This window comes from Camelus dromedarius, chromosome 14 (assembly GCF_036321535.1).
Source record: "Camelus dromedarius isolate mCamDro1 chromosome 14, mCamDro1.pat, whole genome shotgun sequence".
Classification (NCBI taxonomy): Eukaryota; Metazoa; Chordata; class Mammalia; order Artiodactyla; family Camelidae; genus Camelus; species Camelus dromedarius.
The window spans coordinates 51,943,852-52,084,241 of record NC_087449.1 but is presented as its reverse complement, the minus strand read 5'-3'; the positions used below and the strand labels follow the sequence as shown (position 1 = coordinate 52,084,241).

The window sequence follows — 140,390 nt, the reverse complement described above, 5'->3', positions numbered from 1 at the left end:
TCCCCCACACTGCAGGCCTGACCTCCCCCCTCCCAGCGTGGGGGATGAGGCAAGCGCTGGGAGGGGGAGGTAAAGGGGGAGGACTCCGTGAAGGGCCCTCTGTGGGGTTTTTCACCTGCTCTGAAGAGGCAGACGGAAATGAAAGCTCTAGAAAAACGCCTGCCGGTCTGCTCCCGAGGCCCCAGCTCAGTGAAGCCTCCCTGCCTTCCCACTGTGCCATCTTCTCTTCCTCCCCCTCCTCCTGCCGGCAGGTGTCACACAGTCAAGGAACACGGGTGGGCGGCAGGCCAGAAAGACTTGAGTTCAAATCCCATTCCTGCCACTTACCCAGAGAGTGGCCTTAGCAAGATGTTTGGCATGCTTACACCTCATTTCTTTGTAAAAGGACACAAGGATCCCTGTTTCTCAGGCTGCCGTGAGGACTAAGTGAGACCCCAGGTGAAAGTGCCTGGCACAACCAAAGATCTCAGCAATGGAGACAATAGCAATGATAGCAAACACCACAGTGCCTGGGTGTGCCTGGCACAGCTCTCAGTACCTTGCGTATATTAGCCTGTTTACTTCCTGGCTACGATTACTAGCTCCATTTTACAGATGAGAACATTGAGGCACAGAGAGAGTCTATAACTTGCCCAAGGCCACACAGCCAGTAAGAGGCACAGCTTATTTCTAACACTATGGTGATCTCAGTGACAGTTGGCATGCTTATTTGCTTTTCTCTGTACTAACTCTATGCCCTCAGTAAGTACATGTTATTCTCTTTCCTCCCACCTTCAAAATCCTGCTAGAATTTTCCCTCCTCTGTGACATCCTCCAGTCTATTCATTTAAGGAGCATCTATTGTTGATGGCTCTGGCCAGGCTTATGGCTGGGCACTGGGGATCCAGGGATCAATCCACCCAGTCTATGCCCTCGAGTGGCTCCCAAGCTGGTGAAGGGGAAGATATATACATAAAAATAACAGTAAAAGAGGGAGATACCAATTGCAGCAGAAACTGTGAGCTCAGAGAAGCACAGAACTTAACTGGAGGATTAGGGCAGAGTTACAGAAGAGGGGTCATTTGAATGGGGTCTTGAAGGGTGAGTAGGCGTTCCTCAGGTGGAGTTATAAAGTGGATATATAGACTATGATGTACAGGACAGACCCTACAAAGGAGACTGAAGAAATAAAGGCAAGAGAGTAACATGCTGGAGTCAGTTGCATGCCAGGTCTCCTACTGGGTGCTGCAGATATAGAGGTGGAGAGATATTAACTGGGACCTCAAGGAGCTTACAGACTTGGTGTCAGGGGACAGAAAGCAATAAGCAAAGCAAAAATGGCAATATTAAAGAAAAATCCAAAGGGACTTTGGGACTAACAACAACAACAACAAAAAGACCTGAACCTGTCGAGGGGTCAGTGAAGGCTTCCTGGAGGAGTAGTTGATGTCTAGGCTGAGATTTTAAGATCAGAGCCAGATTATGTCACCTACTACCACTCCAGCCCATGTGTAAATTCAACATAAAAACAAAACTAACTATAAAATAAGAGTAAGGAACTCCATTAAACTTCTGATTTTTCCCATGAGGCCTATTTCAGTGGGTTTTTTTACAATTATCAAACATCAAATTATTTCTTAAAAGTAATGTTTTTAGTGCCCCCTGCCTTGCTGGTGCCCTAAATACATGTTTGCTCTGCTCACTGGGTAATCTGACAGAGCGACAGGCCAGAGGGAGTCAGCCAGGTGAGAGGTGGAGGAGGGTGTGGCAGGCAGTGGGAATTTCGCAAAGGTCCAAAGGCCCAGAGGCAAGAGAAAAGATGGCATGTTGGGGGTAAAAAGGAAATCCTTCAATGAGAGCTAGCAAATGGGAAGAGGTAGGGATGGAGTTTTAAACTGGATTCCAAGGGTGCTGGGGAGGCACGGAAGGGTTTTAACCAGGATGTGACATAACCAAATGTCGCTTTTGCAAGATCACTCTGAATATCGCTAGAGACCTTTTTATGCTTTGAATTCGTTCGTTCAAGAGACACCACGTGCCAACTAGGTTTCAAGCACTGACCCAGGTGCTGGGGCTGCAACAGATAATTAAAAGTTCCCCAGATGGAGCAAGACGTGGCAAGACACTGAGTGCCCCCGCTACAGAGGGGCCTGAGTGGATAGAGGCTTGGAGTGTGAAAGTGGATGGCTTTCACAAATAGAAAGCCAAACCCTGTGCTGGACAATGAGGCAATGAGATGGGAGATGGCGCTCAGGGAACTTGCAAGGTCCTTGCATTGGAGAGACCAAGGATTCCTAAGATAGAAGAATAAAGAAATGAAAATGGGAGGAGAGGCAATGGGTTAGGGGTGAAAAAGTCCTGATCCTGTAACCTCCCTAGAAGGTGGCCAAGTGGGCGGAGGGGCAGAGGCCCTGGCCCCCATGCTTTCTTAGCCCTGCTGAGCTCTGCAGCTTGTCTCCTCCTGGCTCTAGAAGTCAGACCAAACCCTGAAGGAGAACAGAGGCGGGTGAGGAGGGGGCGGGCGGGAAACAAGCCCAGGCCTCTCACCCCAGCAGGGCCTTCCTTCCCAGCGGCTGGAGCCAACCCTGCTGAGGAGCCAGAGGTTACAGGGAAGGATTAAGGAGTTGGTTGCTTTTTTACCCAAACTGTGGCTGCATTTCTCTCTCTTTCTTTCTCCCTCTCTTTTTTTTTTAAAGGAAAATGTTCCTGTACACGCACCCGGAGGCTTTTGCAGGAGGCGGCTGTTGGAGAACCGGGAAAACAAGCCAAGAAACAAGAGAGAGGAAAAAGACCACGCCTCGCTTGGCAGATTCCTAATGGCCTAGGAGACCTGAGGCTTTACAGTGGGAGGTCGGTGGGGGCTGGCTCGGGTGGGAGGGAAGGGCAGGCCGAAGGACAGCCACTTGCTGGCCAGTGACCTTGGGCGGGATGTGGCCTGCTTCCCTCTGGTGAGAATGGTGGGGGAGGGGGGCAGGGGCAGGGGCAGGGCTGGCCGGCTGAGGTCACAGGAAGGCCCCTTTCAGCCTGAAACGCGATCTCGGGATGTGGGGCCTGCCAACCTGCAGCGACCCTGGGCCAGCAGAGATGAAAGGCTGCCTGTCCCCAGCTTCCGGACCCCCGAGGCCCCAGTGCCTCAAACCTGAAGGGCAACAAAGCTGCTGCAGCTGGCTGAAGTCGGCTGCTGGGCTCCCCACCACCACCTGATGTCATCCAGCCCTCCCTTCCCTGTTTTACAGAGGACACTCAGGCTCAGAGAGGGCTGGTGACCTGCCCGAGGTCACACAGCAAGTTGGAGGCTGAGCCAGGACTCACCACAAAGTCTTTGGACTCCCAAGTCCCAGCCTCATTCCCTTTCCCAGAAACTTGGCTGCCTGGGGGCTTACCCTGGGGAGTTGGAGAGACCCAGGGTTAGGGAGGACAGTTGGGAGCTGGGTCTGTTTGAAGTCACAACTTAATGTTGATTAAAGTGCTTTTTTTTTTTTAAAGACAAAAAGAACGTTCCCAGCCCCTGCCATGAGCCTGGACTTGCTCTGCTGGCAGGCGAAGGAATGCAGCTCTGGCCGCCACAGCTGCTGGTGGCCAGCTGTGGCCTCAGCTCCTGCTGCTCCCACCCCAGCAGGCACAGGGACAAAGGCCTCTTCTCAGCCTGTCTCCTCCAGCCCCCTGGATCAGTGGGGGCAGAACATTGACCAGGAGGCTCCATCACTGACCAGCTCAATTGCTGTTCCTCTCTGGGCCTTAGTGCCCTTTCTGGAAAATGGGGGCAGAGTCTCTGCCTGACTGACCTCTCAGCACCATTTTGAGGTTCCAAGGAGTTAAAGTTACAGAAATACAGACCTCTCAGCATCTCTTCTGCCTGAGGGTCGGCCTACTCAGAGACCCTCCTGCCTCCAATGCCCCTCCCTCCCTCCCACTTCACCTGGCTAGCCCCAGCTCCCTCAGCTCAGCTCAGCTCAGCTCAGCTCAGCGGGACCATCCCTTACCCTGGGGAGCCCTCCCTCACCTTCAGACCATGCTGTTCCTTCAACGTATTTATCACTGTTATAATTAAATAATTAATTGTGTAATTGGATCTGTCTCCCCACTCAGATGTGAACTCTAGAATAATAATAGCTGACACAAAATGCTGACCCAGTGCCAGAGACTTTCCAGGTATTAACCCAGTTAGTCCCTGTTGTAGTGTTCCCATCTTACAGATGTGGTAGCTGAGACAATGAGAGATTCAGTAACTTACCTGAAGTCACAGCAAGTTGGAGGCTGAGCCAGAACTTAGCACAAAGAAGGTGCAGAATCAGGATTCAAATCCAGACCCCAGACTAGAATCAGTATGCCACTAATAAGGCAGGTTCAGCTTGTTCCCTGGCTATCCCAGCTCCCAGAACATCTGGCATACAGTCAGTGCTCCATTTATGTTGGGTAAATGAGGACACAAACAGGTGATGAATACACAGGAGTATTTGGAGAAGACTAAAGTGCCTTCCAGGAGTGAGTTTTGCAGGTGCTATGTGTGGAGCCAAGCCGTGGTGGGGGGAGGCGGTACCCAATATAGTACTAAAGAACAATTATTAGGCTTCTTTCTGGAACACATAGGCCAAAAACTTGGGACGTCATCTTTGATTCCTCCTTCCACTTCATCTGCCAGAGCCATTCAGTCCCCAGGTTCTGCTTGATGTCCCTCTCTCAGTGCACCCCCTCTTCTCCATCCTTCAACCCCCATCTTTTTCTTGGATTTTTGCAGCATCTCTTACACAGGTGTCTCTGTCTCTAATTTCTCCTCCTTCAAAGTTGTCCTCTGAAAACAAAGCTAATTGTGGGTGCCATCCCTCTTTACCCCCTCCCTCACTAATGAACCTTCATGGCTCCCCATTGCTTTCTGGATAAAGCCCACACTCCTCACCAGGGCTTCTACCACCCAACCCCTGCCTCCACCCCTCCAGTCTCACCTCCTGCCCCACTCCTCCACATGTCCTTTGCCCAAGCTACTCTATATAGTAGATGTTAAGAGCATGGAAGCAGACAGACCTGGGTTCAAGCCTGGCTTTTGCCATTTACTAGCTGTGCGAGTTTGTAAACAAATCAGTTCCCTTCTCTAAGCCTCAGTTGCCACATATGGGAAAATGGGCATAATTATGATAGCTCTTCACAGAATTGGTATAAGGATTAAATGAATACATAAGGTGCTGAGCATAGCCCCTGACACTCCCAATAGTTCCTATAATTCTTATACTTTTCTCTGCTACAAAGAGCACTTCTTACTGTCAGCCTTACTATTCTTTATGACCTAGCTCAAATGTCACCTCTTGGAGGAAATTTTTCTTGATAGTCACACTCTGTTCCCCAAGTGAAATCAGTCTCACTTTGCAGACTCGCTTGCACTTTGCACCTCTGTAAAGCACTTGTAATATGGTTGTTGCACTCTTTCCCCCATGACCCCAAGAGTTCCCAGGGAGCAGGAACAATACCTTCTTGACTCTAGCACAGTGCCTGGCATGCAGCAGGTACTCGAAAGGTGTCAGTGGAATTGAGTGGAGGCACTACTTTCAGTGCCTTTCTTGAGCACCTTGCAGTGAGGAGAGCTGAGTGGTGAGATGGCTGGACTCTGCTGGGACCTGGTTGCCTGAGTCCCACTCCAGCTCTGGTGCGGGGTATGTTGGTATACGTGGGAATGGGAATGAGTGGAAGAAACCCCTGACCTCTGGGCTCTTTCTTCCCGGCAGGGACTCTTCAGTCCTTTAAGGGAGGGAGAGAAGGGAGAGGAGGTGAGGAGGTCCAGGTGCTGAGCAGGGGTGAGGTGGGGCTATAATAGTTGCTGGGCGTGGGTGGGAGCAGGCAGACTCCAGCTGCTCTCAGACCAGGGCCGGGCCTGGCAGGACAGGGCCTCACAACCCAAGTCCCCACCTGCCAGGCCCCGCCTCATCCTGGCACCTGGATTAAGTGACTTTTCAGGCTGTAAAACTCCATCTTGATCTGCAAGGAAGTAGAGTCCACACCTGGCCTTGTCTGGTTGCTGAGCAGGGAGAAAGGGGAGTGTTTCCTTTTATCCTTTTTGTGTCGGTAACCCCTTGCAATCCTGGGCACATCAAAGAAGGTAATACTCTTTGCAAACCCAAGTGAAGGTCACATTATCCCTTGCTGCTTCTGCCACTCCCCCTACTTAAAGCCCTTCTCTCACTGCCCGGTACCCTCAGGATAAAGTCCCAACTCCTAATCCAACCCCTAAAGCCCTGGGAGGTCTGGCCCCTGCCTCCTGTTGGACTTTCACTTCCCTCTCCTCCTGCTGCCGCCTCTTCTGGCCTTTTCTCAGTTCTCCCAGCACACCTTGCCCCTTCTTTCCTCTGGGCCTTCGCGCATACTGTTTTCTCTGTCTTGAGTGCTCTTCCCTATCCCCTGGTGATTTTGTTTCATGTTTAGTACTTTCGATGCCTGAGAAATCTTTGCCTATCCCAAGATCATGAAGATTCTCCCATCTCTATTCTTCTATAAGTTTGTAGTGTCAGCTTTCACTTTAGGTCCATGATTCATCTTGGATTAATTTCTGTGCATTGTCAGCTAGGGGTTGAGACTCATTCCCACTCATTCTTTACAGTTCAGTTTATCTCTCACCTCCCTTGAGAAGCCTTCCTTGACTGCTCCCAGACTAGGTCAGTTCCTCCCACTCCACAGCCCATAGCACCCTCTACTTTCTTGTAGCACTTGTCATAATTGTAATTAAACAATTATTTGTGTAATTTGTTGTTTAACATCTCATCTCCTCTAGTATACTGTAGCTCTCTGAACTCAATACTTGTGACTGTCTTCTTAAAAAACTTGTTACTGCAATATACACTCAGAAAAACCGTACATATCAAAAACAGCTTGATGAATTTTCACAAACTGAACACACTATGTAACTGATACCCAGATCAAGATGTAGACCATTATGACACAAAACATTTTCTGTACCCAGGAGCCCCCTCATGTCCCTTCTAGTCCTGACTGCCTTTTTTTAATCCTTAGATTCTCAGCTCAGAGCCTGGTATTATTAATCTCTCCAAAAAAAAAAAAAAAAACTTTATTGAATGAATGAATTAGTTGGTGATTCTCCTCCAGAGAACTTGACATGGAATCTAACAGCTCTAGCTCCAGCTCAGTGTGACCTTAAGGAGGTCCCTCTGCTTCCTGGGTCTCAGTTTGCTTGTTTATGAAATGGGGGAGGGTGGGATGGAGGGAGATTGGATAATAACCCCTTTGAGGCTTTTTCAGATGTGACATTTGAGGCAGAATTAACCACCCCCCCAGGTTCTATCAATACATTATCAGGAATTATTTTGGTTTCCTGCCTGAAAATGAGGGCCTGGGAGGATTAGAAACCTGATCCATGTAGAGCATCAGGAGCCTGAACCTGAGAGTCAGAAGACCTGGGTTTGAGTCCTGCCCTCACCTCTGGGTGACCTTGGGCAAGTCCCTTCTCCTCCCTGGGCCTCCTGGGTTTCTTCACTTAAAATGAGGCATAGGTTGACCTCAAAAGCTCGACAAAGAGTGATGCTGTCTCCAGGCTTCTGAACACCAGGTTTCAGTTTCGGAGCACGGGCAACTCTGGCTCTGGGCTCCTCCCTGCCAGGCACCGTGGAGGGAGAGGAAAGCACAGGATGTGATAACCACCCTAGCAGAGGGAACTCACAGTCTGGCCAGGGGGACCCAATGTTCAGCCAGGAACCAAGTGGAAAATGGATTGATGGTCCAAGTGATTCTCTACGTGTGGGGCTGAAGAGAGAGGAGCTGGAGTGTTCCAAGTAGGGGTAGGAGACCTGGGGGTGGGGGTGGGGGAAGACAGAGATGGCTTCCTGGGGGAGAAGCCTTTGGAAATTGGCAGGGCAGCCCAGAGATGGGAGGAGGCAGGAAGGAGGAAATTGGGTCCAGGTGACCACAGAGCAGCAACTTGGCCAGGGAGTAGGAGAGGCGGGAGCTTGGGCAGCCGCCCCGCAGCTGAGCCTTGAAGGGGAAGGGGGGCTGCTGCCTCTGCTTTGGCCCTGGGAGGGCGCCATCTTCTCAGGCCACAGGCTGGGAGGAGGGCATAGTTATGAGCTCGGCTAGAGGATCCCCACTCTTAGCAGCCCCCAGGGTCCTGCCCGGCTCTCCTGGGGCGGCAGGACAGAGGGTGAGGAGCAGAGTCAAGCCGCATCCCCCTCCCCCAGCTCCTTCCACAGGGCCTTCCCTTTAGCATGGATCACATTTTCTGCCTCTTCTTGGCTTTACAACCAGGGGGCACTCAGAACATCTTTGCTGAATCCCATTCCTCAGACAGATGACTGAGGCAGAGTGGTTGATAACCAAGGAAGGAAGTGAGTTGTAATTATGCAAATGGTAATAGATAGCAGAGTTCAGAGCTTGACTGCCAAGGTTCAACTCCCAGCTCTGCCACTTATGAGCTATGTGACCTTGAGCAAATCCCTTAACCCTTCTGTGCCTCAGCTTCCTCATCTCTAAAGTGGGATGATAATATGACTTATAACATTGGGTTGTTGTGAGGATTAAATGAGATTATAGATGTAATGCATTTAGACATAAAGCGCTGCCACCTCAGAGACTGCAAAACGAACAGACTTTGGAGTCACTCCTCTAGTCTGAGCCTCAGCTTCTTTATCTCTAACACGGTGCTAATAATTCCTGCCTTTCAGGGCATTTGTGAACGTCAGTAAGGACAGGCTGGCCCCTAATAAGAGTACACCAGAGACCTTTCTCTCCCACCCCCTCCCTACCTCACCATCAGCATGTTCAAGCTCTATTCACCCATCCCCAGCAAACAGCTGCCCCTTGGCCACCCCTCAGGCCTAGGAATCAACCCTGGCAGTGGGGTTTGGACCCGGCAATGACCATTTAGGCTCTGGAAGTAGCTCAAGGAAGTTTATGGTCGGGTACCCAGAGATGGTCTAGAAAGGTGTGGAGATGGGCTCTAGGTGGGCATGGCCTCTTGACCTCTCTGACTCCTCCCTCCAAGAGGAAGGACCCAGCAGAGGAGGCCTAGTGTGGGCCCTCTAAAATGTGGGGGTTCCTGCCTCACTGGTTGCCTGGGTCTAAGGGCCAAACTAATTAAGAATAACTGACAAAGCCGAGTACAGCACATAGCAGACACTTGGGAAATTGTTAGAATGACTGCCATCCATTATCTTTACAACACTGAAAAGCAGGCACTACTGAGCCCATTTTGAAGATGAAGAAACTGAGGCTCAGAGAGGTAAAGTCACTTGCTTGGTGGTTACACAGCTATTATATAAGGGCACAGCTGAGATTCAAAGCTGGATCTGCCTGATGGCAAAGAGGCTGTTAGCCAGGGGATAGGAATCCCAAGGTCACCAGCAGACCCTGTTGGAGCTGGACCAGGAGCCAGATGCTGGGCTGGGCGTGGTGAGGTCCCAGGATGATGACCAGGTCCACTCAGGATAGAGAGGTTTAATTTACCCTCAGAAACCTGCCTGTGAGCCCAGCTCATGGCCATCTAGTAGCATTCTAGCTAAACTTATTTTTTCACTCTACACCCATTTGCACAACCCTCCCATATGTGGAGCCATATGCTGGACCCTGGGGACCCTGGATGAATCAGACTTGGACTTGCCCTCCAAGTGCTGCTGGTCTGGTAGGAGAGGCAGATACACAGCTAGAAAACCTTACTATAGGATGAGGTGGATGAGGGTTTAAGCACATGAGCTGTGGCAACCAACTGCCGGGATTTGAGTCCCAGCTCTGTCTCATTCTCTTCAGAAATTGGGCCAGTCACTTAACCTTTCTGAGCCTCAGTTTCCTATGTATGAAATGGGGATGATGATAACATACTTCTTTATAAGACAGCCATGAGTATTAAATAATAGCATGAACATGGAATGTTTATATAAAAGGCTAGCACATAGAAAGAAATATCCAGTGAGTATTAGCCATCTTTAGTGAAGCGTAATGAGGGCATAGGGGAGAAACCTATTCTTATTGGGAAACTGGGGTCAGGAGAGGCTTCTTGGAGGAGGGGATATCTATATTGGGTCTTGAAGGATGAAGCGTTCACCTGGATAAGTGGGGGAGGGCATTCCAGGAGGATGTACTTCAGGGACAAAGGGCCAGAGGTGCGGGAGGATATGACCTGTTTGGGTGTGGCTGAGCAGAGTCAGCTGGGAGGAGTGATAGGAAATGAGGCTGGAAAGGCGGTTTCAAGGGCCTTGAGTGCCTGGCTGCCGAGTTTGGACTTTAAAGGACTGGGGACAGATCAGGACTGTAAGAGCTGGGAAGGGACATGATTGTGCCTATTTTAGGAAGATGATTCTAACTGTAGTGTGGAGAGTGAACCGGAAGGGGAGAGACTGGATGTCGTGGAGTGGATCTGAGCGCATGCTCCCGTGGGTTAAAGTCCCCAGGGGGCTCCCCACCGGCCTGCGAATTGGGCTCTGACCTCTCTTACTACCCACCTGCCCATGTGCTCTTTCCTCTGCCTGGGACACCTTCCCCTTCCCTTCGCCGCCTAATTCCTTGTCCTCCCTCAGGTCTCAGGTTGGCCGTGCTTTCTCCTGAAAGCTCTTCTAGGCACTCCAGGTCTAGATCAGGTCCTCCTATTCCCACTCTGTATTTGTGGACTTCCCTGGAGTGGACTCTGGACGAGGACATGGTCTGTGTGGTCCTGCTCATGGCTCCACTGACAGGGCCCAGCAGAGTGCCCAGCGCCTAGGGGGCGCTCCACCCACAATCGGAGGAATGACTGAACCAGTGGGTGAAGGGACAAGCCTGTTAGGGGGCAGGTGTGATAGTCTAAGTGAAAATGATGGGGTCTGCAGTGCGGTGAGGAGAGAGAAGCCAGTGAGAGAATTGACAGGACACATGATTGATGAGAGGAGAGCACAGGGGGAAAAGAGAGTTGGTGATAACTCAGAGGTTTCTCCCTCCGAGAGCCCTGGTGCCTTTAACCAAGATAGGAAACATGGATGGGGGCGGAGGTGGGGCCCTGGTGCGGGCTGTTCTCTGGAATGCCGTTCCTCCCTGTCTCCCCACTGGTGACTGTCAATGTCTGTGACTCTGTCAAAATGTTGCCTCCTCAGAGAGGCCACGCTGACCACCCTAGGTAGGCTGGCCCCCTACAAATTACTCTCCACCATCATACCCTCTCCATTTGCTTCCCAGGCCTCATCATGACTATCATCATATGTCTATTGATTTCTATTTTGTTTACTGTGTGTCTTTCTCAATAGACGGGAAGTTCCACTAAGGCAGGGCTTTTGCTTGTTTTATTGACCACGTATCCCTGGCAGGATCCCTGAAACACAGTAGGTGCTCAAAACAAGATTTTTTGGTACAAATAAGTGAAGGAAGGAAGGAAGGAATGAAGGCCTTGAATGCCATGATAGAGAATTTGACTCTTAGACTCAAGGGAATGAGGAGCCATGGAAAGTTCTTAAGGGAGGCAGTGTCAGGATTCAGCTTGTGTTTTAGAAAGCTCACCCTGGGGGTTATGTTGAAGACAGATTGGGGAGGGAGGCACGGGGGAATGGAGGAGCCACTGGGGGAGACAAAGGCAGTACCTGGGGCCAGGCTTGGAAGCCCCCCAGCCTGTGGGGGCCCGGAGCCCCTCCCTATCCTTCCCCACCCCCCAGCCAAGCCTGTTGTCTCAGAGCCCAGCAGCGGGGCGGTGGGAAGAGCAGGGCTGGCAAAGCTGACACTCACTAATCACAGCCCTCACCCCGGAGCCGCACTGACTGTCTGGTCTCCATGGAGACACGGCAACCTCCGGCCACTTGTTAATGGCAGCTCAACAAGGCTGCAGCAATGGGGACGGGCCTGACCAGCGTGCCCCAGCCCTACACCACCTGTCGCAGCCTGGGCTTCTGCAGCAAACCCCAGGGGCCCCTAAGTTGGGGGACAGAACTGGAAGTCTGGTGGTTGCGAGGCTCCCCCCACCCCTCCGTGGCCCCACCTCCCTTGGCACTGCCAAGCAGTGAGAGGGCAGAGGCAGCCTCTGCCCTGGCTGACTCCTCCGCAGGGCTGCTGGGAAGCTGAGCTCATGCAGGTCACCCAGGCAGGGCCAAAGGGCTGGAGGGGGATGGTGAGGAGAGTGTGTGGGGGGGACCTGCCTGCATCCCACACACGAGAGGAATGGAGGGGAGGGCACTTCGCCTGCCCTGACAAACCTCTGCTCTGCTAGCCCGAGGCAGGGACCCGATTGGGAACCATCTGTCCAGAACCTCTTCCCTAGTTTGCTGTCACTACATCTGAAATCTGAAATGCCACCATTAGCAATTCATTCCTATGGGAGGCGGCGTGGCATAGCACAAAAAACACTGGCTTCACAGTCAGGCAAAGCCTGTATGTAAGGCCTGGCTCTCTACCTCTGAGCATTGATCTCCCCATCTATGAAATGGGACACTGACTGCACCCACATTGACACACATTCGAACGTGCACATTTCTCCCCGCGGACTCTGACTTATCCTAGGAGCCTGAGCCTGGTACCTGTGACTCCTCCTCCCAGAGGCCCTCCTTCAACCGCGCAGATGAGCTGGGTGTCTCCTCCATTGTCCCCAGGGCTGTTCCCTCAGCATCCACTGCCCTCCAGTAACCGTCTGTCCCACATTTGTCCTCCCCACAGATTGCCCTCCAGGGCGGGGCAGAGCGAGTGTCAGGAGGGGTTTGTCCAATAAAGGAGGTGGGTTGGGGAGAGCCTCCCGCCCTCTGCCCTTTGTCCTTCTTCTGCAGAGAGTGCTAAGCCCCTAGAGCAGTGCTTAAGGGCCTCCTTTCCCTCTCTCCTTCATACCTTTGTTTTTCCATCTGTCTCTCCATCCAGACATCCTGCAAACACTCCCTGAGTGGGACCTCTGAGAAGGCCCAGAAATGACCCCAGCAAACAGGTGAGGCAGAGGCCAGATACCTGCACACACCCGTGCCAACCGGGACCTTCTGACAGCTGCCTCCCCCAGCCGTGTTTCTTCTTGGTCACTCCCTAGGCAACATTCCAAGCTGAGAGGGCCCTTGGAAATCATCCGGTCTAATCCAGCGCAGTCAGATGAAGAAACCAAGGCCCAGAGAGAACTGTGGCTTTCCCAGATCCCACAGCAGCTCTGTTTTTGAGTTGACAATGTACCAATTATGTGGGCCTGCTTGGGAGGTGGCTTTTGGCTCTCTTGGTTCTGCTGACAGCTGTGTTCCCAGTGGCAGCTGGAATGCTGGTGGGAGGCCCATCTGGCCTTTGCACCCTGACTCCCCAGGGTAGAACCAGGTGGCTCTGGGGGGCCCAGGGCCGGGAGGGGTGTGGGGGAGCCTCAAAGGGGCAGCCAGGATACCAGCGGGAACATGGGATGACTGGAAGATGAAGGAGGCAGCATTGATTCTAGAGACTAAACGAGGAGCCTTGAGCTGCTGTCTCAGCTCTGCCACACTCACTGGCTGGGCAACTTTGGGTGCATCATTTGAACTCTCTGAACCTTAGTTTTCTTATCTGTAAAATGGTGCTACCTTTGTACAATGAAAACATCTTGTCAATGGAGACAGCCATACAGAAGTGAGGAATTTTTAACTGTTGAACTGAAAAGCTGAGTCTCTGAAAGGGGAAGGGACTAGCCCGAGGTCACAGGGTGAACACACGTTGCCCTCCCATGAGTTCTCCACGCCGAATTGGAAACAAGGTTTGGAAGCTGGAAGGAGCGTCCAGATTAGACTGTTCAGTTGCTGAAGGAGGAGGAAACAGTACCAGAGGCGAGGGTAGCAAGTTCCCCAAGGTCACCCAGTGAGTCTGGGGCCAACGTGGGCCCAGAGCCCGGGCTGGGCACGAAGTCCCCCTGCCCAGCTGCCTCGCTTGCTCATCCAGCCCCCTTGGTTTTGTCTCCCCCAGTGAGTGGGCGCAGAACGGGCCCAGCTTCCTTCCTGCCGCCCTGCCCGCCGTCTGCCACGTTGGCAGCCGCCCGCAGCCTTCTCGCCCCTGCTGCTGCTGCTGCCGCTGCTGCTGCGGCATCAGCCGAGACCAACCCGCAGAGAGTTTGCCCAGAACAGCCAGGGCTGCAGGAGCCCGGGCTGGGCTGGCTGACACTGCCAGACAGGAGGGAGCGAGCCAGCCGGCAGAGGGAGGGAACAAGGGCTGAGCCAGCCCCTGACCTTCTTAGCCCTTCCCCACCCTTACCAGCCAAGAAAGGGAGGCAGGAGACTGGGGCTGGGGGCTTGGGGCTGGAGTGTCTGTGTGTAAGGTTCGGATAGCTGAATCTGCCCGCGTGCACCCTGACGCATGCAGGGCGGAGCATGCTGGGGGTGATTTGTGAGTCTGTGTTTGCCTGGGTGCGCAGGTGATGCTGTGTGTGTGAGTTTGTGCTTGTTTGTGCATACCCGGGGGCCACTGCATGTTTGCGTAAGCACAAGGGAAAGCTGTGTGTCCTGAGTTTGAACACATGTCTGTGTTCAGAGAGATGCTGCGTCTAGCAGTGTGTGCACATGGAAGACGACTGTTAGTGACAAGAAATCCTTGTGTGCACAAAAGGCTCGGCATCTGTGTCTGAGTTTGTGCGCTTACCTCATGTCTGGGTGCGTGGGGCCCCTGTGAATTTGCAATTGTGTACAAGAGGATAACGCCGTAAGTGTGAGTTTGGGCTCATCTGTGTGTGCCCAAGGGACAGTGATTGTGCGTGCACGGCGGAGCACTGCCTGCAGCTGGGATTTTAGGTGGGTGCTCAGGAAGACACTGTGGAACAGTGTGGACTGGTCCAAATGTCCAGGACATGGGCGCAGGGTGTCTCTGTGCCCGGCAGACTTTGTAAGTTTGCTGATCTCTGGCGATGCAAGGGATCACTGTGTGTGACTGTTGGTGCTCGGCTGTGTGTACAGACAACAGGCGGGGTTGTGTTCCTGGGCTTGCATCCGCACAGGGCAGCAGTCATGGTGGTGATGGTGGTGGCTGTGCTGGGCAGGAAAACAATATGCTAAGGGTTTGCACTTGTTTCTCTGCTCGGCAAGGCCCTGTGTGTGACTGTGTTTGTGCGTGTCTGTGAGCACCGTGTGCTGGAAACTGCGTGCTTCTGAGTCTGTGATAAGCTGAGTGTAGGAAGTCGAGGGTTGTGGGGGAGGACATGGCTGTGTTTGTACTTGTCTGTGAGCCTGGGGTCAGATGCGCTCCATGTGCTACCTCCTGTGTGCACAGGTGGCCGCTATGTCCACCCGTGTCTTTGTGTGTTTGGGTCGTCTGAATGTGCACAGGAGGAGGACATGGAGGGGGGATTTGAGTGCGTGCCTGTGCAGGCCCCTTTAACGTGGCAAGTCTAAGAAATGTCGGCCTTCTTGGCAGCAAATCTGGGCTTGGTTCCACTGGGGGTGTCTGCAGAGAGGGGCTCTTAGAAGGGACGTGCTTGAGCGAGAGAGACAGGAAGGGAAGGGGGGGCCAGCCCCAGCTCGGGGTTTCCAGGAGGGAAAGCCAGACATTGGAACTTGTCAACGCTACCTCCTTCCCCGCCCCCACCGCCCCGACTGCTGCCTCCCCTCCTGGCGCCTGAAGGCTGCTGGCAGCCGGACAGACAGACAGACAGTGCACACAGAGACTGTCTCACCAGCACAGAGACTGAATGTGAGCCCCTAAATACACAAGCCTGGACGCCTAAGGTCCAGAGAGGGCAGAAGACATAGCTAAGGCTTGGGGAAGCACGTGTGTTTATATGTGTTGGGGGCAGGGGGTGCTGTTGGCCTCTGGTGCTTTAATCCTGACTAGAGCTCAGGCCTGGGAGGGGGAGGAGGCAGGGGGAAAGCCTCTGAGGAGGGGGCTCTTATTACTCTAATCAAACTCCCTCCCTGTTTATACAACTGCTGCAGTGTCTTTGAGAATCTCATTGCCTCAGACATCACGAACTGCAACTCTCTCTTTGTTAGAAGCAAAAGAGAGACCTAGAGAGGGGCAGCACCTGGTCAAGGGTACCACAGCAGAGTTAGGACTAGAACCCAGGGCTTCTTCTTCCCCTAGCTGGGTCTGCAGTGCACGCTGGCCAGTCCTATCCTATCCCGTCCCCCTCCCACTTCTTCAGGATATGACAAGGACCTCTTGCTTTTTTCTTTTTTTTTGGTCCCAAGTGATGTCTGTCTGCTTGTTAGTCTGTATATCACAAGGGCTCCAACACACTCAAGGGCAGAAGAACCTGGGAGAGAAGAAGAGAGTTTGGTTCTGGGCCAAGGGCTACTGGGGAGGTGGGGGTGGGATGGGGAGATGGAGAAATGGAAGGAAAGGAACTCAAGAAGAGAGGGAGGAGGGGAGGAGAGCAAAGCCGGGAGGGGATGGGGGCAGATCTGAGAAGCAGAGACTCTCCTTCGGCTCCACCTCTAGCCTGGGCACCAGGGGTGAACTTGAGCTCAGAGGGAGTCCTGCCCCTCGCTGGGATGGGGACTCCAGGATTTCTCTAAGGCCTGGACTCAACCCCCAAACCCTGGGGGCAGCAGCATTCTGGCTGCATGTGTGGTCAGAGGTGACCACATTCACCTTGTGAGAAAAGAGCTGCGGGGTGGTGTGGGCGTGAACCTGAGTATGAATTGACTTAGGGTGTGTGGCCTCTTTGGAGCACGGGAGTTGGGTGTGTATGTGAAGTTGTGAGTGTGACAGGACTCTGTGTGTACACCTGTGAACGTATGGCAAACAGGCTTGGGCTTCACTGGGTGGGGGAAGGATTGTGGGAAAGTGTGTGTCTGTGATACTCAGAGAGAGAAATTTTACCCTGAGGGAATAGTTGTGTGCCTATGTGTGTGAGTGTGTGTGTGTGTGTGTGGTGGGGTTGTGTGCACTATACGCTGTTGTGAAGGCTGTATTCCATATATGCAGGTAAGTAAACTATATAGCTATGCACAGTGTGTGGTGGGGGGCTGGATCTGTGTGTGTGACTCATGTGTTTGAATTGCATAAGTATTTATATGTAGAACTGCATATGTGTGCAGCTTTGTACACATATGTGATTGTTTTGAGGTACATAGTGGAGTTGTCTGAGTCTTGACTCTGGTATGTGCAGATGCGTGTATTTGTGGGGCAGTGAATGTCAGGGAGCTGTTCACATGTGCGGTTGTATATTTTGGTGGATTGGGTTAAATGTGTGGTTCTTGAAGCAATACTTGGTTTATTTATTTTTTTGTTCATGGGCAAACTTTCCCTACCAGAATGTAAACTCTATGAGGGCTGGAATTTTTGTCTATTTTGCTCACCAAACCCTTAGTGTTTGGAACTGTGCCCAACACACAGTAGGCACTGAATCATATTTCTTGAATGAATGATGGAGTCCATGTCTGCTCGGCTAGGTGTGGGAAGTGTGTTACATGTCTGGACTGTGTGTGCATGTATCTGTGTGTGAATGGATACATTGTGTGTCCAGGGGTGTGAGGTTTCGGGTATAAATGGCACATGAACCGAGAGTGTGCACAGATGCGTGTGTGTGTGTCTAAATCCACCGCGCTTAACTGTACGCCTGAAGCTGTGACCCTTAGGTGAGCACTGGGAGTATTGGGGGATGTAGCTGTGTGCGTGCACAGTTGTGTGTGCATGTGCAGGGGGGTGGGAAGGCGCTGTCGGCTTCTCCCAGCCTTCAGCACTCACTCAGCTTCACCCCAGGTCGCCTGCTGCGAAATGTCAGTGGCAGAGAAGCTAAAAATATCCGCTCTCCTCCTCCCGCTCACTGCTTGGGCTGATGGGGCTGTGGGGCCCCAGCAGGCCCCTTGGGCCCTGGAGGGAGGAGGAACTGCTGGGTGAGGGGCGGAGTGTGGGGTAAGATAAGGAGGCCCTCCTCAGCACACACCCTCCCCCCTTCCTCTTGGGCTCCAAGACCAGGCCCCAGGCTCACCTCTGTCAGGAAGCCCTCCAGGACCCCCCAGGAGCGGCCACATGCTGGTATGTGTGTGTATGTGTCTGCCTATGGTGTCCAGAACTGACTGGGAGGGAGATATGGCCTCCATCAGACCAGGGGTCATCTGGGCAGGATAGGGCCTCCTCTGGCAGTCCAGGAAGGCACTTGGGAGGACAGAGCTTCAGATCGGGGGCTCCTGGGGATGAGCTGTACCTTTCCTCTCAGTGCGAGGGCTCCCAGGGAAAGAGCTAGTGGTGTTTCTTCCCTAGCACTGAGGGTCAGGAGTGTAGGCCAGGCTGTATGAGTTCATTTGGAGCTGGTCCTGGGGCCACTAGGGCCCTCTGACTCCAAGGCACATCTGCTGCTACTCAGGGCTTGTGGGCAGGGAGGAGTCTCAGCTCTGCCCACACCCTAGGCCGGCATGTGTTTGTGCTACGGGTATTTGTGTGGGTGCGGGTGGGACATGTCAGGGCCCGTGGTCCTTCAGGGACCTGTGTCTCTTCACATATTGGGCTCCTGGGTGTGTCTTTGCTTATGTCAGTGGTGTCAGCAACTGCCTGCCTTGAGCATTGTGGGCAATCAATAAAAATTTGGGGAGTTTTGTGTTTCTCTGTGTGCATGTGGGTAACTCCATATGTGAGTCTGGGTTTCCTCCTTTCATCATGCAGACCTACAAACTCTAGTTGGAATGAATTGTGCTAGTGTAAGAGCTGCTGGTGTTACCACGTGGGGGTTTCAGTGTGTCAGCCTGTTGGAGTGTGTGTTTCTATCAGATGGTCAATGCCTTTTTGTCCCCTGTATCAAGAGGTCTGTGGGTGTGTCTGCATGTTGGGGTTTCAATCACTTGATTACTGCATTTCTGTGTGTTTGTGTGTGTCTGCCTGGATGTCATTATGTCAACGGGCATCTCTGTGCCTGTGTGTGTGCCTGTGTCAGTTTGATTTTGTGGGTCTGTGTGTCCATGTGTCCCAGTGAGTGTTGGAGTTGTCTGTGTGAGTTGAAATCTGTGCACAAACTGGGCACCCCTGCCCCCCAGCCCTGTCTTAGTCTCCCACCATTTCTGTGTTGAAGGCCTCAGGTTGTGTGTGTGTGTGTGTGTGTGTGTGTGTATGTGTGTACATCAACTTTCTCCAGCCCCAAAGCCTCCAGCTCTGAGATCTGCCCTCCCACTCTCTCTCCCGTTGGACTCGAGGTGGGAGCTGAAGCAGAGGGCAGGCAGGCAGGCACAGAGCCCACCACAGCCGGGGGCCAGGGCCAGGCTGCCACCAGGGCACTGCCTCAGCTTTCCTCCAAGCAAGCGGTAAGCCAGAGCCTCGGTTACATGTAAACACCAGCTGTGTCAAGACAGCGCAGCTTCTTCTAGGTCAACAGACAGCTGTGGGGTTGCTAGGCAACTGCCTGGCTCCCCCCTCTTAGACTCCCCCTCCCACTGCCTCTACCTGCAAATCCTCTGCTGTCTCCCCCGACCCCAGGATACCACCACGCCCCTCTGAGCCAATTAAAACAGTGGGGCTGAGAGGGTAAGGGGTCAAGGCTGCTTAAAAGGGGGCTCTGGGACTGGGATCAAGGTATAGGAAGATGTAACCCTTCCAGTGCCACTGCCCCCTCCCCTCAGTCTTCAGCACACTCCTCCAAACCCCCACCTCACCAGTCAGACTAGGGCAGAACTGGCGTGATGATAACTGATGGTCTCCCAACCCCACACGTCAAGCCAGAACTGGAGAGATGCTGGAAGCAGATGGAGAGTGAGTGGCGTAGACTGTATTAGCGATTGGTCAAGTCCCTCCCCCTCCTCAGCCAGGCCTGGGGAAGACTAGCTGGAGGGCCCTCTAACAATAAAAGAGTTAAGTTCCCCTTTATTTGGCTCCCAGGATAACTACCCTCATTTCCAAGGCAGCACCTGAGCTCCCAGCTACCGAGCCCAGTTGGTGCCCGCGTCCAGGCCAGGCAGCGCCCGAATCCCCCCAGGCCGTCATCCCGCGCCGCCGGCTTTCACCCGGCCTGGGCCACCTCTGGGGGTCCCGCAGCCCCGGGCCTCCCGACTGCCCCAGGTCCCTGGCGGGGGGCTCTGGCCCTGTGAGTGGGGTGCGTGGGCCGAGTCGCTGGCCGGGGCGATCCGGGAGGAGCCTGAGGAGGAAGGCGTGGGAGGAGGGAGCAAGGCGGGCAGGGGGCAGCGCCCGTGGCCGCTCCATTAGTATGCGGCCCTGCTCTGCTCGCCATGGCAACCGCTCCCCCCGCGCCGCGCCGGCCGGGCAGCCCCGGGCACAGCGCGCACCTTTCCTCCCACAGGTGGCGGCGCGCACGCACGCACGGGCACGCACACTCGGGGCGCCTGCGGGCGAGCCGTGGGCCCCAGGTGCGCTGGGCCGCCCACCCCCGACTCCCGCTCCCGCCTCCTGTGGGCGTGTCCCCAGGTGCTCCAGAGTGAGCCCCCCCCGGGGGGGGTGTACCTGAGGATGTTCTGCCTGTGCCTGGGTGTGTCCCCAGCGTGCCTGTTGTGCCCCTGTCTCTGATTGTCCTTGAGGGTGTTTGCCTGTGCTCATTTGCCTCCTTATTCCTGAATGTACTGACTCGGAGTGTGACTGCCATGGTGTAACTGAGTGTGCCTGTGCCTTTGTATATCTGTGTTCGAGTGTGTGATTGTGTCTGCTATCTTTGTGCCTGTGTGTCTGTATGTCCCTGAAGGTGTGTGTATGTTTGTGTCGATGTGTGTGCCCATGGCCCTGGGTTTCCCTCTGGAAAAATGCTCCGGGTATGCCTGTGACTGTGTATGTGTATGTGCCTGGATAAGTATTTGTCTGTGTGTGTGATTCCTTTGGTAGTTGCATGTGACCCTCGGTGTCAGGAATCCTTGTGTGTTTGGGGTTGCAGCTGTGTGTTGAATTGTGTACCTGTGTGTATGTCCTGTGAATGTCCCCAAGAACCCATCTCTCCATGTATGTCATTGTGCTTTCCTGTGAGCACCCTGAGTACGTGTCCTGGAGTGTGGCTGTGTGTCCAGGGGCTGCTGGCTCTGTGCCCTCCTCAGCTTCACTCCCTGCTGCCTGAGTGAGCCGACACCTGCTCCCTGAGCACTGGGCCCCCTCCTCCCACCTGGCAAGGACAAGGAAGGACATGCAGACAGAGGCAGACATGGAGGCAGAGATAGACTTGGAGGGGGACACAAAGAGTCAAGTAGGCTGGAGTGGTGGTGACCTAGAGTCATATGATCAGCCTCAGAGCCCAAGATCCAGAAGAGAGAAACAGAGATGCCAAGATCCGGACATTAGAGAGAGGGAGACCCAGAGTCACACAGAGATGCAGAGCACCAAGTCTGGAACTGCCAAAACAGACCAGAGATCAAGGATGTGGCTCTCTGGCCTCCCTCCCTCTTTCTCCTTCCCTTCCTCCCACTCTAGAGTTTTCAGCCCCAGCTGTGCCTCCTCCACATACCCAAATCGGAATTCCCTTGGCCCTGGAAGTTTGTGCCCTGGGACTAGAACTCAGCCTCCTCCTTGAAGCAGCTGGCTCTGTGTATGTGAGTGTGTGTGCGCGCACGCACGCACGCGCGCATGCATGTGCACATGCCACCATCTATATGCTGTTCTGGGCTGGTTCCTCCTTTGCACACAGCCCTCCCCCATCACCTCCTCCTCCACACACGCACACACATACACACACTGTCCATATTTTCACTGGCCCACATCATACACACCTTTATACACATGCCAGACTCACTGAAACCTGGAAGCATGCCCTGGGTCTCCCTCTCTCAAACACATCTGCACACGGGGCTGGAAGATTCACCATGCACACAGCCAACTATCAAGTCTCACCTTCCTAAGCTCTCCTAGCCAGTCATTCACCCCTCAGCAGCCCCTGAGGGGTTCCCAACCCCTGCCACCCACAGGGAAAGACGTAAGACCAAATTTGTCAATTCCTTATACACACAAAGGCAGGGACCTCATTTGTCTTGTTCACTGTTGTATCCCCAGGTGCCTGGGACAGTGCCTGGAATCTCATAGGTGCTTGAAGGAATGTATTTACACAGTGTCTCTAACAGTCACTGAGAGAACCCATGTTAACTTGTAGCCAGCCACTCAGTGAAAAACACTGATGGATGGCACAGGGTACACACAAGGTTTCTTTTGCACATCTAGGACAAGACATTAAATATAGGTGTATGCATGTGGGTGGCTGCTGCTCATGTGCAAACACTCAGCACAACAGCTAGATTAGAGGTTCTCAACTTTGGCTGCACATTAGAACCACCTGGGGAGCTTTTAAAAATCCTGATGCCCAGGCCCCACCCAGACCAATAAAATATCTAGGTTGAGAACCACGGATCTAGATAAATGGACTTGAAAATATTGACCCAAGGATTATTACCAGGGATGGGGATAGACTGGGTTTTCATTTTGAACAGGATAATGAAACAGACTCCTGATGGAAGTTGCTTGGGTTTCAATCCTGGTGTCACTACTCTTTGAGTGGTCTTTGTAAATTACCCCTCTGCACTTGAGTTGCCTGCAAGGATAATAATTATTACAATAAAGCCTCATGGTATTGTTGTGGGGATGGAATTATTTTGTATATATGTATTTAGTACATGGAAAGTGTTATATAATTATTTCCTATTCTTATTTCTATCATTAAAGTTTTTTATTATAGGATGGATTAATTTTTATTTCTTTGTGTGTGTGTGAATTAGGTTTACTTATTTATTTACTTTTAGAGGAGGTACTGGGGATTGAACCCAGGACCTTGTGTATGCTAAGCATGTACTCTTATCACTTGAGCTATACCCTGCCTCCCTCCCTAGGATGGATTAATTTTTGGATGAATTTTGTCAGCGAGGTTTTTTTCTCTCCTTTGAATTGTTATGAAAAAGTAAGGGCTTGGAGCCGGGTTCTGGGCCAACCTACTTCTGCCACCTCCTGTGTGATCTTGGACAGGTCACTACTCCTTGTCGCTGAATCTGTCCTCTCATCTGTAAGTGAGATGAATGTTTCTCTCTACCTCAAGGATCATCTTGAGGAATAAGCACCTCAGGGAAGTGTTTAATAAATGGTGGCAAAACCCAAATATCTAGGAGCCACATTACCTTGATGTGTTCTGGGATCAGGTGTGGGACTAAGGCTGTTAAGGCCCCAATTTCTGAAAACAACAGATCAAAACAGGGTGACCCCCATCCCTGGTCCACCCACCTGGGCAGAGTCTCTGCTGCCCTTCCCCCAGAGCCCAGAAAACCTTCCATCCCAAAGGCTGGGCCCTTGGACCCGGCAGATCTCCCGAGTCTGCTCTCCAAAATACACCTCAGCCCTTCGTGTCCTGTAAGCTTCAGAGCTCTAGGCTGAGACCACACCCCTTCCTGAGCTCCGTTCTCCCCAGAAGCCTTCCCTTAACCTCTCAAAGAGTCCCCATTCTGACCAAGCCTCCCTCCCAGCCAGTAAACCAGAAGGCCTTCTCTGGATTCCATCATTCTCCTGGTGCCCTTCACTTTGCAGTGAATCCCCGGGCCTCCTACAAAGCCCTCTTCAAGTTACAGAGCTCTGTGCTGAGCTGTCATCACCTCCCTAGGCTCCCATTTCCTTCCTGGGTCTCCCCTCCCCTACCCCAATTCTCGGGCACACAACCCTTCACTGTCTTTCCTCCCCATCTTGTAGAGCCCCTTCTACTGAACAAGCTCCTCACTGTCCCCTTCCCTCACTGTGTACCCCCCGCAGCCCTCAGCCCCCCTTACCAGGCCCCACCCTCTGCCCAGCCCCCCTCTGCCCAGCCCACCCCACCTGGACAGCTCCCCCAAGTGTCTTCCGCTTCTTCAGAAGCCGCTGAACATACTCATTTACTCCCAGCTGAAAATGAGCTTCCCTTGGCCTCCCTTACTGGTTCCTTTGGTACCACTCACCCCTTCCAACCAGCCTCCCCACTGCCTCAGGTTGACCTCCCAAACCCACATAGTGTCTACTCCAAACAGATCCCTGTGTGGCTTCCACCCCCGCCATGCTCTCTCACCTCCAGGCCTGTGCATAAGCTCTTTCCTCTTCTGGGAGCTCCCTCATTCTTCTGCCTAGTACCCTGGTCTTGGCCTCCAGAAAACCCTCACCACATCTTACTGCTCCCCACCCTGACTCCCAGCACCATCCTGGACTACACCTTGAGTGCAGTGTTAATGCCTCTGCCCTCACCATGCAGGAGTGAGGAATCGTCTTCATCTGAGTCTTGGGGCTGCACAAAGAGGGCTGTGGGAGGCTGAAACTTCACATCCAGCACAGAGGCTGCAGTTTTAGGGATGTTACCTTGCTTTGTCTGAACCCATGAGCATCCTCTCTCAGATGGAGTGCCCAGAAGGTGGAGGTCTCACTCCTCCTCAGACTGTGGGTTCCTCTGACTCTCCCAAGGCCCGGGCCTTGCTGGTTGGGTCAGAGAGGGCAGGCCACGTGGAGCTGTCCCCTGGGGCCTTCTTGAGCTTCAGCAGGGAGAGACACAGAGAAGTCCTGTTCCACAGAGCTTTAACATAAACTAGTCTATGGGAACAGCGGCTTGCTAAGGACCAGGCAGCCCAAAGTGGACATTATTTGGTCAAGGGCAGCCAAGAGCTCCCCAAGGTCAGGGGGCGGGAGTCAGTTCGGCCCTTTCAGGTCTATCTACCAGAAATAGGCACAGGATTAGGGAGTTTTCTTTTTCCTTTACAAAAGCTGGGAAGAAATACAGACCTGGCACTTGGGGTTCAGGGTGGAAAGATAAGGGAAGGCAGAAATATTGGGGTTATTGACCTAATCAAATCCTGGAGTTTGCACAGGTAGATGCATGTGTGTTGGGGCAAAAAGGAGGGGGGCTTGGAGACAGAGGAGACCCAGGCCTGAGGTGAATGGAGACACACTAACAGCTGATACTCCGTTTCTTGTGGGTAAGGGGGTGTCCCACAAGGGTTCTTGGGCTTAGGATGGAATGAATGTCTCAAAGACAGGTATCTCTGAACCAGAGTAGAACTGTGGGCCTGAAGGCTGGGGGAACACAGGACAAATGAAGGGGCTGGAGTCAGAGACCTTAGGTCCGAGGATGGAGTGAGGAGAGGGTCTAAAAGCAGGGGAGGCCCAGACCTGATTCATAATGGGGGTTCCTCAGTGAGAGGAAACCTAGGACCTGGGGAGAATAGGGGTCTCAGAATCAGGAGAGACCCAGGACCTAGGGCAAAATGAAGCTCTAAAAGGCAGACTCCTTGGACCTGGGACAGAATGCATGGACCAGAGGCCAGGAAACCCCAGGGGATAAGCCTGGGCAGCCCAGAGACAGGGGAGACCCAGGGCCTGGGGTGTAAAGGGAGGGGCCCAGATGCAAAGGTGACTCAGACCTCAGGCAGAAGGGAGAATTCCGTGGGAGGCAACACACATTGGTACCTCAACTCTTTCGGGGAACCAGTGGCTGATGACGAACCCCCCTCGCCATCAGGCCCCTTCTGCTCTGTCCGCCCTCACTCACCCCCTTTCACAAGACACAAGGTGGGTTTTTTTTTTTGTTGTTTTTTTTTTTTTTTGCTTTTTTTCATTTCTTTTTAATACAAACTTGGATCTTTGGGTGTGTCCTGCCAACAGAAAACAACAACAACAACAGAAGAGAAAACCCAAAAGAGTGAAAAATAAGAAAGAAAAAAAAAAAAAAAAAAAAAAAAGCTCCCGCAAGAGGTTCATCTCCCACCCCCCACCATGCGAATTTGCACACCACGGGACCACAGCAGGTTTACAGAATGCAATATACAATCCACGATTTATAATAAAACAGTATATACAATAAATAGGATATTGTTCATTTTTGTCAAACGACCTGTAGATAAATTTCTCAGTGCATACTTGCAGGGGCTCTGGACACCTCGGGGCCCCGCTCGCAACCTCTTGCACACGCTCTCTCTCTCTCTCTCTCTTTTTTTTGTCTTTTTCTAAAACTGTGTTTTGTTTTTAAGTTTTGTACATTTTTAAAAAGTATTTACAATTGCTGGTTTTGTGCAGAAAGGGCTCACCTTCGGCTTCTGCGTGGAGGAGGTGGGCAGGGAGGGGTGGTGGGAGATGGGGCTGCAGGGGGTGCAGGGGAGGTGGGGTGGGAGGCAGAGGGGCAGGCGCTCCTGCCAGAGGACGAATGTGGACGCTGGGAGGGGTCTTGGCGTTGGTTTTCTGAAAGCTGCAAAGAAACACAAGAGAAGTGGCAGAAGTCAGTGGCAGGGACAGACACTGAGACACAGCCATTTAATAGCTCTATGACCTCAGGCAAGTCGGTGAATCTCTCTCTGTGAGCATCAGTTTACTCATCTGTAAAAGGGGGGTAACACTATCCTGTAAGTTTGTTGGGAAGATTCAGCAGTTTAAGGCAGATCAAGCCTGGTCCATAAATGTGTAATAAATGATACTGATTAGTACTAGCCATTATTTTCTTGGGGCCTGAGCCAGCTAGGCTCTTCAAGCCTTGGTTTCCTCATACAACAATGAGCTTAGTAATTCCTCCTACTGAGGCTGTTCTGAGGAATGACATAATGGGAAGACAGGGCCTTAGCACAGCACAAGTGTGAACTGCTGCTTTAATTTCTTCTAAATCCAACCCTCTCCCCATTCCCTACCAATGCCATTCTGTTCCTTAGAGAGGTGAGGTGATGAGGAAGTCTGAATAAAGAAATTGCCCAACACAATACCATCTGTGTTTGGCTGCATCCCCTGCCTTCCTGAAGCTCAGACACTCCCAATTCGCCTGTCCCTACAATCACCAGACACTAGAGATCTGAAGTACCCCTTTTCCCTAGATGGTCTGAATTATGTTTGCAGGGCTCTAGGGACCTAACTTCCTACCCAGACCCCCAGTCTTGCTGGGGTGAGCAGGAAGATGCTCACTGGGACAGGAATGGGCTCACTTAGTCTCAAGACCTCCAGTCATTAGCCTGGTCTTTTGGAGTTCCGTCCTCTTCTCAGAGCCCTGAAATTCATGTCTCCTACACTTGGTGACTGACCGTCCCACCAAAATTAAGGGGCAGGCATAGAGGTGCTAAAACCACCTTCTGAGACTCTTGAGCAAGCCTGTCTGCCCTCTCCCACCCTTGCAGGAACCAGGCGGCCACAGAAAGCCTTTCCTCTCTTGTCCTCTTTCTTGGCTTCCCTTTCTAACAGGGCCACATTTAAATTCTGCTCAGCCTCGGCTGCTGTCTGCTGGGCAATCAGCCCCGGGAAAGACTTTTGTCCTGAGGCTGGACTTGCCAGGACTCCTCCAAGGGCCAGGGGAGCCAGGTGGGCTCCTGGGAGGTGGGACAGCACCCCATCCTGGTGCATCAGCCCAGGTGGCTTACAGAGGCATGAGGGGTGGGTAGGAGCTATATCTTTGTTAAGCTGTCTTCTGCTGGTGAAGGGAGGACGGAATATTAGCTGTAGGGGTAAGAGGTATGCTTGGAGCAGGGGGTGCTGTTGGGTCGGATGTCAGTTCTCCAGTTAGGGTGGTATACAGGGTATCCATTAGGGGGCAGGACTATTATTTTATCTGGGGGGACAGGTTCAGCTGGAGGGCTGGGGGCATCTATCTGTAGGACAGCTTTATTGCAGTTGAAGAACAGTTGCCAAGCTAAGGAACCTCTGTTGGGGTGACAGACAGTGTATTGAGGTGACAAGTGAGGGGAAGATTTAGGATGGGCAGCTCCAAACCACTCAGCAAGTGGATTGTACTGAACCCCAGCATCCTGGGCTCCCCCTAAGGGCCCTGGGGCAGGCTGGGAGCCTCTGCACAAATCCCTGTCGCCCCCGCCCCCTCCAGCCCTTAGCCACTGCCAGTGACCCTCTCCAAGCCAGGTCTCCATGGTGATCTCAGCCCAGCAGGCAGCTCCTGCCAGAACCATTCCCGTGGTGCTGGCGGCCAGGCAGCAGGGAGGCTTTCTCACCCTTTGCTAAGCCACCGCTCTCACCTTCCTCCTCCCACTGCCCTCCCAGCTTTCATGACTTGGCCAGAATCTGGGGGATGGTGGAGGGTGGGGGATGGGGAGAGAATCAAAACCAGAGGTTCCTGAGAAGGGGAGAAGGCAGAACACTGTGGTCATGCAGAACCCTGACCTCACCAGGTTCAACTCACCACAGAACAGAACCCATGCTGCTGGGCCAGGCAACCCACGCTGGGCACTGGAGACAATGCAGAGAAGGAGACAGATCTGGTCCCTGCCCTTGAGGGGCTCACAGAGCAGTGGGGGAAGCAAAGCAGATCCCAAACCAGGCATTCACAATGCAGGGAGATGGGGGTGTGCCAAGAGAAGCCCTGGAAGGGTTGGGATAGGGGTAGGGGGTGGCTCAGGGAGCACAATGGGGGACACCTAACCCAGTTTTGTTGGGAGGGACTGTGGCTCTTCAACTCACTATTGAGCTTGGCGCCCAGCACATGCTGGGGTCAGGAATGTGAGCCAACTGAATGACAGAGCAACAAACGGTCTAAGTCCGATTAGCAAATCAAGGTCCAGCTCAGGTCTTGCACACCTCCGGACGCCTCCTCAGACCACCCTGTTACCATAGCTACGGGGGCACTTGTCATTCCCTTCTGAGCTCCTCCTGGGCAGAGACCTGTGTGTGGTACCTCCCTATCCCCAATGCCAGCATGCGCCTGGCGCCCCAGGACACCAGCCATTGTGCATGAGACTTAACCTTTTAGTGCCTCCGTAACGGAGGACCACGCAGCCACATTCCATGGAGTCCTCACGCTCCAGCAGTTTTACCATCTGAGGTGCCAGGGCTTTAAGTGGTCTCTGTCTGTCAGTGGGGGCTGGCACTGGGGGCACCGAGGGATAGCTGAGCAGGGATTCAAAGCGCTGCGATCACATATAAATCAGGTTGTTCAGAGAGAGAAGTTCTCCCCCGCAAAAGGAACACACGTTCATGTGTTCGTTCAAGCAACCAGCAGATATGTATTCACACCCACTAACTGCCAGGCCATGAGCTAAGGTCTAAACCCACCTTCTATTCTCTGCCCTCCAGAAAGGGGTTTTGACATCAAACAAGGCAGTGGAGCAGAAGGCAAAGAGTGCATGCGAATTTGAGAGACTGATTTGCTGTGTGACCTAGGGCAAGTCCTTTCCCTCTCTGGGCTTCAGTTTCTATATAAATTAAGGGGGCTGAACAGAGAATGGGAGAGATCTTAAGGCACTGAGACTGCATATCAAAGACAAGGGGTCAGAGGCAAACCACAGCTGCCCAAAGGCTGATTCAACGCCTCTGACGTTTTCAGGCAAAGTCAGGCATGAATCCCTCAAATGTGGAGAGGATACTGCTTCCCTGAGGCCCAGACCACACCTGACAGATAGAGATACCCTCAGGTAGGGTGGACCTAGAGTTCACTGAGGGATGAAGCTTCCAACTGGGGATGGGTAGGCAGTGGGGTGTGGGTGTGGAGATCTCCTCTTCACTCCAGAGTTTTCCAAAATCTGTCCACCAGTGACCAGAGGTGTTTCTTAAACTGTAGCTCTGCCAGTCGTTCCCTCCTTGGAGGTCTTCCCCTACCTACCCTCTGCTGGGCATAGAGGAGGGGGATGCTGGCAGGACCAAACGGGATTCACATCCATGGTTTCCCACCAAGCTGTGTGACCTCATGTGTATCTCCTACCTCTCAGAGCCTCACACTGCTTACCTGTCCTGGGAGGAGACTATACACGCCCCCCTAACACCCACTCTCCACCTTCCTGATGGGAGATGCCTATACAAGGACAGGTGTCACCAGTGGGTATGCGCTGGGCATGTGACCGAATGGAGCCTGATGAAGGGGCAAGAACAGTGGAACTCGGTGATCCTCAAGGGACCTTTCTGGCTCTACCTTTCCATGCTTCCCTAGACAGCTGGCTGTGTGTCCTTGGGCGAGTCCCTCTTCCTCTGTAAACTGGAAGGGGCTGTACTTGAACTCAAAAGCCCAGTTAATCCTGAGAGTTGGAACCAGTTTATTTATACACCCCTTTCCTGCCCCATTTTCAGGAGCACATCTGATTAACAGTGGGGTTGAGAGAAATCATCTCATGCTCATTCCCCAATGCCTAACCTTTCCCCTTACAATTCTCCCTAGCCTACATGCTCCTCTTTGACTCAAGATTAAAAAAAAAAACTCTGAACCCTGAAATGTCCCAGGCGTGATGAGACACTGGGGAGGGAGATGGGAACAGTGCACAGAGATGAGTAACCGGCCTAAAGGAGCTGATGGCGTGGTGAGGAAGACATTCCCAGGAAGGGCTGTCACAGACGCATAAAGGGCTGGAGATTAATTGCGCCTGGGAAGGATCCTGGAATGCTTCTTGGAGGAGGCAATGTCTGAGTGAAAGATAGGAGCTGACAGGTGGAAGATGGATGGTGGCTAGGAAAGGGCGGCCCAGGCCAGGGAACAGCGAAAGCAAAGGCACAGGGCACACTGGGGAAAGGGTCTGGAAAGCTCCCTCCCAATCCCACAGTCTAGAGTGGGAAAGGGAGGCTGTGTGAGCAAGAGGTCAGAGCTGAAGCCTTGAATACTCAGAATACCAGGCTAGGAAGCTGGGCCTTTATTTTGTAGACAAGGAGGTTGGAGATGGGAGGATACTATCAAAAGGTGTTAAGCAATGGAGTCACAAGAGCAGATATGTTTTAATCAATTCATCCAGTAAATGTTTTGAGGGGGGCTTCAGACACCAGGTGTCCAAAGATGCTGAAGGGCAAGCACTTCAGCGGCCACATGTGGGGGATGGGCTCAGGGAGTGAGGCAGGTGTTGGGGCAGAGACCTGGTGGGCTCTAGTTGCACTGACCCAGGTGGCTGAGCTAGGGCTACGGCTTCTGGGTCTCAAAAATTTCTTCAAGATCCATCTCCTGCCCCTCAGGAAGCTCTTGCTGCCTGCCCTGCCCGTAGTTCAAGAGGGTGGTCCCTGGTATTTCTGGTGGGACCATTTCAGTACCCTGCTGGGGAGTGATGCCCACATGGAGGCTTTTAATGAACATCTGTTTAAAGGCTGCAAACTCCATGAGGGCAGGACACTGCTTGTCTTGTTCAGTGGTACCCTTCACACCAGAAGCAATGCCTGGCCTGGGGCAGGTGGCTCATTTGTGTGGGCTGAACACAGAATTAACCTACTTCCTCCTGCCCCCCAGCACAAACAGAGGCCACTATGGCAGCAACAGTTATGAAGACAAAGATGGCAAATCTGTTTGTGAGATTTTATGAAGAAAGTATGATGTATTACAAAGTCACAAGGAAACCTTTTTTCAGATTATCTGCACTGAGAGAGAGGACTGGTGTGGATAACTGGGTGGACAGGGTTTCGAGCTGACCTGGGTCATTTAGAAGTCTGGGTTCTGCTGCCCATTAGGCTTCAGGTCCCTTGGGGTGGGGCCTGTGACTTACCTTGTCTCTGGACCCCCCGGGGAGGAGCCGGCCCCATTGTTAATGCAAATAAGTAGGTGGTATTTCAAAGCCTCCCGCCAAAGGCCCCAAACCCACACTGGAATATAAGATCCTTCCTAGGAGGGAAGTAGGGAGAGCAGGTGAAGGAGGGCTGGCTACCGAGTCCTAAGCATGGAGGAAAGGGTCAGAGGTATGTGACTCACACAGACCATGGGGAGGCACTTCATCCACCCCTCTACCAACCACTGATTACGTGCTTACTGCATGCCAGGGACTGGGCTAAATGCTTCATGGGTAATCTCATTTAATTCTCACCAGAGATGTAGTGAGGTGACGTGACTCACCAGGTCACATAGCTGGTAAGGGATGGAACCAGGCTCTGCAGAGAGGCCTGTCTGCACCCTGAGGCATGCTCCTAGCCACCACCCTCCAGTTTCAGGGCCTTGCTCCCTTGGGTTCTTCCGGGTCCACAGGGATGTGGGGAGATGGGAGAGGAGGAGCATGAGAAGGCATGTTCACGGAGAGATTATATTACTAGGAAATGAGGGCTCAGAACAAGAAGGCCTGGTCTGAAAATGGTTGTGCGAGAGGCAAGAGAGAGGACTGGGGGAAGGACAGCCCCAGAGAGTGGGAAGAGGAGCCCAGAAGAGGCAGGGCAGGCCTGCCTGACCCCTGACTTGAGGGCCTCTCGCTCGGGGCCAGAGGCAAGATCAGGTGACCTTTTGAGGTTTCAAGACACAGAGAGACAAAGCCCAGAGCGGCCAGGGCCCGGCCCAGGTCTGGGCATGCCTGCTGACCCGGGCTGGATGGTGGCCTTGGAAGCCGCTTCCTGCTCCAGTCAGGCACCAGCTAGTGTAACCTTGGAGGACCTGTGACATTTCTCTTGGCCTCAGGTCCAGGCTGGAGAGGGAGGAGAGGGGGACTTGAGATTCCCAAACACCTTGGAGGGCCTTCTGACCCTCCCACCGGGCCCCAGGGTCTAGTAGGGCAGATCTTCAGCTATGAGGGCCCAGGGCGGAGTCAGTCTGTCTGGCTCTGCTTTCCCTCTAAGGGACTAGAAGAGATGTCGTCCAGGCCCACGCACCCCCCCATCCCCCGTCCGCTTCCCTCTTTGTCCCACCAGCTCAGCCCCTAGACCCGTCAGGTCTCACATTCCCCACTCTGGCTCAGCTGACTCTCCTCTTCTCATTCATACTGGGATGTGACCTGCCCCCACCCACAGTTCCTTCTGCCTGGAATGCCCTTCACCCATCTCTGGGTGTCCAAATCTTGCCTATTCTTCAAGGACGAGCTCAGATGCAGCTTCTTTCACAGAACCTCAAAATCCATTTAAAATGTCAGACCCAGAAAGAGTTGTAGGGAGCATCAACCAATCCGTCATTTTGTGGATGGGGAATCAGGGGCACAGGGCAGTGGGAAGCAGTAAGGCAGAGTATCCAGGCTCGGGGGTGGGAGGATGGTGGTGGGAGAAGGATGGGTTCAAATCCTGACTCCACCATTTACTAACAATAGATCCCCTGGGCAAGGTTCAGGGCTGCAGTGTTTCCTCAACTCTCTGATTCGGGGATGGGGCCCCCCTACCTGCCAGGCTGCTGTGAAGGGTCAGTGAGGAAGCACTGCTCAAAAGGCTCAACATAAATGTGTCCCTTTTCTCATCAAAGTGGCATTGAGGTGACTTCTGACCCCACAGTCCCTTCCTGGTGCACAGGCTTTGCTTCACCCTGCCACTTCCCACCAGGTGTTTCAGGTTCTTTGTGTGCTTGTTTTAGCTTCCTAGGGTGGATGGGGGCGCCAAGGACAGGGGCTACATCTGCTTTGTCTTCCTCATGCCTGGCATCAGGACAGACACAGAGGGCCCAAGATGTGAGGCTGAGCTCAGTGACTGCTCCCCCTGTGCCCAGTGTCAGAAGGGCTCATTGCCTGTTGGTGAATGAGTGTGTCACGTCCTCTGCTTAAACCATCTATTGACAGTGACACTCCCTCTATTAACTCTTCTTCCTCACCATTCTCCTTCCCTGTATCCCCAACTCTTCGTCACTCCCACGATTCTAATCAGTCCCTGGCACTGAGGGGTTGCCCTAGATGAGAGAGTATGCGCCATCTTAGGTAAGGGAGGCAGACGGCCCTACTACCACCATGGTCCAAGCCACCATCGCTGCTTTCCTGGGCTACTGCAGCTGGTCTCCCTGCTCCCACACTTGCCCTGTTTCACTGTGACCCATGGTATTCCAGCTGAGAACTCGTCAATGGTTCCCCATTTGTCTTGGAACAAAGTTCAAACTCCTTCCAGTGTCCTGCATGATCTGGCCCTACCTGCCTCACCCCCCTCACTCACTGTTACTGTCTCCCCGTCAGTTCCTCAAAGCTGAGCTGCTTCCTGCCTCAGGGCTTGACCCACTGCTGTTCCCTCTGCCCAGAATGCTCTTCCCATTCCCTGTTTGGCTGACGCCCCCTCATCTTTCAGGCACCAGCCTCAGCATCCAGTCAGCCGGCTGCAGGCTCTCACAGCCTCCTAGTTTTTCTTCTCTTGCATGGTCTTTCCTACAGCAATAATTACCAAGTGCGTTGTGTCATTCTGTTTACTGTCTTTCCCTCTAAACTGGAGGTCCCCTGAGGACCAGGACCTCATTTGTGGTGTTCACTGTGGTGTCCCCAGTGCCCCGCATGCAGTGGGTGCTGGACAGATGTCTCTGGAACAACTGAATGCATCGGTCTGAGGATAGTGCTGTCTGCTCCCAGCTCTGAGTGGGGAGTGGGGCCAGAATGTGGGGCTGGATGGCATCCCAGTTCCTCCTGCGTTCAGGCCTCACTGGGTGGTTCCATTATGTGTCTCACTGAGCCATGACCTGCCCAAACACCCAGCCCCCACACCCGTTTATTTTCCCACCCAGGGACTGGGAGGAAAGGTTTTTGGATTATTTCACATTTCTGGATTATCCATGAGACATCTCCCCTCCAGTGAGAAGGATCAAGAGTTTGACATTTTAAACCCTAAGCAGCTTCTCCCTGGCCTGCTTCAGATCTGTGACTGCTGCTTGCAGTGAGGTGCGTGGGGAATGGAAGGCCATTTTAAGCTTGGTCTGGCTTTATTAGGAGGAAAAATATGCTGCCCCCATCTTCCCCTGAAAAATCTGGCCCATGCAGAGTTTCAAGAGCCCAAGACTATCAAAGTCAATCTCCTTGAACAGATGGGGAAACAGAGGCAGCGGGGTGGAGGAGGGGCAAAAGCTTGGTCAAGGGCACGTAGCAAGTTGGCCAATTTGGGAGTGGTCCTTTCCCAGGCCTCCTGACTCCCACGTGCTGCCCTTTGCCACCTTCAGGCACCAAGGGAGGTGAGGTCAGGCAGAGAGGGGGTAATAAGTTTCCGCTGACATGACTTCAGGACCCTGAGTCACTGCGGCCTCAAACGGCCTTCCCAGAGCAGGGACGGGGCTTTCCAGGAGCCCTGCTATTCCCTCTCCAGGAAGAGACACTCCCAGGAGGCTGTGGTAGTGGCAGAGGTCGAGGGTGAGGGGCTCGGACAGGCCCCCAGCCCACTCTACCACCACCCATCACGTCTTGGTCGATTTTGTGACAGGTCTGTTCCAAAACTGAGTTCTGATGGGCCAGTTACTGCTGTATTTCTGGAATAGTCTGTTCATCAAGAAAATGATTCCTCCAACCCTGTCCCCTTTTACCATTTTGGGGGCATTTCCCTTCTTTATTTTCCTTTCCTTTTCTTTTTTTTTTTTAGGGGGGAGGTAATTAGGTTTACTCATTTTAGTAGAGTTTTAGAGGAGGTACTGGGGATTGAACCCGGGACCTTGTGTACGTTAAGCATGTGCTCTACCCTCTCCTCTATTTTCCTTTTCTTAAACACAAAATCCAAAGAATACTAAAGAAGGTCACACTACCTGATAAAACAAAACTTAAATACCTAACACTATTTAACTGAATTCTTAGAAAAGCATTCGGCCTCAGGAAAGGGACTGAAGAAAAAGGCATTTTCTAGGAAGGAAACATCCTGCCAGGGCATAGACCCATTGGTGGCAGGTTTCCAGACATTTGGGATCCCACTACCTCTTCTCTACTTCTGAATCCCTACCTTCCACAACCCTGACCACTGTGAGCCTGGCTCAGGCCAAAAATGTTGAAAAATAGCCTTGGGGGTACCCTGGGAGATCAGAAAAGGACATACTGGCCTCACCCTCAGCCTGGCTCTAGCCAGACTGCATCTTGAACTAAATGAAGCTCCCAGAGAAATGAGGAACCCTGGCAGGGTCAGTGTCTTGGACGGGCCTTGGCAGATAAGTATCCAGCCTGCTTCTTCCTTCGCTCATCTCACGCGGAGTGACACAAACATCCCCCCTTGCAAGAGGTCAGATGGTGAGTATTTCCTAGGACTCAGGTGGTCCCTACCCAGGACCTAGCATGGATGAGGGAAATGAACGCTTGATGAACCAAACTAGATGGCCCTATCCAGTCTATGGGATAACAGGACCCCCTGAATGTCCAAGGACATTTCAATAACAGGACCCCCTGAATGTCCAAGCCCCACACTGGGTTCCCCACCCAGGCACCCATCTTTTCTCTAAGACTGTTTCCAGCATCTAAAGCCAGACTCCTTCCTGAATCCCAGCTCCCTGTTGTCAGGTCCCCAATCTTGTCCTTAAATCCTTCCTGCTCATTGCTAACCCTCCTCCCTCTGCCTAAGCTCTAATGTTCTCACCCCCACCCTCAACCCTCTGCCCACTGCACCAACTCCCCAGACTCACCCAGGAACAAAACCTCGAGGTCCAGTCGGCACTTCAGTTGGCACTACAGGGAGGTGACGGTGAATGTGTCCTCAGGGTGAGGTTCTGCCATGGGCCCCAGGAAGCCGCTCTTGGGGCCCCCACCCAGGCCGGGATGCGCCTGTGGCATAAAGCCTGGATACCTGTAGGCGGTATCCTGCAGGGGCAGCAGCGAGTCCCTCGGCACGGGGGACAGGGTCAAGTCACTAAGGAGTGGGCAGCCATAGCCAGCAGCGGCTGCAGCAGGGCCACGGGGTGGGCCAGGCGGCCGGGCCATCTCCAGTGGCTCCTTGTCGGCCTTAGGTGTGGCCGGTGGGCTAGCCAGGTGTGGGGCACTGAGGCACGCGGCCTCCGTCCTGCCCAGGAAGTCAGCTAGCAGCCCTGAACCCACCTTGCCTTCATAGGGTGGGCTGCGGGCAGCTGAGCCTGGCGGGTACCAATACGCTGTGCCCTTGCAGCTTGGGGAGTCGTAGTGGGGCTGGCCCAGTGGCAGGTCCCGGCAGGTTAGGTGGGCCTGGGCTGCAGCCACATGGCCCAGGCTGGCCCCCTGGAGCCCATGCTTAAGGGGCTCACAGGCAGCCAGCTTTGTGGGCGGTGGCCGCAGTTCTTCCTTAAAGCCCAGGGTAGGTGAGCAGGTGGGTGAGTATGCCTTCTGCAGCCCAGCATCAAACACCGTGGGTGGGTGGGCCAGTGGCGGGAAATGCTTGCCATCCAACTCAGGCGCACCCAGGCTGGGTGAGTCGCAATGGAAGCCTTGGCCGAAGGTGCCGTCAGATGGCGTGGACGGGTTCATGGAGTAGGGTCCCATGAAGTCACAGGGGTCTCGCTCGCCCACACTGAAGGCCCTCGACTGTGAGGGCAGTGGTGACATGCTGCTGTCCCCGCTGTAGTAGTCCAGGCCGAGGTCTGGGCTGTCCTGGAACAGTGGATTGACCGGCTGTGGCTTGGGGATGAATTTGGCTTTGGCCGCCGCGCCGCCCCGCTCCTTCTTGGCTGAGCAGGCCCCTCCGCCCCGTCCACCTCGTGGCTGCCGGGGCCCGGTGCTCCGTTTGGACGGATAGCCCGAGGCAGTGGCTGAGGCGGATGATGGGAAGCCCAGATGTGAGGCCTCAAATAGGTCCACCTTCTTCCGCCGTCCGCGGCCTGGCTTAGAGCTGCTCTGGAAGAGGACGCTCTGGTTCCAGTTGTAACCAGGGGCAGATGATGCCTCATTCCAGTCCATCATCAGTTTCTCCAGGCTGGACAGGCTCGACTGGCCCTCGCTGCTTGAGGCCTCACTGTTGGCACGCCGGAAACCACCGCCGACGGGCTGATTGAACTGGGTGCTGTCGGAGGACGACTCGGAGAAGGTCTCGGACACGGCTGTCTGCTGCTTCACCTTCTGCGGCGTGTAGTTGGAGATGTCCAGGATCACGTTGGGCTCGCTGACGTGGCAGTCAAAACTGGGATTGTAGAGCTGACTGAAGGCCTCTGAGGCCCAGTCCAGGCCTCCATAGCCCTGCCGGAAAGGCCACTGAGAAGCCCCCGCAAACTGCCGACAGTTCTCCGGCGAGGGCTGGTAGGAGGAGGATGACGAGGAGGCGGCAGAGGCAGCGGAGGTGGCAGAGGCTGTGGTGCCCTTAGGCACCATGTAGCCGCCGGGCGAGACAGTGCTGGCCCGGCTGTCACAGCGCAGGGGTGTGGGGGCTGAACCAGAGAAGGGGGCCCCCTCAGAGCTGTTGAAGAAGGAGGCCTTGCTTGGTGGTAGGCAGGGGCCACCAGTAGGCGGTGGGGCATAGCCAGCGCTGTGGGCGCTGCTGGGTGAGGCAGGTAGGCTGTTGCCGCTGCCATAGGCAAAGCTGCAGTCCTTGCTGTTAGCGCAGTCTTGGCCCGTAAAGGGCTTAGCGGGGGCGAATACACTTTGTCCAGCCCCATAGCCACTGTACTGTGGGGGGTAGGTGTTGGCGGGCGGGTGGGTGGTAGGTGAGCGGGCCACGGCGGAGGGCGGGGGAGCCAGCTTCGGGAAGGTTTCGGCTGCCCGGCAGTCTGAAGTGGCTGGGGTGATCCCATAGCTCGCTGCCCGGCCTGGTGGGAAAGTCTGGCGAGTGGGCAGGACAGGCTGGAAGGGGGGGTCCGCCCCAGCCCCACTGCTGCCCACTGCCACTGAGCTGGCCTTGGCTCCCCGGCTGGGGAAGGTGGCCAGGCCCCGCTGGGCAGGCAGGGTGCTGGTGGGGGGCCCTGTGTAGGTGCCTGATGCCTTCCGGGACTCGGGGCGAGAGGCTGAGAGGGCAAAGTCCAAGAGGTCGGAGGAATCATCCGAATCAAGCAGTGAGCGAAAATAGCCGGTGAAGAGGTTTTGGCGCTCTTGGCTGAGCTCAGTCTGGCCCGCAGGTGCGGCCGTGCTGTAGTAGCTGCTGCGGCCCGAAGCCCCACTCTCTAGTCCAGTGGAGGCAAAGGCCCTGGCCTCAGTCCCTTGGAACCCACAGTTTCGGCCAGCCTGCCCACCTGGGTGCCCATGGTGAGGGGCCCAGCCACCACCCTTATCCCCAGCCCACTCAGTGCCTGCTTCCCCAAAGCCTGGGCCACTGGGCACCTGCTCTGGGAACAGAGTCCCGTTCTTCCGGGACCGCCTCTTGCGTTTGGGCTTCCCAGTCACGGCGTCTACCTCCCCCCGGCCCCGTTTGCGTGGATGCCCCAACTCAGTGAGGCTCGGGCCTCCGACCCCAGCAGCTGCCACCGCTACCACCTTCTTTTTCTTGCCAATGCCCTCGAAGAAATCACTGAAGGAGCATCGGGCTGCCTTGGCTGCATGGCTTCCACCCCGGCCACCGAAACCGCCTGCTTTGCCACCTCGCCGTCGGAAGCCCTGCACACGATGCAGGAAGTGGGAGATACTCTGGGTGTCGGGCGCCTGGTGCACTGACTCGGGCTCACTGGGTGTCCAGCAGCGGGGTGGTGAGCACCGCCCAGCGCACTGGCTCTGGCGGTTCAGGAAGGCCAGCTTGGCGAGGACGTCTGAATACTCAGCCTTGCTGTCATTGGCGTCTGCTGCATAGGATGGCTGGGGAGATGCCAGCTTCTGCTTTCGCCGCCGCCGCTTCTTCACCTCTGGCAGGGCCATGGTGGCCGCTGCCACCGTGGCTGCCTCGGCCGCCACCACTGCCGGCTCCTTGGGCTTGCCAGGCCCCAGCAGCAGGTTCTTAGGAGGGCGGCCACGCTTACGCTTGAGAATGATGGGCATCTCACCAGGCGGGAAGACCACCACCACGTTCCGCCCATTGTTCTTCATCTTCAGCAGTGGGGTGGGCTCTGCTGACACGCGCAGGCCCAGCTCCTTGCCCTCCACGCTCAGGCTGCTGCTCAATGATGACACCTTGTATGTGGTCTTGTTCCGCCGTCCCAGGGACACAGGGATCTTGGCCATCTTCACCACCATGCGCCGCACGCCCCGGCACTTGCCTTTGCGGGTAGGGACCACTGGAGTCTGGGAAGATTCGGGCTCCAGCTCTGGGACTGGGCCTGGGCCTGGCAGGGCAGGAGGTGGTGGAGGCGGTGGTGGTGGTGGTTCAGCCAGGGCAGCTGCCAGGCCGGTGGGCATAGGCAGGGGCAGCAAGCGGCCCTCAGGTCCGGCATCTGCCTTGCGTCCCCGTCCGGCTTTCCGTCGGCGACACAGGATCTTTGGCCTATCAGTGCGCCGCAAGGCGTATTTGGGGTGACCCTCAGGCCCAGGAGGGCCATGGGGTGAGCACAAGTCCAGGCATAAGGGCTCAGCAAGTGGGCAGGGCCCCAGGGACTGCTGGGGCTCCAGACGGCGGCCGGGGACGTCAAGCAACTTGGGCAGGGGGTCAAGTGCCTGAGGGTCAAGCAGCTGCGACTCCAGAGAGTCGGGCAGGGTATCCAGGGCCTGTAGAGCCAGGCCCGGCAGCCCCAGAGGATCAGCAAGAGGTTGCAAGGGCGGCAGCTCCAAAGCTTCCCCGAGCGGCTCTAGTGCCTGCGGGTCCAGGAAGCGGGGCTGGGGGTCCAGGAGCTGAGGCTCTGGCTCAGGTGATGGTGGCTCGAGGGCCTGGGCCTCCAGTAGCTGGGCCTCAGGGCAAGTAAGGGAGGCCAGCTCACTAAGGATGTCAGCATCAGCGAGTTCTGAGTAATCAGGGCCATCTGGCTCGGGCTCTGGTGGCAGACCAGTGGCCGCTGCCGTGGCTCCGGGACTACGGCCTTGGCCAGGCTGGGGACTGTCCCGTGACTCAGGCTCAGGTTCAGGCTCGTAGAGAGGGTGGCTGGGCCGCTCAGACTTGGCATGGGGGGTGGCCCGCTCCTCGGGGCTGCGAATGCTGTTGGCCAGGCTGGGTGAGGAGAAGAAGCTATACTGAAGATCACCAGGGGGTGGGGCAGGCGGACGGCTAAGCCGCAGCCCACCACAGTCCAGGTGCACGCCGCTGTGCTGCAGGTCCTGGGAGAGCCGTGTCAGGTCCTTCATGATGTCAATCAGCTGGACCACTGGCCGCAGGTTCACCCGCCCGTTGTCCCAGCGACGGCAGGAGCTGCTGCTGTCTCCCACGGGTGTGGGGCACCGGGCCTGTGAGACAGGACGGGCTGCCCTCGGGGGCAGCGGGTCGTCCGCCTTGGCAAGCACTGGTGGGCGCCGGGTGCTGGGGTCCCGGCGTGGAGGTGGGCGCGGGTTGTTGGAGAAGGTGTGGGCGAAGGCCTTGTCGGGTGGGCTGGCAGGGGGCCGGGCGGGAAGCAAGGGCCGGGGGGTGGGGGGGCCGCCGGGGTAGTACTTGGGCTCCCGGAGGTAGTCAGGAGAGCTGCACACGGCACTGGAAGTCACCACCAGGCCCTGGGGCTTCACACGCATCCTGACCTTGTCCTCCGCGGGCCGCCGGGCAGGGCCGGGGCTGACATGAGGGTGCGAGAAGCCGGGACCAGGACCTGCCGGGCAGGACAGGCGAAAGGTCCCTCACTGAATACCCAGTCCTCATCAGATTCCCACGTTCTCAATGATCCCCTGGCAGACACCCGCCCCCCCCCCCCCGAGTCCCTTCCCGAATCCCAGTCCCCTCACTGACCCCCAGCTTTTCCCAAGCCATCACATGCACCATGAACCCCTCCATGGCCCCCAGTTCCACTTATTTACAGCTCACTCACTTTTGTCTAGACCCTAGCTAAAGGCTAGGGTAGAAGAGTTCACCTGCTTTTGAGAGGGAAGCCCATCAGCAGGGTGGAGCGACCACTCCAGATCAAACAAGGAGAGGGCCAGGCCCCTGCCTGAGGGCCCAGAAGTCCTATCAAGGACATGGCCTCCTCCTCTCCCCATCCCCAGGCCTCTAGAAGAACCCCAGCCACTCACCCTCGGCTCTGCCGCCTGGGCTGTCACACTGGAGATCTCTGTGGGCAACAAGACAGGTAACAGGAGATCTGAATGGGCTGGTGGCCACAGTCCAACCACTGCCCGCTTGCCCACCGGGCTGGTCTCCCCCACATTCCTAACCCAGTTCCCCAGGTGCTCCCTCCAGTGCACACCCAGCTAACCTGAAAGAGAGGGGGCTCCCAGGCCTGGGGGCTCTGCCAGTCGCTGGCTGTCAGCTGGGGGGTGCTGTGGAGCAACTTCGGCCTGAGCCCAGGCCTCGGGGCGAGGACAGCGCCTGGAAAGGACCATCGCTCAGGTTTAGTGAGCACCTACTGCGCGCCAGGCACTGGGCTGGAAGCTGTCCAGGCATCGTTTCATTTAATTCTTCATATCAATCCTGCGAGGTAGGGGCTATTAATAACCCCATTTTGCAGATGAAGAAATGGAGGCTCAGAGATGAAGTAACATCATTCATTCATATACTCACTATTTATGGAGTGTCTACTTTGCACAAGGACTGTGTAGACAAACATTGATCAGATAATCATAAATGACTTAATTATTAGTGGGATAAGAGCTGCAAAGAAGAAAATGAAGAGTGCCTGAGGTCAGAGGTTACATAATCATACTATGGAGTCAACAACAATAAAAACTCTGGGGACACTTTCTCTGTTGCCAAACACTGGACTAAGCGCTTTATATGGATTATCTCATCTATCCCCTCTGCAAACCTGAGATCAATATGATGATCATCCCCACTTTTACAGATGAGGAATCCATCCACTGGAAGGTGGTAAGAGCCATGAAGGCAAAGATTTCCATCCTGTTTACTTCTGTGTGTATCTCCCAACACCCAGGTCAGCACATGGCCCACAAATGTGTTTCAAAAAATATTTACTGAATGAATGAATGAATGGACGGACAGATGGATGGATAGAAGGATGAAGCACACAGAAGAATCAGCCCCACTTTTTCCCATGAGGCCCTCTCTCATTCCTGTCTTGACGCAAAAGTGGGACCCAAGTAGGATGTGGAAGGAGGGAGGAAGACTGAGAATGTGAAAAGGGACATTCTCAGACCCCCATGCCACCTCTGGCCTCAGTCCAGCACCTGTTACATATTTTCAGAGACCTCTTTATTTCACCTTCACAGTATTTATCACGACTGCAGCCAATTACTTGTATGACTAGCTGACTGGCCAATGTGTCTCCTCCCTGAGTGTGGGCTCTTCAGGGGCAGGGACTGTGTCTGTCTTGTTTACTGTTGTGTCCCCTGACCCTGGGGCCTGGGCTATGGATGCTACATAAATATTTACCAACTGACTCCCTGAGCTGGTCAGGGCAGAGCTGGGATTTAGGTCTAGGCATGTCTGACTCCCAAGGGAGCCTGGGGACTCAGGGCCCTGGTTGATCCCCAGGAGTTAGGGAGCAAGATGCTGAATGGGCCCTGAGTGCTGGGAGGATCGCTGTAGGAAAGCAGCAGAGCTGAGCTGGAGACAGGAAGGTGTGGGGAGGGCACTCATTTACTCCCGTTTGGTGGGCAGCAATTTGCAATCTACGAAGCACCTCCACATATATGACCCACTGAATCTTCACAACAACCTAGGAGATATGGTTTATTATCTCAGTGTTACAGAGGAAATAGCTCAGAGCAGTTGTGTAACTTTCCTGAAGTCACATAGCTGTTAAGTGGCAAGATCAAGAATTCTGTTCAAAGTCCAAAGCCTCCTTCTACTCCCAGCTCCTACAACTCTGCTTTGGCCACTCCTGAAAGTACTCCTTCTAGAGCTGACATCTAATTTAAGGCTGGGAGCAACCTTAAAATCATCTAACCCATTGGCTTCCAAACCCTGGGCCTAGGGGAGCTTTGTAATATTCCAGATACCCAGGCCCTAGTCCAGGGGAGTCTGACTCATAGATCTGAAGGGACATCTGGGAATCTGTATTTTTAATCAGCTCCCCCAGTGGGTACACTGTTCTAGTGCCACCTTGTGCCCCTCCCATTTGACTGACAAGGAAACTGAGACCGGAAGAAGGAAAGAGACTTTGCCCAAGGCTACAAATTGGCATGGGGAGGGCCCCTTTGTTGCTCATCCAAGCAGAACATCTCTCTGTTCCCCGGCCCTTCCCTCTCTCAGGCCTCGTCTGCTCCTCACTGTCCCACTTACTGGATCACTCAGGGTTCTGCTCTCTCCCATGCCTGCCTATAGACTGTAAACTGGCCCCTCCTAGGCCAGGCTCTCTGTTTCAAGAATCTCACTGTAGCTCTTGCAGGAAGGACTGTGGGTAGCACACTCACAAAGGAGGAAAGGGGCTCAGCCTCTGGAATCTCCAGGTCGGATTTCCAGCAAGTATGGTTGACCCACGCTCCCAATGCCCTCTTTGAGATGCTTACCAGAAGCCACCATCCCTCCTTTAGCGAGGGTGGGGCTCACCAATCCTCCCCACTCTGGAGACCTCCCACTTGGGGCCCGAGGGTGTGATCTTGGCAGAAGAGAAAAACTCCTCTCCAGTGGTTGCTTCTGTTCCACCCACCCGTGAAGACCTTTGGGCATGTCGTCCTGCCAGACCTCCTGACTGTCCACTGCTCTCTCTCGTAGCCTCCAGGATCTGAGGGAAGCAGCTAGCTCCCCTCTCCACCACACCCAGGCAGCCATTTTCTTGGGCCCCTCCCAAGGGCACCACCTATCCCATGTCTGTGAACAAAGTCAAAAAGGTCTTCTGTCTGTCTGTCTGCTTCTGGGTCAGTGTGTCTGAGCCTGCCTATGGGGACACCAGCTGGCTGGGAGGGGGCTGGGGGCCCCAACCTGCTGTGCACAGTGCCGGGAAGGGCCAGCCCACATCCTTAAGTCCCCAGCCCCACCCTCCCCCGCTGTGGCTGTGACCACCCCACCCCTTCCCCAGCCAGCCTCCCCTCCCCCACCCACAGCCTCCCCAGGGGAGCCAGGCTGCCAGCCCCAGCTCTCACTTCCGGCCTCATGACCCTCTCTCCAGCCTGCATACTCCTCCCCCCTACACCATTTCCCTCCCAGCCTGGATTGAAGGCCCAGGGATGTCCTCAAATGGAAAACTCTGCATCAAAGGGGCTATTACTGCTGCTGTGAAACTTCCCCCATCACCTCCTTTTGAGGCCTTTATCTCCTAGGATCTGCCCCCTCAGGAACTACGCATCACCCCTCTGTTTCCTTCTCTTCAGCCCCGTCCCACCCACCCAACTGTACCTGAAGGTCTTCTTCCAACCTGACTCCAGCCCCAAATCATAGCAAGAATAACAAAGGTGAAATAATAATGGCAGTTGTCACTTATTTGGCATTTAAATGGAGGCTCAGAGAGGTTAAGTTATGTCCTTAAGGACAAACAGCCACGACATGGAAGAGCTGGAGTCTGAATTTGTTGGGCTCCTCTAAATCAAACTTCTTCACTGTCCAGAGTCAGCCCCCTCCCCTGCAGCTTCCTGCAACTGTCCTAGTCCCAACTCCGGGTTCTAATTTTTGACTTCTACCCTCTCCCAGCTTCTTCACCCCTCCCACCTAGGTCACCCGATGCACTACCCTCCCTCACCACTAGGTGTCCCCTTAGAGCTGCTGATGCCCCCAAGGGGAGAAAGCCCCGCCCCACCCTCTGGAGCCATCAGGGCCACCCCCCACAACACAGCACACCCCACCCTACCCTACCCCCAGCTACACAGAGCTCCTTTGTGCAGCCCTTGCCCACCCGCTTCCTGCCCGGAGTGGGGCACCTGGCAAGCAGGTCTGCCCTAGACCCCGCCCCCTGCCAGCCCCCTGCCCTGGGTGCCAGGTGTGCGGGCACCACTGCCAGCTCTGGCTGAACCCGAGGGTCACCCTGCCGGGTGGCCCTCCCTTCCTCCCTCCGAGGTCACCCAGGGACTGTGCTTCCCGCCCTGCTCCGCCCCCATCCCCTCCTGCCCTTGGCCCTTCCAGACTCCTGTCCTTGTCTTTCCTTCTGTCTCCCGGAGGACTCCCCTCCTCCAGCCCCACCAGGCCCTCCCCACAGCCTCTCACCACCGCCCACCTCCTTCCCCTGAGAGCTCCTTGTTCCACCCCCCTCCCCGCCCAGGTCTGAAGAACTCCTCCTCTTGGAAAGTTGCTGCTGGAAAGGAAGTGACTTAAGCAATTTGGCCACAAGGCTGGGCACTGCTGAGCCCAGCTCAGCTGAAGGCTTGCCCAGCCCACCTCCAAAGCACAAACGGGGCCACGTGCACACACCACCCCCAGTGTGCAGCCGGAACCCTGAACACATGCTTACCCAGTGACACGCGGAAGGACCTCTGTGTACACACCCTACTCCACCCCAGTGCACTCACACATCACCCCAGTGTGTTTGGATTCTTGTCTACACACCTCTCCAGTGTACACTAGCACCTTGCATCCAGTGTGGCACACACAACACTCCAGTCTTCCTACACCTGCCCAGGACACACTCTGCAAGCTGCACACACTCACTCCAATGTACTACATACGCAGCCGTCGAATGTCCCCCAGCCCAGTCCGCTTATATAACTCTCGTGTATAGAACCCTGCATACCTAAGGACAGAGTCCTACACGTGCCTCTGGCACACAAGCTGGAGTTACTTGCACACAAGATGCCCTGTACATTTACAGTCGGGTACACCCAGCTCTGCATCCTCCCACAGCTGTACCTCCCCACCCTTACAATCCCAGGAGGCCCCACCCCCAGACCTCAGGCCCCAGGAATGCTCTTTTGGAAGCTGGGTGGGGTCCCCAGGCAGGCTGGGCTCTAGGGAGCTTCCTGGAGCCGGAGGCTTCATGTGTCAGTTTAGGGAGGTGCCTCTGCAGGGCAGGGCGGCCCCACCTGGCCTCTGTGGCTCTTGAGCCTGGGTGGGCTAATCTGGGCCCAGAGTAGGGAGGTGGGTCCTGCCCCTCCATGCACCACCCCCATCTCATCCCAGGAGGGTGGCCTAGCACACCTGAGCTACCCAGGTCCTCTCAGCATCTCACCCTGGCCTCCCAGCTCTCTTCTTCCACAGAGTCCAGTAGAGAGGGGTTCTGGGGGGCCAGCTTCACACATCAGGCATTCTGGTTTCTACCTCTGCCCTGAGCTCTGCTCACTGTCACAACCCCTTTCTCTTCCCATGTCTCTCAGGTCGTCAAGGTGCAGGGAAGAGTTCCCAGACTAGGAGGCAGGACTCCTGTTGTATATCCACAGGCCTTGCCTTTCTGGATAATGGGGAGTCTGAGTAAGCTGGGTCAACATATTTTGATTCTAAAGGGCCTCTTTCTGGCCTAAGCTGGGAGGGGGGAATCCCTGCTAGGACTGGGAAGGAAGTACCCCTGATCCCCACTTCCTAGGTGGGCCAGGCACAGACCCAGCTTCCCTGTACAGTTACCTGAGCAGGCTGTGTAGACAGGCCTGGCTCAGCAGCAAAGGCCTGTCTTCGCCGGTGATTCCAGGGTTGTGTCTTCAGCTGCCTGAGAGTCGCCCCGAACCCGGGGCCCTCTGTACGCACTTAGCTGGGCAGGCTCCGAGGTCCAGGCCGATGGGCAGACAGGCAGGCAAGCTCCCATCTGTGGAAGCAAAAACAGCACCACAGATATAAGCATGGATACAGGGTGAGCCAGAGGGACCAGGAGGCCATCCTGGATGGGGTTCGCTCTTGCACACAATGAAACTGGCTACAGTCTCACTTTATTGGGGAGCTCGAGCTTATCTTCCTGTCTCTATTGGGAGACAGTACCTTTGTACGGGTAGGTACATGTGTGCATGAACGTGAACACACACGCTAAGGTGGAAAGAACCTGGCCTCGGGAGTTAGAATCGTCCTTGACTCAACTCTCATCAACTGTGTGATTTTAGGCAAGTCAGTTAACCTGTCTGGCTCTCAGTTTTCTCATCTATAAAATGGGGAGAGCTTATGAATGGGGAGAAGTGCTCTAGGGAAACTATAACTGCTAACAGCTTATTTACTATGAGGGTGGGAGAGCTGCTGTTCAAATTGATGGTGAATGCAGACTTCTGACAGGAGTGTATATGCAGCTGGCATTTACCCTTCTCCTTGTTTTCTTTAATAGCCATGGCCCTTCTCACCACCCCCCTGCTTCCTGCCCATTTGTCTGCCTCCCTGAGGCCTGTGCTGGAACCCAGAGGGGGTCTGGGAACCAGGCCTCATGGATTGCTTATAGGTTTTGGTTGCCTGGGAATCTGTGTGTCAGAGGTCCTGCCTGCATGAATGCACGTCTGTGGATGTGCAGCTGTCTGGAAAAATACACCTGTGTGCGGCTTCCTGGGTCTACTCAGCCTTCTATACGCTTCTCTGTGTATTTTCTATGTCTACTCGGGGACATGTGTGTTTTAAGAGTGTACCTGTACGAGATTGTGATAGGGGGAGCTGATGTGTCCCTGTGTTCTGTGTCTTCTGTTATACGAGTGGGTGTGTGCATCTGGGTCTGTTCAGCTCTGTGTGTGCCTCCAGCTGAGCCTATCTTTGCACGCCTGTGGAGACACAGAAGTGTGTGTGCCTGTGAGTGATAGGTGTGCCAAGCTGTGGTTGGGAAAGGAGTGCCCGTCTGTGCACACCCTGCCTGGCACTCTGCATCTCGCTGTGTCAGGAGCCCAGTGGGCTTCTGCTCATTTCAGACTCTCTGGGTGTGTGTGTGGCGGGGGGTGGTGGGGTGGGGATGTGCGGAGAATCCTCTGCTGTCCCTGCAGGTTTCTAATCTCAAGGCCTGTGACTGCGGGCACTGGTGTCACTGTAGATCAGTGTTACCTTCCTCCTACCTCTGCCTTTCTCTGGGTTTTCAGGGTCACGGTGTGATGGCGTGACTGGTCACAGTGTCCCTGTGGGTCTGTTTCATCGTGGGTCAGGACGCGCTCACATGTGTGTCCCTGCATGTCTGTGCGGTATGACCTTACCATGGTGTGTCTGTATATGTCAGTGGGGCCCTGTGCCGTGTCACTGCATGTCTGAGCCAGCAGAGCCAAGTCTCAGTGTCAACGTGTGTGAGTGGGTCTGTGTGCCATGGTGTCAGCACAACGGTGCCTCAGTGTTTGTGTGGTACCTTTAAGTAACTTGTCAGTGCATGAGTGTGCCTGTGTGCCTGTGCATGTGAGACTCTTTGTGAGGCAGTGTGTCTGTGTCACTGTGTTTGTATGCCTGCTTCCCTCCTCCCTCCCTATCTCCTGCTCTCTCTCTCTCTCCCTCTCTCTCTCTCTGTAGGAGCCAGACAACTCCCCAAGCCTGGATTAGGGACAATTTATCCACAGGCAGAGAAGGAGAATTCCAACCTGCTAGAGCCTCCCTCCTCTGATCCGTCCCCCCTCTTCCCCGTGGTTGGGTGGGCACAGAAATGCCGCCCAGCAGCTCCCAAGCGCTCGGAGAGCCCCCACCACTGGAGCTCCCCAGAGGCCCAGGAGGGCGGAGAAGATGGAAATCTGGGTGGCCCCAGAGCCCTCCAGGAGGGGTGGACTGGCTGCCCCCCATCCAGGCCCCCACAGCTCAGCTCATCTTGGCCCTGCTTTCCTGCATATGGTGGTGGTGGCTGGGGGAGTCTGCATGAGGTCTGCCTGGCCTGGGGGCTGGAGCGACCTGAGGAGTAAAGCTGCTCCCTCCACAACCTGATACTCCCCACTGATACACACAAGCTCCCCCTACCCTCTGAAATGGAAATGCCTAGGGAACTTTCGACTGTGCCACATAGGCTGGGGGAGATGCTGGAAGGCAGGGGACAGCACGGGGGGGGGGGGGGAATGCTGCGGGGTGAGGGGAGCAGAGGCTGAACTGGGACTAAGGCTCCCTTCTCGGTGCTCCAGGCGCAAGGCAGAATCACATGTTTCCCATTAGCTGCTCTGGCCTCCTTGTTCAGGGGGTGTTGGCTGGGGGAGATTTGTTCTGGTTGCAGACACCAGCCGAGACCACACAAGAGAGAGAGGAAAAGACAGAGAGAGAGAGGGAGGGAGAGAGAAAGAGAGGGAGGGGTATTGAGCGCCAGAAGGAGAGGGAAAGACAGGAACAGAGAGAAAGAAACAGAGACACACAGGGAGAGAAGGAGACAGAGACATGAGAAGCAGAGACAGGCAGTGCCAGAAACTGAGAAACAGGCTCACACGAACACGAAAGCAGAGAGACAGAGATGGGAGATGCTAACAGAGAGTGGGGGACAGGGACAGTGACAGAAGATGGGGACCCAGGTGGAGAGAGGCCGATCAGAGGCTGAGGGGAGTTGTCGGTGAGGCACAGAGTCAGGCCAGGAGGGACTGGGAGGGAGAGGGCTGGGGGAGAGGGGCACTAGGGATGCAAGCCTGAAGGAGGGGACCCAAGGGTGACAGAGGGAGAACCTGATGCAGGGCCAGAGTGGGCCAGGGCACCATGTGGACAGCAGCGGGGCCAGGAGGGCAGGGGTGGTGGGTGGGGACATGGGCACAGGGGCGGGTGGCGCTGGTGGGCAGGGGGAGTGGACGCTCCAGAGCCAGGAGCCACAGGGCGGGGGCAATCAGCGAGCCTGGAGCCTCCCGCCTCCTGACCCTCAAGCCTCAGAGAGATAACAGGCCCGAATAGTGCTGACTTGCGGTTCAGAAATCCAATATCCTCCGCGGCGCACTAATCGACTACCTGAGCTCCCGGCCCGCGCCGAGCTGCCCCGATTAATCCTGCGGCTCCACAGCCTTAATTAGTTTAACAGTTTCAGGGGCAGAAGAAGCAGGGAATAGGGTCCCCTAGCCTGCGGGGACACAGTCTCCCATGCGGCCCCACCTCCCCAGTCACACCTGCCCCAGCCCCAGAGGCCCCTTTTCACAGCATCTGAAAAACACTGGGTCCTTCCTCCTGGGCAATAGTCCCAAGGGCTGGCATCTGGGTCACAAAGTAGGTCTTGTGGGACTGAGACCCCACATCCCAACTTGTCCCTGTGCCCAGGGCCCAAGTGCTGGCTCTGGTCTGCCCCTAAGGCCCTGCCAACCATCAGCCCCACACCACTGGGCAACATGTTGTCTCTTTAGGGTGAGAGACAAGCTCCCAAGTTACTGACAACCTCCCCAACAGCATGAGATAATCACACATGTCACTCCCCACGATGGCAGTGAGACGGGCACATGGTGACATCTCACACATACCCAACAGTCAGAGACACAGGCGAACGACTGGGTGAATACCCTCCTGACAGGACAAGCGAAGCACAGAACCTGTCATGTCCTCAAAAGCATGAGCCCCAGACAGTATGGGACAGAACACAGGTTGTTACCCTCACAGTAGTGTAACCAACATAAAACCAGGCACCCCCTCACCCACTAACAGGATGTAAAATGCACAGAGAACCTCTCTTTCTCCCTCCCTCACACACATACACATACACACACACACACCCCCCAACACCTTCCAGGTGTGAGAAAAGTACTGACCCCTCCTCTCACATACAAAGTATAAGCCAGGGACACAACCTCGCCCCTTCCCCATTAGTCCTCCCTCTAGACTGTGGGATGGGTACACGACCAGTCACTCGACTGCTGTGGACAGGTGACAGCCCACCCCACCCCTCCCCCTCACTGCCAGCCTGGTGGGGCTGTCCTCTGCCTGCAGAGGCGTCACAGCTCACAGGGCATGAATGTCACCCCAGCCCTGCCAGAGCCGGGCACAGCCACACGTTGCCCCAGTGACAAACACCACTGGCCCCAGGAGGTGGAGGCGCACAGGGCTCTGGGCGTGACCTTGGTCCCTGGACACCAGGAGGGGAGGCGCCGAGGCCTCTCTCATGGGTAACCCAGGGGCCCGGTGCTGGGAACAAAGCCGCCTGGGCACACAGACAACCTGAAAATGCCCCCTCCCCGAGCAGTCTCCCCTACCCCCTTTCTAATTGAATGTAGTTGTTGTTGAGGGAAGGGGCAGAAGGAGGGCTGTCAGCGAGGCCTGAAGAGCAGTTCCTGTAAGACTTCTTAGAGGTGGTGGAGGGGAGGCAGGTTAGGGGTTGCTGTCACCTTGTCCTCAGGGCCCAGGACTGAGGAGGGAGTAGGATGATAGCTTCAGACTCCCACTGTGGCCAGGGGAGCCCCCCCTCTCTGACAAAGGCCCCCTCGCCAAATTCAGGCCACTGAGCCTGACAAGGAGGCCAAAGTCCAGGGACATGACTCACCCAGGGAACAGGCCCAGCCTGCTGGCCAGAAAGTGAGAGAGGCCAGGAGCCAAGGGGCCTGGGTTCAAGTCTGAGCTCCTCCCAGGCCAAGCTGAGTGACCTTGGAGCAGAGGCTCAGTCTCAGGCTTTGGGGAGCCAGGAAGGCAGCAGCCAGGGAAGCGCTGAGGCTGCAGACCAGCAAGCAGAGCACTGGGGGCCACAGAAAGGAGAATCCAGCAGGTCCAACCTCTGGCTCTACCACTTCCTCACCAGGAACCTGGACTTACAGTGCCTCAGTTTCCTCCGCTGTAAAGCAGGGGTGGATAATGTCAGCCTCATGAGACAATGTGGCATGAAGTGGGCAGGTGCTCAGGGAATGGGAGCTTCTCATTGAAAAGGAAGAAACAGACTAAGAGAAGGCAGGAGACTTGCCCAAGTCACCAAGCAAGTTAATATCAGCTGAACTCAGCCTCCACCTCCAGGCTTCCCACCTTCTGTAAAATGGCTTGGAGATGGATAATGTGTGAGTGCTTGTGATGGGGGGATGCTAGGGTGTTGGTTACAGAGCTGCCCTACTGTCCAGTGAAGATCAAGGAAACTGACAGGAGACTGTCACATACCCTGACCTTTTCCCTAAACCCCACTTGGCCCACCTTCAAACTTTGGACCAGAGGGCCATCTCTAAGGGAGGGAGGCAGCCTATACCCCAGCTCCCCAATACCAGCGCCAGCACCTGGTGCTTGGAAGGACTGGGGGATCTGGGATGTCAGTGTCTGGGGCCTTCTCAGGAGCCCAGAGAAGGACAGGCCTAGCCTGAGGTCACACAGCATGAGAGCAGCAGAGGCCAGAGTCCTGGCCAGGGACAGCCTCAGAGTAGAGTCCCTCTAGCCCCTGGGGTGGCTGGAGCTGGGGGGCCCTGGGGGACTGAGCAAAACGTGGCGACAGATGGCCTGCCGAGGCAGCGGCGATCTGGGCGGCTGGCAGGCATGCTTGCTCCCGCGCAGGGAAGCGGCTAATTTTAGCTGAGGCCTCGATGCCAGCTTTGTTCCCCCCACCCACCCGCCGAGGGGGCCCAGCATGCTTTGCGTGCAACCCGCCTCCCCCAGGCACCCCTACTCCCCTGCCTGGCCCCTTGGTGAGTAGTGCCCAGACCCCAGGGGCCTAGAACTGTCTGCCTGACCAGGTCTCATCACACCCAAAGGCAAGGTCTGGGCCCTGGAGGCCTGGCACCCCTACGCCAGGTCCTGTTTCCCATGACTCCAAACTCATTCCTTGAAGAGGGGTTTGTGGGGAGGAGAGCTAGAGGCCACTGCCCAGACTGGGAGGGAGGGCCTGACAGCAGGGGCTGCCAGTCTTTGGGGGAGGTGGAGTACTGCCCTCCACCAAATACTTAAGGAGACAGGACCCTTATTTTAACCATCCTGAGACAAATTCCTCTGTGTTCTAGTCCCCTTGATACTGTGAGCAATGGATGGGAGTCACTCTACCCTTTCCCTATTCTTCATAACTCTGACTTTGCTCCAGGAACTTAAAGTACTTTAAAGAAATCAGAGATAGAGCAAGGGCAGTACTGCTGTAACTCCAGGGGAAGCTGAGGCAATGTGAGACATCTTTGTAGCAGGGAAGGAGACAAATCCAGGAATCAGTGAGGGAGGCCTCAACATGCTCTTCTTTGAATTCTTAGAGCTAGAGGGCTTCCTGGGCCAGCTCAGCCCCTAGGACTACCCTCTGCTTTATCTGGGCTGGGAGAAGTTAAATTAGATGGATGGAGCCCATCCTCTAGGACCCTGGGAAGGGAAGGAGGCCTGGCACTCTTAGTTCCTAGTGCCCCACCCCTTGTAGGCTCTTTGACTTTAGGACCTCCCATCCCCATCTCAGAGTCAAATACACATGCCCTTTGGGGTGACTCTGGAGGGTCCCCCTCTCCCAGTTCCAACCCAAGGGCTGGCCATAAGGGAAATGACCAAGAAGGAAATAAAGAAGACTGGAAAGAAATCTATGTATTTAGAGGGAGAGAGTCAGAGAGAAGAGAAAGAGAGAGAGGGAGAAACCAAGGTAGAGAATCAGATTCAGGAAGAGAGCAAAGAAAGAGGAAGAACGTGGGAGCAACAGAAACACGGCAGAATGAGGTTAAAGAGAAAGAGACAGAGGAAAAGCTAGAGGAAGGAAAAGACCAAAAAAGAGATTCAGGAAGAGAGGGAAAGAGGCTGAAGGAGAAGACAAGGAGACAGAGAGGCAGGATGAGGCAGAGACAAAGAGAGAGCAAGATACATGCAGAGGGGCAGGAGATGGAGGAGCTGCCACAGACCAGCGCAAGGCACAGAGAACTGAGGACACCACAGGGAGCTGGAGACAGACAGAGGGACTGGCACACACAGAGACCAGCAGAGACAGTGGGAGAGGGCGAGAAGCACTCAGAGACTGGGGAGGGGAGGAGGAGGCACTAAGTGATAAAGTGTGTGTGCTGTGGGGACAGCAGGAGTAGACAGAGGCAAGGAGGGAGGGGGCGTGAGGAGGAGGAGGGGGAGATGTCGTCGCCAGAGCTGGGGGGGACACAGGACAGAAATGGAATGTGGGTCTGGGCATGAGGCTCACAGATGCATCGGCTCCGGTTTCAGCTGGGGCAGTTGGCTGCGGGGTGGGGGGGCAGCGGGGAGAAAGGAGCAGAGCTGACAAGGGAGGGGGGGCCTGTTGCCATGGCTGCGGGCACGGCAGGGGCACAGTCTGCTGGCACTTGGAGTTCTGGGCATGGTAGGGGGCTGACTGAGGGGAAAAGAGGGGGGTGATGAAGAAGCCTGGCCCCTGCCCTCAGGGCTCTACCAGGAAGAAAGTTTCCAGAGAGGATGGGAGCTGTTGGGAGCTGAGGGCGGCTCTGGGCCCTGCTCCACCTGTGACGGGGGCACCACTTTCCAGGTCACCTGTGGGCATCCCTGGTTCCCACCCAGGCCACAGGCTGGCCTCTGGGGATCCTCCATCTCTATTCCCTCCAGTCCAGCTGAAGAGCCGCATGCTGCTGCTGCTGCTGCTGCTGCTGCTGCCACTGCTGCTTCTGCTTGCAGGGGAGCAGCAAGATTGTGAATTCAGGATCTGTAATCCTAACGCAGAGCCCAGGCCTACCGGGCTCCAGTTGCCAAGGCGACGGAGGGTCAGAGGGCAGCGCAGGGCGCCCGCTCCTCCAAGTCAGAATCCCAATTGTTAAAGCCCAAGAATAAACAGCTGAAGCGGCCGTGGGGGGGCCGAGAGGGGGGCTGAGGTCTGCATCGGCTCAGTGTGGTGTTGTCAAGCGAGATGTCACTAATTGTCTGAAGGAACGGGCTGAGGCAGCTCTTAACTGCTTCTGTGCCACCGGAGACACCTTGGCTGCCTGGCCCTATCCCCGGGGCCTCCCAGCATTCCACTGGGCCAGCTTGGTGGGGGGGGGAGTGCTGGCCCAGCATAATCCCTGCCTCCCTTGCACTGAACCCCCACATACTTTGGCTCCCAATGTTCCTCCTTGCCCAACTTGGAACCTCCCACCTGCAAGCTAAATCTTTTATGTCCCCAGAACTGGTACCCTTCAATTACTGGAACCACAATACTTCTTATAGCCCCAAAATGCCCCTCTGGCCTGCAAAAGCCCTCCCAGCCCCCTAACATCTCTTCTTCCTCCTCTTCCTCCTCTCAGAAGTCAGGGGTTCTAGGACAAGGTGTGTGAATTGTAGAGGAAGACAGATTTTGGATTCTTCTGAACTTTGGTGGATTGGAGGCCCTCCTATGGGGACAGGTAAGGTCCACGGCATCCTTCTGTGAAACTCCCTACTCTTAGTCACACAGCAGAACCAAAGACCTGAATGGAGCTCAGAAACCTGGTTTCTAGCTTTGATTGTTCTACCTACTTGCTGTGTGATTTTTGCCAAGATGTTTTCCCTCCATAGGCCTGTCTCCTCATTTACCATCCATCCTAAACATTTAGTAGTGTCTATTCCGAGTCATGCCATGTCTGGAACTCCTGCCCAGAGGAACTCCCAATCCAGTGGGTGAGAAAGGCTCATCATACAAGGTAGAAAGCAATCAGAGAGCCTTCAGGTAAGGTATTCCATCAAAAACACCGAGCAGTCTGGTAAACAGTAAATCGTTCAGTGGATGGCTGCTGGTGTTAGTAGTAGTACTGGTATCGCTGTCATTACAGAGGGTCGTTAAAAGGGTGTAGGTAATTAGAAAAAAAAAGATTGGGAGGAGGTCGGTTCTGTAAGGCTTCCTGCAGAAAGTGGTACCTGGTAAGATTTGGACAGGTGGGCAAGAAGGTAGAAGGCTCCAGTAGAGAGGAGGTTCTTGTGAGGTTCTTCAAAGGGAGTTGAGCTGTATGGTCTCAGGGTCGTGTGCTCAGTCCCTTCCAAAGCAGGAAGGGCGAGGCCTTCAATGGTCTCCCCGCCCCATGGGCCGGCCCTGCCTTCTCCTCCACCCACTGCGCCTCGGGATTGTCAGAGAGCGGAGCCAGGGAGGGGCGGACCGACCGTGGGCACGGCTCCCGGGGATTGGTAGCACCTGGAGTGATGTCACACGGGGCGGGGTCAGGGCTTCAGGCCCGCCCCCTGCCCCAGACCCCGGCTCCTGGCCCAAAGCGCGGGTCCCAGGAGGGGGCGCTGAGGCCACCTCGCAGCCCCCTCAGGTGGAGGGCGGGGCCCGGGCGCTGTCCGTGGGCGGGGAGCTGGGCGCGGAAACAGGGGATCCCCCAGAGAGGGCCCAGCCCAGCCCGGGGCTGGACTCGTACAAAAGGCGACTTGTTCTTTCTTGGGATGCCTGCGCCTTCTCAAACATACCTACAGCCACACTCCGGGGACTGCCACACCCACACATGGCTACACAAGCCCGCCGGGGGTGGGGAGTGGGGGGCTGTCGCCAGCCCCAGCCCCAGAGGTGGATGTTAAGAAGAACCTTGCCCCAAACACCCCTTGCCACAGACTAAACATCGTTCACCTCGCCCCATCCTACCCCAAGTGACCTGGATACTCCCACAGCCTCATGCACAGCCCTGGGGACACTGACCCAGTCACATTTTCATAACTATCCTCTCCCTCAGACCAACTGTAGCTCACCCACTCCTCCCCTGGAGCCAGACTGCTAGCTTCAATGTGGGTGCCAACTAGTGTGTGGGACACAACGAGGTCCATTAAGGGTTACTTTTTACTGAGTACTTGTTTTGTGCCAATAATTGCCCTTTATGGTGAGTACTATTAGTCCCATTTTGTAGTTGGGGAAACTGAGGCTTAGGTTAAATAGCTTGCCTAAGGCAGAAGCAATTATTTGAACCCAGGTCACAGTTGACTTCAGAACCCACATTCTTCTGTGTATTATCTCTACCTCCCATCACACCATCTTACAATCTAAAACCCCACCACACACAGCAAAGCCATCTCAGAGTCAGGGTGTAACTCTCCACCCAATACATCTCAATGTCACTGTCTACTATCAGGCAGCTTCTCTCACTAATTAGTGTGCATGTTGGGGGAGGGAGGGAGGTAGAGTCTGCTAACTTTAAGCTTCCCCAGTCCCCAGCGTTGGCCATCAGAGTCATTATAAATGGGACATAGAGCAAGAGCAGAGCCAGAACAGGCTACCTCTAACCCTTCCAGCAGGCTCACCTCCACCTTCCCTGACCCTAGGATGACAAAGCACTGCCATACTGACTGGGACTCCAAGCCTGCAGCTCTCCTTGACCCCTTGGGCCAGAATCCTCCCTTAGCCCTCAACCCCTGCTGAGAACAAGTCGAAAAAAACTCTTTCCTGGGGATGTCAAAGCACCTTTCCTGGGGAAGGCCGCTCTGTGATCCCCTGAGCAGGGCTAGGGAGAAGGATCGAGTTACTCTTTCCCCAGCTGTGCCTGGACTCCTTAGGGCTGACCTTTCACCTCATCCAGGCCAGGACCCAAAGGGGGCTAGAGTCCAGCCCTCACCTCCTGTTAACCCTCTGCATTCTTCATCTTTCCATTCCAGAGCCCCTGCCAGGTCCCGGCGGGTCTCAGGAAGCTAAGCCGGGGATGCCAACCTTTCCCCACCCTTCCATCCTGGGGTCTGGTTTCCCAGGGAGCTTTAGAGAATGCTCCTCCCTGCCCCCTGCCCAAGCTGCCCTGCCCTGCTGGGATCAGATACCTCCGCCCAAGCAGCTGAAAATGACCTGGGCTATTTTCGCTCTGGGATCACATTGCAAACTCCCCCTTGAGCTGGCAGCTTCCCATAATCCCTCCAAACCATTGCCCCCCACTCCTCATCCCTTACCGAGAACCACTAACAGGACAGGAGGGCTGTTGGGGATCACTGGCCTAAGCCCCTCATATGGGGATACTGAGACCATGAGGAGTCAGGCACTGGGCTGGGCAGAGAACCAGGCTTCCTGGGTCCCCGCCCAGGCCTCTTTCTACTGTCTAGCACAGCCTGCTCTGTACCCTAGATCGCAGTGCCTCTGACCCAGCCAAAAACCCAGCCGACCTCCTCCAAGCACCAGAAAGTCACACTGCAGACTACCCACAAATCTCTGTGCCACCCTGCATGTTGGAAACTGCTTCTGCCACACTCTTCTCTTTGTTTAGACTTGGGACTAGGTCTGTACCTGTATCACAGCTAGACGGACCACGGGAATGTTTTGGAGGGGTGCAAACTGGGAGGAAAGACAGGGAGACTGAGGCCCAGAGGAACAGAAGGCTGATTCTGGCTTCCCAAGGTTCATATTGCACAATCCTTCCATGTTCCCAGCAGCCCCTTGCCCCAGCTTCTCAGTAACCCCCTTCCATTTCTGCAAACCCAGCCCCCTCCAGGCCCCTGCCCCTCCACCTCAAGCCCCAGTCCTCCTGGGCAGGAATGTGACTGGTCAAGTCTGAGCTGACCACATGAGTGGCTATAAGGCGACACAGACCCCCCCATCCTCCCATCCCCCCAGCCTGGGGGAGCTCACATACCAAGGCAAGGTGGCAGGGAGCGGGGAGCTGCTTTAACCCTTTGCAGCCAGGCTTTCAGGTTGAAAAAGAGAGGTACTCTACTTCCAATGGCCACTCCCATGTGAGTGCTGCCAGACTGGGGAGTGCAAGCAGAACCTATTCACCCAGGAGGTGGAATGGGGGCATTTGCCCTGCTAGTCCCTGTTCAGAAAAATTACCCTTTGCCACCCCAACTGTTTAATCTTATCTCCCATGACATTTAGAAAAAGTCATGAACTGGTGCTGAGGTTGGAGAAGGAAAGGAGGCATCATGAACCCCAACCTCAGGAGCCCCTAGTCTGATGGGAGAAATACAACCCTACCCTGGGGAGTCTGATGGGGGAGGCCAGGCACAGAGGCTGGGACAAAGAGCTGAGAGCAGAGAAGAGCATGGAGCTGGCAGAAGTGGGAGGAAGCCAGGGCAGGAGCAGAACAAGCCAGGTGGGGTCAGATCGGGCAGGCTTCCCGGAGGCCCCTCGACCCACACCCCTCCCCCCAGGCTCTGGAATCTCGGGGGTCAGGGCTGAGGGACAGCCCCACCCCCTGCTCCCCTCAGGCTCAGGAATTCCACCAGCCAAGGCTGGGGGGGGGGTGCGGCTGCTTCGGCCTCAGTCCAAGTTGGCTCCCAATGGACCGGGAACTGCAGCTCCTCCTCGGCCCCCCCACCTCCACCCAAGCCCCTGGGCTGGCCCAGGGCCCCCCCTCTCCCCCTCCCTGGCTGGCATGGTGAGTGCCAGGCACTGGCAGAAAACAAACCCGCTGGGGTGGGTTTGCAGGGAGCGGGGTAACCTTGACACAGTTGCGGCAGTCGCTAATGGCAGACACACACTCCGCCTGTTCTGGGGGGACTGTTGCCGTTGCTAGGAAACCAGCAGCCGCGTGAATGGAAATGGGTCAGTAAACCTGGGGAGAGATAGTGTGACACTCGAACCACTGCAGCTGCTCCAGCCCACACCGAAATCCCTCCTCTTCAATATTTATCACTCCTTCCTGGGCCCTCAGCTTCTGCCAGGCCCTGCACCAGCCTGGCCCTCAGGGCCCCCCAAGGCTCGACAGGGGAGGTGAGAGAAAAGAGATGGTGGGGGGGGTGCTTACTTGCTTCTTGGTGGGCCCCCCAGTTGGGATGGAACTGGTTCTGGAGGAGATTGAACAGGAAACAGAGTCTAATCCCGTGGTGGGGAAGGGGTTAAAAGGTCAATTCACGCCTGTTCCTGATTTAGGCACTGTGGTAAAATTACTGCTAGTGTGAGCGGGTTGCAACTGCCTGCTTGCCTACTTGCCTACCTGCGGAGGGACTGATTAAGACAGGAGATCTCTCTCCCAGTGTGTAAGAGATGGAGGGGGAAGAGACACCCAAAACATGGCCAGGATTCCCTCACCTGCCTGAATACACCCTTCCTTACAGCTCGGCAATTCCCCCAATATAGCCCAAGGCTTCCTAACAGCCAGAATTGATGCTCCTAGTACAATCTGATAGCACCCCAAATGGACAAAAGCTGCCTACTGCCTTAGTGTTGTCCTGTACAGACACTCCCCCAAACAGCCAGACACTTGCCGTTCAGAAAAACTTGACAACACCTTACAGATTACCCACACGATAGAAGGTGACAACTACAATTCAGAACAGTGCAGTTCAGCTCAGCACCTATAAACAGGTCGACAAACCTAGGCACAGGCAAAACTGTGTCAGACTGTGCTGAATCTTCTATCACTTCCCCATAAGGCTGGAGCTTCCCCAGACAGCTTGCTCCAACCCAAAGCCTGGCTCTACAGTTCATCTTTTTTTTTAAATCCCTCCCATTGTCAGCCTCCTTGTCTTGCACACACTCCAGTAAACTGCCCCTGTGATTGCTCTTCTGGACACACTATTCCACAAGCTAGCTGTCTCATGCACCGCGCCCCCCATTCCCAGGAGGCCGACTGGTCACTGACACACACATTCCCTTCCCCTAGAAGCAAGCAGTCTCACAGCCCTGCCTGATACAAGCTCTTGTTCTTAGGCCCCGGCCTCTCTGCTGACAAGAGGAACCCTGGGAATCAGCAGCCCCACTCAGTTGGGTGATAGGCCCCCTCCACAATCTCAGCTAGTATCCCTGGAGGTCTGTCTTGGGAAGGGAGGCACTCAACTTTCTTGGGGGGAGGATACCTAGACAGGAATCTCCCAGCTGACTCGGTTCTGTGTGCTCCTATCTCCTAGGATACATCAGTCAACACAGGCTCGGGGCCTGTCAGAGCTGGAAGGTGCCTTAGGGAGTCACTAATCCAGCCTCCTCCACTGTGCAGGAGGAACCTGAGGCCCAGAGAGGGGAAGTGGCCTGCCCAAAGTCACACAGCCCAACTGCTGCTTCCAGCCCCTTTCTCTTCTAAAGTCCTTCACTGAGAGTCCTCTATGGTAACTGGGGGTTGAGGGTACAGTCAGCCCAGGAAGGCATCCCTGAGGCAGAGGGAGGTGGGACTGGATCAGCTGGGAGAGGGAGAGTCTGTAGTCCTAGAGCGTTTATGAGAACTGCCCTGCAGTGTATTCAGAGACATGGGCACCTGGTAGCCTTGGAATCTGGGCCACATAAATTTGCTTGAATTTGTACTTTGCCAAAATTATCTGGTGGACGCTCACCCCGACCCCACTTCTTATCCCAGGGCCCCAGAGAGCTGCCTCCTCAAACCAAAGGTAAAGGATGGATACTCTGTTCCCCATGCCTGGCCTTGAATGGGAATCCCTGCCTTTTATTATTTAAATAGAGCTCTGCCTGGAAGCCTCTGGGATGCTGTGAAAATTTTCTGCAAGGTAGTTTTATTTCAATTCCATTTTGCAGGAAAGCAAAATGAGGCTCACAGAGGTGTTGTAGTTTGCTCAAGTTCACACAGACAACAAATGGAGCCTTGAGTTCCTTCCAGTACACAAGGAAGGCCTATCCAACAGGAAACAGGGAGAATAGGGGTGGGGGTGGAGGGGTAGGGGGAGAGAGCAGGGTGGGAGTTGACCCAGGCCCAGGCCCAACATCCTGGGCTGAGGGGGAGCCAACAAGTATTTGAATTTGAATCTGGGTATCTGGGTTCCACCCCCACCCACTCTAGCAGAGGTGGAGTGAAAGGTCAGCACAGAGATGGGAGGGAGAGGAAAGCAGAATTCCACCAGCTCCTAAGCCTGCCTGAGGCCATACCCCAGGGAGCTGGGCCAGGGGCTGCCCCAACTTCCCTGGCCCAGAGCTCTCTGCTAGCCCCCGCCCCCACCTCTACCCCCACAGCAGAAGGAGTACTGTGGTCTAGTCGATCAGCCCCCCTCCCTGGTCCTCAGTCTCTCCATCTGTACTAAGAGCTAGGACTTCTAAGGGCTCTTCCAGCTTTAACATAGTGTGGTGACCAGTCCTAATCCTCAGTCCCTAGCACAAATTTACGTCTCTCCTCCAGACTAGAGCTAGCTGAGAATAACCTTAAATATGTGTTTAATGAATAAATGAGCCTCAATAAAACCAAGATCTTTCTATCCTTCCCATTCAACTGAGAGGCACTCCTTACCTTGGGAAGCCAAATTTCTCAGAGTTGTTGGAGGGGAAAGGGATTCAAACACTTTGAAGGCTCTGAATGGGACTGTATGATACACAGGTGCTCTTTATTTCCTGGCCCTACTATATGCAGACACTATGGTAACTGCTTTAAATGTTGTGCAACTTAAAGCCCCACAACAAGGCGATGGCCTACCTACTATTATCTAGTTTTTCAGATGAGTAAAGGGACTAGAGAGTGAAGGGACTTGCTCAAGGTCACACAGCCAGTGAGTGGCAGAGAAGGTCCTGGAACTGTACCTATTCCCACTGCTTGTTTGACATGGTGAGGGTTTGCTTGGTAGGGGCAGAACATGAAGTTGAAGGAATCATTGGCAAGGGTAGAGCGGCTCCACCCTAGGAGGGGGAGGTGCTTGCCGAGTTGCCAAACGGTTCATCAGTTTCCAGAGCACCAAATGGTACTGGAACTAGCAGAGTGGTGGGAAAGCATCGCTTCTCCTCCCCAACAAAAGGCAGAGTAGACCTCTTTCCCTCCCCCAAGCCACAGTGCCAAGAGTGAGCCCTAAGAGGCCACTTACCTACTCCCCTGGATCTCAGGGCTCCTGTAAAAGGAAGCCCCTCCCTCCCAGGAGCCCTTTTCTGGACTTCGGGACCTGCAAGGTGCAGAGCTGCCCCCAAAGAAAGCTGCTGCCGCCGTCGAGAAAATTGTCCAGGACTTTGCAGGCACATCCGACCCCCACCGGGTGGGCAATTGCAGGGGATGAGGGTGGGGAGTGGTTGAGAGAAGGCTGTCTCGCCTCCCTCCTAGAAGCCCTTAGGCGCGTCTTGCTGGAGCAGGAGGCTCTGGTCCGCAGGTCCAGCCCAGCCGTTCTCTGCCCGAACGGTCCGCCTCCTTGTTTTCCCGCCGCCGCCTCTCGGGCTACCTGGCAGGCCTGCGCTGCCCCCTGATCCCTGCCACCCCCGCCCCCCTCCCAGATGAGGCCACGGAGCTTCTGACTCCTGGAGGAGGTGACGGGCAGAGAGGGAAACCAGGCGGCTGGGGGAGGGGCGCTGCCTGCACCTGGCCCCTCTCCGCCGCCCCGGCCGGGAGGGGCGGGACTGGACCCCCGCCAGACCCGAAGAGCGCGGCGGGGGAGGGGAGGTGTGCGGCCCTCCTCGCGCGCAGTCCGGGGGCGGGTAAGGTACTTTCTCCCCACCACCCTCGCCGCGGGGGCGCCCCCTAGGGTCGGGCTGCGAGGCGCCCCTTCCCGAGCCGTGCGCTCAGCCCGCTCCCCTGGCCGGCCGCGCTCTCCAGCTGCAGGAAATTCCAGAAGCTCTCCATCATCCCGGCGCAGCGCGCAGCCCGGGCTGCCAAGGCTCCCCGAAGGAGAGCCACATGCCGGCCGGCCGCGCGGCCCGCCCTTGCCCCCCCCCTTCCAACCCGGCCGAGCAGCCACGTCGGGCCGGGCGGGGGCCCGGCCGGCCGCCCCTTCCCGCGCCCCGGACCCGGCGGAATGCGTGGCAGCCTCGGCCGGGGACTATTTTGAGCGGGAGGGGAGCGGCCCAGCCTCAGTGTTTTCGGCTTTTTCCTGGCCCCCGGCCCGCCAGCCCGGGCCCTCGGCTGCCCGCGGAGTGGGAGGGGGGGTTGTCACGTGGAGGGTGGAAGGGGAGGGCCTCCGCGATCCGGCTGGAGCTGGGGCCCGGGCCCGGGCCCGGGAGGCGCCCGGCGGCGGTCCGGACCTGCGCTCTCTTCCGAGGCCGAGCGGCGGGATTATTAATAGCGCGCCTGGCTCCGCTGCGACTCCAGGGCGCCCGCTACCTGCACGCCCCTCCTCCGGTGAACACGGGCGGCCTGGGCACTCCCTCCCCAGAGGCGGACTCGGGCCTCACTGGATAGCGCCACTGTGCACCAGTGGCCAATCACCGGCCTCGATTTCCTTACCTGTAAATTGGGGGCGAGCTACCTGGCTTTACATGGTGGGTACTAGAGGTTTTGCTTGCTGTGTGCCTCTCCTTCGCCGAAACTTGTTCCCTTCTGGGGGCCTCAGTTTTTCCGTTTATAAAATGAGGGGGTCTGAGAGGACGCTTTCCAGGGGAAGAATCTCTTACACTTAATGCATTTTCACTTAAAATCCCTTTGCACTTATGGACTACGCAATGGCAATAGCCAACACCGGGTACTTGCCCTGCGTTATTAGCATGCATTAACTCACTTGATTATAAAGTTCCCATAAAGCAGGTATTACCCCCTTTTTTTGCTGATGAGGAAACTGAGGCTTAGGAAGGTTAAGTGACCTGCCAAAGGTCACACAGTGGTAGAAGCCAGAGTCAGATGAACTCAGGCTCCAGATTCTGAGTAAACCACTGAGCTATATAGTGCCCTAAGACAAGCAATACAAACACTGCCCTCTTTTCATAGAAGAGGAAACTGAGGCTTAAAGTGATTTGCCCAAAGTTGCCTTTGGCCGGTTAGTCACAGAGCTGAGCATCCAACACAGATCTTCCAACTTCTAGTCTAAAGCCCTGCTGCAGCCCTCTGAATCTGTTCAGCTCCTGCCCTGGGGCAGCTAGAGGGACCCCTAGAATGGGATCCAGAAATGGGCACAAAGCTTTGTCCAGGTCATCCTCTGCTCCCGAGGGTCAGACCAGACTCCCGGGCTCCCAGGGTTCACTAACCCACCAAATTCTAAACTCAGGCCAGCCTCAGAGCCACAGAGGTGAGGGGAACCTGTGGGTGAGGGGCACCTGTGGGTGAGGGGAGTTGGCGTACAGGGGTAACAGCCTGGGACAGGGCCTGGAGTTGCTTCCTGTTCCCACCCCCTGCCCCCCAGCAAGGAAGCACAAAGGTTGGCAGGCCCCCTACTCCGCCCCGGAAACCTGGCAGTTTATTTCTGTCTCTGGGCCCCCTGTTTCCACAGAGTCAGTCCAGGAAGGCTGGCAGCAGCTGGCTTAGAGGGGTGGAGCTCCTGCTCCCTCCAGGGTCCAGCTGCTACCCTGCTCCACCCCCACCTGCCAGGCCACACAAGACTCCAGAGTCAGAGGTGACACTGGGATGAAGGAAAGAGGAGCTGGAGGCCAGTTGGTCAGCCTCCAAGGGAGGGACCCCACCACCACCACCACCACCAACTCCCAAACCAAAGCCTAGATGCTCTCCCTGGATGAGGCAGTCTACACCCAGTTCAGGTCGGCTAAGAATATAATCTCTGGTGTGTCCAACTCTATTCCAGATCATTCTGGCTCATGACTCTTCTGGCACCTGGTACCAAAGAAAAGACTGCTTCTAAACTGCCCAATGCTGGTAGAACATGCTATCCAATATGGTAGAACCTAGCTATTGGGCACTGGGAATGTGGCTAATTGGAATTAGGATGTGCTGTTAAGTATAAAATATACACCAGATTTTAAAGTCTAAATACAAAAAAAAAAAAAGAATAAAATATTTCAGTGAGTTTTATAAATGATTATATGTTGAAATGATAATATTTTGGATGTATTGGGTTACATAATCTTATTTCTTTTTACTTTGTTTAATGTGGCTACTAGAAAATTTAGATTACATATGTGGATCCTATTACATTTCTATTGGACAGTGCTCTTCTAGAAAATATGGTGCTCTGGCTTTGGACCAAGACTTTGCCTGCTCTAGATCAATATCTGTGTGGCTTTAGCTCACCCACTTCCCCACATCCAGACCACAGCCTTATGTGTGGGTCTAAATCTCACCACCCCACACCACCCCTTCCCAGCATTCTGTGAATCTGGCTCAGCCAGAGATTATGGCTTAGTCTGCTTTAAACCACTGTCTAGTACATTTCTTGATCACCAATGCCCAATATCTCAATCCCACCAAGAGTGTGACTAGATCACCTTCCACGTTAACCGGCCTGACAACCCCAACCTTGTGTGCTTAGATCCCTGTCTAGTAAGATTTAAGATCTAAACATCCATAGGAAGAATAAGGGTCTAGATCAGGGGTTTGAAAACTATGGCCTGAGGGCCGCATCCAGCCTGCTGTCTGTTTTTATAATCCAAGTTTGATTGGAACATAGCCATGCTCATTCATTTTTTGAATTGTCTATGACTGCTTTCAAGGTACAATAGCAGAGTTGAGTATTCATGACAGAGACCCAATGGTCTACAAAGCCTAAAATTTTTACTGTCAGACTATTCACAGAAAGTTTTCCAGCCCCTATTCTAGATGACCGACAAGTCCAACCTGCCATAAATCTAGGTTCCAGCCTAAGACTATGGCCTAGTCTAATCTACATCATCTCCTAGATGGTACTGCTGATCAAGATTTAAACCAGAACCTAATATGCACTCTGTGCTGTTTGGTTCCAGACTCCACTCTAATCTCAAGAGATGGGCTCTAGTACTCTTCTCTGGGATGGAAAGGGTGTCCCCAGTTCTGAGCTCCCCTAGGAAGATCAAGGCCCACTGGTCCTTCTCAGTGGCCTTGGGAAGGAGGAGGGAGGGTAGATTCCAGAGACAGCACTGGAGGCTGAGTCAAAGAGTCAGGGGTAAGCTCTTCCTGCCAAGGTGGCAGAACATAATCAAGCCAAGAAGACAGAGTAGCCCCACCCCTTCCCAGCAGGCTCCAGAGCAGGTCACTTAGCTGGGGGTCACGTGGGACGGATACCAACCCCCTGGAATCTACACAAGGAGCCTCCAAATGGAATCTTCACTTCCAACCACATTATATGCCTATCGCCTCAGGACTGAGCTGGCATCACTAGCCTCCTTTCCCACAGTTTCCCTCTAGCTCTGCTTCTCCATAGCTTTCTTTGAAGATCCTCCCACACCTGCCCTCCTCCCTGCCATTTCTCTTTCCTCCAGCCTAGAATCGTAGCCTTAACCTTAGCAGTTAGGATCTTGGGCTCTGGAGCCGACAAACCCAGGCTCAGTTCCAGTTCTGACTTTGGGCAAGTCACTTCACCTCTCTAGGCTCCTCAGTTTCCTCATCTGTTAACAGAATAATAATGGTACCCGCCTCACAGGGCTATTGCAAAGAAGCAACAAGATTATGACATACATCACTTTGCCCAGCACCTGGCCCATAATAAGCATGTAATGCTACCTCCTGTTTTTATTACTATTGATGAGCTAGCTTGGTTCCATGAATGGACTTTGACAGGTTTGTAAACCTCATACAATTATAACCCAAATTTGTTTTTGCATCTTTTTGAAGAGAAGGCCCATCATCTTCTCAAAATGGATTCTTAGCCCAAAGGGTAAAAAAAAAAGGGGGGGAGGCCTTTAGTTCAGTCCAAATAGAAGACAGGCACACATAGGAGGACTAGCCCAGGGTGTCTCAGAAAACATGAGGCAGACCCAAGTCGTGCACCCAGGAGTACTGTCTCCGAGGCCCCACTCTTTCGCTGGGCCAAGCTGTCTCTCTATTCTGACATCATCATTTCTTGCCTGCTCAGTTATGACAGCCACCTGGAGGGCTCCCCACTTCCAAATGCCTCTACTGAATCTGCTCCACCTAGTGCTAGATTCATCTTCCTCAAATCTCATCCTCATGACACTGTGTCCCTGCTCCAAAAACTAATAGCTCCCCACTGCTGACGACAACGTCAAGGCCGAGGTCTTTAGCCTGATATTCAAGAGCCTTAACAGCCAGCTCTGGCACCAGCTTCCTCACTGTTCCCTCTTGTCTGGTCAGTGGAGCTGGCTTCTTCCTCTCCTCTTCCCCTCCCCATCTGCACCCCACCACCCACATGGTCACTCAGTTCTGGACAGATTCTGCGTCTTTGCTCAATCATGCAGTGTCTCAGGCCCAGCCTGCTGCCCCCGCTCTGCCCTCAGGTTTGCCCCTGGGTCCAGCCACACTGAACTCACTCTGATCAGGCCACTATGAGGTAGGCCGACCATAGCTCTGACTCCAGGAAGTATGCCTCTGCCCCTGCTCTCCAGCTCAGCTCCATCCCTAGGCACTGACTCCCCTGAGCCCCTGCCCAATTAACTTCTCTCTCCTTCTGTCCTCTGTCCTTCACTCCTCTTGTCACAGGGAGTCATAGGGAGTCAGCTGGTACAGCCTGTCCTCAGAGTCATGACTCCTGGGTCAGAGTCTTTTCTTTGAGTCTCAACGCCCTCCCTCATCTATAAAATGGGGACAGCAATACCTACACCTTGAGTGATTCTAATGAAGGATACATGCCTTATAAACCGGAAGGTGCTTTTTCTCCTAAAACCTGTTACACAAATAATGCTCTCATGGAGCTATACGACAATGCTATACAACTGCCTCCCTTTATAAGTTTACTTAAAATTGCAACCACCCTGCAACTTTGGCACTCCCCAAGACCTTTCCCTGTTTCATTTTTCTCCTCAGCATTTATCAGCATCTAACAAACTATATATTTTACTGATTTTTGTGTTAGCTAGTTCGCCCTCTAAATATAAGCTCCTTGAGGGCAGGGATTTTTATCTACTTTGTTTTCTGCTCTGTGCCCTAAAAAAGTGCCTGACACCAAGTGTGCACTTGGTAGTTAAGGAATGAATGAATGAATCAATTGCTTGGTATGTGCCCGGTCTTGTGCTATAAGCACCTCTCACAGATCATCTCATCTTAGGACAGAGGTACTTTCATTACACTTCATTTTGAAAATGAGATGTCAAGAGACTTGCCTTGATCACAAGGTAGGAAGCAGCCTGGCTAGAATGTGACTTTCTCCAGAACCTGCCCTCTTGGTCACTATGCTCTATTTCCTGTCTAGATAGGAGGTTATTTCTGTTTCTACATTAACTAAACCTCTTGATTCTGTCACCCTCCCTACCTCCCTGGGGCTGTCACTCTCCCTATGCTCCTGAGGCCACCAGCCCTCCCAACCCCTGTTCTAACCTCTCGCAGCCATTTCCTCCCTCTTCTCAGCTCTAAGCCACACTGCTCACTCACCTCAGGGCCTTTGCTGATGCTGTGCACTCTGCCTGGAATGCACTGGCTTGGTGTCTCTTTCAACTCTGCCTGCTTCTCAAGACCCACCTCTCTGGGAAGCCTGGCCTCCAGTCTTCACTCGCTCCCTTCCCTGAGTTCATGCCTTGTTGTTTACTGCTGGGAAAACCCACTGGGGGAGCATATGCTGACCTGGTCCAGCCTTTCACTGTTTGCTGAATTTGGAGGCTCTGCCCACTTCTGTCCCTCTCCTGGCCAGGTCTCTCCCGCTTTCCTCTCTGGATCACTGCCCCCGCCCCACACCATCTTTTAATCAGGTTTAAAACTTTGTGATCAAGAGCCTGGCTTTGGAGTCTCTCAACCCACTACAAGCTGTGTTTCTCTGGGCATGTCACTACACCTCTCCCAGCCTGCTTCCTCCCTGTAAGGGGGTTACATGAGCACCTGCCTCATGAGCTAAGGAGCCAGCACATAGTAAGCACTCAATAAACATCAACTTGTTTTCACTTATATAGCATTTTATCGTGTCACTCATTCCCATTTAGACAAAGACCCCTAAAAGCCTCAGCCTCCTCTCTTCCTCCTCCCTTAACCGTTCTCCTCCACTCCAGAATATGACTGAGGATGATGATAAGATTGCTCACATGTATTGACCGCTTATCATCTGCAGTGAGTGGACATACGTCAGGCACCCAGCAGGTGCTCAATATTGCTTACTGAATAGACAAATTAACCAGTTTAATCCTCACAACACCCTATGGGGGGCCACTATTATACCCATTTTACAGACAAGGAAATCAAGCCCCAAAGAGAGTAAGCGACTCTTCATGCTTGGGATTTAAACCCAAGCAGTCTGACTCCAAGGCCGAGACCCTCACTGCCCTCCTCATCCTCACTATTCCCACCCTGAGCTGCTCCAGTGCCAACCACAGGGGCAGGTCCATGTGTTTTTCTAGACGTTGACCTTAACATCTAGATGGATGCTCACTGAGCCCCTGCTCCAGAGCTCAAACTCCTCACATTTTATCTCACTTGAGCCTAAGGAAACCCTATGCAGTCATTGCCATTATTATTTCCCCTTGACAGGTGAGGAAACTGAGGCTGAGAGAGGAGTCAAATAACTAAGGCCACACAGGATTCAAAGCCCAAACTCAACTGCTTTGTGTTCTGTCATGTTTCTCTCCCACTGTCTTATACATAACTGTTGGTAAATGTTCACACACATCTGCCTTGTTTTTCCAGTCAATTAGATAGCAAGCTCTCTGAGGGCACAGTCTGAGGTCAACCCTTCCATCAGTGTTTCCATGTCCCCCACCCACTACCATGGCCAGCACTGTGGAGGCAAGGGCTGTGCTACAGAGGCTTCTATGCTGATCGGCACCTCCCAGCCAGGCACACCCTGACAACCTGCCTGCTTTCCCCACAAAGCAGAGTGATTTGCGGGCTCTGTCTGCCCTATGAGACTTGGGTTGGCGAGGGTGGGGCTGGATCTCCCCTTCAACCTAGGCTAGAGGCTCCCTCTGAATTCCCGGGATGCCATATTTCCCGGGAAGTCAGGACCCCATCTCCCACTTAAAGCATTAATGGGGCAGGATAGTACCATGGCTCAGAACAAGGATTCTGGATCCTGGTGTTTCAAGTTCAAAGGCTGCTCCACCAGGTACTGGCTCTGTGACTTTGGACAACTTACTTAACCTCTCTAAGCCTCAGCTTTCTGATAAGTAAAATAAAGATAAAAGGGTTACTATGATGATTAAATGAACGTCTGTTTATAAAGTTAAAAGAGTATCTGGGACTTGGCAAATGCTATGTGTTTATTAAATAAATAGAGTTCCACTTAGCCATGGAAGGGTCCCCCTGGTAAGGTACAGGGCAAGTGACAAAGCAAGCCCCAGTTCCAAACAGACAACTGAAGACACTGAGGGAAATGGAAAGAGGTGGCAGAGACCTCACACTTCTGGCAGCCCCTTGTGAAAGGGACCCACTCCTCCCTCCCCACATCCTCGAGAGCCAGAGGACCCCATTTCCTGGCCCCATCAGTCTTCTGACCTAATTCTCCTACCCTAATCCCCAAGCCACTTCCCCTCCCTCCCCTCCAATTAACTCTTTCCTTGCAGTCAGACAGATTACAGTCAGAATCCAGGCTCTGCTTCTCTTAGTTGCTGTGTGACTTCGGGCAAGTCACTTAACCTCTCTGACAGCTCACTTCCTCATGTCTAGAAGGGATAGAGACCTTCTCCCCTGGAGGTCTGTCCTAGAGATTAATAACTGAAATCATGCTCATGGATGTGTTTACAGGTGCTTGGACTCTCTAGTGTCCCTGGGGCCTGAATACAGATGGGTGTGCTATTTGGGCACTGGGGTGGAGAAGGGAACTGCCATTTAAAACTGACCTCCATGTTATAAGTTTCCCCAGCAGCCCTTAAGCACCGCTTAGGTTGCAAGCCAAGTTCCCTGTCTTTTAACCTACCACCTATGACATTAAAATACTGTTTACTGCAGGACAGGCCAGGGTCTCATATCACCAGGTTACTGCATCTGAGGCCCTGAAGCAGTCCTAAAGGGAGAGGAGGAAGAATTGGGGGGACCACAAGTGAAGGGGGAGGAGAGGGCTCTTTTGGAGGGGAACTAGGGAGAGGGGAGAAGACCCCTGGGTTGAGAGAGGCAAAGGGGAAGAAGGTCAAGGCCCCAAGGCCCTCCAGCTCCCCCACAGCTAACACAGCCCAGTCGGCAATCACCGGGCCTGGCCTTCCACCCCTCTGAAAAGGAAGAGGAGCCAGCGGCAGCAAGTTACGATAGATGATTACCCGCCACTAATTAATTAAAATAAACAGCAAATTAAATACAGCAAAATTAAAATAGCACAGGAAATTAATTCTCTACTAGCCCCACCTCACAGGTGAGATGCTTAAAGAGCCCCTTGCAGCCAGGATCCCGGGCAGTTGAGGGGTCACCAGGACTCGCCTTAGACCACAACTCCCAGCAACACCAAATATCAATGAACCCGGTTACCAAGGGCGTTTACCTGGCTCTGCCACCCTGAGGCTGGCCTCCTGGATCCTTACCCCCTGGGGACTCTAAGGCCTGGACCACATTCCTGAACCCAAGCCCTGCTCCTCCATCAGTGGGCAGGAAGAGTCCTGACACCCTCTGGGCCAGGGATTGGGCACTGTGCTCTCCTGGGCACATGGCCCACACCTGCCACCACATGGGTCAGGGCAGGAGGAAAGAGGGACCTTGGCCTTCTATTCTGGTTCCCTCTGGGGCTTGGAGTCAGATCCTGGCAAAGACCACCCCCCCCCACTTCCATGCTGAGCTCCTGGCTCCTCATTTAGAATGCCTCAAACCACCTCTAGGGAACCCCTCATTTTGCTCTTTTCATTGGTTCAGAATCCTTAGGAGAAAGCACTGCTGAGGCTCAGAATCCCAGCCAGAAGATGCCTAACAAAGTTGGCTAGACCAACCCATAAGACATGATACCAGAATTCCCTCCTAAACAAGACTAATCACCCCATCACACAGATGGGGAAACTGAGGCCAAGGAGGGCAAGGCATTTTTTCGTGGTCACCCAGTGGCTTCCTGGCAGAGTCTGGAGCAATCTCTAATGGGCAGGCACATTACACGTCATCACCAAAACATGGGATTTCTAGAGTGCAGCTCAGCCGGTACTGACCCCCGTCTTAGCCTGGCTCCAGAGATCTCTCCTCCATAATCCCATCCCACGACCTGCCACCCTTCCTCCTGTGTCCCACACAATAGCCAGTTCAGACTCTTTGCCCTTGGTCTATCGTTCACACGGTTCCTTCTACCTGAGGCTCCTTTGCCCACATCTGCCTGCCCAAGTTGGAACAGCCTCTTTAGGGTCCAGCTCAATACCAGCTCCTCCGTGACCCATCCTCCTTCAATCTTCCAGGACGTTTTGCCTCCACCTCACACCAGCCCTCTGTTGTTGTCCGTGTGAGCTGTGGTTATGATGTGTCAGCTTCCTGAAGCCGCAGACCACACCTGGACCCCAGCACCTGGCACAGTCCACAGCACTCAGTAGGTGTTCAGTAAATCTCTGCCTCATCTGATGACCCTCCACCCCACCTCCATGTCCTATTGATAACTGACAATAATGACTATCATTTACTGAGCATTTACTATGAGACCAGATCCTGTACCGTACCATTCTCACATAATGGACCCGGGTCACAGAGGTTGTGTGACTTTCCTGAGGTCGCAGCTCTGGAACTGGAACTCCACTGATCCTTGTTCCTAAATGAATATCCTTTCCATCCCACTCGCTTCTTCTAGGTCCGACCACCATCATCTCCCCACCCCTTCCTGTCACAAAACACTTCCCACAGCTCCTTGCGGCCCACTAGACAAAATCCAAGCTTCTGGGCAAGGCATCTAAACTCTGTGACATCTGACTTTTGCCCTCTTTGCAGCTTCTCCTCTAGTCTCTGAACATCTCCCTGTTTTCCAGCATATCATACCGTGATTCACTTCCAGGCTTTGCATATGCTGTTCCCTCTGCCAGGAACACTCTTCCCATATTTTCCCTCCTGTGAATTCCTACACATCTCTCAACATCCAAGATCAAGGGTTACCTCACAAGCTAGTCAGAAGAGACTAGCAACAAACAAAAAAACTGGTCACAAAATTGAGAGCTCTATGAGAAAAGGACCCATGACCCGTATCCCCAATGCTTAGCCCATAATCAGTGCTCAATCAGCGTTTGTTGAATAACTCAATACTCCATATATCACTGTTGACAAAACAGAGATGACAGAAGAATACAAGGCCACAGTAAGCAGGGCTGGAGGTGGAGGGGAAGAGACTGAGGCCAGGAAGGCCAAGGACGTGATGGGGAACCGTGACAGATACTTCAGGGGCTGCTCTGCAGCAGAAGCCACACTCTTGGCAGAGGGAGTGTTTGTGAGAGACAGAGGAAGGAAAGTGATGGCGTGAGGGAGGCTCTGAAAGTATGTGTGTGTGCACGCGTGCATGTGAGAAAGTGGTGCGGATGTATGTGGGGGAGTGTGTGTGTGTGTGCTGCATTTGTGAATTAGCCTGAGAGAGCAGTGGTGAGGAAGTATGTAAAGGCACGCATGTCCATGGCTCGTGGGGGTCTGTATGAGAAGGTGACGGGGTGTGCCATGAAGGCTGCGGGTGTGTGTGTGCGCTGGAGGTTGTGCACGACTGTGGGGCGGCGGGGGGGAATGTGATTGAGAAAGACAAGAAGGGGACACCTGAGGAGGGTGTGAGTGAGAAACGGTACATGTGTGGGTGTGGGGGGTGTCATAAGCATGTGTGGGAGGAGATGGTGTGCCTGTAAGTGTGGCCAGTGCGAAGGGTAAGGTAAGAGATGTCAGGGCTCTGGTGAGGGTGTGGCTGCCATGGCCTCGGTCACGGGCCCAATGCCAGAGTTGGGGGCTGGCCCTGGGCCTGGGGCTGGGGGCTCTGACTGAGCAGAAGATTCCTCAGAGTTCTCCCTGAAGCCACAGGCACCAGATTACCAGGTCCCCAGGCAGGGAGGTTGAGAAGGAGGCCCAGATGTGTGTGTGCCTTACATCTGTCCAAAGCAAAACCTCTGGGCATTTATTTGTCTTTGTGTGTGTCCAGGTGTGCACGCCTGTGCTTATGTGCACACTGCCGGCTGTGTGTCTGTGCCTGTCTTTGTCTCTGTATGTATCTGGGCCTTTGTCTCAGTGTGTGTAGTTGTTGCTCAAGGCTTATCCAGATGAATGTGTCTGGTGTGTGTGTCTAGGTGTATCTGTGTCTGTGGGGCACTGAGTGTCCTTGATCTGTGCATGTCTAAGAAAGGCTGCAAGCATCCTCTCGGACAGCCTGTTTGTATCTAGACGGCCTTAATGTGAGTGAGACAATGTTGTGCTTTTGAGGTTGTGTGTCTTGATCTCGGCGTATCTAAGTGTGAGTGTGTGCTTGTGTATCTGTATGTGAGACTCTGCCGTGTGCTGTAATATGGAAATATGTGCATCTGCGGGATGTGCATTTGTTTGTGAGACCAAGGATATGTGTGTGTCTCTGTGCCTCTGTGTGTGTGTGTGTGTGTGTGTGTGTGTGTGTGTGTGTGTTGGGTGTGAGGGTGTGAGGGGTTTGTCACAGACTGGTGAGCAAGTTAATCTCAGACTCCGTGACACGTGGAATAAAATCACGCTCCCATAATGGGATCATTCGTCTTCCTGTCCAAGGAGAGAACCAACTCTTCTTCACCCTCCGCCCTGGGGGAGCCAGTGGGGCCGGGGCCAGGCTCAGGCCCCCATCCAGGCCCTTTTTGGCCTCAGCACCCCACCCCCACCTCTCCTCTGCCATACCAGGCCCATTCTGCCTCCAGAGTGCCCTGGTGCCCATTGCGGGCTGGGCTAGGCTCCAGGCCATGTGATTGAGCCTGAGGCCTGTCCTGGGCCCCCCAGCCCCACCTACTGCTGAGGAGGGCCCTGCCCCAGATGGGAGGTGGGTGCAGGAAGGAATCTTTGGGCCCCTCCTCCTCCCGGAGGGGAGGGATGAGCTGCAGGCCCAGCCGGCCGGGATTTTCCATCTCTCAGCAACAAGATTCCTGGTGAGCAGGCTGCGGGGCTTGGCAGGGCGCCTGCCGGAGACCCGCCCTCACCCGCCAGGACTCCTGGGTCCCCAGGGCCAGGCAGCAGTGGGTTCCCTGGGGAGCTAGGAGGGCCCCAGAACTTCAGGCTGTGGCTGCCTGGGCCTGTGGGAAAGCCAGACCCTTCCAGGCTCCCACCCCTCCAACCAAAGACGGCCCCTCAGCCCCCTAGGCAAACTGCCACTCTTCTGGCCTCCCCCTAGCCTCAACTTTTGCTTCAGAAAGCCATCACAGACCTGCCACCCATCACCACCCACTCCTGCCTGAAACTCGGCACATGCCCAGCCTGGGTTCAAGACCTCACCTCTCGGTCTCAGGGCTCCCAAGGCCAGGGCTGTGCTTCTTATTTCAGAATGGGGCTTCTGAAGACAGGGCCATGTGTCCCACAGCTGTGAAATCCCTCTCAGTATTAACACTCCTTCCTGACCGAGCAGACAGGCACCAGGAGAGGACTTCAAACTCAAGGCTGGGGAAACTGAGGCAGTGAAGCCCTTCGCCTTACCACCACTGAGAATCAGGCCAAATCCAGCAGTCTAGACATGCAAATTCTTAATCCTGCCCTATATCAAAGGCTGCAACTCCTTCCCCATAGTGGGTGCAATTTCAGGAGGGAGGGAGCATCAGTTCGAGGGAGAGGGGAATGGGCAGGTGGACTCCCTCAACCCCCAGCCTTGGATGAGTCGCTGAGAGCAGGTTTGGTAAGAAGGTCAAGGAGAAGAGAACTGAGATGCTCCAAGATTTATGAGCCTAATTCTTCTCCCTTAGATTCCCCTCCAAGCCCCCTAGCCCTAGCCTGGTCCCTCCAGGGTCATGCTGTGGCCCCAGGCCAATGTCAAGGCCCTAACCCATCCATCAGCTGTTGCCAGGGGGTTTCCACCACAATGGGTTCAAAGGAGGAGCTCAACTGACACTAGGGACCCAGATTAATGGGGAGGGGCATGGCCCTAAAGAGGCAGCCAATAGCCCCCTGAACTCTCCCAGGAACTAGGGGCTCACAACCTCCAGGGCAGAAGCTAGGCTGGTGGGTGGGGCCCAGGAGGAGGTGACCTCCCAGCCCTGGCACCACACCTAGCCCCACCCTTTCAACAGGCCAAGAGACCTGGGATCCCGTGGGGCCCTACAGCTCCCAGGGTGTGTGACCTTGGGTGGTTGCTGCTTGTCTCCAGGCCTCAGCCTCCCCACCACTCAATGCAGGAAGTGGTTCAGATATCTCAGGTGTCCCCCTCTTTAGTTCCACTCCTTCAGCACTAAGCCCTGCCCTCTCTCCAGTCCAGGAGTGTCACCTAGAATCCAGGCCAGATGGGGTAAGGCCTCGGCAGTTACCTGGAGGAGTCCCTGAAGCCACCCGAGTCAGAACTGAGGAGCCTATGGTGATTACCCCTCTACCACATATCCATTTTCCAGAAGAGTGAAACTGAGGCTCCGAGAGAAGGTCTGGGTCTGCACCAAAACCTGAGTTTTACTGGTGAGGTGGGTGGTTAAGAACATGGGCTCCGGGGACAGAGGACCTAGATTAAAATGTCAGTTGCAACAGAAACTTACTATGTGAAGTCCCTTGCCTTCTCAGTCTCAGATCCTCATCTGTAAAATGGGTAATAGTGCCTCCCTCCTATGACTGTTGAGTTGAAATGAGAAAGTGCAGGTAAAGGGCTTGGCCAGTGTGGCAAGTAGCTCAACAGCAGTAGCTATCAGGACCGTGAGTAGTATTAACACAAAGCCAAGTGGCCCGGGGGAAGGGGAGGAGGGGTCCCGACCTGGCTCATCCTCTAGCCCAGGAGGGCCAGCCAAATTCCTTGAAGCCCCCCAGCTGTCCCCCCTATTCGTTAAAGGCCTCTTATTAGTGAGCCTGGGCACCTGCCCCTCCACACGTAATAAGCCTCATTAGTATCTTAGCCCCAAGCTCTGAGCCCGGAGTCTGTGCATGTGCACACGCAGGAGGGTGGGGGGCTGTAACAGGCCACCAGCCAGGAGACAGCATCCTCGCCAACCACACCCCCTGCCTGTCATCAGCAGGGCCCGTCACCACCCAGCTTGTCACCTGCCTGCCTCGCACCCGCACCACCTGTCACCCACCCAGCTCGTCACCCACCCAGCCCATCACCTGCACCACCTGTCACCCACCCAGCCTGTCACCGGAGCTGCCTGACAGGCATCTGGGTGGGGGACAGGAGATGGGGAGGAGAAGACCACAGGGGTGTGGAGCTGGGGGCCCCAGAGACCCTGTAGGACCCCCACTTCAGCTCAGCATCCTGCAGCATCGCCATGGCAACCTCTCAGCCGCAACCACTTTCCCAAACATCCCCCGCCCCCCCCAGGCCCTGCTCTTAGCTGAGCTGAGGCTGAGAAGAGCCCTGAGTGACAGCAGAATGGGGCGGAAGGAGGTGTTCATCTGCTGGCTGGCCTTGGCCATCCTGCCCTCTCTGGACTCGGTTACTCCATCTGCAAAATGGAGGGGCTGGAATGGGGGAGGCCCTTGGAGAGCAGGCCATCCCTCTCCAGCCTGGACTTGTGGAGCCAGAGGCCAGTTAACTTGTGAAGGCTGGGGGAGTGGGAGAGTACAAAAGGACAGGGGGTTCTGGGTTCTTCCGCATTCCTCTGCCCCTGGCCTAGCCCAGAGAGGCCGGGCCTCTGGCCCAAGCTCACACAGCAAAAGAAGAGGAGCAGGCTGGAAGGGAGAGGGGCTCTGCCACAGGACTGCCAGCTGGAGTTGCCACACTGGGTGACCCAAGGTGACCGGGGGCTGAGTTGGCCCCCACCTCCAAGCTGCATTATTTATAAAACCCAGAGCTTGGAGCTGAGCAACAGCTGCGGCACTGCCCCTCCAGGGGGCACATGCCACAGTGGAATGGTGGTGCCTCCTCAGGGGACCCCCTGGAGTCCCTGGCTCCCTCCACAGCTGGCTGGGGCAGGGGCTGAGGTGGGAGAGGAGCAGCAGCGCCATCCTTCCCCTCCCTGCCCCCTCTCCTCGCCACTCCTCCAGGCAGGCTGCGATAGGATTACTTCTGCATGACTGCCCGCTCCACAGGGTTCCAGAGACCCTCCTGCCTGCAGCAATCTTTAAAATTCCTCCAGCCCAACCCCGCTCCCTTTCTCCCTACAGTGACTGCTCCAGCTTCTACTGCAGTGTGCCTGAGGCTGCCACCACCCAGCAGGCTGGGGCCTGGGTCCCTGGCGCCATGGGCAAAGGTGGACCCATCCCCAGGGTGGAGCCTGGTGTCCTACCGAACCCTCTGAGGCCCAGGCTCTGGTCCCTGGTGCTGGTCCAGCCCAGAGAGCGCAGCTCAAGCTGGGGTCAGGCATGCCACATGCGCCAAGGTCGATGGGCACATACATGCAAACACAACTGGTGGGTCTTGGCGTACCTGCCCGCGACCTCTGCTGCCAAAACCAGAATGCCCCCACCTCTGCTCTCACTGCCCACTCCCTACCTTACCATCCCTGTTACCCCTGGGGTGGGCAGACAGCTGGGCCCAGCCAGCGCCTGTGGCTCCCCAGGGCACATGAAGCAGGCAGGAGATCGATTCACTGAATTTTTTAAGGCTCTAATGGAGCCTGCATCCTAAGACTTGTTGGGGCCTGGGACACAGGCGATATCTCAGGGACCCCTCCCTCAGCATAGCAGTTGCTTCCTCTTTCAGGTCTTGGGCGCCAGGGGATTTTTCTATGAGCCTACCCCCAACAAGAGAAGAGGCACGAAGGGCCCTTGGCAAAGAGATGGGATTGGGGGGCTGTGAGCAATACCCAGAGGCCCCCCCCCCAATCTCCCCAGCCCTGATGCAGGCAGAAGCAGCTCAGCCTCTAAATCACTCCCCTCATGCTGCCCTCTGAGGCGGATTCTGTGCATCTGTAATTAGGGGGTGGAACAGATGGTGGAGATTCCGTTTAAAATCATGCATCTAGTAAAGTAACCTTCACTGTCGGAACTGACTCCCAGGGAGACCAAGCCCCAAGCCCAGATCTGGGGTGGAGGGGGAGCATGTCAAGCTAGCACCTTCCCCATCTTTTCCCCTGAAGCCCCAGGCCCAATGTCCCCCTCAGGTGAGCCACGGAGGAGGATTTGGTAAACACCTGAGAAAGCACAGGCTGGGGGTTAATCCCCCTGCCAAGCACCCCCTGCTCCCCCCCCCCACCATACATGCCAGAGCCAGGGCAGGCTGGGTACTCCAAGTTCTTGGCTGAGAGATCAGGGTGACCAGGTGCCAAGAGCCCCCAAAGAGGCCCCAAACCCCCAAAGCCCAGGCCAGGGTGCCCAGAGCACGGGGTCTTGGGTGGGGCAGCTTTGAACCAGATATAGAGCCTCACTGTCCAGGAATGAAAGGCCTGGGGCAACAAGGGGGGGTGGAGATGCTTCCCCAGGCAGAGGAGGTGCTGGGAAGTGGGGGAGGACTGGACAGCAGAGAAAGAGAGAAAGCACACAAGAGTGAGCCAGTGTGTGTTCAAGGCTGGGGCTATCCGGGGCGGGCGGGCCGGCCCGGAGGGCGGGGGGAGGGGGTCTGGGAGAAGGGGGCTTTGGGGGAGGAGGGCTGGGGAGAACAGGGTGGGAGAGCGGTGATGGCAAGCACTGTGGTGGGGAGGGTGTGCTGGAATGTGTGATGGTGGGAGTGAGGGCTGCAGAGTGAGGTAGGGGTGCAGGGAACAGGGCAGAGCAGCTCTGAGGGGTGACTGGGTGCAGGGTTTCGACTGAGCTGAGGTTGTGTGTTTGTGTATGTATGTGGGACTGGTGTCTGAGGCGGTGTGGGGGCTGTCCCTCGGCCCTTTGATGGCTGAGGAAAGTACTGGGGCTGGAGCCTGTTGGGGATGTATAGAGGCCTGTTTGAGGAGGTGCTGGGATCTGGGGGGGTGTGAGTGTGTGTGCGCACCTGTGTCTGGGAAGGTACGAGAAGCTAGGGGGACGCTATCCGTTCAGAGATATATTAGAACTGAAGCTATGTCTGTGTGTTTGAGAGAAATGGTGTGGCTATAGGGGGTGTTCTTGTCTGAGTGGGTGTTGTGTGTATGCGGGGGTTGTTGAGTTTGGAGAGTGGAGGGGGCTGTATCGGTGTGTTTTAGGGAGGTGCTGGGCTGTAACTGGGGAAATGTTGGGGCTCTGGGGGGAACCTGTGTATCTATAATCTGTTAGGTGCTAGGCTCTGAGAGTCTGAGCACGTGGGAGGTATTAGGGCTGTAGTGTGGTCCTGGGTATGTCCGGGGAGGTGTTGGGTTGGAGAGGAAGTTGATATGTCTGAGGATGCAGTAGAAGCTGTGTGTGTATGTTGGGGTGTTTGGGGGTCTCATGGTGGGTCATAAAAACCTGGGTTTTGGCTAAGTACTAGGGCTGGAAGTATGTGTTTGGGTGGGTAGCCATGTGGTGGTTGTGTGTTGGGGGTGGGCTGGGGCTGTGTGCAGGCAGGGCAGTTGGATGTGAGGAAGGTGGCTGGATGTGGAGAGGCTGTGTGTGGAGATTCTGGGGATGTGTGTTTAGGGGTGCTGGAGCTGTGAGTAGGAAGCAGTAGTGTATTTAGGAGGTGTGAGGGCTGCAGTTGGGTCCCTGTGCCCAGACAGGTGATGGGGCTGCAGGGTGAGGGTGGGTGCCCCTCTGAGATGAAGGGCAGTCCTGACCTTGCTCAGGGGCCCGCCTGGGGCTGTCTGCTAGAACCCCTCTGCTGGGGGGTGCCTGCCCCACCCCTAGACCCCATGTGGGGGTGTCGAGACAGGCAGTCCATCTGTCTCAGCCTGTGCCCAGGCCCAAGGAGCAGAGCCACCTCCTCGCTCCCCGGGGGGCGGCAGCAGATCCCAGCCCACCCATCTGCCTTCAGATGGTCGAGGCAGGAGCCTCCACAAAGCTGCCTGGAGGGCATCGCAGTGTTTGAAGAGGCACGGGCTGGGGGGTGGGGGGAACTGCACAGCAAACAGTCCTCAAGGAGGCTCCTTCGAAAACCACTGACGCCAGGAGAGAGGAAGAGGGAGGATGGGGTGGGTATGTCTGTCCTTGTGCATCGGTGTGGGTCAGCGCCCGACTGTGAGCCTTGGAGCCCCTTTGCATGTGTTCATGCCAATAGCCTCTGTTCAAGCGGCATCCTTGCCTTAGAAAACAGCCCTTCAACTCAGGCTACAAGCTCACAGCCCCACCCAGGCAGCTACCCTCTCCTATGTGCACCCTGCCTACACTCACACGCAAACACCCCCCCACACCTTCACACCTGCAGAACACTGCACCCTCACACACACACACCTCACCCCCAGGGTCCTAGTCCTTCATATATGTATGCCCATTACACACACTTCCACCCTGTAAAACCAGGTACAGCCACACACACCTGTCACATACATGCCTCCACACATACATACCTGACAAGGAGCTATCACACATACACCCACACATTCCACACACCTTGATCTCCCTGTCACACCCATATTCCATCTCACATGCACTCTCTCTTACACACACTGTTAACAGACACTCACCAGCCCTTATACCTATACACACGTGCGTGTTTGCATGTGCACGCGCGCGCACACACACTCTGATCAACTCTCAGTTCTTTCACACCAACCAATTTACCTGTGTCCAGGCCAGGCCCTGCAACTTCCCAGGAGGGCTCCCATTGGCTGAGAGGGCCTCCTGCCTTCCCACCCTGCCAGCTAGGTAAGAGTCAGGGGCATACCGCCTCCCCCCAATCCCCCGCCCCCGGCACCATGGCTCCCTGGCAGCCCTGATCTTCACCTCCAGAGAGCAAGAGCCCTCTCTCTGCTCTGGTGTGAGATGTAGTTGTGTGAGACGGTCACTGTGTTATGTGTGTGTGTCAACATATCCTGAGACCCCATGACAAGGTCTGCGTGTCACTGCCTGTTGGGTAAGAAAGCCTAGGGACAAGTTCACCAGTTGTATTGTGAGACTTAGGATGAGTGTGAGAGCAGAGACTTGTATGTCATAAAGCGTGTGTTTATGAGTGTGAGGCAGGGCCTTTGTGGACAGGTGTGAGCGGGGGCGGGAGCTTTTATCCAACCTGGTGAGTGGGAAGTGTTGTGGGATATTTTCTGAGACAAGAAGTATACACAACTGGAGGAGGGGTCAGGGTTAGGAGAGGCGCCCTCCGCAACTCCCTGCCCCTACAAAAGATCAGGGAGGAGCAGGGAGGAGAGGGTGTGTGTGTGTGTGTGTGTGTGTGTGTGTGTGTGTGTGTGTGTGTGTGTGTGTGTGTGTGTGTGTGTGTGTGTGTGTGTGTGTGTGTGTGTGTGTGTGTGTGTGTGTGTGTGTGTGTGTGTGTGTGTGTGTGTGTGTGTGTGTGTGTGTGTGTGTGTGTGTGTGTGTGTGTGTGTTTCTCTTTTCCTTGCTCTCTTTCTCCCTGACCTCTTTAGCAGCTGGAAACTGAGCCGGGGGTGGAAGGAATGGAGACTTGGCTGGCCTGGGGGTTTCGGAAGGGAAGCAGGAGAAAACACCTTCCAGATTCTCATCAAATCCTTGTTTGTGGTTTGTAGCCTCAAGTCTCTCCTCTCTCTTCCTCTCTCTGGGTTTCCCCCTTTCTTTATCTCCTGCCTCTCCCCCTCTACCCCAGATCTCTCCTCCCATCTCAGTCACCTTGTCTCCCTCTTTGAATCTCCCTGTCTCCAAGTCTCTGTCTCTCTGTCTTTCTCTCCCCAGGCCCTTCCATTTTTCTGACTCCTCTCTCTGCCAGCACCTCTGTCTGTCCGTCTCTCCCTGTCCTGGTCCATCTGTCCGTCTCTCTCCGTCTGCCTGTGCGTGGGTGTCTCTGTCCATCTGCTCCGCCACCCATCTGTCTGGTTGTCTGTGCTAGTCCTTCTAAGGGTGCCCACTCGCTCACCAAGGCACCCTCCCCCAGGTCAGCAAAGGCCTCTCCTGGCTCAGGGGGTGTGGGGGGGGTGCAAAGCTGCAGCTTCTGGAAGCTTCAGTAGCAGCTGGGCTGAGCTGGGAGTTCGGGGCCAGCCAGCTGCAGAAGCGGCCCCTCCCCTGGGCTCCCAAGCCAAGGACCCCAGAGCAGAAAGAGGAGAGAAAGCAGGGCCTCACTGCAGCTGAGTCTGTGCATGCATGTGTAAGGGGGAGGCAGGGGGGCCTCACTTTGCCCTCACGTCATTCCCCCCCAAAGCCAGGCCCTGTAGGAGAGGCAGCTTCAGTTCCCACCTTCCTCATTTTCTAGTCAATGAGGGGATGAGGGATCCAAGAGGGAAGGACCCGGAGATGCCAGGCCTTGGGTGAAGGAAGGGTTGGGAGCCATAGCTTTCTGTCAGCTGGGTGGGAGGGGGTCTTCCCCTCCCAGGCAGTCCCTTGGGGAGCCCTCCAGTTCTGGTTCCAGCTCCAGACATGAGGGGCCGCATAGGCAGTTCTCACCAGCTCCCACAGGGACCATTCCCACCTCCCAGTTTTTCCAGAGCCTCTGACCCACAGAGAATCACACAAGTGTCTCCCCTCCTCCTAACTGGAGGGTGGCTCTGGACATGTGGAGATCTTGGCCCTGTCTAGGCACTGACCATCCTGAGAGGCCCCAGGCAGTCCACATACCACTGCCATACCAGCCCCCACCTCTGACTCTCTCTCTCTCTCATACACACACACACACACACACACAGCCCACCACCCCCACTCCCTAGCCTAGCAACTCAGAGGGCTCTCAGCAGGAGCCCTACCCCAGAGACTCTCACCCTACCTGGACTGGTGGCAGCCTCCAACAGGGCCCCCAGCACAAAGCCAGAAGCTTGAGAAGGTATCCCTCAACACCTCCCAGGAGGCTCTGCCCACCCCCACAGCTCTCTGAGAATAGCTCACAGTCCAAATCCCACAATAGATGGGGAAACTGAGGAAGTGATGGGACAGCACAGTCATTCCTCCTGAAGTCCTGGGGTGGGATCATAATGAGGAATAGGGAAAGAAAGGGACGCTACAGAGGCAGAATCTGCCTCCTTCCTGACCTGCAGCGGGCAAAGTCCATACTGGCTGCACCCTCTGCACAGCCCTACACAGCCCAACGCTGGGCCAGGGCCAGGGCCAGGGCCAGGGCTGGCTCCCTCCCTCTAGAGCTCTCCTTGCCCCTGGCTGGGCCCCCTCCCTCTCCTCGCTTCTGAGCAGCCCTCCCTGCCCTCTCCCTCCCAGCTCTGGCTCTCTCATCCTCAGCTCTTGGAAGCCTGACTCACTGTTTCCCCTCCTCTCGCCCCTCCCTCCCTCTCTCCCGGCAGCGGCACCTCCCCCTCCCCTGGGGGGCTCTGGCCACAAGGGTGCCCGCCTGCTCCTCTCCCCAGGCTCTGGCCCCCCTCCGCACCCAGGAGGCCCCCTGCAGCTGTTCCAGCTCTAACTACAGAGAGGTGAGGGAAAGAACCTAGGTCCCAGGCCAGTCTCTGCCAAGTGCCTAACCTTGGGCCAGAGGCTCCCCTCTCTAGACTGGGTTTCCTCCTGTCAAACAAGGTGGGGGGGAATCCAACTGGATGATGCCCCTGGTGTCTCTAATGTTCCTAATGTTCCCCGCTTTTAAAACCCCGATGCCTCCTGCCACAGAGTGCCCACAACCTGTGGGGCACTGTACCTGCCTCATGCCCCGCCTCCAGGTCCAAGGAAGAGCTCAGGGCTCTGTTCCCAGGCATTTGGAGAAGACAGTGGGGAGACGCTGCCCTGGGGCAGGAACATTAGTCAAGTGACCCATGGAATCCCCTGTCTCCCAGTTCTCCCTCCTTCTGTGGGAGTCCTTCACCCCCTCTCTCTCCCACCTGTCCTCCTCCCTCTTCCCAGAGATACCCACTTGTCTTTCCTCCAAATACAATCCAGTAGCATTTTATCTTGGGTGAGAGACCCTCAGTGTCCACTCATTTCAAGCTGTGGGGTGGGGAGTGGCACATGCCTAGGCCTTCTTGGTCCTCTGGATGCCATCTCCAGGGGCTCTGATCCTGGCTCTTCTCTGTCACTGTTTTCTCCCTCATCCCCTCATTACTGGCTTCTGTCACCATCTTTCCCTCTTTCCACCTTGCATGTGGCTGTCTGGGTCTCTCTCCTCCCCAACTCCCCCAGCTCTCTCCCTGGGGGGGGGTCCATCTGCTGACATTAGCAGCAATTTTACCTTTGCTCCCTGCCCTGCGGTTCCCAGCTCCACCCCATCCTGACTCCCCTCTCCCCAGCTCTGTCCCAAGAGTCCCAGGGGACCCAGAGACAGAGCTGGGCTCCATCCCATAATAGTGAGTCTGCTTGACCTCACTAATCAGACCAGAAGCGCCTGGGCATCTGGTACGAAGGCATGGCACCCTTTGGTCTTGGGTGGCTGGCACAAGACACAGAGCTCTGTATTCCCAAACCAAAAAGAAAAAAAAAAAAAGAAGTTGACCTGGGGTGGGACAGAGTGGAGAGGAGGGGAAGTGAGGGGGATCAGGTTTGCCTGGAGGAAGCCCCTGTCCAATAGGGAACAGAGGCAAGAGGAGGTAGTGGCTGGAGCCAGTGCTCAAGGCTGATCTGAGAACAAGCAATATCCCTCTGGGCTCTGCCAGTTCAGAGTAGCCCACCCCCCCTTAAAAAAAAAGGTCTTCTGCCAGGAACAGTCGCCCCTCAAGCCTCCAGCATAGCCATACCAAGCAGGTGGAAATCCCATCCCTTAATCTCCTTTAGAATCCAAATCCATCCTCCCCACAATACACCTCCACTTAGCTCAGCAGGAGGTTCTAGAAGCCTCCCTGCCAAAATCTAAGCAGGTGAAATGAGGTGGGGCAAAGCCCCCCAGCTCCCAAGCTCTCTCACCAAAGGTCCCATCAAGGGCTGGGGAGCAATGCAAAATAATCCTGGAAACAATACACCTCCAAACTGAGAAGCAATGCTGTCCAACCACAGCACCTGGGGGTGCTGGGGCACTCTGCCCCCATGACCCTGTTCCAGACCCCCCAGCCCAGCAACCATAATAAACAGCAAGCTCTTTTTCTTTATGACACCAAATTTCTCCAAGCCCAACAGCTCCTTCCATCACTACCTCAGCCATAGATCACATTAAAAACTCACAGAGGGCAACTTAAACACATCACATTTGTTTCTCTCTATATTATTTCAAAAGTAACGGCATTAAAAATGGATTTTACTACAGAAAATAAATATCAGCACGTGGGCTGGGAGCCCAGGCAGGGGGAGAGAGCCCACCAGGAGAATGTCCCTGAAGGCTTGGGCACAGCTTAGCCACTGACCAAGGAGACAGCTGAGAGGCCAGACTACCCGGTGGTGGGAGGGGGATACCTGGGGAGGGGGGCAATGCCTTCCCTGCCTACCTGGGCACCTGTCCCAGTGCCAGACCAAGAGGGACAAGAGTCACTGGTTTGAACCGGAATCCACTGGTCCCCCAAAGATCATGCCCTCACTGATCTTTGCTACCTTTGGAGGGTGGGAGCTCTGGGGCAAGAAGTTCACTAGTCTCTGGGGGTTATTCCAACTATTGACACAGCAGAAGAAAAAAATGAATTCAACTTACTATCCAGTTTGATTTTCCATTACTATAAAAATAAATATACATCTGCTCAAAGGAGGGAGATGGCAAGCTGCATGCACATGCCACCTGGGGGGGGTCCCCCTACAGCTCACCACCACAACCCAGCCTGCCCCCACAAGTGGAGGGATGGGGCAAGTGTAGGGGATGGACTGACTGGTAATCTTTCATATACAGCCCCAGCTCACACAGCTACACACACTGGGCCACACGGAACAGGAACAAGCCAACAATAGAAACACCCCAAATGCTCCTGGCAGGACTCTGCCCAGGCCTGGGCACATGCCCCCGCCCCGCCGGCGGCAGCAGCGGACAAAATGTGGCCACCCTGACCCGGAGGCAAAGCTTGTCCTCACACCCTGAGCGCTGCCCAGGGAGCTGGGGCCAAGTCCCGCCTGACACCAACTGGTCCGGTGGGAAACGCCTGCCCAGCCAGACAGGCACAGGCCCCCCAAGGGTCCCTCCTTGTACTCAGGGACCAGGCTGGTGCAGCCGGGCCCTGCCCCCCAGGGTGACGCCTGGGCCCAAATTCAGCTGGCCCTGCCAGTCAGGCACTGGTGCAGAACGGAGGGCACCAGGCTCAGCCCCTCCCAGCCCAGCCCCAGGGCCCCCAAGCTAGGAGGGAGGGGGGACTCCCCACCCCTCCACATCTGGCCCTGGCCCCCAGGGTCTGCGGTAGAGAATTCCCGCCCCCGCTTCTCTCTCTCTCCCTCCTCCCTCTCTGTGCCCGCTGCCCGCCTCAGGGACAGCCCCAGCTCCCGCCTCCGGCCAGCAAGGCCCACATCCTTCCTCCCTCAGCTGGCCCCTTCGCCTGGCAAGAGGCTGGGGGGTCAGGCTGCTGGGGAACCCCTCCAGCTCCCAGCAGTCCTCATCCCCAGCCCCCAAACTCTGGGATGCTGTCCCTTTTCCTGTAGAACAGGAAACAAGGTTATTTCCTAGACTCTGAGCCAGCCCCCTGCCCCTCTGGCTCTGCCCGGGGACCCAGGACCCAGCCAGGGTAAGGCGCCCTTACCCAGAAAGCAGAGGGATTCAGCAATTCACCCCCAGCTACCGGCCCAGGGGGCTGACAGCTGTCACTCAGCACCCCACCCCCTGGGGAAGAGGGGGCCGATTCAATCAGAGCCTCAGAGGAAACGCATTGATAGGCGATTATTTATTTATTTATGCAAAAGTGAGCCGACTTTGTTCGCCAGGTAACCGGGCACGCGGCCCAACCCCTCTGGCCCCGGCCGCCCCCAAATCCCTCCTCCGCCCCACACCCCCTCCGGGTCATTAGGTCCCCGCCCCTTAACTCCCAGAGCACCATAGGAACCTTGGGATTTGGGGGTTGAAGGGGAGGGGCTCCTCCCTCCGCAGTCTCCCCCTTTCCCAGCGCCGTTCCTAAAATCCAGCCTTGTTCTCCGCTCCCACGGTCCCCCCCCTCCACACCCCCCCCCACATTCTCAGCAAGCTGGAGAGCAAATTGCAGTTTTAAATCCAAAAACGGAGGGAGGGGGAAGGAGGAGGGGGCGCGCGGCAGCTCTGGGCGCGCACCTCGCCCCCGAGCCGGGGGAGCCGCGGGGCGGCCAGGAAACCCGAGAACCCCCCCTCCCCGCCCCCCCTTCTCGTCCACCTCCCCCTCCCCCTTCCCGGCGCTGCCTGCCAGGCTTCGAGCCGAGCCCAGCCGAGCCGCGGGCCCCGGTGGAAACAAAGACCGACCGCACCGCGGGCACCGCAGCCACCGGGTCCGGCGGACCGGACCGGGGCACGCGAAGGGGGCGCGGGGCCCCCCCGGTGCGCTGCACAAAAGAGCACGGCCGGCTGGTCCCCAGCAGGGGTCTAGGGCTAGGGAGGAGGAGCCACTCACCGGAGTGCTGGGCTACCGGCTCCGTGGGTCCGAGCCAGGCGAGGGGCTTTGGGGGGCGTCTGTCTTCCGGCGGCGGCAGCGACGCGGGCGCCCGGCTGCTGGAGAGAGGAGTCGTGGAGGAGCCCTGAGCCGCCCGCCGTTGCTGACAGCATGGCTCGCGCCTCGGCTCACATTCTCCGCCGCTAACTCCGCTGGACACGGCCCCCCGCTCCCGCGGCGCCCCCCACCTCGGTCACTCCTTTGCTCCCTGTGCCCCCCTCGCTACCCCCACCGTGCACACACTCTCACAGCCCTGGACACCCCCGCCCCCACCTCCCCAATTGCAAACCTGGGAGGGAACGCGCCCCGCGTAGTCCTCCTCCTGCTCCTCCTCCTCCGCCCTCCTCCCTCCCGCTCTCTCTGGCTGTCTGTCTGTCTCTCTGACTGTCTCTATCTTTCGCTCCCTCTGCCTTTCTCTGCTCTCAGAGCTGGGTGGGAAAAGGAAATGAGGACAGAAAGCAGACGCTGGCTTTGGGTGGTGGTAGCTGGATTCCCTCTCTCCCTCCCTCCTCCTCCTCCCCTCCCTCCTCCTGCCTTCTGCTCTCTCCGCTGTGAGCGGGGCTGAGCGCAGCCTGGCGGGTGGCTCGCTCTGCCTGCCCGCCCGCCTGTCTGTCTGTCTGGTCTGCCTCGCTCGCTCCCTCCCTCCGTCTCTCGCCCTCGCCCTGCCTGCCTGCCTCTCTCCGTCTCCGCCGCCGCCGCCGCTGCCTCTGCGAGCTCGCCTTACCTTCGCCGCTCACCATCCGGAACCCCAGGGGGGAGCACGCGCGCGGCACGCCGGGACTTGTAGTCCTCGCCGCGGCCGCTCGGCGCGCGGGGCGGGCGGGGCGGCGCCGGCTGCTCCGACGGCGCGGCCGGGACCCCGCAGGGAACCAGAGCCCTGGCCCCTCCGGCGGGGGCGCGTCCTCTTTACCTAGGGGTGCTAGTTCTCCCCAAGGATTGGGAACGTTTCCCACGTTCCTTGTCCCCCGGGGGGGTCTCTGGCTCGAACGGAGGTTGCGGGTGGGAGCGAAGAGGTAGGGTCTGAGAATGGAATGAGAGTAGAATAGGGAATCGAGGGATTAGCTAAAAGGCCTGCGACTTTCTGGGGCGTCCCAGTTAAGTGGGAGAGGAAGAGGAGGGAGGGGAGGATCAGCTTCTTGAATTTGGGGGCGTTTTCTCCTGAAAAGATTTCATGTTGAGTAAAGTGCGAGGGTTTATGGCGGGAGGGCTGCTCCAGAAATCTCAAAGCCCACCAGTACCTCCTCCCCACGCAGTGACCCCGGCTCAAGTTCTGAGCTCTGCCTTTAGCGCCCCCCCTACCAAAGCCTAGCTTTTCGAGAAGTCCAAGGGCGGTGAGGGCACAAAAGTCCTGGATAATCAACAGATCACAGACCACCCGCTCCCGCCCCCCCCCCGCCCCGCCCCGCCGCTCCCCCACCCGACCCTGGGCGCCTTGCCTTCTTGAATTAGACTGAGCTTTTTCCTTGTGTCAGGAAGCAAGATTCAGATTCAACAGTTCAGAGCTCCTGCTGTGCCCAGGGGGCTGGACTCAGCATTTTCACCTACCTCCTCTTCAGGTCACATCTGTTATCCAGCCCCTCGCTTCAGGCCCCCTGCCTGGCCTATCCTCACAGATGGGAATGTGCACTGCCAGGGCCTGGTTACTAAGAGAACGTAGCTGGACAGGAAGGAGAATTGATGCTGCTATTTACTGGGCACCACAGGGCCCTCGAGTCCAGCAAAGACCTGGTGAAATGGTACTGTTATTTCCATGAAGGGCCCATGTCCCCCAGTATGAAGTGGTAGAGCCCAACTGGACCAGGGACTGTTTGAGTCCAAAGCCCACTGTTTAACCTCTGGGCCATGGCAGGGAGCTGTGACTCCCCAGGCCTCCATCGGACCTTCTCTCCCAGCGTTCGTGTGCCCTCCCTTGGCACTCCAATTCGACAAATGTTAACTTAGGTGTGCAGGGCTCACAGGGAACATGGAGATGAATAATGCATGGTTGCAGTCCTGTCCTGCGGCTACCAACACCGGCCCTGACTGGTCCTGCACTAGTCCCACTTCATCTGTGTGTCTGACATTCCTTTGTCCAGTGTCTGCTGGCTTTTTCTGTCTTGTCCCATGTCTGAAGTTCCTTCAGCAGTGCCTTTGTCCTTGGCCCACCTGTTTCTGGCTCCCACTTTGGCCCTGCGGGGTGATGTGGGGTGATGGCCAGCATGTGACAAAGGCAGGTGGTGTCATTTTGCCAACTGCAGCTCCCTATCACTACCTTCCCTACACCTCAATTCCTCCCAAGCCCCTCCTCTAGGATGGTCTGGAACCCCCAAAGGGCAAAAGAAGATACCTTGGGGAACATGCTGTTGGCTCTTTGTTGGGGTTGGGGCACACAGCAGCGATGGGAGAGGTCTAGGGCTCTAAATAGTATGCTTATTGATCTGGCATCACAGCGGGAGGGGTGAGGGGGGCGGTGCTGACGTGGCCAGTTGCAGAGGCCCCCATCTGGGAGCAGCTTCTCCTTGCAGGCGAGCCCTGGGTTCAAAGATTTGGTCATTGAACGGGAAGTACTGTAAGGTCAGATATTAGTGAAAGCAATGGTTAAGGTTGTTAGGGGCCCCTTGCAACTCCAAATCCTGGGTCAAAAGTTATCACAAATAGATGAGACTTGCCCCAGCTGGTCCCCCACTGGTGAGACTTCAGCATTGGGGAGCGTAAGAAAAGCCCATGTTTCCCTTTCTTTTACCCCTTCACAATATCCTTACCTGTTAGGCTCTGCCACAGGGCATGAAGACCCCACCCAAATTGAATCAAGGTTTGGGTGGGAGGAATTGGGTGTGAATGGTTTGGGGGAACTAGGGAGCACCAGGTAGATTGGGATGAAGAGAAGTTTGGGAAAGACATGGGAGCAGAAAGGTTAAGTGATGAGGTGCAGAGGACAAGGCTGGTAGGGCCCTGGTCTCCAAGTGTGAGATGGGGATAGAAGTTAGGTAGGGTGGTCCAAGCATACCCCTCCCACACAAAAAGGCTTCAGTTGCCCTCTCCCCAGAAAGGGTGGGTGCTATTAGTCCCTAAGGTGTTGGGCATAGCTGGAAACTAAGCATTACAAGGTTTCCCAGTCATTTGGGAGCTTGTCTTTCTCTTGGATCCTATCCAAATTGGGTTGGGTTGGGGGGTGCTCTCCCCAAACTCAAGCAGACTCTTCCTGTGGGTGGCTGCTGCCACCTAGTGTCTAATCTCCATATCTGCTTCAGTCGCCTTGTCTAAAAGGGGGCTTACCCAGTCCTTAAAAACAGCACCTGGGGTTGCTACAGTCCTGGCAGGGTAGCTGTAGGCTCCCTGAGAAAACAGACTTAAAGGAGGGGACCTCAGTTCTGGAAGAAACTGCATCATTCCTTTCTGGGCTCAGCTCACTTCAAGCACTTTTGTTTCAATGTAAGTAGAAGGTGGTATAGCTAGACCCTAGGAAATAGAGGTGAGAGTCCAGAGGTAAAGTTGTAGGGCCTAAGGGTTTGGAGGCCATGTGGAATAGGAGCCCGACAGACCTGGTTCTGATTCTGCTATTCTGCGTCCTTGACCTCTCTGAGTCTCAGTTTCCACATGTGTAAAATTGAGGAGTACTCTGGCCCCTGTGTTACAGGCAGGGATGTGCAGAAGATTTACTGAACACATGGATGTGAAAGCACTTTGAAAACTGGCAAGGGCATACTGAGGGCCTAGCAAGTCATGATGATAATAATGACAATAACTGAGGGGTCACAGCAGCCTGGAGCCAGGCCCCTGGAGCTCTGGGAAAGGGCAGAGTGAAGTGAGACTTGGGTCTCTCTGCCCTCCCTGACTACAGAAGCCCCCCCTCTTGGAGCTCCCTCAGGAAAGGTGTGGATGGCTAGGGAGGGGTTCAGCCCAGTCCACAGAAGGGGAAACTGAGGCGAAGAGAGCCACCAAGCTACAGATACAGGAACAAGAGGCCCGTTGGACTGGAGCCATCATGGCCTTGGTTTTCCCCTCCTCTGGATGGGAACAGCTCAGAGCGGGGGTCCCAGAAACCATGGAAGCAGGAAGCCCTTCTTCATTGTGGTACAGTGGGAACTAAGGCCCTCAGGTCCCCATTATCCCTCCTCCTGTGCTGGCCTCCCTCCACTTCCCCCTCCCTGCAAATCCTCCCACATTCCTCCAGGCAACAGGAAACCCCAGCTGCAGCCCAGACTTCAAACAGCTCCTCCCTCTGGGCAGGGGGTGTGGGAGGAGAGGCCAGAGGCCAGAGGGCAAAGGTCAGCTTTGTTCCTGCCCGAGGTGGTGAGGAACCCGGGGGAGAGAAGGGGGCAGGGTAGGGCCCTTGACAGGCACACTGCGTGCATGTGAATTCCTGTGTCCATCAGGGTGTGCACAGTTCTCACTGTCAGCCTGTGTCTGGGGCTGAATATGTGTCCTCTGTTTCCTTTCAGCTCAGGGACCTGAGTTATGTGTCTGAGTGTATGTCAGTATGTGTTTGTTTGTCTGGGTGCCCAACCTGGGGTGCCACTGACTTGTCTGTAGGTGTCATCACATGTGTTGATATGTCTGGTTCATAGGCCTGCCCAAAGCTCTGTATTCTCCTATGAGTGTGACCTGGTGTGGTTCTTTGTGTCCAAGAGGGGTGTTCCTCTCCCACATCTTCCTCTCCCATCCTTCCTCTATGTTGGTCACCAACGGATTCTGTCTAGAAAGTGAATCTGATTTTGCCGCTCCCCGGCTCAAAACCTTCAGTGGCTTCCCATGGCCCAAGGCTTGGATTCCTAGCCCAAATGCATGGCAGACAAGGCCCCGTGTCTACTTCACCATCTGCATCTTTAGCCAATGAACCTCCTCAAATTTTTCACTCCAGTCACACCTACTTAATTGTAATTCCCTGCACGGTCTCATTTCCTGCCTCTGAGCTACTTAATTCTGTCAAGTCTGGAATGCCCTCTCTCTCTTCTTTATCAAGCAAACTTTTACTCCTTTTTCAAGTCTCCAGTGGTGAAGCAACACCTCCACTGAGAGGACAGCCCACTGCCCGATTGAGTTGGAACCCTCCCCTGTTCTCCCACATTTTCTGCTTGTGTCTGTCCCCTTCACCCTCATCACCATTTAACTGTGAGCTTTCTGAGAGCAGGAACTGTACTGTATTGCTCTCACCCATCCTGAGGCATGAGGAGGGTCTGAAGGGACCTAGTCCCTACCTGGGAGGCAAGTTTCCTGCAGTTTTGGGTGTAGAGCCCAGAGTGACCGCTAGAGGGAGTGTGGACATCAACCATCCAGATGCGCAAGTGTGTGTGTGTGTGTGTGTGTGTGTAATGGATGACTAGGTGGGAGGGATGCTTTGATATTGTACCTGGGAGAACTCTTGGTGTGGATAGTGGACCCAGCTTAGTACTGGAGCACTGGGATCCAGAATAGACTCCTCCTAGTAGGTCCTGGGCCACCCAGATTTCTTCTCTTTGACTTTTCTCCACAACTCTGGGGCCATAGCCCTTGGTTTCCCCGACCCTCCTACCTCTTACTGCTGACCTTCCAACCTTCTTCCATGCCTCAGCTTTTTCCTCAACCCTCCCATACGTAATTATTTGCAGTTGCCTGACTTGGCCTTGCTCTACCATGCCTCTGGACCTTTGCACATGCTGTTCCCTCAGTGGGAGATGATCTCACCCTCTGGCTGCTTCATCAGGCAGACTTTTCTTTCACATCCTCCAAGAAGTCTCCCTTGGCCTCCAGACTGACCTTGCCCCTAAATGTTGTAATTGCTTACTGTTCTGCGTCTTGGACAGGACCAGCCTCCAGAAGACATCAGTAGATGTGTGTGAAATTAATAAATGACTTGGCTCTTTTATGACTACCGTCCTCAGCATAGATGGGGCTACCTCTGACCCCTATCTGCACCGTGTCCTCCCTGGGCTTGACTCCGGGTTAGTATCATATTTTCCCATGCTGCTCCATCAAATAAGGGAATGTGACACCCAGGGAGACATGAGACTTTGAAGTTACACAAACCTGGGTTCCAATCCTGACTCTATCACCCAGCTGGATGACCTTGATTGAGCAAGTCTTGTAGCCCTTCAGAGTCTTTGTTTCCTCTATTGTAAAAAGGGAATAATCATACTTCTGCTCTGCCTCCTGGTGAAGCTCAAATGAGATAATGCATGTGAAACACCCAGCATTAGTCAATTAGGTGTCTTCCGCCCTCACCATGAACTTGGAAATAAAATTGCCCTCTGAGTCTTAAGCCAGTAAAATCACGCATCACAGAGGAGAAGAGCCAGGTGGGGGAGTGAATGAGGCGAGAGATGGTTTTGTAAATGACTGAAGAGTTTTGTGAACAGTGGAAACCGCAATCAAGGTGACCCGCCTGTAATCTCAGGGAGGCAGGGCGAGGATGTGATTGAAATTGAGAAAACAGAGGACTAATCAATTGCATTGTGCTCTATCTGAAGGGAACAGAAGGATGCACAGAAAAGGGGGTGCAAGGGAGAATTCATCTGGCTGCACCAGAGGTGGGGACAGGGAACCAGTAGACACAGGGATTCCAGGCTCAGGCTGCTCTGGTCTCTGCTGAGGAGTCATGAGGGCTTGGTGAACTCCAGGTGGTTCATGGCTCTGCTGAGCCTTCATTTAAACTAAATGGACGTCCCTAAAGGCACCAAGCAGGGCCCCTTTGTGCAGACAAGAATATTCTGGTCCCAGGAAAAGACTCCAGAGACTAAGAGCACTGATTCTGGATTCAGAAGACCTGGTCTGAGCCCCTGCTTTGCCACTTATGCCCTATAGTCTATTTACTTCACTGTGTTTCAGTTTCTTTATTAGTAAAATCAAGCCACAATAGCCCTCTCCTCATAGGGTTCTGTGAGGATTAAGTGGCAGCATGCACTTAGTGGGATGCCTGGCATGGAGTAAATAATTGGTAAATTGTAGTGACAAAGACAGCTAACATGCACTGTGCATTTTATTGTCATTTCACAGATGAAGAAATTGAGGCTTGGAGAGATTCACAGCTTGAACGACATGACATAGCTAGTGAGTGGCAGAGGCAAGATTCACAACAGGCACTACAGCTCCAGATCTGTGCTCCTATCTCCTGACTCCATGGCAGGTAGAAACACTGGATCTCTGGCTTATACATCAGGTTCTTGTGAGTTCGGTTGTCTAGAGACCATGGCCTTGGGGAAGCCTTGGCTCCTGAGAGTTGATGTGCCAGAGCTACGGCTCCCACCCCTGTGACCATTTCTCTAAGCAGCCCCTGGCTTCTCCCCATCTCATTGCTCCCATCAGCAATCCCCAGCACAGGGCTGAACAAGGGAATGCTCAGTCTGCATTGGTCACCTTGTCCCCTTTCCCTTAGGTCAGTCAACTTGGGAGGGCTTCCAGGGAATCTTTCTACCAATATCTAAGGGAGAAGGATCCCCCAAACATCCACCTGGGGCAGATAGGATCTTTTCCTAAAGCCCAGAGGCAGTGAGGTCTGGTAGAAAGATCATGGGCCTTGGTGTGATACCTGGGTTCATGTCCCAGCTCTGTCACATATATGTGTGACCTTGGTACATCAGGTAACCCCTGGGCTTCCTCATCTGTAAATGGGGGGACTAATCATAGAACCAGATTCAGGACTGAGTTAAATGAAAAGATGAATGTAAACCCATCCGGCATTCAGGAGACACTTAATAAATGAGTTGTTATTATTATTACTATTATTTCTCCCCAGCCTGATTGTGAACTCCTCCGGACAGGAGCAGGTCTTGTTCATGTCTGTGTCCCTGGGGTCCTGCCTAGCAAAAGGCCCTTCACAGAATCAATGTTTAGTAATTGTTTGCCAGATGCAGCAGTGATTCCCAGCTCCCAGGCTCTCTCCTGCAGCTGCTCCCTTAGTAAGTCAAGGGTCCACAAATTCCTGATGGCAGAGCTGGGAATCCTTAGTCCTTGTTCCTCTAGTTTCCACGTGGAGACACATCAACCGCTAGAGTCTCTCAAAAGGGGAGCCAAGGGGTGGGACAAGTCTTCACTGAACAGGTATACAGTGGGCTGCTTAGCACCCCCAGTCCCTGTCCACTACATGCCAGTAGGAGCCCCAATTCACTGTGACTAACAAAACTGCCTCCAAATCTCTCCAAAAGCCTCCTGGGAGCAGAGTTGCTCCAAATGAAATCCAATGAACTAGACTAACTCTCAGGCCTCTCCCCTCCCCTCCCTTCTGTCCTCTTTTGGGGAACTGTTGAGGGTCCACAGTGGTCTTCCTCCTGCTCTGCCGTGGGAGGTCTGAAGTTCTGCTGTGGTGCCTATGATGAAGGGTAAATCTGCTGAAATCAGGTAAAGAGTGAGCCATACACAGATTGAAAGCCACGTCAGTAATGGGAAATTTTGATCTCCAGTTGCTTGTCTTCTGTATCCATTTCTCAGCTCGTTCTAAACTCACATGGGGATGAGCATCAGGACTTTTGGGTGTCCTAGGACACATCTTGGGTGCCCTGTGCTTAGTAGGCATTAAGGTGCTCTCTCACTGCCCCTTCCTCCCAGCAGCCAAAGAGGCTCCACTCACTTCCCACAGACCACCATCCCTCCCAAAGGAAGAGATTTTTGTGGCTCAAGGATTCATATTGTCATTTTTGTTATTTACAGAATCAGTAAACACACACGTGATTCACAGAAGCCCTCAGCAACCCTCTCCCTCACCCTGGGCTTGGACCAGGGTCCTGGACTAGAGCATACACACAGCAGGAAAGGGATCTGGCAAAGATTTTCCCTGTCTTTGTAACTTATAAACCCAAGAGAATGAGTAGGAGGTGAATTCTGGACCAGGATGGGATGACAGGGGAGGAGAGTAGGGACAGGTGATAAGTGAGGGAAAGGATATACAGTTTTATAAATAACTAGACAGAGTCTGAGCATTTCTTTTTGGTTGGGGGAGTGCAGACAGGAGGCTAGAGGCTTCTAGGGGCATAAGTGGGAAGGGAAAAAATAGTGCTTGGAACCAGAGTAGGTGAGGGATGATCTCTGAGCCTGGATTTTCCCCATCTTTTAAATGAGTGGGTTGCCCTAGATGGTACTAGAGCAACTTGCTTGCTCTGACAGGCTAAGACTCTTTAGGGTTCTGGGCCATGGGGCCTTGGAACCGGAGCCCTGAGGATTCGAAGGGGCTGGTGGACAACCCCTGAGAGGTGGTTGATGCCCAAACAGGCTATGTCTCATCCCCAGGCTGGTACTGGGGTTCTGTGGAGGTGAAGTAGTCCTCCAGGAAGGACTGCAGGTACTCGAAGGTAGGCCTCTCCTCGGGGTCCAGACGCCAGGTCTGTTTCATGGCCTCGTACAGAGATGCTGGGCAGCCTGGGGGGCAGGACATGTGGTAGCCGTGCTCCACCTGTTCCAATACTTCCCGGTTATTCATGCCTGGAGGGTGGGGCTCTGTCAGTCAGGGGGCCTAGCCCCTCCTAAAGAGGCAACAAGGAAGAAGCCCTTCCCCATGACCACCCTTCTGCCTCCCCATCCCCCAGCAAACCTGGGTAAGGGACTCGGCCCTTGGTGATGAGTTCAGTGAGCAGGATCCCAAAGGACCACACATCTGACTTGATGCTGAATCTGCCAAAAAGGGCAGCCTCTGGGGCTGTCCATTTGATGGGGAACTTAGCCCCTAGAGAGATGAGGGAGAAGGGAAAGTTAGTAGAGGGATCTCTGGTAACAGCTGGATTAAGAGAATGGCATCTTTAGGATTAGGGACCCTACCCACAGAGGTCTCTGGGCACAACAGAAAAGACCTGGTATCTAGCCAGCACTTCCTTTGTGGCAAGTGTAGTGCTGAACACTCTACAAACATTAAAATAATTCTCATAATACTAATAGCTAAAACTTGTATGGCTTCTACCACGTGCCAAGCACTGTTTTAAGCGATTAACATGCATTAAGTCATTTAACCTTCATGAAAACCCTGTGAATTTTATTACTTTTTTTTTTTAATATTACTATTATTTAGTACTATTACTATCCCCATTGTACAAATGAGGAAAAGGTGGCCCTAGGCTGTTAATAACTTGCCCAAATTGAATAGCCTATAAGTGGCTTCCTACCCAGGCATTCTGGCTGCAGAGTTTACACTGTTACAGTCTATGATCTTTCACTTGAGATTTATAGCAGTGCCTGGCACATAGGAGGTACTTGATCAATATGTGTTAATTTAACTGTTGTCTATTTTCACTGAAAGTATTCATTGAGAATTTCATTGTGAGAAAAGAGCTCACAGATGGGTTAGATGACTTGCCCAAGGCCACGTGGCTAGTAAGTGAAGGAGCTGGGTTTGAACCCAGAGGTGCCTCTTACGCTAACTACATCAGAGTGGGAGTGTCCCGGATGGTCTAGGGGAAGGGTCCCTGAGCATGTGGGGTCCCATGGCAGCCCCAGGGTGCACTGGGGAGTTCTTGTAAGGTGGGATGAAGCAGGGCACCTTGCTTGGGGTTGTACTCGTCATCCGTGATGAGACGGGCCAGCCCGAAGTCAGCGATCTTGCACACCAGCCGCTCCCCTACGAGGATGTTGGCTGCCCTCAGGTCTCGGTGGATGTAGTTCATGCGCTCCATGTAGGCCATGCCCTCAGCTACCTGAGGCGCCAAGGTATGGAGAGATGGGAACACCATGGTTTGTGTGAGGGATCATGTGAAAAGCCCACTTTCCAGACAGGCTCAGAGAGAGGGGCAGTGCGCTGTCTTGGGTCACACAGATGACCCAAGAGTTGGGACTGCACTTCCAAGGGTAGGTTAGGTGTTTGAGGGCACAGGGATTGTGGAAGATAATAGGAAGGGCTCTGAGAGATAAAGGCTGCGGTCCCAGTTTACCTGGGCTGCCATGTCCACCAGCTGGGGCAGCCTCAAATTCTGGCCTTCTTGGTCCTTGAGGAACTCCAGCAAGCTACCTGGGGAGAAGAACTCAGAAAATCAACAGCAAGACCTTGCCCCCAGTTCCAGGCCTGCCTTCTCTCGCTTGGCCCTGCCCCTATCCAGGACCAATCTCTTAGGGTTTGGCTCTGTCCCCTGCTCCTAGTCCTCTCACCCTGGATCCGTCCCCACTCAGGATCCCGCCAGGTGCCTCAACCTGCACAGACCTTGCCCAGGCCCCACTCTCACAGACACCCTGATTCTGCCCACCACTTGTTCCTTCCTTTCCTCAATCCCCCGTTAGGCACGCCCCACTCAGACTCTACCCCAAATCCTTTCTTATCACAGATCCCGCCTTCACTGGCCCAAGCGCCACCCAATAGCTGACCACCGCCAAGGCTCCGTCCCCAGGTACAGACACACACACACACACACACACACACACACGCTTTATCTAACTTGGTCCCTCCCCAACTCCCAACACTTCTGTGGTTTCACTCATTCTGGCCCTTCACGCGGTCTCTGCCCATTGTCCCTCATCCCAACACTGATCACCACCCAGGTCCCTCCTCCAGAGATGTCCACCTAAACTTCTCCCTACATCCCGCCCTCCCAGACTCGGTCTCCTGACCCCACCCCTCACCATGGCACATGAACTCCGTCACGATGTAGATGGGCTCCTCCGACACCACGGCGTATAGCTGCACCAGCTTGTCGTGCCGCAGCAGTTTCATGATCTGCGCCTCCGCCAGGAAGGCCTTCGGGGACATGGTGCCCGGCTTCAGTGTCTTCACCGCCACCTTTGTGCTGCCATTCCACATGCCTGTCGGGCAGCCCCAGCTTGTCAGGATCGGCTCCTTGCCGTCTCAAGCCCTTGCCCTGGCCTTGGGCCTCAGGCCTCGGGTCCCGGCCCAGCCCCAAGGAGCTCCGTACCCAGCCACACATCCCCAAAGCAGCCGGTGCCCAGCCGGCGCTGGAGCGCGATGGAGCTGCGGCTGATCTCCCAGGCATCCTTAGCGAGGCCCAGCGTCTGCGGCTTCATGGTGGTGCAGGCAGCAGTGAGCAGGTGGCACAGCCCATCGTTCACCTCTGGGGAGTGGAGGTTGGGGAGTTGGAGGTCAAAGGTAGGCCAGGACCCCACACATCCTCATCTCACCCCATCTCCGAGATCAGTTATCAGGAACCAGGCCACAGCTGAGGTCACAGGCCAGGGCAGAAGGCAACCCAGTCCACTGACAGGTGAATATGTTGGTTCCACAAAAGGAAGTGGCACCAGAAGGAGATATGATCCCTGTAAGAATTGGGGGCCTTCCCATAAGAGGTGCCTCCAGCTGGGCCTCCAAGGATAAGGTGGGATTCTGACTGTGGGAAATGGAATCCCAGACAAAGGTGTGGACATGAAGCCTCACTCTTCCATAGACCTGTCCTTGGCTTAACTAACCAAAGCAGAAAACTGGGCCTCGATGCTAACCAACCTTCACCCAACCCCACCACCCCTCCTCCATGTCAGGTCTATTCAGCCTCCTACCAAGATCAGATATTATGGGGCACCATTTGGTCATGGACAGCTTCAAGCCTCAGTTTTCTCTGGAGAATACAGAGCAGGATCCTGGGCTGAGGGCTGACACACTTGGGTTCTATATCTGGCCCAACCACTACATCTTTGGGAGACCCTTCCCTTCTCTGGGCCTCAGTCTCAGAGGGTTGGCCCAGGAATCTGAAGCACATGCCAACCTGAGGGCTGCCCTCACCAAGGTAGTGCTGCACCAGTTCCTGCACTGTGTCAAACTGGGCCCTCGTGGTGATGTAGAAGCCACCTGTGTCCAGCTTGCGAATCTTGTAATGCTTCACGTGATCGCCTCTGGCCTGGTCCCAATCCCGAATGGACAGGGAGTAGGCACCTGTGGGCAGGGGTCACCTTCAGGCCTGTTTTCCTTCTCACCCCCAGCCTGAGAGCCCAGAGAGGCCCAAAAGGCTGGAGACTCTGAAGTTGGATGGTCATATCCCTTAAACCCAGTCCCAGTCTTAGCTCTGCCCTTCCAGCCCTGTCCCAATTTTGGCCCTGACCCAAGCCACACCCCACTGCTCCTAGCCCCACCCTAATGGTTAGGCCTCCCAGTGGTACAGCCCCCACCTTTGGTGGTCTCACTCTCTCGAATGAGAAAGGCCCCCCGGGGGTTGCCCGGGGACAGCAGCTGCCTCTCCGCATCCTTCCTCCCGATCTTTCCAAAGTACCACCTGTGGGGAAGGGCCGGCCAGAGTCAGGTACACCGGGTTCAATCCCCAACTCAGCCTCCTGGGAAAAGTCACCTCATTAGCCAAGATTTGACTTCCTCACCCAGGAAACGGGGATCATACACCTGTGTCACAGCTTGGTCATGAGGATCACAGAGAAGGGCAACGCAGAATGCCTGGCACAGAGTAGCTGTGCAATAAAGGTTAGGCTTTTCCTCTCCACTCTCTGGGTTTCTCTTGAATTAAAATTGCTAAAATCCCAGTCACCAGTGACCTCATCAGGGTCCATCTCACTACCACTCCTTCCATAGGCTCATTTTATAGATGAGGAACTTAAGGCTCGGAGAGGGGAAGTGGTCACAAGGCTGGCTGATGAGCTCTACCTGAAATCCTCTGCCCCCACCCTACTTCTCTTCCCACTAAGATTCCTCTCCCTGCACCCACCTCAAATACTCTCCTCATTTGGCTTTGGAACAACACCCTTTCCTGCTTCTCTTCCTCTCCTTTTGACTGCTCCTGTCACAAAGTAGCCCTGACTGCTACTTTTCCTTCACTCTCTTAAATTTGGATGTTGTTCTAAGTCTTAACTGCAACCTCAGACCGCAAGCATTCCTGCTGTCTCTTGGATAGTCTTCCTGGGCCAGAATTGTAGCCTTAAACCAATTGTGAGAGTATACTCAGGGACCATAGAACACTCAGATGTCATTTGCTCACTAAATTGGCCAGTGACCATCTTGGGCTGAATTAAAAGGAGCATAGTTTTCAAATCAAGGGAGGTGGCAGCCTCAGTGAACTCTGGGACTGTCAGTCCATACCAGGGTTCTAGGCACAATTTGGAGTACAGGGGAATTAGCAAGTAGAGTGTCCAGGAGGGCAGGCAGGGTGGAGAAGGAGAAACTATTGAAGGACTGTGTAGAGCACATTCCCAAGTGTGTTCAATGCCCTGCCCCTACCCACACCCATGACATTAGCTAGTTCCTTAGTAGTTAACATAGTGGGAAGGGTACAGCTCAGTAGTAGAGTGCATGCCCAGCAGGCAGGAGGTCCTGGGTTCAATCCCCAGTATATTCATTTAAAAAAATAAACAAATAAACCTCACCACTTGCCCTCTCAAAAGAAGTTAAAAAAAAAATAACAGCACCTATTTTGTGTCAGCCTCTAGTGTAATACATATATTCATTTAATTTTTATAACAATGCAGTGAAGTAAGTACTATTATTAACCCCCACTAGACAGATGAGGAAATTGAAATACCTAGTGGTTAAGCAGCTTACCCAGGGCCACACGGCTCTTAAACCGTGTTGCCAGAATAGGCACCCAAGCTGTCTGCTCTCAGTCCTGCACCCTTAACCATGACAGCTCTTAACCACGACGCTGCAGAGTGCCTCTCAGAGCTTAATGACACTGACTCCGAGATGTGGCCATGAGCGTGTACCCCCAACCTCTCACCTTCTGCATCATCCCCCCTCCTCTCCTCCACACCTCCTGCCACCTCCCCAGATGATGGCCTCATCTCCTTTGAGCTCTGGACCCTGTCTACTCCCCTCTGCTCAGGAACACCTCTTCCCAAAAACCAGCCTCCATCTGCAGCCTCTCCATCCCACCAACTTCCAAATAGGCCCACATTTCTTCCCTCTCCAAAGGAAACTGTTCTAAGCCCTATCTTGCCATCAACATTCTGCTGTATCTCTCACCTTCCTTCACTTGAAAAAGCACTTCACACCTGGGTCTCTACATCCTCACCTCCTACTCTCTCTCAGGCTCTGCTGTCTGGCCTCCGCCCCCACGTCACTCAGAGAGATCTCTCACCAAGGTCACCCTCATTGCCAAATCCAGTGGCAGCCTCTGTCACTCCCTCTCTTGTTTCCTGAAACCTCCCCTCCACCCTCTTGGCTCCTCTGACTTGGCCTGGCATGGTTTTCTAACAGCGCCTTCTTCAAGGGCAGCTTTTTCCAAAGTTAGGTCCTAGGGCCAGTCTCTTTCTCCCTCTCCCTCTCTTCCTTCCCTCTCTTATGCAGCCTTAAGTATCATCTCCACTCTGAAGAGTCCTGAATTTCCACCCCAGCCCAGGTATGCCCTCTGTAAGAGCCACAGCAAACCAACTAAGGAGTCTTTGTGCCAGTTAGGAAAAGTGGCCCCTTCTTGTGGGCTAATTCAGAGGCATGGCTTGACAGGGGCTGGGCATCTCTCATACAGAGTACAACCTGATCTGATTGCTGGCCATCTCATCCGTGTGTGTGTTCCTTTCCATGAATTCAACCTAACAAGCCCCCCAGGTACCTGTACCTGCTCCTGTGCTCCCCCTTTAGCAAATGGCAGCCACTCAGTTCCTCAAGAAGACTTTGGGTCACCCTAGATTCTTACCGCGCTCCAGAGCCCAATGGTAAATCAAGCACTAAGTCCTGGGAGTCCCACTCCCACTCTGCAGTCTCTCCAATCTTTTATTTCCCCATATATGTATGTGTATGTGAGGCTAGATAAAAAAAGATTTTATAAGCCTTGGTTTCCTCATCTGTAAAATGGGACAATAATAACATCAAGAGTGTTATTATGAGAATTAAATGAATCAAGGTAGGTAAATTACTGTCAGTATCTCAAGTATATCAAGCTACTCCATAAATGATACTTCCCTGACTCCTTAATAGAATTAATTCAAAGTAATGGCCCCTTACATCTGTTTAGCCCTTTACACTGTTTTAAAGCTCATACACTGTTGTTTTCACTCAGAGGCTATATATATATATAATGCTTAGCAAATCCAGCTAGACTACCTGGGTTCAAATACCAACTCCGCCTACTTCTAGCCATGTGAACTTGGGCAGGATATTTAATTTCTCTGTGCCTCAGTTTCCTCATTTGTAAAACAGGATAGTATTAGTTCCTAACTTCGTTAATACACATAAAGCACTTTGAATAGTGCCCAGAACATAGTACATGCTAGATAAGTATTACCTACTATTATTATCATCATTATTATCTTCCTTTATTCTCACAATGACCTTATAGAATTACAGATAAGAAGTCAGGCTTAGAGGGGAGTGACTTGCCCAAGAGGTGTCCTCGAGGCTGGACGCCAGGGTCCTGTCTGTAATGGCCTCCCCCAGGCGCTACTTACTCTTCTGCCTGGATGGAGTCCACAGGGGCCACGTAGTTGCTGGGAATGTAGCCAGTTTGTCCGGAGCTGAGAGACCGAGCCTCCCACCAGTCACCCTCCCTGTGGGCACAGAACAGGGTGTGTCACTGGCAACCCAGCCCCTGGGGCACTGTGGGGCCAGGCAGGGCCACATGGAGGATCAGGTGGACACTGGCCCTGCCAACGCCTTACCTTGGACACACCCCACCCCCAGGCTTTTGTCTGTTCTGCTCCCAGACACTGCGGCTGCCCTGTGGGCTGTTCCCTGCAGAAGCAATATGTTTGGGGCCCTCTGGGCCTCCTGGCATTCTTTTCTGTCTCCTCAGCTTGGCTGGGGTTTGAGAAGGCAGCGGATAGCTAACTAGGTCACTTCCTCTCTGAAAACCCCTCCAATGGCTATATTTCCTTCTTGAAAAAATCCAGACTCCTCATCATGGTTTAAAAAGCCCTGAAGAATCTGCTCCCACCTAACTGTCTGGGTTCTGCTCTGTCTGTTCTGCACTCCATATTTTATGACCCAGATATGCAGAACCACTTGATGGTTTCCAGAAGACATTTAGTCTCATTCTTGCTCACTTTCTCTTCCCCTCTTCTCCCTTCTTCCTTCAATGTCTATTCATTTTTCTAGTCTCAGCTTAGAAATCACCTCCTCCAGGAAGCCTGCCCTGATTACCACCAGTCTGCAGACCATGTTTGGTGTGCTTTCTGTGCCCATAGTTCCTCATGCTCCTCTTACATAGTAGCAATCATCCAGGGTTGTTATTGTCATGTGTCCATCCCCAACTAGGCTAGAGCTTTCTGAGGACAGGGACCAGGTAGGGATTCCTTTCTGAGTCCTGCTCCTAGCCCAGCCTATGCCCTGAACTGGGTGGCCCGGTCACTTACGTGTTGTTCAGGATGTGGAATTTCTCGCCCTTAGTGAAGGTGAGGTCATCCTCTGTCCGGGCCTCATAGTCATAAAGGGCGATGAACAGAGTCACCCCAGTTCCTGCAGAGTCAGAGCTACTCATCAGATGATGGAATGGGGGCACCATGGGGGCTGCACCCCCAGAATCCTGTTCCCCAGCCAGGGGCTGTGCCTCCCCACTGCTGCAGTGCCCCGGATGCCAAAGTTCTTTGGAATCCAGTGGATTTCTGATCTGGACCCCATGGAGTTTAGGACACACACCTTCAAGCCCATCCCCTCTACCCTGGGGACACCTGGGGGAGTTGCTTCTCTTCTCCCTCACTGGGCAGACTTCCCACTTGCATCTGTCACCAAGGCCCCTCTCTCAGACTGGGAACAGCTATGTCTCCCCCTCAGACTGCAGTTTCTGAGGGGAGGGCTGTACATATTCCCTCAGACTGTGCGCTCAAAGCAGGGCTGTCTCCTATGTCACCTGGAGGCTCCTAAGGACAAGTCCAAGTTTTCCCTTCCCCTAGGTCCTCCCTGGCACTGGGCAGTGCCTGCCTCCAGCCCACTGGACTCACCTGAGATGCCTCTGATGTTGCCCCCATCCAGGAAGGAGGGGTTGGCAGGCTGAGGGGAGAAGTTGTTGTAGTTGGGGATATGGGCAAAGGAGGATGTTGGTCGGCCCTGAGTAGGGTCAGGGCCATAGCGGTCTGCAGCCCCGTAGGCCCTGAAGTCCCCTTCCAGGTCACCATCCTCCTTGGGCCCTGGCTCCAACTTCTTGCAGAACACACAGCCCATTCCAGGTTCCCTGCTGCAGAACGGGGGCATGCTTCACTCAGGGTCCCTGTGAGATGCAGCACCCTATACACACAGGCATGCACACTTGCACACACACACACACACACACACACACACATACACACACACACACAGAGGCATGCAGCTTCTCCTCTTAGGCCTGGAGTGGTGGGGTGGTGGGGAGGGTGGGGTCCTCCCTAGTGAGGCTCAAGGTTGGGCAGGGCTACCATTGCATCTAATTCCCAGCTGCCTCGGTGTGTGTGTAGAGAGTACGTCTAACTTCCACGGGGCTGGTTTCCTGCTTCAGGCGTTTGCTGTGTTTATTTAAATATTTTTGCCTCCTATTGCTTCAATGTGCTGAGTTTCTATGACTCCTTCAGAGTCCTTGTGTGTGTGTATTTTTTGTGGGTCTCTAAGTATTTGTGAGTTAGCTTGTGGGTGTGTCTTTGGGTATGTTTGTGCAGCCCTTTGTGAATGTCTGTGTCTGTGTGTGTATATGTGTGAACATGTTTCTTGCATGTGATGACTGTGTGTGTTCATGTCTGTCTGTATGTGTTTCTGTGTGAGTGTGCATGTGTATGCCTCTATGTGTGTGGGTGTCTAACTCTGTGCATGTGGGTCTGTGTGAGCGGGTGCCTCTGTGTCTGCATGCCATGATTGTGTGCATAGCCCTGTGTGGGAGTACATATGCCAGTCTGTGTGCGTGTATCTGTGCAGGTCTGTGTAAGTGTGTGAATGTCTCTGTGCGTCCAAGTCTCTGTGTGTGTGCATGTCTGTGTCTTGGCGTGTGTTTGTGTGTGAATGTGCGTGAGGGCTGTGTGCCTGCACCTGGATATTCCCTGCAGAGGGGGATCAAGGCCATTTCCTGTCGTGGGTCCAGCCTCTGGCCTTTCAAGCTGCCTCATTCTGGCTCCCCCATCTGTTACCTAGCAACAGGGCCCTTGTAGGAGGAGGGGGCTGTGCGGAATTGTGGGGTCCAGGAAGGCCCCCCACCCTGATTCCTGACCCTGAAAGCCCTCAGTCCCCACTCCCCTCCACTCACCCCTGAGGCCCCTACTCCTGGGTCAGTGGGGCTGTGGCATGGTCCTTGGGAGGGGCCAGAGTCCTGAGGGTGAAACAGAAGGACACGGAAGATGAAGTCTCTGCCAGTGTTCCTGCACCCAGCTGCCAGCTCCTGTCCTCTTCAGGAAGCCAGAGGCCTGGGCTCTGCCCCAGCGTGACTTCTGCCTCCATTTTCCTTCCCACCACCCCGGCACACTTATACAGCCACCATGACACAGGACATACCACTCACATAGACCTTCTCACACTCATATCCATCTGACACACCAGCACACACACAGTCACGCATACACCAGCACACAGTCACACATATTTGTGAGTGTGCTCACCGGCACCACCACGTACCAACACAGCTAAGTCTTGCACGAGCCCAAGCTCTGATAACAGTAACACACACGCACACACACGCACACAGGCTGCCTCTCAGGCTAACAGACTCGTACCCTCACAAACTCATGATTTTGTGTTAGACCCATCTCTCTAATTGGATTCCTATCAAGCCCTGTTCAGTTCACCCATAGGCCTCTGAGCACTGTCTCCTAAAAACAAGCCCTTCCTCCAGGCGCTGCCTCTGCTCCCATCCTGGGCTGGGTAAACCCCAGCAGCCCCAGGGTGGTGGCAGAGTGAAGGTGGACACCTACCTTCAGAGCTTGGTCTTATCCCCACATCAGGGAAATGCCCCAGTCAGAAGCCAGGTCCACCAGGGGCCCTTGGGGAGCCCTCCAGGGAGCCAAGCCTTTCCTGTAGCTGTGTCCTCCAAGTGATAGGGCAGGCAGGTCATTGGGCAAGGGCTTTCCACGCCCCGCCAGAAACTCTGCCATTGCACCACTCAGAGAGGAACTGTGGGGGAGAGGGCTCGGTTTCCTAAGATGTGAGAGGAATGAAGAGTTGTAGGGTGGGGCCAACCCAGTGAACCCTGATTTCCCCCAGAGGGACCCAGGGATCCTTAGAGCAGGTGCCCGCACCTTGACCTTCTCAAGCTCCAAGTCCAGTTCCCTTCATGGATATCCTCCTCCTCTTCTCTGTGGGTCCTGTCCCTCCTACCCAGCACCACTCACCTCTTCCAGGAAGCCTTCCTGGATCCACCAGGTCCAGCTGCCTAGCCAATGGCTCTGTCACTTCAGTGCCCTGACCACTAGTCTAGACCCGCCAGCCCCTCTCATGGTCCACTGTAACTATTCTCCTGTGTGTGTGTGGTGGGGGTGACACCCATGTGGTAAACTGCAAGGCGGGCTGTGGTGAGAGCTCTAAAATAGCCCCTGTTCACTAAGCCATTGCGGAGATCTTCACCCCAGGACACCTCCCCTGGGGTGAAACCACTGTATGAAGGGCTCCAGGGTGCTACCAGGCTGATTAGCATCAGGGAGAGAATAGAGGTGGAGGTGGGGGGCATCCAGAGCTAAGAGAAGGGATTTGGGGCCCTGAGGGGACAGATGGAAGTAAGAGGAAAACACAGGTGACACGCTGAGAATGGAGGTCTTCTCACAGGAAGACACATGCACATCTCAAATGGCACAGCCCTCCACCCAGGTCCACACAGCCCTCCCTATGCAATCTCAGACAGACACGTCACCTCAGCTACACACAGCGCCTCACAGAGAGACTCGAGCTCCTCTGTACAGATTCACAGACACAGACATCTTCAAGGACACCAACGCCCCCATATATGCATACCTTTGGCCCTCGCCCACCTCACCCCCTCCACACACACAGCCTCTCCCAAAGAATAGCATGTGGAGAATTATAATACTCCCTATGTGCCAGCCACTGAATTAAACACTTCTACATATATCACCTCATTTTATTCTCATGACAACTGCAGAAGGTAAATATCATTATTATTGATAAGGCAACTGAGGCACAGAGAGGTTTAGAAACTTCCCCAAGGTCACACAGATGATGTATCCTGGCTTTTGGTTCCAGGATCTGAGCCACTTCTCTCCACTGCCTGGTCACAGACACAGATGATTATAGCCATTCCTGCAGTCAGGCACAGGTGCCCAGTGCCCCCACAGGGAAGCCCAGAGGTATATGTAGCCCTTCCCCTGAGTCACAGACCCAAAAAGAGCTCCCCTCCACAAGACACAAACTTACACAATCTCATGGGTCCCCACAGGGATACAGTGTGGCCACTTCCAACAATACCCAGGTACATATTACCATGGTTTGAAAACCAGCCTAAGGGGAGCCCCAAATTCAGTATGCCTGGAAAGGGGTGGGGGTTCAGAAACTGTCAGCCTCTGAGAAGGAGGTGGAAGGCTCTGCGGGCTGAGCAAGAGCCCTGGCAGGGCTGCCAGCGTGGGCAGTGGGGGGCAGGGGTGAGGGTGTAGTGACACGTGGAAGTAAAAAAAAAAAAGAGAAGAAAAAAAGTCCCTGATTTGTACCATTTGCTAATTTCCATGGAGTAAATATTTTCACCATGGCCAATTTCAAGTTACCGAAGTGACTTCCTGAATGCTGGGCTGGAAAGAGATTCACAGAATCAGCTCCCCAGAGCCGGTGCTAGCTGGCTCCAGCACATCCCTGACAGAAAGAAGCAAAGAGAAAGAGACAAACAGAGGCAGAAATGAGAGGTAGAGAGAGAGCAACAGAGAGACAGAGACAGAAAAAGAGAAAGGCAGAGACGAAGACAGAGTCAGAGACAGAGAACCAGAGAGACAAAGAGAAAAAACAGAAAGGGAGCAGGTAAGGGCCTCTCTGCTCAGCATCTGAGTGAAAATAGCCCCTGGGACTCTATCCTCTCCAGCTCTGACCTCAACTATGAGCCACCAATTCCTTGGGCAGTAATTTGACTTCCTAGAGGTCTGGGTGGCAATAACTATTAGTTTTCAAATGCTAATTTATTAAACACCTACTCACTGCCTGGCATTGTGCCAAGCAATTCCCATGACTGATCTCATTTAGTGACCCTATGAGGTAGGTTTTATTATTACCCCTATTTCACAGATAAGGGAACTGAGTCACAGAATTTTAAATAACTTTCCTAAGATTACATGCACAGCAAGTAAGGGGAAGCTAAATGCAACCCCAGTCAATTTGGCTCCAAAGCCCGTCATAAGCGCTGTTGTATTTTGAAGACCTCGTGAAAGCAGTAATGTATGTACCTTAATGAGACCTGCAGTGTGCCAGGCCCTGTGCTCCATGCTCTAAATCCTTCCTCATTACAGTCCAGAAAGGGGAAGTGACATGCCCAGGGTCTCTCAGGCGATCACTGATTTTCATAGTTCTTAGAACCTGAATGCAGGTCTCTGTTTTCTCAGCTCTGAACTAAGCTGCCTGCTAACCCCAGAAAGGGAGCAGCTCAGAGAGTGGCCAAAAGCATTCTGGTCACTGTAGGGACTGAGTCTGTTAATGAATATGTGGTTGAACATCTGGTTGACAGGTGTTGGCTTCCAGAGTCTCATCTGGGTCAAAATCAGATTATAGAGGTCCAGTCCTGGATCATGGTGTTTCTGTCTTCAGCATCTCCCTCTGTGAGGCCCTACCCAGCTCTGGGGCCTTGGATGAATAACATGAGCCCGCTGAACCTCAGTTTTTGCATCTGTAACTTCTGTTCAGTTGTTGGGAAGGCTTGAAGAGATGTGGCTCTTGCCCAGTGTGGCTAAGTGAGGCTGAGAACCAGAAACAGCAAAGCAAAAATGGCCCCCAGGGACCATTTACCAGTCCACCCCAAATTGTGTGTAGGGGGGAGTGACTTGCTGGAGGTCAAACAGTCAGACAAGGGATTCAAAGCCAGGACTATTAATTCAGGTCCGGAGTTCTGTTCCTGGCTATGTTCTCCGAAGCCTGAGCAGCAGGTCATGCTGTCTCTGACTGGTGAACGTCATATTTCCTACCCAGCCCCTGGCCAACTGCACACACCACCAGTGTCACATGGCAGCTGGCCACCCAGCAGGGAAACTGCTTCCCTCCCACTCCAACTCCTAGACATAGGAGCCCCAGGCCCACCCATCATTTCTTGAGGTCCATTCTTGCCAAAGCCACGTTGGGGCTTTGATGTAGACACAGGATGTCCTATTTCCCCCTCACCCCCACCAAAGATCTGTGGGATCTGAAGACAGATTTCAGCTCAAATTCTACCCAGCCTGACAACCAGCTTGAGACATTGGGCAAGTTCCCTTCTCTAAGCAGCAGTTTTTTGCCTAGAAAATAAGAATATAAATCTCTATCTCATGGGGTCGCTTCTGTGCAAGAATTTCAGTCAAGCCCCTGAAAGCACCCAGCACACAGTAGGTGCTCAGTGAACTTTCACTTCTGGTCCTGTCCTTTGAGGAAGCCCCCTCCGAGGCCAAGGCTGGGGGAGGAGCAGCGACAGGGCTGAGAAGAAGAAGTATCCAGGGTGAGATGGGAGGGCTGAGCTGGCCCAGTCACCCGGGGGGTTTCACCCAAAGGGAACTGGGACTGACCAGAAGCAGGAAACCACCAGCCAGCAAGAGTTCCGGCTTCTCCTCAGGACTCTGAGCTGACGAGGGGCAGGCCAGGTCTGGAGGTGCAGGCTCAAGTCTCAGCCCCAGGGCACCCCATCCCTCACCTGATCCCCTGACTGAAGGCTTCCATACTTCACTGAGACCCTCCACCCTCATTGGCTCCAGCACCCTTACTGAGCCCCGGCCTCCCTCACTGAGGCCCTCACCTCTCATAGAGCCTCCAACCATCTCACACTGTTCTTTCTTGAGGCCTTACCACCACCACTCTCCCTGACCCCTGAACACCCTGGGGCTGAGGAGACATACTCTTGACTACCACCCTGGTAGGGCCAGGTGTCGGGGGTCAGGGGGTGAGAGGGGGAGAGGCCACACAAGCTTTACCCTCCACATGGTCCTGAGGGTATCAGTTGAATTTTCTCCACTTCCGTGAGTAATGCGGTTTCTCATCTGTTGCTGAAAACCTACCCACTAGCCTTTAAAACAGGGGTCTTGAGGGACTCGAGATTCTTGGGAGATGGGAGGCATGTGTGGTCTGGGGGGAGCTGAGGCAATAGGAGTCTAGATTCCACGGTGTAGCCAGACAGAAAGCTCCCTCCCTGGGTCTCACGTCAGCCTGGTCTGCTCTGTGCAGGAAGGGCCCTGGCTCCTCCTTCCCCAGCTCTGGGGTCCCCTTACCCATCCTCCCAAGGTCTGGCCACTTCCTTTGCCGCATCAGCCCCAGGTGGCTGCAGAGAACACCCAAACACCCACACATAGGCTCACACGCTCATGCTCATTCACTCAAAGCCCAAACCATACTCACACTCTCCACCCTCACTCACAGCTTCACAGCCACTGGGGAGCAGGAGCCAGCCATGAAGCCCAGGAACCCCATTCCTTCTTCCACCACCCCCTCTCACCCACTCTTCTCTCCAGAGGGCTACATGGGATTTGGTAGGGATGAGAAGAGAACTCGGGCCTCAGCTCTGGCTACTTCCTTTGCCACATCAGGGACAGGATAACGTGGCCTCTGGGTCCCTACAGCTGGCCTGTCAGTCATTGACTCCCAAACCTCCATCTTCCCAACTGTGAAGTGGGAACAGAGTCCTGCTTTACCACTATCACCTTAGGTGGAAGGATGCCAAAGGACTCAGGGATACTGGATGTGGAACCATGGGGATTGGGAACAGGTCTCAAATCTGTTGACTTTCCCAATATGGGGCCTCACCAGACCCACACACATTTATTTCATTGGAAGTCAACTATGCTGGTTCCTGGAGGACCTGTCAGGCTTTCAGTCTGGTTCCATGCCTTTAAGAAGGTGAAGGAGAGGCTCCCTGGTCAGTGATAACTCAACCCCTCCAGTGTCCTCCAGGACACTGGGCCAAAACTGCTTTCCACATCTGATTCTCAGGACTGGGGATAAGGTGGGAGGTGGGGGCTGGGTAGGGGCAAAGATCATTTCCCACATAATTCAAATGAGGAAAATGAGGCCCAGAGAAGCCCCATAACTTGGCTAAAGTCACGCAGCAATTAAGGTCCCATTCTGGTTAAATCCCTGAGTCTGCAGATCCCCTACCCCAGGATTCCCTGAACACTGAGCATCATCGCCTTACCCCTCTGTCCGGTAGGACGACCCCGACTGAAGACCCAAAATGGGGGCGGGGGAGGGAGCCAAAAGGGCTGCGCGGGCATTGCACCCAGCAACCAAGCACCCGGCTAGGCTTCTCCGCCCTCTTGTTGCCATGGAGACAGCCCCTCCCAGCCATCGCGGTCAAAGGCAGGATTTCCGTCTGGGCGGCCAGCAATTCCCGGATCCCGAGGGGAACGTGGACCGACCGAGACAGCCACTGCGGGCGGGGAGGGGGCACTTAGAGACGCCTATCCTGGCCGAGGGCGGGGACTTCCCCAGGAAGCCCAGACCCACGCCTCTAGCGCCTTGAAGGAGTCCCCTCGCCATCCCGGACCCTCCCACCTGTACGGTGCGGGAGAGTCTAACGCGCAGCGCCGGTGGCAGCCTCCCCTCCCCTCTCGGCTACAGGCCCCTGACTTCTGACAATTCTGGATAAGGAGACTTCCTGGACCCCAGGAATTGCGCCCCACATTCTGCCCCCTCCAGAAATTGTTCTCCTTGATCCCTTTCCGGCAAACTCCCTCACCTGATTCTCCCAGTCCCTCTACTTCATTCCCCTCTTCCAGATCCCCCAGCTTCTCCCCACATCCTCACTTTCATGGTTCCTTCAGTTTCTTCCCTTGCCCCTTTTGGGCGTCTCCTCAGTCTCCCTCCCCCGACACATCCCCCACTTCCCCAATTCTATCAGATCTCAGTCCACAGGTTCCCTCCGTTTTCCCCACCAGACCTTTTATGGGGGGGGAGTCCTTTTAGTTTGCTTTCCCCACATTCCCTCAGCCCCCTCCCCAAATTTCATCAGTCTCAGTCTCCATGTCTCCTCAGTTTTCCTCTTTGGCTTCTTTTCGGGGTGGGGTCCCTTTGGCCTTCAACTCCCTCAGCTCTTCTCCCCAAGTTCAGACTTCCTCCCCCAGCCCAACCTCCTGGGGCCAGGGCAGGCTGGGGGCGGGACACCGCCTGCCCACCCAGCCCCTCCTGACAGCGCCTACCTGGTCCCAGGGAACACCGATTCCCACCGACCCCAGGGCGAGCCAGCTGGTGCTGACGGGTGAGGGCGAGAAAATTGGGGTGCTGCCCACCTCTGACCGCCGTCACCTCTGGGCAGGGAGAAGGAAGCCGCCTCAGACTTCTCTTATTGCAGCCGAAGCAGAGGCGGCAGCGGCGACAGGGAGAACTTGCAGTCACTCCCCAGCCCCAAGCCAGCTGCCCGCAGAGGGGAGGGGCCCTCAAATCCCAAGCCCTCCCGCCCCCACTTCCGGCCTCCCTCAGGTTACCGGCCGGTCGGCTTTCCCAGGCCTCCCCCTGAACCCCCAGCACAGCCTTCCCAAGATCCCCTCCAAAGGAGCAAGTTCCTCACCCCTAGAAGCACCTGCTCTTTTAGAATCATTGCATTTGAGGTTAAGAGGGGCTTTTCTCTGTCAGTGTCCCGCTCCCCTTTTGCAGCTGGGGAAACTGAGGACCAGATGGGGATGGGCCTTAGCCCAAGATCTCACAGCCAGTTGACCTCAGACTGTTGGCACCAGAACCACTGTGAATCCAGTCGCCACATATTGCTATCCTCAGGGGCTGGGCTCTGGGGAGATGGGGATTTAGGACAGTGGCAGCAGAGGGAGACCCTTCTCTTAGGAAACTGCTTTTCAGAAGAATTAGCCATCAGGCCACACTGAGGAAGTGGGAAGGTGTCAGCCTCCCACACACAGTCAGGTTTTAGAAAAACTGAGTATCATCCTCTATCACTGTTCCAGCCTTTCCAACTAGCAGGGGTCGCTGACCCTCTCCTCATCCTGGGGTTCAATCCCCCCTCCCACCACTGCTACTTCCTCAGCCTTCAACCAAAGGCAAGGAAAATCCCTCCTGTCTGGGGACGAAGATATGTGTATGGGAGTGCGGTTTGGTGGGGAAGTATGTGTGTTGGGATATGGTGGGGAGGCAGGGAGGCAGTGCAGGCACAGATGTGTGTGTGTGTGTGTGAGTGTGTGATTGGAGTCAATGAACACGATGACTGCAATTTTGGAATCAGCAACTGGGACACATTACGCTGGCATGTGTGTTTCTATGTGCCATCAGGGATTCCTGTGAATGCCTCTATGTGTGTGTGCACTCAGGTGTGTCTCAGTATGATTGTGGGGTGGCAGACAACAGCGGGGTGCAGGTTAGAATATTTCTCTCTTAGGAAAATGGGAAGAGGGACGGGCAGGAAGACACAGGGGAGGAGGTGGAGGTGCAGGGACCCAGGAAGGGTGGTTTCACCCTGGCTGGGCATCATCACCTCCACCATCACCATCACCATCACCACTCCCTGACTGGCCGTTCTTCCACATGTTCAATTAACAAACATTTATCATTGCCTGTCAGGTGTCAGGCTTAGGGAGCACAGAGATGAAACAGTCCCTGCCCTGGGGGACCCCCTAATCTATCAGGCTCGGTCATCCTTCACGATCTGGAGTCTCAGGAGACTTTCCCTGAAGGCTTCCCTCACCCACAGCAGAGCATTTGGCATATTTTGCCTGGTGACCACGGGTTTCTGGGGTGTGGGATATGTTTTTCTTCAGGGCAAGAACTGGGTCTGGCTCTTGGCAATGCCCCCAGAGCCCAGGCAGGGTCTGGCACAGAGAAGCAGGTTCTCTGGACACAGGAATGCATGACTCAATCAAGGAACAAAGGCATTAACAGGTGAATAAATGAAAGCCCGATGAAAATTAAATCACTGAACATAAGAATTAAAGAATGAAGACATTCAAGAATCAATGGCTGAAAAAAGCAAATGAATGGAAGAGCAGAACTGCTTCTACTTATAAAATACAAATCAGACCACCTGAGTCCCTTGCTTAAAACTCTCTCATGGCTTACCTCCCATTTTACTTACAATTAAAAAAATACAAGTCAATAATAATGAAGTATAATAAAATTAAACACCTTGCCGTGGCTTCCCAAGCTTTGTGTGCCTGGCCCCTGCCTACCTCTTCAGTTCCACTTGGGCCATCTTCCTCTGCAGCCACAGAGGAATCCTTTTCTGTTTCTAGAATGCATTGAATTTTTGCCTCAGGGTCTTCTTACATGCTGTTCCCTCTTCCTAGGATACTCTTCCCCCTGTTCTTCACAGTGCTGGCTCCTTTCTGTCCTTTTCCTCAAGTGCCACCCCATCTAAGGAGGTCCCTTTATTCTTGCTCTTGGCACCCAGTTTGACTCCCTCATGGCAGTTGTCACAATCTAGAACTCAGTTCATTGTTTATTGTATCTGGATCTCTCTTGACCAGATCAGAGCTCTGACCTCAAGAGATACTTCACTTCACCCAGAACAGCCTGTACCATCAATCTCTCCCTCTCCAAAGAATTATACTCTCAGCATACAAACAGGTTCTAGAATGTCCCATTTAAAAAGAAAAAGAAAAATAACAACCTTCCTTTGGAGAATTAAGCATTTATCCTACCTTTTTAGGAGGAATTGCAGTTCACTCCTAGTTGATGAGGGAAAGCTTTTCTTTGTAGGAAATGCCAGCTAATACACTATAAGGAATGTGAGAACTAGAGAAACTCCATTTTGCAACCTCAATCAGATAATCGATTTAGGCACGAATTGTCAATGATGTTGTGTTAGTCACCTTGGGCTGCCATATCAGCTGCCATAGAATTGGGGGCTCAAGCAGCAGATATTTATTTCTCACGGTTCTGGAGGCTAGCAGTCCTGGATCAAGGTCTGGCAGGGTGGGTTTCTGGCGAAAGCTCTCTTCTGGGCTTGCAGTCGGCTGCCTTCTTGATGTGTTCTCACATGGCAGAGAGAGAAGTAGCTCGCTGGTATCTCTTCTTATAAGGACACCTGTCCGATCGGATTAGAGCTCCACCCTTATGATCTTATTTGACCTTAATTACTTCCCTAACTCCAAATACAGTCACACTGGTGTTCTAGTTTCAACCCATGAATCTGGGCGGGGGCGGGGGGCACAATTCAGTGCATAGCAGAAGCCAAAAACAGAGGTGAAAGGTTTTAAATAACATAATGGTCACTTGGTGCTGAAGGAGCCCCACCCAGCAGATCAGGGTTTTGCAAAGAGGATCTCTCTTTTCCATGAAGAGATCTGGTGGATGCCCCATAATAGGTGTAAGCTGGTAGGGCGCGTCCCCTCATGTGATGACAATTAAGTATATACAACACTAAGAATTCATGCTATGGATCTAATCAGGGGTTAGCAAACCACAGGTCAAAGATGGCCTTCTGTCTATTTTTGTGAAGCCCATGAAATGAGAATGGTTTTTACATTTTTAAATGGCTCTCAAAAAATCAAAGAAAGCATAACACTGCATGACACATGAAAATTACATTAACTCCCAATTTCAATGTCCATAAATAAAGTTGTATTGAAACAGCCACGTTCCATTTACGTATTGTGTAGCTTTCTTGCTCCAATGACAGTGCTGGGTACTTGCAGCAGAAGCTGTATGATCTGCAAAGCTCAAAATGTTTACTTTCTGTCCCTTTACTGAAAAATTTGCCAACCCCTGCTTTTGACCTAACTTCCAGTTACAAGAGATACAGGATTTGGAGGAATAAGGTAAACGACACCAGAGAGAAACTTCAGACTCATTTGTAATGTGGAACATTCTGAAAGACAACTGGCCTGGTCATTTTAAAAAGATGCTGTCATTTTTTAAAAAAAGGCAGGATGGGGGTGACTGTTCTATATTTAAAAAGACCAAAAAGACATCATTGCCAAATGGAACGTGTAAAACTTTGTTAGATATTTTTTGAGAAAAATACCCAGCAATCATTGTATTAGTCAATTTATTCTCTCTCCCTCCTAGTCTTTCAGCTCCACTTGGGCAGGGGTTTTGTTGCTAAAACTGCCCAACACATTGATGGCGCCTGGCGCTTAGTAGGTGCTTGATAGATGTTGGTAGAAAACAGGAATGAAGGAGGGAATGAACTTTCTGGGGGGAGAAGATGACTTCCCAGAAGAGAGAGTATCTGGTGGGTCCTGAAGGAGAAATAGGAGGTTGCCTGCAGATGCAGCCTCTCCCCCGACCCAGTGACTCTGGGATGTCACTTATTCTGGGGACCCAGATAGCAGAGTTCTGACCAGGGGGTGCAGCCTCAGGCAGCAGAATTTCCGCTTAGGAGCAGGAAGAACTACGTTCTCAGAGGAAAGTCACCAGTGGAATGGCTGGTCTCAGGAGGCACCAGGGTAAATAGCAGAGGGATCCTCATGGACTGGCCTCATGTATGGGCAGGAGATGGGCCCCTGGTGATGCACACCACAAGTCCCACCACCAAGCATCAGCCCAGAGGTCCCCTCAGCCGGCAGCCTCCCTCTCATTTCTCACCAGGCTCAGTCTTCTGGGCAGGTAGTATAGTCTCCCTTCTCTGAACCTCCAGCACTTCTCGTCTGCACCACTAGAGGGCGATTGGCATGATTTGTCTTCTATGGGCAGCAAATCTCTCTCTGGGTAAGAGGCAGGGCCTCTGAATGCTGTGTGACTTTGAGCAAGTGTCTGCCCATCTCTGGGCCTCTGTTTCCTGATCTGCACAAGGACAGAGTGGGACAAAATGCCCTATGAGATCTGTTCAACCTCCAGATGTCTTGCTTGGAGTCTGGGCCTCTTGTCCTCTATAAGACTGGGGCCTCCTGGAGGACAGAGATGATACAAGCCCTGCTGCCAGGACCCCCCCAGGAACAGACCTGGCTCATGGCGGGCAACGGGCTGTGGTGCTGCTCTGCCCTCTTCCTCGTCAAAGGCAGTATGGATCAAATTTAGGCCCCATAAGTTACTAGCTATGTTACCTTAGGCTGTGACTTAACAACTCTAGGCTTACTTTCTACATCAGTAAAACCAGAACTTAATATCTATCTCCTAGGGTGAGGAGTAAAGGATATGATGGCTTTGAAAGCAACTTGTGTCAGGAGCCAGGGAGGGATGTCTGATTAGGAGTTTCAGAATCTCTCCCAGCACCACTCCATATGCTAGAAACTTCAACCTTCATAAGCTGATGGGCCCAGGAGGACATGAGATCCAGCAGGGGCTGGAGGGTGTACTCCCGCTCAGTATGCCCTGGACAGGCTTGCAGGTCTGTCTGCCCCTTGGGGCAGGGCAGAGCGTTACAGAGGTACTGGACTGTCAGAGTGAGTCTGGAGTGTTAGTAAAGGGGCTGGAGGATTTTCACTGGGGATGGAGAACTATAATGGGAGTGAGGGCTAGGGTATTACAGCGGGATGAGGAATATTATGGGTGTTGACATTTTCAGGGAACTGGACTGTTGAACTTGAAGCACACATTTAAAGTTGAGTTGAAGTTTAACAGTGGAGTGAAGTTTCAAAGCAGGGGCTGGAGTGCTTCAGAGATGATTGGAATATTGTACAGTGGGGGCTACAGTATTTCATCAAGGGTTAGTTTATTTCAGAAGGTGCTGGAGTATTATGGGGAAAGAGGAGGATCTAGAGTATTTCAGAAAGAAGTTGGAATGTTATGGAGAAGTTTGAAGCCTTCTGGAGGAAGCTGGATTATTTCAGAGGGAACAGGGAACATCAGAGGGGGTTGGAGTCTTTTACAGAGTGGGCTAGAATATTTCAGAGGTGAGCAAGAATGGTGATGGAGAGGGGGAGGGTATAGCTCAGTGGTAGAGCAAGTGCTTAGCATGCACAAGGTCCTGGGTTCAATCCTCAGCACCTCCATTAAAACAAACAAACAAACAAACCCAATTACTACCCTCTACCCTGACAAAAAAAAAGAATGGTGGTGGAGATGGTGTATGGCCTTGGAGCTGCCCAGAGAGCCCCCTTCAGCCCTGAGTCTGCAGTCCAGGGATTCTGGGGGCCCCTGGGAGTCCAGTCTCACACTGTCTCCTGCCCCTCAGGGCAGGTCATCACCATCCAGTTCAACCAGAAGCAGTCCTTCAGTATAGGCTCCAAGGTGATACTGGTGACCATGGCCTTGTGGGACAATATCCACTGTTGCCTCCAAGTAAGTGGCATCAAGGAAAAGCCAGTCCCAGTGCAGCATCCTGCCTGAGCTCTGGGGCTTCCAGATAAGGGTCAGGTCAACTTGGCCATCTCTCTGCCTCTGGGTAGGACTCCATTCCCTTCCTCGGCAGCCCTTTCTCAAGAAAGGGACTCCCATTTGAAGTGAGGAGCATTACTGGGCACAGAGCCCTCTGCTTCCAAGGGTCTCTTTGCAGTCTACCTGCAGTCCCTCCTGCTTTGGTGGGGGGCTTGCTTACTTCCTGATTATAGGAGCCCTGTTGGGTGGGGGAGCCTGCTCTGCCTCAGCAGTCCCGCATATCTCCTGCAGCCTTTGAGACCTGAGGCCCTTGGGGGCAGGAGTGCTCAGTGAGAGGATGTCAGTAGGCGGTGGGTGGAAGCTTGGGCCAATATGGGTGGCTCAGGCCCCTAGGATACAATTCTTGTTTGCTCCACCATGCGTACCTTTAGCGACCTACTGGGCTAGCACTTTGACAAGTACCAGCTGGACAGCCAACTTCTCCAGCTGCTGTCCACCCAATGTGCTCACCTTCCAACAGGTAGCGTCTCAGCAGCTCATTTGACATGGGACAGAGCACCAGACACCCTCCCTGCCAGAACACCGACCCTTCTTCTTCTTGAGTCCACACCCCAGCCACACATACACTGTGCAATGAGGTGGCACAATGCTGTGGTTTCTCACCCCGTATCAGGCCTGGGGCCAGTATCTCCCCTGATTGGGCTGTATCTCCATCAGAGTGAGACTGAGGCCCCCTGGGAATGGAGCGACCCGGGGACAGGGCAGGGTGCTCCCAGGGGTCCCCCAGGCCTTATCAGCATGGAAGGGGGGAAAACAAACATTGTCTCTAAGACAGCTAGGTCAGCCTGGCCGGGCATTTGCCCGCAGGCTTAGAATCTCTACCAGAGAAGGGAAAGAAGGGAGGAGGGAGGGAACACCTTTTACTGAGCACCTACTATGTGCCAGGCCCTGTTCTATATGCATTATCTCCCTGGGAAATAGTTATTCTTTCTGTCACAGGGATAGGAAAACTGAGGCCAGAGAGCTCCAGATATTTGCCCAAGGTCACACAGCTAGTAAATGAGTGAAAAAAGCTGGGGTTTGGCCCAGGGTCTGCTTGAACTGATTAACACTGCAGTCTCTCCATAAGCCTGACATCAGCCTCTAGACAAATCCTGACTCCTTCATTTACTGGCTGGGTGATCTTGGACAAGCTGCTTAAACTCCTTAAGCCCTAGTCTTCTCATATGTAAAATGGGTTTATTAAAAATCTGTTATATGATGAACTGAGAAGATGCATGTGAGGTGCCTATTGTATTACTGTGCACAGTAAATGTTAGATAATTCATTTGGAACATATGGAAGAGACATAGACCTGTCCTCATTTTGAAAGAAGAGACAGAGCTCTGCCCTTGGGATCCCGTCATCTAAAGGAGAGATAAGCAAAGTGGCAGAAATCACCCTACTTATAACTTCACCAGGGCCAGGAGAGGGGAGAGGGCACTAAGGAATGGACCATTAGCTAGAAAATGGGACAGGTTAATTCTGAAAGAATTCTGGTAAGATCAATCTCATTGTCCTCATTCTACACACAGGGAAACTGAGGCCCAGGGAGACTGAGTTACTTGTCCCAGAATGTAGTGACCCAATGACAGTTGTCCCTTGGTATCTACAGGGGATTGGTTCCAGGACCAATGAGGAAATTGGAGCACAGAAAGGCAAAATAACTTGCCCAAAATTATACAGCTTCTAAGTAGCTGTGTTGCAACTACAGCTTCTAGGGCTGCTATATGAAATGATCACAAGCTGGGTGGCTTAAAACAGCAGAAATTGATTCTCTTGCAGTTCTGGAGGCTCAAAGTCCAAAACTGAGGTGTCAACAAGGTTCATTCCTTCTGGAGGCTCCAGAGAGAATCTGCTCCATGCCTCTCTCCTAGTTTCAGGTGGCTGTCAGCAACCCTGGATGTTCCTTGCCTTTAGATGCATCACTCCAGTCTCTGCCTCTGTCTACGTATGTGTGTCTGTCTCTGTGTCCAAATTTTCTTCTTGTAAGGACACCAGTCATAATGGATATAAGGCTCACCCTAATCAGATATGATCTCATCTGACCTTGATTATGTCTGCAAAGACTCCATTTCCAAATAAGGCCACATGCACAGGTTCCAGGTGGACATTAATTCTGGTGGGCTACTAGTGAACCCAGTGTGGTACTAGAATGAATATTTGCACTCAGGCAGTCTGGCTTCTGAGTCTGTGCTCTTAATCACTGGTTCTGCTGCCACTCAGTAAGGTTATGAATATACAATTGACCCTCAAAGAACACAGATTTGAACTGTGAGGGTCCACTTAACACATTGATTTTTTTTTTCAATCAGTACTGTATTTTCATTTTACAGATCTTTAAATTAATCGTGTGGGGGAAAATGGGGGAAAGTTTGTGTTTGGAGATCACAATCAATGGAATCAAAAAAACTAGAGCTTGAGTCCTGATCTCTCCAAACTGCTTCAGCTTCCTGCCTTAGTGTGAGCCATTGATTAACTCCTCAGTTTTTGAGGCAGAGATAGCAGTACATGGATTTTTGACTGTGCAAGGGTTCAGAACCCCTAACTCCTGTTCAAGGGTCAACTGTATATATAATTCTCTCCCCTTTTCCTACAAAAGTGAAATGTCATATATGCTGCTCATCACCTTGCTCTTTAAACTTAAGACCCCTTTAGAACTTTCCCTATCGGTACACACAGATCTCCCTTATTCTCTTTCATAGTTGCAGAATATCCCATTCAACGGATGGACTGTGTTCTACCTAACCTAACACTACTGGGCAGTTGTTTCCAGTCTTTAGCTATTGTGAACAGTGCTGCCAAGAATAACTGTGTACCATACATTATTTCTCATTTGTGCAAGTATATCCAAAGGATAAATTCTCAGAAGTAGACTATCTGGACATATTTGTAATTTTGATAGATTTTGCCAAAATGCCCTTTTGGGGACCTGTACCAATTTATTTTTGCAGGTGTGAGAGCACTGTTTCTTTATAGAAATGCCCACAGAGTATATTACTAAACTTTTGGATTTTTTTGCCAAACTGAGAAGAAATGGTATCCCAGTGTAGTTTTCCCGACTTTTATGTCTTTCGTGAGTTTAAAGTTCTTTTCAAATGTTTAAGAGCCATTTGTATTTACTTTTCTGGGGACAGTCAATTCGTATCTTATGCCTACTTCTACTAGATTGTTGGTTCTTTTAATGGATTTCCAAGAATTCTTTATAAATTACAGAGATGACCCTTTGTCTGTGATCTGGGTTGCAAATACTTTCCTCTAGTTTGTCATTTATCTTACCTTGCAAGAACTTTTTGATTTTTATGTAGTTAACTTTATCAATCTTTTCTAATGGCTTTTTGGGTTTTGGGTCACGGCTATACTTTTCCCACTATGAGATTATACATTCTCCCACTTTTTCCTTTAGTGCTTTTACGGTTTTATTTTGATTTTTTTAAACATTTAAATCTTTGATCCCTTTGGAGCTTATCCTAATTCAACATGTAAGGTAGAGATCTCACTTTTCCCGTGAGTTGGCTACCTAGTTGTCTTAGAACTATTCAGTAGAGAGTCCATTCTCCACTTTGGGATGCCACTTTTATCAAATACTAAATTCTCCTAGCAAACAGTTGTGTCTATTTCTGGGCATTCTAAATATTCTTTTTTAAAAAATTTATTTCTCTCTTGAGGCGGGGAGGAAGGTAATTAGGATTATTTATGTATTTTTAGAGGAGGTATTGGGAATTGAACCCAGGGCCTCATGCATGCTAAGCATGTGCTCTACCACTTGAGCTATATACCTCCACCCCTATTGCTGGACATTCTAGTCCAGCCCATTCCTTTGTCTCTTCCTGCACCCAAATCAAGTTTTTTAAATTGTTGAGGCCTTGAATATTATTATCTATAGTAGTACGGTTAGTGTCGCCTTTTCTTGTTTCATAGTTTCCTGGTATTCTTTTCTCTTTCCCTTTTTTTTTTCCCTGAGGGGTGGGGGACTGTAGGCAATTTCATGGGACTCCTGCAGGGGAACACACAATAAGCCAATAATTACCTGTCACTTGGTAGTGCCAAGAAAAAAAATAAAGCAGATAAAAGGACAGGAGGCAAGGAGGAAGTAGTATTTATATGGGAAGTGAGGGAAACCCCTTAGATGAGGTGGAGACACCTGAGTGAAGGGAGGGGTGGCCACCTGGATAGCTGGGGAAGATATTCCTAGCAGCACCAAGGGCAAATGCAAAGGCTTGAGGCAGGAGCATGCTTGGCATGTTGAAAAACAGCAAGGCAGCCAGTGCAGCCAGAATGGAGCTCTCAGAGGCGAGAGTGGGAGGCGATGAGGTAGATCTTGCAGGCCTTGCAGGTCACAGCAAGGACGCTGGCTTTTCCTCTGAGATGGGGAGCCATGGGAGGGGGTTGAGCAAAAGACTGACATATTCTGACCTCCCTTTTATCAGGATGGCTCAAGCTGCAGTGTGGAGAGCAGGCTGCCCTGGGTGTGGGCAGAACCAGTGAGGGCAATAGGATTGGGGATGGGTGAGTAAATTATAACTTGGCTTCCTTGTCTGTCTCCCCCTTTGCAAGGACTGGCATTAAGCTTATTCAATGACATATGCACAGAGTAGGCATGGATAAACATTTGTGGGGGCAAGAAGGGAGGGAGGACAATAGGAGGAGGCAGGAGAGGCAAAGTCCTCTGGGGACTGGCTCTGCAAAGACCACAGATAGTAGAGGGAGCAGACGCCATGGGATAGCCAGCTCCTCAGCAAAGAAGGAGGCCGAGAGAGACTGAAGCTGGGGAAGCTTTGCCTCTCCACAACCTGGTGCCTGCCCAACCCAGGATCTGTGGACCGCCCCCCTCCCAACATTGAGCACCAGGCTATGTGAAGTTTATGCTGGAGTTTTGCCATCACAGGGACCCTAGAGAGGGGCCTCTGTTCCTCAAAGTGAGAGGGTTCAAGGGCCAAGGCACCTGGGAGAGAAGAGAGCAGCTTTCCTGAATCCTGGCACACAGAGGCCTGAGGGAGAGATAATATGCCCCCTTTACAGATGATAAATTGAGGCTCCAAGAAGGAAAGGAGCCCCCCAAGGTTATATAGCAAATAAGTGGCCCAGCCCAGTTTCAGGGGCTTTGGTGGCTACCAGAATGCTCTTTGGCCTCAGCCTAATTATGGTTCTGGTCCCTCTGTAGTTTCGGGGAGTGACCAAGTACAGAAGGAGAGGCTGACCCCTGGCACACAGCCAGCCCTTAGCTGCTGCCCAGGCCCAGCTGCTGAGGCCCCAGTGTGGGTGGGATCCAGCTGTGTGGAACAGGAGCCATGGGACCCTCAAGACCTAATGATACTTCAGGCAGAATGGGCCTGGGAAAAGGGCAGGTGGACAAAAGGCACCAATATGTGGGGCAGGAAAAAAAGGTTGTGCTTTGAAGTTTGGCCTGCCTTGGCCACTATCTCACTGGGTGACCTTAGATTAATAACATTCATCCAGAGCCTCAGTCTGTGCATCTGTAAAATAGAACAGCATCTCTTGCCTTACAGGGCTGGTCTGGGGTTTGAAGGAGGCCATAGAAGTCCAGTGCTACCAGAAGATGCTTCCCTTCTGGCCTCCGCTCACCCAGACCAGGTGGCTGGGGCCCCTGTCCCCAGCAGCTGATTGGTTGGTCCTAGATGAAGGGGAACATGAGCTGTGACAGTGTCTCAAGTCCCAGGCCTATAGGCAATAGGGGATCTGGCCAGTGCCGAGGCCTATGGATCCTATCAAGGCCAGGCGAGTCTGCATGAGCACTGAGGACCCTGGCTCTGTATGAAGTGCTTCGTACAAAGTACTCACTCACCTTGGGCCTCAGTTCCAGGGAATCTCTTAAGCATTGGTTGGGGGTGGGTAGGAATCAGATGCCTTCTAACTGGAGTAGGCTGCCTCAGAAGTAGTGAGCTTCCTGCCTCTAAGGTATGTAAGCAGAGCCTGGATAAGTACAGGGCAAGGATTCACTCATGCACTCACTCATTCAATAAACTCCTATGGAGAGCCTACTTTGGGCTAGGCACTGTGCCTACCACTGGAGGATACAGTGACCAGCATCCTTACACTCTCATATTTTACATTCTAATAGGGGAGAGAGGCTGTTAAATAGTGGTAAGAAAGTGTGTATTTGATATGGTGGGGCTGGTCAAGGAACATCTCCCCACCCCCCAGTGGGAGAAAGTGACTCCTGAACTGAGATTTGAAGGGTAAATATGAGTTAAGCAGGGACGAATGTCTAGGTCAAAGAGAACAGCAGGTGCAAAAGCCCAGAGGCAAGAAAGAGCCAGGTATTTTCAAGGAGCTGGAAGTTCAGCATCCTGGAGGCTAGGAAGTGAGATGGGGAGGGGCTGAGCCGAGTGAGGACAGGAGTCAGGATCCACCCAGTTCCCTGGTGGTCAAGAAAAAGGAGGTAAACATGTGAAAGAGGAGGGGGTAGGGAGGAAACTGCAAAGTCTGAGAGGAAAGGAGAGCTAACAGCACGGGAGGGGACTAGCTGAGACTAGAGACCCAGGCATGGACTTGTGGGTCTTGTTGAGTGGCCTAGGGAGCCATGGGAGGGTTTTATGCAGAGAGGTGCCCCTATCTCAGTAGGAACAATGGGGAAGGTTGTCTGGGATGAACTTGAAGGTCCTGGCAGACTCTTAGACCCCTCAGAGCCTCCGGGCAGCCCAGTCCTCTTAGGCACAAGTTCCTTAGAGCCGTCTCGAGGAGGATGACAAAACTCACTTGTCAGAGGACCCTCAGAGCAGTCAGTTCAGTGATACAGTTACAAGGGGTGGGGTGGGTAGTGTGTGAGGAAAGAAAAGCCTGAGAGTTCAGGAAGGAGAAAGCAGGCTTTTCTTAACTCCTGATAGTGGGGCTGGGATCTCAGCTCATCACTGACTCAAACAACTTAAGAAGTCTCAGCTCCCAGGACTCTTGGGGATGGAGGGACAAGTCTCTCATCATAAGATGGGGGAAATGTGGCCCCCAGAGATTAAGGAAATTGCTCCAGGCCACAGAGCAAACCAGCGGTAGAGTCACCGTCAGGAAGAAAAGAACTAGAATCTACGGAGCCCCTAGCATGTCCAAGTCTAACACTGGGCACATCAATCATTTAATGTAGGTACCGCTTCATTTTGCAGATGAGCAGACTGAGGTCCAGAAGGCATGACTTTTGTCCAGGATCAGAGTGAGGGCTAGAGACTAGGTCTGCAGACTCCTCGTCCCGCAGCTCTTTGGGGTCTGAGTTTGGGGTCGGGGGTGGTGGGAAGAAGCGAAGCATGTCCGGAAGAGTGAGGGCGAGTGTGGGGCTGTGTTTCTGGGACTTTCCTCGCTGAGGCTGGAGGCCCGAAATAGCCGCGTTGGGGTGAGAGCGTCTAGGTTTGTTTACCCGCTCTCTGCCCCGCCCTCTGCCGGGAGCGGTTCAGCCACAGCGCGCGTCCCCTACGCTGTCCCATCTCCCTGCGAACAGCGAAAGCCTTGCCAAAGTCTCGGAGGTACCTGGACGTGCTCCCAGGAGACCCTGACGCGCTAAAGCTGGCACGGCTGCTGGCTGCCTCGCCGCGATCCACCGGAACGCCTCGCCGCGTTCCTTCACTTTCTGCTCCCACCGTATCTACTCCCACCGCAGTGTTAGTGAGTGGGGCCGCCACCAGGCGCCCACCAATCAGGAAGCAGAGACTGACTCGGGGCACGCCTCCCTCTGTGACGGACAGCATCAGGCCCGGAAGCCCCGCCCAGTGGCGTGGCCTGGGAAAGGCCTTGGAGGGCCAGTGGGTGGGGCTCCGAAGGGTGAAAATAACTCCCCTTGTGAATCGCGCACATTATAGCTGCCCCAAGGAATACAGGCAGGTGAATCGTTTCCTAACTTTTAAAATGTATTTATTCTCTCAGTTACTCATCCATCCATCTATCTTTTGTTCATCCACTCAACCAAAACTATTGGGCGTCTCCTGTAGGTCAGGGTCTGGGCTGGGTGATGGCGATAAATAACGATGAGCCATGTGCATGTGCTCAGGGAGCTCAGAGTCTAGTGAGCAGGTCTGACAGTAACAAATGCTTACACCAACCATGCTTTTATTACAACCGTGATCAATCCCAGGAACATAAGGTACAGGCTGCTGGAATAACGGAGTGTTTAATTTAGACTGGGGGCTCAGGTCTCTGGAGAAGTTAGATTCCAGATGACTCCTGAAGCAACAGAAGGGTTCCAGGCAGAGGAAAGAACTTGTGGAAAGGCGTTGAGCTTGGCAGGCAGTTGTAAGGTTCTGGGAAGGGAAAAGAGGCCAGCATGGCTGGAAAAGAGTTGGGGGAGGGGATGCAAGGTGAGATAAGACTCTGGAGATTTGGGGGAGCAGATTATTAAAGACCTTGAAGGCCAGAGTAAGGAAGTTGAATTTTATTCTAAGTGAGATGAGCAGACACTGGGTAGTTTTGAGCCTGGGGTGGGGAGGGAGGTTGGTCACTTGATCAACTTTGTCTTCAGATCTTCCTGACTGAATGTGGAGAATAGACAAGAGAGAACACAAGGGTCAAGAGTGGACACAGGGAGACTTTAGAAGGACTTTGTAGGTGCCCCCAGGCCTGAGGGTAGTGAGCTAGATGATGAAAGGGGGCCATGTGGGTGGAGACTCATGAACAGACTCAAGAAATAATGAGAAAATAGAATCTACAGGCTGCATGTTTGCTCAACTGAGTGGGAGGGGGAATGGATGAGGCAGAGAGAGATTAAAATTAAGTTCCTTGATTGGACAGTTTAATTTATAGAGTCCCCTCTGGGTACCAGGCACTGTCTTGGTGAGACTGACTGGGTCCTGGCCTGTCACTTTCCAGCTGTTTACCTCTCTCTGCCTTGAGTCCTTTTCTGTAAAAATGAGGATCCTAATAACACCTAAGAGGATTGTGGTTAGGGTTAAGTGAGTTGATACATGTAAAACCTTGGATCTGGGTGTTTGGGACTAGGTTCTGAGGCTGAGTATTTGGACTTGAGTATCTGGGGCTAAGTGCTTGGGCTTGCTTCCTGGAATAACCAAGGCTCCATTTCTTTACTGCCCTATTCCAAAAATTAAAACAGGATAAGATGCTAATACAGTGGTTCCCTCACTTGTCTGCACATTGGAATCACCTGGAGATTTTTTTAACTTCCCAAGCCCCAGGCTATACCCCCAGACAGTTAAATCAAAATCTCTGTGGGTGAGACACAGTTATCAGTAAATTTCAAAGGCCCCAGGTAACTCCCAGCTGCAGATAAGTTTGGGAACCACTGTGGTAAAGAAGAACAAAGAGGCTGCTGTAAAGTAGTGGTCAGGGAGGACTTCTCTGAATAGATGACATTTAAGTGGAGACCTAAGAGTGAAGAAGGAGATGTCATGGGGAAGTCAGGGGGAAGGCCTTTGAGCAAATGTCTGGCCTAGCTTCCTGCATGCCTGGAAGTGCCTTTGGGCCTGCTTTTTGGAGTAACCAAGGCTCTGTTTCTTTACTGATCTTGTACAAATGTAACCTGACTTTCCCCAGTGGCTTCATAGCACATGGGAAAAGTGTGAACCTGCCTGTCTGCACTGTCTGCTCCAGGGAGACCCCAGAGGGAAAGAAAATAGAAGGCTGCTCTGGGCCTCTTCAGAGGGTCTTCCTAGGGCCTTCCTCTCCCCCTGAGCCAGGAAGCCCATTCTTCCTAATTTTCTGCCCCTCCCCCACAGCCATCTGCTTAAAGGAAGTGGCTCTTCAGTTATTCACAGGAAGCCACAGACCTCCTCTGCCTCAGCTCCCTCCAGCTACTGCTGACCCAGGCCCTCTGCTGGTCTACACCCTCTTCGAGGCAGGGTCCAGGGATGCCCTGTTCCCAGCATCACCATCTGCTGCCCAGATAAGAAGTGTGTGTTTGGTGTGCTCCTATCATTTCCTTTCAGTTCCTGTAACTTAGGTCTGGGAGCACAGGCTATAAGTCTGGAGGTGAGATCTGACTGCAGAGGGTCTTGAATGTGGTGCCCATGAGTTTGGAGACCCCAGGGCTGTAGGACTGAGGGCCTGGAAGAGGAGGAGAGGCAGACCCTGCAGGGATTCTCAGGGTTGACCACTCCCATGAGTTTCAGGATCTCCTGCTGCAGAACAGGGCCAGGGTCTGATTCATTTTGGTCTTCAGCATCCAGGGCCGGCCCCAGGGAGGTCTGTTGGTTGTGGAGCTGCTCAAGGATGAGTCAGGCTGATGAGGATTCCAGGCTGAGACTGTACTGCCACCTGGTGGCCATACTGGTGCAGCGCACAATGGGGTTGTGGGAGGCGCCCGCGGAGAGGAAGTAGGTGGACTTGGAAGAGTCTGGGGACCAGGGAAGCCCTTAAAGAAGAAAAGAAATTTCTAGCTAAAGGGATTTTTATCAAAGAGCAATACACCGATAACTTCAGCACTTTGGAAAGACATTCCATGTCTAGAGGAGAGTCCAACTCCTCCCTCCCTCCGTTTTATAGACTAGGACACTGAGGTCCAGAGAGAAATGATGTCAGAGGACCTCAACCGTTGTTTTCCATCAAGTCAGCCACACAGATGGGATCTATTTTTGGACTTTTCTTAGGGCGTGGTCCCAGAGTGAGGAACTGCCCTGCTAGTTTCTAGTCACCCTCATTTGTGACCAAACACGGCATCTTTCAGCACAATCACCCACCTTAGTCACCAAAGTTGGCACCACTGGGTGGCTTTTGGCAGTTTCCAAAAATAAAATCAACTCTCAGAGAGCTGGGAGCTTGACAGGACCCAGGAGATTCCGAATCCTATACTTCAGGCTCAGCAGATTTAGGGCAGGAAGCACCAGAGACTCTGATGTCCAACACCCTTCTGGTTTTAAAAACGAGGAAGCTGGGACTCAGAGAGGGCAAATAACCTGCCTGAGCACCCCACCCTGGAGCTGGGCCAGGACTCAGCTTTGTGTCTCTCTGAAGGCCATTGCTAAGGAGAAGTCCAAAGGTGATTAGCATCTCCTGACTTGCTGCACTAGCGAATTCTGGTCTGTGTTCATCATTCTGTCTCATACTTTGTAGACAAGATGATTGTGGTCTGTAAAATTGACAAAGCCCAGGAGGGGTGAAAGGAGATGGGAGCGAGGAGGTGGTGACCAGGGAGGAAGAAGGGAAGTCATGGATACTTTGGGGGGGGGGGCTCCTAGTTTGTGCACTGAGAGCTCCAGGTAGGTAGGAGCTGGGTCTTTCCCACTGCAGTGTCCTTAACACCTGGCACAGTGCCTGACACAGAATGAGTGCCCAGTAAATGCCTGCAGAGTGAAAGTGAGTAGTTACCCTGCCCAGGCCCAAAGGGGTCCTGTGGTAGGCAGAGGATCTCCTTAAAGATGAGTCATTGTCAGGGCCATTCAGCCTGAGAACTGCTGAGGCCTCAGATCTAAAATCTGGGGGCAGAGCTGTCCATTCCTCTCTGGCCTTGATGCTGTTCTAGGCAATATGATGTCTAGGGAATAAAAGGGGGGTGTATGCCCCTGGGGACAGGGTGCCCATCCGTAGGAGGAAGGAAGAACAGGGGCTGTGAGCTCCAGAAAGTAAAGCTTGACTCCAAAGTTAGATTACCTCATTCCTGGTTGTTATTTGGCTATTTCCTCTTTGCTTTATGCAAGCCCTTAGTCATAATAATAATGGATATTTACTGAGTGTTTACCACATGCTAGGCATCATGCTAGACTCCTTCTGTTCTCTGTTTCGTCTAATCTCATAACAAAAATCCTGTGAGGTACATGCTGTTCTCATTCTCAGTCTCCAGAGGAGGAAATTGAGGCACTAAGAATTGAAGGCACTCATGTAAGGGCACACAGGTGGGAGATGGCAGGACATCTGTAGGACTTCAGAGGAACATTCCTAACCACGCTGCTCCACGGCCTTATCTGAAGCCTCATCTGTGCTGGGGGATACTGAATAAAAGGTTAGGGGCCTGTGTTAACTTGACCACAGTGTTAGAGGGGATTCAGGTCCCCCTCCTCCCAGGCCTTCATGATAGTGACAGTGGGTCCCTCAGGGAAAGAACAAGTGGTCCAGTCCCTCCTTCCCATGAAGGTTGAGGAAGGTGAAGGGACAGGTAGATGGGAGGAGACTGGCCTCAGTTCAATTCTACCCACATACACTGAGCCCCCACTGTGTGCCAGGGCTGTGCCAGGCACTGGGGAGGAGAGACAAATTAGACTCAGTGCCCTCCCTGAGAGGAGCCGAGGGACACCTGTTTCTGTCTCTGGGATATCAACTCTACAAATGGACGGTGGTGCCATTACCAGGCCTTGGAGAGTGTGATGCTTGAGACCCCACTTCCCTCCGTGGGCAGAAGTCCACTCCATCTATCCTTTTGGGGAGGCCCTAACCATGGCAGGACTCGGCTGCAGCCCATGGTGATTATCAGGTCAGGGGACTCAGCTCAGCTTCTCCTCTTGGACACAAGCTGTAGAGACAGTGTTTGGGGTACAGATGGTGCCTTCACCACCTGTGCCCCTTGTCCACAAACAGTGCTGCTCTGGAGCCTGGGGCAAGCTAGCTGAGGCAAACATTGCCATCTGCAGAGAGGGCATTGGACTTGTGGGCAGGAGCAAGCAGAATGGAGCCTCTCACCCATCTCCACACATGTTTGAAATCAAAGAAGTTCTAGATTAGAGGTGGGGCTGGGTGGAGGAGGCTTGAGGGCAGCTGGCTTGGCCCTTTAGTGACCAGCTTTTGTGGTTCACACATGGCGGCTTCCCAGGAGTGCAGATCTCCCTGGGAGCCTGGTCTGTCCATTCAAAGACCAGAACCACAGCACAGTTCTCTCTCTGTCTCCACTAGTGCTAGAATCAGCCCGACCTTCACTGCCATTTGATTACTGGGGCTTCTTGGCCCTCTGCCCACCTCGGCCCAGGCACTCTGTTTCACTGGACAGGCCTCCCAAACCTCAAACCCTCCCAAGGGCTTGGCTTGGCCTCCCCTCCCACTCAGGAGGCGTGCAGGCTCCTGGTGCAAACTGCCCAGCCTGTCCCGAGAGTTCTCTGAGGGAAGGGAGGCCTTGCTGAGCGCCCAGCCTGCTGTTACACTCTCCCCCCGAGGCAAACATCTGGCCTTATGTTCTCCATGTGAGGGAGACCACTTTAGTGCTTCTTCAGGGGATGGAGGTCTGGCTTCTCCATCCCTGCCTATCAGAGAAGTAGCTAGAAGCTTCTCTCAGGGAGAAGAGAAAGAATCTGCATGAAATGGAGCCTGAGCATTCATGCTGTGACGGGGGAAGCTCTCCTGGGAAGGAGTCCCAGAGGAGGGGATGTCTGAGCTGGGTTATGAGGTTTGGAAGGACATTTTAGGCAGAGAGAACAAAGCATGCCAAGGCTCAGAGACGAAATCAGCTAGCCGTGCTCCGGGAGCCGTGATGGCCTTTAGAGGGAAAGAGGTGGGCGTGCGCATGAGGCGGACCAGAGCCATGTCTTGTTGGGCTTTGCATAGCGAGTGCGACTCACAGCAGGACACAGTGCTTTCAGAGAGGAGTTTATTCTGTGTTTTTTTTTTTTCAACTTAGGTCATTGCCAAGTGTGACAGCAGAAGCTCTGGACTACAGCTAGAAAAAGGAGGACAAGGAGGAAGGAGGAAAGAGGAGTTCTGGGGAGCTGCTGACTACTCCTTGTCCTTTGTCTCCTTCTGGTTTTCAAGTTGATTGTGGATGGTGTAGCCCAAAAAGGCCCCAATCTTGGCCATGAGGGCGCTGCCGCCGCTAGCCCCTGTAAAGCAAATACAACTGGGTCACTTGGGGCCCAGGCACCAGGCCCAGGAATCCCAATGTCTGGAAACATTTGGTCAAGTTCAACCTTTTCATTTCCAAATGGAGAAATAGGGGCCCTAGAGGGGACAGGACTTCTGCAAAGTGAACCCTGCCCCCACCTCCACCCCCCAACTTGGCATCTCAAGTCAGAGGTGATTTTCAGAGATGAAAAAGACAGAAATGAGATCATTCTCTTCAAGTCTGCAGTGAATGCACTGTTAGTAATGCTAACTGTCGCCTCTGTGGAGACCTCCCTGTGGGTGCTGGGGGTTTGTAAGTAAGATATTCCATCCTCGTCACAACCCTGTGACATGTGAGAGGATGGCCATCTTACAGCACAGGACTGTCCCTAGCCTTGTTCACACCCTTCACCTCCCACTGCTGGGGTGCAGCCTGGTCTGTGTCTTCCTCTCTGCCCCCTGGGAGAAGGGCTCTGTCCTTTTGCGCTGATTCTTTGGGCTTTTGTCATCCAGAACTGAGAGAAGATGGAGAATTCAGAAAACTAGAGGGGCAGTTTGTCAGGGACGTTTATTCTCTAGGATTTTGGATGCTTGAGGCGGGGCAGGGAGTGGGGTAGAGAGAGAAAGGGGAGTGAATGTATGTTTTTCAGAAGCACCATTCTGTGCTCTCTATCCCCTTCCCAGTGCTCAAGAAATGCAAGACCAGAGTTTGTATGAGACTGAATTGGGTGGCTTCACCACATTTCTTTGCCACTCTGGTTCTCTGAGATTGGGAAGATTCATAAAATGTTAAACTGAGGATGGTTATCCTGGTTAACACGTAGGGAAACTGAGACTTGTGACTTGGCCAAAGCATTAGTGAGGCACCCGACCTGAAATGGCTGAAACTCAAAAATCAGACTGACTGGGTTTGAGTCCTGGCTCTGGTGCTAACTAGCTGGGAGAACTTGAGTAAATTACTGAATCGCCGGTTCCTCGGTTTCCCCACTGAGTGGTGGGGATTATAAGGCTCCCCACCTCGTAGAGCTGAGTTAGCCTGTGAGAACGGCTCAGTGCAGTCACGAGGGCCCCTGGCCTTGGTGTCCCTGCCCCAGGGCCCAGCCCCGCACTCACCCAGGCTCTGCAGCGTGGCCACCAGCCCGCCGGCCGGCACTCCGCCCCCGTTCGCCACGGCCGACCAGCTCATCAGCGAGGCGGCTATCGAGTTGGCGGCGATGCCGGTGCCCGCGAAGCCCAGCGCGGGCAGCGCCATGGCCATGAGTCCTGGAGGAAGAGGAGGCCGTGAGGGACGCCGGCCGCAGGGCCCGCCCCACCTTTCCCGGCTCCCCGCCCTCCAAACCCACCTCCTCCGACGGCCATGTAGGTCAGTGTGCCCAATAACCCGGAGCTGCTGTCGTCCTTTGAGCGTCGTCTTTCGTCTGGCGGGAGAGTGGACACGCCCAGTGGGGAGCAGGGTCCCCTACTCTGTGACTGACGCTCAGGCCCACCCGCAGAGGTGGGGCCACCGTCCTCCCATTTCGGAGAGCCCCTATGAAGGGAACAGACTCTCCCCCAAGGCGCCGCGCCTGGCACTGAACTGGCATAAACACAATTCGGGGGAATAGAGGAACTGACAGAGCAGGGACTCGAATCTGGGACTGGCTACAGCGACCCTGCGCTGTCCGTTCTAATAGCGCCTCTCGTTCAGAGGCACGGCTGAGTCTCTAAACCAGAGATCCTGAAACTCTCCGCAGGGATTCTGAAACTCTCCGGTTCTTTATTCCACAGTCCTCAGGTGTCCCAGGATCCTTACCGGTCTCCTCGCCGCAGCAGGTGTAGAGTAGCAGGTAGCACAAGAAGAGTGATACCGCCTTCTGCCGCATGGTGGCGCCGCGAAGGCTTTGTCACCGGACCTGAGATGGGGAGAGGGAGGGGTGGTCCCCAGAGCCCTTTTGGAGCCGCGCCCGCTGTGTTGTTTTCCGTTTTGGTTGGAGAATGAGCCCATAAAAAGCAGCGAGGTGCTCTGGACTAAGCCCAGGACCCCTCTAAGGAGCCATAGCTTTCGGTTCCCTCACGGCACCCGAGCCGCTGATGTTCCTGCCTTACCAGGTGATTGTGAGAATTCAAGGAGGAAATCCTTTTCTGGTACAGTGCCTGGCACATGGTACGCACTCTACAGACGCCACCTAGTATCCTTACTGCGGTTTCTGTTATTGGCATTGTCTGGCTGTCTGACCTTAAGCAGGATCCCTAGGACTTCTCTGAGCCTCAGTTTCCTTATCCCTAAAATGGGATTATTAACAGAGCCTATTTCAGAGGGTGGCTCTGAGTTTTGAAGCTATTCACCACTATATCCCTAGTATTTAGAACAGTTCCGGTCACTTTCTAGAACTTTCTAAAAAATGGTTGGATAAACATAAAAAAGAATGGATAAACATTCTTACAATGCATTGAATGTTTACAGGCCTCCCATCAACTTCATTTTTCAGAAAGAAAGCAAAGAGAGGTAAAGGAGCTTGCCCAAGGTCACACAGCAAATTGTGCAGCCTAGACACGCACTCAGGACTGTCAGAATCAAAACCTGTGCTCTTCCCATTATACCACAAAATAGGAAAACATATACCCCCAACTCACCTCTAATGTGATCTTTGTCTGCTCAATGCATTTTTCTCTAGTTAGAAACATAAACCCAAATACATTCCTCTGTATTTAGCACTTACTCATCACAAGGTTGTACCCATAACAACCCCATGAAGTAGGTACCATTGTTCTCAACCACGTGTTCTAGAAGAGGAAACTGAAACTCAGAAGAGTAGGTAATATTCCCAACTTCTCAGTCAGGGAGTAGCAGAGTTGGGATTTAAAGCCACAGATGGCTGATGCCCAAACCCCACTTTGAACACCCTCCAGATCATTTCATCTATCCTCAGAGATGAACTCACTGTCACATTAGATCCTACAATAAAGGGGTTTCAGAAATCGTCCAGCCCTTTGGTCAGGTAAAGTAACCTGCTTCCCATTTTACAGATGAGAAACTAAAGCCCAGGGAAGTGAAGCAACAGGATTAAGGCCACAGACTGCTGATATGGCACCTATAAGCTAAGTCCCATGACTCTTGAGGTTTTGTACCCCCAACCCCTAAAAGCACACTAACACATCCCCTCAGACCAGTCTTAGTCCAGGGCACTAAAAGAGACTCAGGGATGTCGCCTCCCTGAGGAATGGGCATCCCGGCTCTCACTGCATGAGGCTCACAGGCAGGCAGCCTGGCAGCAGTCTGCAGCTTCACACCCCCACCTCATAGCCATAGCTTCCTTGCTTACCTTGGAGGAGAGCAGAGACGGAATCTTGCTGTCTGGGTCTGGCTGATGGATGGGAGCAGCAGTGAGCTAACAGCTTTCAGGCTGGGTTTCTATAATCCTTTCCTTTGCCCAAATTTATGCCCCCTGAAGTGGCCAATCCCTGTAAGAGTTTCCATTTCTTAAGCTCTGCAGAATCTTTTCTCCTCCCCTTCAGCTCTGCTCGGTGAAGGCATCTCTGCTGAGCCACCTTATGGCTGAAAAGTGTAATTCAAGTCAGGAGTTTTCTGAATGGCTAACAGTATTCAAAGCAGGACACACTAGACTGGGATCCACGGTTTTGCTGGGCTTAGGGAAGCCTAGCCACCAGCTCCTCTTGGGGCACAATTTAATTCAATTCATAATAGTGCCCACCATTTCTTGAGCAGTTGCCACATAAGAGGGTCTGGAAAGAGATCCAACCCCATGACAGCCTTGTGAAGTACCATATACTGTTTATAATCCTATTTGGTAGAGGAGAAGTATAAAGGTTGTGGAAATGAAATCACTCCATTTCATTGTTCTCTCAGGTTGGCTGCTTCTGGGGTGATGGGCATATGGTAAGACCAGTGAAGCCCATGTTCACGAGGCCACTGTCACACATTCTTTGCCATAAAATGGGTCTTGAGCATTCTTTAAGCCTTTGAATGGTGATGCTTGCAGAACTAGAAATGCAACCTGTATTTAGAGTACATAACAATTCCAGTAAGGCTGAATCATTGCCTTCTCCAAAGTGGAAGAGGGTTGATATAACTGACCTGCCACCAAGTGGTTGTTTGCTCTCCCTGACCACTGTTGCTAGGCTGATGCCTGCTGCTGGCTGGTTGGCTGTTTGTTGGCTGTTGTTAGATCAGCCTTGGTGAAAAGGTGCCCAAGTTGATGGGTCCATTCATAGCTTCCATCCTTGTCAGCATGGGCACCCTTTTATGGATCTTTTGCAAAGCAACAGGCGGCTAAGTTTAGAGGCTGGCTGACACCCACAGGATGAGCCTTCTGACCATCTATCTGGCTGGAGAGACTTGTCCATCCATATGCCCCTTACCCCCAGACCTGCATATCTCTGAAATTCAGTCTTGCTCTTTCCATGCCCTTGACCAACTAGCCAAGCCATTTGTCACTCAGTAGGAATTAGTGTATGTCTGTCCTTCAGTCCCTCTCTTCCTCCATACAAAGGGCATGACAAAGTATAGGCTCAGAGTTTTGTCCCCAGGGAGGATTTACCAATGTCCTTCAGGGCTATCTCCACCTGGGGTTGTAATAGAGTGGTCCATTTCCAGCTGGTGTCATACTGATCTATCTGTAAAATGAATTCAACTCCTTTCCTCCTTTATCACTTGGTTATAGGGAACCCTCCATGAGGCCATTGGTGTGAGTTAAAGGGGAGGTGTCAGATCAACTGAGTTAGGGGACATGGGCATCTGGGCTGCCTGTCCATTTGATTTACACATGCCTCTGGACCCCTAAGCCCAACCCTGAATGAACCACTTCCATCATATTGGTTGCTGTGCCCATCTGATCACGTCTAGCTTTAGACATATAGCTACCTGACATCTGGTGGTCATATACTCAGTCACTACTACATAGTGACATCTCAGAACCTTTCTGTTCAAATGGATGATAGTAATTATGGCCTAACTCCAGAATCCTAGGAGTTCTCATTGCAACTCTCCTATTTGAGCTTTCAGAGACTCCCTGCAGAAACTTTACCCACCACAGGTTCCTCCAGCAACATTATATCTGCAGGATCATATAATCCAGAGTGGCAGCATTGCCTGTTTTATGGTCTGAACCTGCAGTACAGCTTTCTCTGGGTTTGGGCACCACTCAGAATTGGCAGCCTTCCAGGTCACCTAATAAAGGGTTGGAGAAATCATTCTAAGCGTGTGTATTCTGCCTCTAGAATCCAACGGGGCCCACCGAACACTGTGCCTTTTTCTAAAAGATGTGTGAGGTGAGATTACTTGTCCTGGCATGCCTCAAAGCACTGAACTCCTAAAAGTGTTCCCCATGTGGCAGAATCATGAATCTTCATGCAATTTCTCTCCCACTCTCTGGCAAACATGGCGCTTAATATTTCCTGTTCCTGTCCAATGAGCATGATGTCATTAATATAGTGGACCAATCTGATGTTCTGTGTCATATCAAGGTGATCAAGGTCCCTGATGACTGTATATAACAGAGAGCTGGAAAGTTAACAAAGCCCTGACAGGAGAGAGTGAAGGTTCTCTCATTGTGACATTGTGATATAAAGGCAAACTAACTGCCTTTGATCATCTCTTCTCTTGGGTATTGAAAAGAAAGCATTTGCTAAATCAATAAACATGCACAAGTGTTGGAGGTTTTGCTGATATGCTCCAGTAAAAATACCAGATCCAGGAGAGCAGCTCTGATTGGGGCTATCACAAGGTTAAGTTCACAGTAGTCCAGCTATCATCCGCCATGACCCATCTGTTTTTCTGGAGGCCAGACCGGTGAATTGAATGGGGATACGATGGGGGAATACAAGCTCAGCCAAAGTATTAGATCAGAAATAATACTGCACACATCAGCTGTAGGGCAGCATGATGGTTAATTTTATGTGTTGACTTGATTAGACACAGTACCCAGATATTTGGTTAAACACTACTCCAGATGTTGTGTGAAGGTAGTATTTACATAAGATTTACATTTAAATCAGTAGACTTTGAGTAAAGCAGATTACCCTCCCTAATGCAAGTGGGCCTCAATCAATCAGTTAAAAGCCTTCAGAGAAAAAAGATTGACTCCCCCTTGGAAGAGAGAATTCTGCCTGCAGTCTGCCTTTGGA

At 53.7% G+C, this 140,390-nt stretch overlaps 1 protein-coding gene and 3 long non-coding RNA genes across 12 annotated transcripts in view; 1 reads left to right on the top strand and 3 right to left on the bottom strand.

Moving 5' to 3' along the window:
- LOC116156801 (uncharacterized) overlaps positions 1 to 4,051 on the top strand; it is a 7,881-nt gene extending 3,830 nt beyond the window's left edge. Inside the window, exons 2-3 of the long non-coding RNA XR_004140658.2 lie at positions 2,676 to 2,829; positions 3,466 to 4,051. This is a non-coding gene — a long non-coding RNA (uncharacterized LOC116156801). The remainder of the gene's footprint in view (positions 1 to 2,675; positions 2,830 to 3,465) is intronic.
- Positions 4,052 to 25,500: 21,449 nt separating this feature from the next.
- Positions 25,501 to 89,393, bottom strand: AHDC1 (AT-hook DNA binding motif containing 1). Of its 3 annotated transcripts, none has more exons than XR_010383916.1 (7): positions 88,836 to 89,393; positions 88,508 to 88,605; positions 46,576 to 46,753; positions 41,390 to 41,502; positions 41,208 to 41,245; positions 35,867 to 40,789; positions 25,501 to 25,927 (listed from the first exon to the last, which is right to left on the bottom strand). It is a non-coding gene; the product is annotated as an AT-hook DNA binding motif containing 1 (long non-coding RNA). The 3 variants fall into 3 exon arrangements; XR_010383917.1 differs by having other exon boundaries at positions 88,508 to 88,602; XR_004140659.2 differs by lacking the exon at positions 88,836 to 89,393 and having other exon boundaries at positions 88,508 to 88,822.
- A 6,069-nt stretch (positions 89,394 to 95,462) lies between these two features.
- FGR (FGR proto-oncogene, Src family tyrosine kinase) lies at positions 95,463 to 114,684 on the bottom strand. 6 transcript variants are annotated; one of them, XM_010993764.3, is made up of 13 exons: positions 114,626 to 114,684; positions 107,491 to 107,553; positions 106,229 to 106,461; positions 105,644 to 105,746; positions 104,741 to 104,839; positions 101,525 to 101,628; positions 101,142 to 101,291; positions 100,324 to 100,479; positions 100,034 to 100,213; positions 99,352 to 99,428; positions 98,964 to 99,117; positions 98,025 to 98,156; positions 95,463 to 97,915 (listed from the first exon to the last, which is right to left on the bottom strand). In XM_010993764.3, exons 3-13 carry the CDS (start codon positions 106,446 to 106,448, stop codon positions 97,707 to 97,709), a joined length of 1,584 nt encoding a protein of 527 aa, XP_010992066.3. In that variant the 5' UTR covers positions 106,449 to 106,461; positions 107,491 to 107,553; positions 114,626 to 114,684; the 3' UTR covers positions 95,463 to 97,706. The 6 variants fall into 6 exon arrangements, with proteins under 6 accessions (XP_010992066.3, XP_010992065.3, XP_064349950.1 ...); XM_010993763.3 differs by having other exon boundaries at positions 114,536 to 114,681; XM_064493880.1 differs by lacking the exon at positions 114,626 to 114,684 and adding an exon at positions 108,569 to 108,632.
- A 19,339-nt stretch (positions 114,685 to 134,023) lies between these two features.
- IFI6 (interferon alpha inducible protein 6) lies at positions 134,024 to 137,727 on the bottom strand. Of its 2 annotated transcripts, XR_838219.3 has the most exons (5): positions 137,570 to 137,727; positions 136,060 to 136,159; positions 135,611 to 135,685; positions 135,381 to 135,530; positions 134,024 to 134,266 (listed from the first exon to the last, which is right to left on the bottom strand). It is a non-coding gene; the product is annotated as an interferon alpha inducible protein 6 (long non-coding RNA). The 2 variants fall into 2 exon arrangements; XR_004140660.2 differs by lacking the exon at positions 135,611 to 135,685.
- Between the last annotated feature and the right edge of the window lie 2,663 nt (positions 137,728 to 140,390).

Coding starts and splice junctions, on each gene's coding strand:
- FGR (XM_010993764.3), bottom strand. CDS start 106,448: ATGGGCTGTGTGTTCTGCAAGAAGTTGGAGCCAGGGCCCAAGGAGGAT. Junction 99,118..99,351: donor TGGTGGACATGGCAGCCCAG/GTAAACTGGGAC, acceptor TTGGCGCCTCAG/GTAGCTGAGGGCATGGCCTA. Junction 98,157..98,963: donor CGAGTACAACCCCAAGCAAG/GTGCCCTGCTTC, acceptor TCATCTCTCTAG/GGGCTAAGTTCCCCATCAAA.